This window comes from Oncorhynchus mykiss, chromosome 26, assembly GCF_057628025.1.
Source record: "Oncorhynchus mykiss isolate SJ-2025 chromosome 26, ASM5762802v1, whole genome shotgun sequence".
NCBI classification, from domain to species: domain Eukaryota; kingdom Metazoa; phylum Chordata; class Actinopteri; order Salmoniformes; family Salmonidae; genus Oncorhynchus; species Oncorhynchus mykiss.
The window spans coordinates 10,537,803-10,681,981 of record NC_143047.1 but is presented as its reverse complement, the minus strand read 5'-3'; the positions used below and the strand labels follow the sequence as shown (position 1 = coordinate 10,681,981).

Genomic DNA, 144,179 nt, shown 5'->3' with positions numbered 1-144,179 from the left:
TACGCTCTTTCAGTTTGTTTGCCAACTTATAGACATTGTAGAAGAAAATTGACTATTTCAAAATGAAAATGGCCTCAAACGGCGCTGCTCATGTGCTCACATACGCCATAATGGGACATATATAAAGATGATATCGCTATCATTCTCTATATTTACCACATACGACAGGGAAATATCTATTTGAATGGCCATCCAACTGTTACTAGTGGGAAACTCATAGATTATAAGCTGTGTCAACCATAAACTAAAAGTACAGCTATCAGACTTGTAAACAAATTATAGTGTTCAAAATCATATCTTTAGTTGCATTTAACTGCCGAAATTGCTATTATCGAGGTAATTTCCTTACTAGGTGACGTCAGACGTCACCATGTGGGAGAAGTTTCCAACTAGTTGGAGGGCCGTTCAAATAAAAATGTTCAACTCTTATGTCGAAAACATAGAGAATGATAGAGATCATCTTCATTCATGTCCAATTATGGCATCTGTGAGCGCACAGGCACCACCCTTGAGGTAATCTCAATTTTTAAGTCGTCAATTTTCTTCTACTTACTTCTATGAATTAGCAGATACATTGAAAGGGTGCATACTGCCATCTAGAGTGTGTTGTTTGAACTGGTGTAAAGCCAAGGATGGCAATTTAAAGCCTCCTACAGTTATGGAATGTTTGTTCACGTTTATAATTCATTCGCTGATCCCTCCTCATGACCCAGATGGAATCATGTGATCCTTCCTTCACCCACAGGAAGGACTACTACTTTAAAATGGTGGAAGCCCTCAATGGCAATGACCATGCCAGTACAGGTTTTATCCATCTAGACTCCTATATCTAACTCTATGGTGATAAATTCACAATTCGCAAATCACCACGTATGGTTCAAAATTGTAATAAAACAATAATACACTGCATTAATTTACTTATGCTTTTAGTAATATGTCAGAATTATAACCAATTTAAATTCAGTTATATTTGTGTTTGCCATTATGGACAAAAAAAAAAGGGTGTCATGTGCCGCGGATGTTATTGTCGGTGGAGCTTCCACTTACAGGACTCCCAGAGATCCCAGAAATCATTCACTCCACCTCCATCTATTCTCAAATCCATTTCCTATAGGGCCAGTCCCTCTGGGCCATTCTTCATCCCATGTAAATCAGCTTTACCGCTCAGGCTCCCCTGCCCGCAGTGTGCCAAACCCACATAGATCTAAACAGCAGCTATAACATGATTTACCCTCATCTGTCTTCCCCCTACATTATGTGTTCCATTTTTCATTGTAGGATACAGTCGTTTTTTTGTTGTAATAAATGTGTATTACATCACAATGGTATGGGAAACCAAATGGCCCTTCATGCGTCAAATGTTTGCTCAGCCAAAGAGACTTTGGGAAGACTCTTGAACATGTGATGTTATGCAGTGTAGCTGTATGGCTTATGGTGGCCCCACCAGCTGAGGCAGGCAGAGCAAAGCTGTGCATAGAAGCCCATCACAGAGGTTTTGGTATTTCCTTCTCTGTTGGTAACATCCCATTATGTATCTCACACACGTTGGAATTGAGAACAGGTCAACTACCTCAGGTAAACTGGGATCTCCCATGGCCTTAGGCTGATGGAATTGAAGACACAAGCTCCAACTGCAGTTTGGATAGTTACAAGTGATTTTTCATTTTTTACTCCTAAAAGTATTTACCTTGCCTGTTCACAGGGGACTTCCTTGTCATTTATTTTACATTTTTATATGGAGTAATTTCATTACTCAATATTCAAAAAGCCCTCTATTGACATATTACAGTAATAATAATATTAGCATACTGTTCAAATCCCTCAAAGCATAATCCCACTGCTTCATGTCTGACAGAATTCCTAGATATTGCAAACACAACGTAATGCGTGCCCTGAGCATGTAAATAATTACCATGAGCGAAATGATGTCACGTCTACAATTTGCTGTGCATAATATGAATTGTCTCCACTGCAAACTTCAGTGACGCCCAGAGAGAGGGGAGTGCTTAGTTCAGCTGACACATCCAAACAGAGTAGCTGCCCATTCTCACCAATCAGGGCGGAAAATCGGAGACAAGAGCCTTTCCCTGGACTTCCAGTGCTCGACCAGTGCACCACTGACAATGGCAAAATGCCTCCTCTCTGCCTTGGAAGCCTTTCAAAGTGCCCTCGCAGATCAGCAAAACAATCCCTATTGTTACAGATCATTGGGAAACAAATGTCACTTCTTTGAAATGTGTAATTACTCATGCTAGAGGGAGGGCGTGATGAGGTAATTACCATTTTTTATCGTGCCGACATGTAGGTCCTCAGGCAGGCCGGGGACAGTACTCCTAATGGAGAGAGCTCTGTGGGTTCACAGCCCCCAGCCCCACACGCTCAGAGTAGAGTAGGCAACTGAAAGAGGGAAAGAGAGAGAGAGGGAAGGAAGGAAGGAGAGAGAGAGTGTGTGTGTGCGTGCGTGCATGCGCGTGTGTGTGGAGAGTGACACAGACAGACAGACAGACAGACAGACAGACAGACAGACAGACAGACAGACAGACAGACAGACAGACAGACAGACAAAGGAGCAATGTGTGGGAATGAGTTTGCGTAATACACTGTCTCTTCAAGTCCAACTTAATAAGACGTAAAGGCTTTTCCTAGAATATAACGTTCCTGGCGGTTAACCATTTATCATGTTGTGACTCAGGGCGGATAATGTATGAATATTTATGGCATTCTGGGTGGAATTGTCACATTAGTGATTTTGATACTACAAATATCTGAATCATTTGTTTTTCTTAACCAGTTTTTTAATAATGGATAATAACAGAATATCAGAAACCAGTATTGTGTTTACTGCCTGAGGTTAAATCTACCTTCTATAGGATTTGTGGAACTAAATTTGACAGAGAAAATGTTCTACTGGGTCAGCATTTGATGGAGCAGTTGTGTTGTGTTCATACAGAATATTCATTTGATTCATGACACCAACACATGAAACGCACCAGTTGCTGTTTTCCTTGGTTGTGAATTGGCTGCTGTACATCTCAACGAAACAAGGGCTTGACACTCTAACATCAGGGTCAAATGTCTTTGGCACGAAGAAACTCATGAAAAAGTCTTCCCAAAACACATAAATCCATACTTTTCAACTGTTTTCTCAAAAAATAATTTAGAGTGCGCCTTCCAGAAAATGAATTCTTGATTAGTACTAATGTGGTTTTGTTCAACAACATCACTGAGATGATGGAGATCTAATTACCGTAGGCGAATGTCAACAAAACGAGATAGACGACTCAACTTTATGATGCTTTTGGTCATGCAGTGGGCCTGTTGTAACAGGGAACAAATTGTCTGTGGAATTTAATTGATGACTCGTCTGTTTACTTAAATATAGTTTTGCTGCTATTTTAGCCTAGAGTAATCTGATTTATAAGTGAAAATGTCTGTGGAGAAATGAGACGTGACTTGGTTGGACTTTTGAGGGGAGACTTTTCTTTTCCTTTTTCTTTGTATAAATGGACAGCCTACTCAGATGGTTGAGAAACCCATAGCATTACTAATGAAGGTGGTATGAATTATGAATATGAATATGGTATGACCTGGATATGGTTTGACCCTCTTATGAATATGGTTTGACCTGGTTATTGATAACCTCTTTCTACTAGGCCGGATCACTACCCTCTGTAATAATGCAATAGTAGGAGTGATTCATTGTTTGATACCTACACGTTTTTATAACAAGTCAAATTACGCCATCCCTCTGGCACAAAACTTAAACAAACTCTCTCATTCATGACACAAATAATTATACAACACAGGAGAAAGCCAAAGCTATCTCAATGGGTATCCCTTTCAATGTTCAATCTGTTTGATTCATTATCCCTTCAGCCCTGAAGCAATCACACCCAAAAGATGAAAAGGGTGCAGAATAAACTCAACCATTGTGTAGAAAGTATTATGAGTGTGCGCGTGCGCGTGCGCGTGGACGTGGGTGTATTAGGTGGACGTGTCCTGACAGAGAAGGCTAGATGCAACCAGGGGTGTCGTTATTGGCCCATGTGACCTCAGTGTCAGCAGTACTCTCATGGAGTTGAAAGGAACGTATCGGCTTTACAAGACAGTCGAGTGTGTCCCACTGTTGCCTGCCCTGAATACGCCTTTAGGAAGTCTGTAGCATGGATGACGTGCACAAGACTCTCCTTGTCACTGCCAGAGTTGAACTTAACAAGCTCACTGCCCTGAAATGCCTTGATTATACCCAGTGTTTGTTACTTCTGCAATTATCAGTCCATCAAACCCCCTGCAATTACAACTAATCCACCTATTCATTCTGTAATTATAGGATAACTACAAAATAGATGGATAAACCAGACCTATACTTTGGAAATTGAGTTTCTGCTCTTATTTCTAGGAACAATAAAGACAATAACGTATATTACCACTGCTATAGTTTTTTTTTTTTTAGTTTTTTTTTAAAAAGATTTTTTGTATCTAATGAGCAGTACAGACCTGGCCCTGGGTTGTCCAGTAAAGAACATAGAATGCATCTACAGTATGTTTTGCGCTAAGGGGGACATCATGCAGTCTTCTGGCATGCTCTTGGGGGTGGTTAATGAAGAGCCGCTGTTTCCAATCAGAAATAAATGACTTTTTATTGTTTAGAAAGTCCCAGTGCATGTGTGCAGGTGCCCAGTCTGGGTTGTTATATTATGAAACTGGATCTCAGCAGAAGGCCACACCTAAAACCCGCCAGGTCCTAACCAATCAACACACAGCGCAGCACTCTGCCTCCTGTGGGCTTTGGGGTCAAAGCACTTCATTCTGAAAACCTGTTGAACTTGGAAAGGATTCCTAGTCATTCCACAGTGGAGGAGCTGGAGCTGGCCGGCATGCAGACAGAACCCGTCTTATTTTCACAGACCTACATTTCAAGCTCGGGAGACGGGAGCCACAAATCCCCTTGAATTCAGTAACACACTTTTTATTGTCATTTTAATTTTACAAAGTACGAAGACACTATTTTTAGACAACGGGACATAATATCACTCTCAGCTCATGTAAAAACCTGTTGTTGTGAGTTAAATGGTTGTGCATTTAAATAAACTGCTTCATTCCAAGGTTACAGCCCATAAGTCCAAACGTGCAACAAAAAGCACAGAGTGAAATGGCTCCAGTTGAGCACTGCCATCTAACTCCCATCTAAACTAACCTCCCATCTAAACTATCACCCTACAAGGAGATAAACTTTCATCTTCCTCGCACTAGATCTTTCAGGGAATCCAAAGACACTTATAATTCCCCCCCCCCCCCCCCCCCCCCCCCCAGTGCTGATCAAATTTGAAATGCCATCCATGATCATACTCTGAAGGGCTGCGTGTTGCTGTAATTTTCTGTCTCGATTGTATAGATTGAGTGTGCGACAGGGCATTTTGCCACTCCTCAGGTCACTTCATCAATGAGGCCCTGTTCCTTTTCTCTGCCTCATTCCTTCATTTCTTGTCTTCAGGATAGTCACTGTGCTTCTTTTAAAGGGATGCTGCAAGATTCTGGCAATTAAGTCTATGCTAGGATACCTGAAGGGTTGGCTCACAAAACGACCTCTAACTTCCTTCATACTGCACGCAGAGACATAAAATGGTTCATCTGACTCTGGGTAAGTAGACAAAAAGTTTCACACGGCATGAAAGTTGTTTTCCAGGAAGTAGCCTTGTAGTTCTAGAACTTTTGTAGGCTTTTTGAATGGTATTCAATGGACAAAAACGTAATAAAAGTATACATTTATCCACAAACACAAATGTAATTGTATAAATATCTGAAATGAACGCGTTTTCATGAATTTGATGATCGTCAAACCCATTCAAAAGATTAGAGGAGAGGACCCAGAACTATGACGTAGCAAGACGTCACTTCCACATCGTATTTCCATAATCTCTCAGTATCCCTTTAAGAACACATTTTTGATGCAGGGACATACACACAGGGCCCTGGACATAAGCAACATAGGCGATCGTCTAGGGCCCCCGGCCGCTTTGGGCCCCTGACCCCCCAATTTACTGTTGAGGGTTATAATAGTAGAATATACCAGTTGCTAAAAAATTACTATTGGTAAATTAGTCAACCCAGCTATCTAATGGCCAAATTACCGACCAGGCACGTGCCCAGGCGTCCTGACCTCCAGTGGGCCCCCATCGATTTTGCTTGTCACTCTCACTGAGATATCATATTAACATAGCATAAGTCATGGCAAAATTTGTAGACTTTTGGCAAATTTGCTTTAAAACTGCACATTGGCAAAACGAGTAGAATTGCACGAAATTTGTTATAAAATGGCAATATTTTCTCCCCAAAATGAGAAAGCCAGAAAATCAACAATACAATAATCCAGTGTGTTGCCTTCTTTGAGATGGGGTCAGGAGTTTGTCTCCCTCCATTGTATGACCCTGGAGCCCAAAGACAAGGCCGACTTTCCAGGCACTGGCCTCAGACAATAGGCCCAATAGTGGCGAGCGCTGACAAACAGAACGAGGGCCCCCAATTTTGTATTGGCGATCAAGAGAAGTGAGGGAAGAGAGAGGGATGGGGCAGGAATGGAGATGAGGTCAATGAACTTCACACCTCATAGCTGGACTTTGATACAGACCATCAAAAGCTCTTCAGAAGCCACTAGAAAATGAAATTGCCTGACCATGTCCTCATGTACCTCTCCCTTGCCCAAATGTCTTGACTTAAATCTACTATCTTATAAAAGACTATATGTTTCAATGTTCAGTCTTCAATGTCTTCAGCAACACGCAATTTAACATAAAATGTTACATTCCTGTTACCAAATATCACTTGTGCTTTCTACCCCCTTCTATTTTGTGGTGAGTTTTACAAACAAGCAATACATATTTATATATACATCAAATGCAACCATTCTACCCTCCGTCAGGGAAAGCCACAAATTGGGAATTAACCGTCTCCAAAATCAGGGATGAGATGATCTCTTGGAAAGACTAAAAATACAATATGCCAACATGTCTTCCACTTTGCTGCTTGCTTGCTCTGAAAGGTTGTGTTTATCCTCTCCTGATTTATTTTTACAGGAGATGTTTACCCAGGAACTTTGAGTGAGCTGTAATTTGCGCTGTCCAGAGTAACTTTTGGGAGAGAGGGGAGGCTGTGGCCACTGACCACTAGGCTCCTGCAGTCCTGCTGATAGTACGTGCTGTGCGGTGGGTACCTCAGTGTCCAGGACTCCAGCACCAGAGGGGCCTGAGCTCAGTCACGTCCCCAGGGCCCTGGGCACTGCCCTAGGCAGCAAGTGTTGTGGGCTGTGCCTGTGGGCCCAACAGGCCATGCCATGTGGCACAGATGGCTCCCTCATGGGTGAGAGCTGCATGTTGGCACGTCGTTGCGGAGCATGGCCTAGCCTGGATCTCACAGCCCTCATTATTCAATTTGCTCTGAAGTGACTCACTCAGGGAAACTTCCTCTACCCATTCTCTCTCTCGCTCTGTCTGTCTGTCTGTCTGTCTGTCTGTCTGTCTGTGTCCCCTCTCTCTCACTCTGTCTCTCTCGCGGTCCCTTCTTTCTCTGTCCCTTCTTTCTCTGTCCCTTCTTTCTCTCTGTCTCTTTCTCTCTGTCTCTCTGTCTCTCTCTCGCTGTGTATGTGTGCAAGTGTGTGTTTTGAGTTATGTTTCTGTCTCCAGATTTTCTTCAAGGTTAAAACATGATCATGATCCAGACATGCATTAACCAACACTAACGTTCGATTTGGGTAAAATATACACTTTAACAATCTGGGAATGACATCACAATATATGCAACTTCTATTTAATTGAATCTAAGTACCACATGTTTAAACTGTCAATTAGGCTGGGATGAATGTAGTGTGAGCTGATGGTGGTCAAAAGTTTACTGATGTACTGACACGGTTTTCCAGCACACACTGCTTGATACCTGTTGTCTGTCTACTTTGGATACATATTTCATTTTATCTGCTAGCATAGTTTGGAAGGATTAAAAAATGTTGCCTTCCTTTTCTCAATCCTTCTGCTAGATGTAACTGCAAATGTATAACAACATGCAGTTTTAATTTGAAGTTGTATAATATATGGATATTTCTGTTATGCTATTCTGAAACCAGCCAAAACATGCCTGAATGTCTCAAAGTACAGAAGAGTGTGCAAAGCTGTCACGAAGGGAAAGCATGGCTACTTTGAAGAATCTCAAATATAAAATATTTTATTTGTTTAACACTTTTTTGGCTACTACACGATTCCATATATGTTATTTCATAGTTTTTGATGTCTTCACTATTATTCTACAATGTAGAAAATAATAAAAAATAAAGAAAAATCCTTGAATGAGTAGGCGTATCCAAACTTTTGAGTGGTACTGTATGTAGCAATCTTTCATTCATAGGCTAGGTTGTAGCAACCTCATTATGGATATAGGGAAAATTCAAGTATCGTGTAGTAGCCTAAACCTATCCATGTTAAATTGAACTGCATGAATGGAATGTGAATGACAGTCATCCAATATGCTGCAATAGAAATAAAGCCATGCTCATGATATCATCACATGAGATTAAAAACGATCATGCAATTCATATTTTATCCTGATATAGATAAATGATGGCAGGGAGTGAAGCGGATGAGAGTTTGAGTAAATAAGCATTTTCTTTGTTTCAGCCTTTTTGAAGATCTGAGTGACTGCTGGTCCCCAAAACAATGCTTCTCTTATCCTCCTACAAGGCATAAATCCAAACTCATTTTGGTAATCCCTGACAAATATTCTCTTTGGATTTGGATAATATTCATCAAACCTTCCCTGCTGATTTCAACTTCTGATTAATTCCCACGCCCATGTGGCTTTATGTGCAATGGTACATAAAAAATATATATATAAAGACTGACACGAAGGTGTTTAGAAAGTAAAGTATTTTTTTATAGTGCTTATTGTACTGACTCAGAGCTAGACTTAAAGACTTTCACAGGACAGGTCAAAAAGCCTTTTGTTTTGTGTGGATTACTGCACTGTAATGTTTTATGATCTGCATTTCCACAGTGTCCACTTAGGTTGATGGTCTCAGAAAGGGCTGTAAAATGTAGTGACCTAGTGCAGGGAGGAGCAGCATTATCCTCAGTAAAACACGGATTTGCTCTGGCGAATATTTCTCAAATGGCTGACTAGATGGGTTGAGAGGAGAGGAGTATACTACTAATCATCCTCCATGCCCTCCTCCCTTCACCCCCAAACCAACGTCTCCATTTACATGCCACAAAGGTCTCGCCACACTAATTGTCTTCACAGATCAACAGGGAGCAAGTAAAAAAAAGAACACAACAGAACAAAGTACACCAATTTAGATGGCTAAAGCATCATTTATGGTATTACAAATATAGCAGTGGATCGTGATCTGGCACTCGAGGGTGCTTGTGTGCAGTGCTCTTGACAGTGACGGATAGGAAGCTCTCCCTTTGCTTTTCTTCATCATTCCAACATGCAATCTCTTCTCATCTCTGAGTACATCTACGGAGGCCGAGGACCATACGTCTGGTGTGATGCAACCAAGGCATGAAGTGTTTAAGCAAAGTCTCGCTAAAGCTGTACTCGTGAAGGATAAATGAACAGCCATTTGTTGTTTCGTGCATTTGAACAGAACATGATCATTTTAACAGAGAACCATTCAGATGATTGAGTTTTAAAATGGACAGCAAGGACTACATTAGGTCATTGAACTGCCTGGAGAACAAGGAGCCATGCAGTGACAGGTTGAGTTATACTCGGAGAGAGCTACTTGTCCCAAATGCTTCTGTTGTGTAATTGAGGAAAGTACCTGACTGTTTAAAGGGCAGGTCAAAGTATTTAGTAAGAATGGAATAATGCTGACCATGGGTTTTTGTTTTTCCAGACCTTAGCATCCTTATGCCCTGCTGCCACCTGTCACCTGACGCCTCCACGTCTTTGTCTCATCTAACCTATTGAGCTGGTATCTCAGGCCGCCAGGGCGCCATGTGACAGCAACAAACACACTCTGTCATTCTGCGGGGCCCCCGGCACCCAATGAGGTAATGCTTCTCCATTCACAAATAAAAAAAGGTGCTCAACAAAAAAAACTGGGTCATAAACGTCCATTGTGGGATGGGTAATTGGAGCTGCTCGCATAACCATGTGCCTGCCAACTTCCTTTTCAAAAAAAAACACTGGTGGCCCTGGTAATGACAGTGCCTGGCTTAATGTCTTCTCTTATCTGTGGTGACCTCAATGGGACGAGTCCTCTCGTTTTCACATTGCATTGCGCATGAAGGAAAGTTAAACATTTACTTTTGATATCCCATCATGGACTACGGGGTATTTCTTTTGAAGGGGTTCTTATACACTCTTACAACAGTAGTGATAGGGTCTTCATCACATTGTTCAGTTATTATTGTTCATGTGTGGGTTTATGTCATTATTAAAACCCTATTCATACAGGTTGGTCTAATGGTGGAGACTAAGGTGTCCCTTCAAGACTGCTCTTGTCACCTCACCTCACCACGCTCTCCTCTGTAGTCCTTCCACTGCTATAGCTTTTAGCTCGGCAAAGATAGATGAAATCTCCTCACCCGTGCCCATTCTCTGTCAAAACAGTGTGATAGAGAGAGAGCACAGTGCAACAGCCAACTCATTTCCACTCAGACATAGAAATGATTTCCTCCTGCAACATAGTGGCCTATTCAGATTTGGTCTGAACAGGCCACACAATCTGAGGGCCAACTAGAGCTAATATGAGTGACATTTTCCTACCTTCTCTCCTGGAAGAAGAAAGCCATATTGTCAGTATTGTCCTAGTTGGTGCTCACACTGAGCTAGGATTCTGCCTCTTTTGAAGAACGAGGAGTGTGAAATAAGCAGAGTTCTGCCAAGCAGCTTTCAGTGTGTGTGTGTGTGTGTGTGTGTGTGTGTGTGTGTGTGTTAGAGGCCAGAGGAGAGGGAACAGAGAGGCAGGGGTGTATTCAGAGCAGTGAAAGGCCCACCAGCAGGAGGCCACAGCGGGCACCCCCACGGCCCGCTGGGACTCAGACCCAAGCCTGTCAATAGGGTGCTCAGCCTCATGACAATCCTCCCTCAGACTGGCTCCTCATCCCGCTATACCCCATTCAAACCCACACAGCCAACACTCTTCATTTCTCCCTCTACCCATTCTCTCTCTCTCCTCCATTCTCCTGACGCATCTCTTTGTCTACATGAAATCCTTTATGGTGAAACTGCCATGTCCGTTTGCAATATTACAACACCAAAGAAGTTACCGCAAACAACCAAAACACTTTTTTTCCTTCTGACATTATTGAACCAGTGATGGAACAGAAGAACACTGTATCTACTGCTTTTTTTTACCATGTTGCACAGCACGTCCTGACGCTCCTCAGCGCTGCTTTGTCACTGGGGTAGACAGTGGCCGTGTTTCCCCCTACTGTGGATTCCATCTTTAAACTCTCTCACCCTTGTTTCCTTGTGTGTCTTTTGCCATTCAACATTATGATACTAATTGAGTTGTGCACATGCTGGCTTACCCAAAGACCATTGAGGTTTAATTACTGTACAAAATCATTTTTGTCTTAGATAAGCAAAAAGAGAGACTGTTTGTCACACAAGAAAACTGGTACTCACATTTAATCGGCACAATTTTTCACGATTGCAATGTGTGAGGTGATAGGCACATTCATACATATAGTGCCTTCGGAAAGCATTCAGACCCCTTGACTTATTATTATTCTAAATTGGATAATATTTTTTTTTAAATCCTCAGCAATCTACACACAATTTCACATAATGACAAAGCGAAAACAGGTTTTTCTATTTTTTTTTAGCAAATGTATTAAAATAAAAAAAACAGAAATACCTTATTTACATAAGTATTCAGGCCCTTTGCTATGAGACTTGAAATTGAACTCAGGTGCACCCTATTTCCATTGATCATCCTTTTTTTCTACAACTTGATTGGAGTCCACCTGTGGTAAATTCAATTGATTGGACATGATTTTCAAAGGCACTCACGGTCCCATAGTTGACAGTGAATGTCAGAGCAAAAACCAAGCCATGTGGTCAAACGAATTGTCCATAGAGCTCCGATACAGGAGTTTGTCGAGGCACCAATATGGATAAGGGTACCAAAAAATGTCTGCAGCATTGAAGGTGCCAAAGAACACAGTGGTCTCCATCATTCTTAAATGGAATAAGACTCTTCCTAAAGTTGGCCGCCAACCTAACCTGAGCAATCGGGGGAGAAGGGCCCTGGTCAGGGAGGTGACCAAGAACCCGATGGTCACTCTGACAGAGCTCTAAAAGTTTCTCTGTGGAGATGGCAGAACCTTCCAGAAGGACAACCATTTCTGCAGCACTCCACCAATCAGGCCTTTATGGTAGAGTGGTCAGACAGAAGCCACTCCTCAGTAAAAGGCACATGACAGCCCACTTGGAGTTTGCCAAAAGGCACCTAAAGACGCTCAGACCATGAGAAACAAGATTCTCTGTTCTGATGAAACCAAGATTAAACAATTTGGCCTGAATGCCAAGCGTCAAGTCTGGAGGAAAATGGGGTACTGTGTGTATGGGGGTAAAAAACTATTTAATACTGTGGCGTACAGCAGGTCAGCCACCAGGGGGAGACTCGTTGAGGCCTGATGGCAGACGGAGTCTACATTACGAGGCGATGGCTCCCTCTGCTGGACGTGCCAGGTCTCGACGATTGGTGAGTTTGTGGTTGGTGAGTAATCAAGGGCTGATTGCTCACCAGCTGTACGAGTCCCATAAAGCTGCCAGAAGGGCAGCACACAAGGAGAGGGACTGGGGGAAGAAAGGTGACTTCTGTAGAGTTGGAGACGGTGCCTGAGCGAAAAGGAGGAAGTTCAGTTTTTGTGCCCGACAGGATACAGCAAGACCTGGAGTCCAGAAGTCGGTATCCCAGAGAGGGTCTCATGGAGGGAGATCTATCATTTTCTTTTGATTTATAATTAAAATATACACCCTTGAAACCGAGCTAATCCTACTCTGTCTGTGTCTGATCTCTGTAAACGTTTTGAACAAACCCCCTGGTTTCACAAGTGGTGGAGAATACAGGCATTCTGATAACATGGTCAGATCAGGGTTGATGTTTACGCAGCATCAGCATGGACGAGTTGATAGCCCAACAAGCACAACAGTCGGTTCAGCAATGAACGCTGGAGGAACAGCGACTACAACATGTCCGCCTCGTTAAGGAAATCAGGAAGCTACAAGGAGGAGAGTCTCCTGAACCACATCCCAACCAAGACGATGACATCGAAACATACCTCTGTACATTTGAATGGACAGCACTACGGGAAGGATGGCCAAAGCCGAAGTGGGCAAGTCTGCAGGCCCTGTTCCTCTCTGGGAATGCCCCAAAGGCGTATTGGGACCTGAATGACGAACAGACGGCTAACTACGACGGACTCAAACGGAAAATACTATGCTATGGGTACAGCCTGCTATGGGTACAGCCTGGCTCCTCGGGCTCAACTGTTCCACGACAGGAGGTTCGTAGCTGACGCATCCCCCCAAGCCCAGATGAGCGACCTACTGTGCGACATCAGGGCAAAGCACCTAAATGACGTATCCACCCTCTCCAACCTCGACAAAGTGGTCCTTGATTGCTTCTTACGGGCGCTACCCCATGACATGAAGAGGGTAGCGAGTCTATGTACGCCCCAGACCTTGGAGGGCTCCTGGGCACATTGCCTTGAATTTCCCGGCTCGAGAGGCGTCAATGCCATCAGCAAGCCACGGAGGCGAGGTGGGTAAAGCCGTGAACTATGTCACCTCCTGTTGGGCGCACCACAAATCAACTGCACCCATGGTCCCGCTGAAGGTTGACGGACATCACACGGAAGCTCTCTTAGACTCCGGAAGTATGGTTACACTCGTAACCACGAGCCTACTGAACCAGGAGACCGAACGTGGTAGGGAGATGTCCATTTCCTGTGTTCACGGTGACACAAAGCGGTATCCAACCGTATGGCCCAACATCATGATGCCACAAGGGAGCTGCCAGATGAGGGTGGGTGCAGTACCACAGTTGCCGGTACCTCTCCTAGTGGGATGGGATTGTCCGCTGTTCACTGCCCTATGGGGGCACGAGCTAAAGAAAAAGTAACGAGCCGGCCGAAGAAGAGAGCAAGGAAGACCCATCGCCTGTGCGGCCCGGAGGTAACCAGAGCACGAGGGGGCGCCGGAACCCTACCGGTACATCCTGGTGATAATAGATTATGCCACCCGGTATCCCGAGGCCATTCCCCTATGGGCGGCGGTTTCCAAAGGAATCGCCCGGGAACTGTTCCTCCTCTTTAGCCAGGTGGGCATCCCAAACGAGATCCTGACAGACCAAGGTACTGAGTTTATGTCCCGCCTAATAAAAGATTTGTGTGCTCTCCTGCAGATCAAGCAGATCCGGACCTCTGTCTTTCACCCGCAGATGGATGGGCTCGTCGAGTGGTTCAATAAAACGCTCAAACAAATGCTGCGGACTGGAAGAACTGGGACCAGATACTGGTCCTGCCTGAGCGAAAAGGAGTGAGTTCAGTTTTTGTGCCTGACAGGATACAGCAAGACCCGGAGCCCAGAAGACGGTATCCCGGAGAGGGTCTCATGGGGGAGACCTATCATTTTCTTTTGATTTATTATTAAAATATACACCCTTGAAACAGAGCTAATCCTACTCTGTCCATGTCTGATCTGTGTAAACGTGTAAACTGCCACAATACGTTTTAGAATAAGGCTGTAACCTAACAAAATATGGAAAAAGGCAAGGGGTCTGAATACTTTCGAAAGGTGCTGTTGGTTTAAATGATAAAATCCTTGCAAGGTTAAACATTTACTTGCAAGGTTAAACTTAATTTTAAAATATGTCTGCCATTGCCATTTCGGTAGCTCCTTTTTGGATATAGATTTATTTTTTAATTTTGCATATCTTTGCATTGAGATTTACTTTTGGATCTAGGACTCTTCTTGGATTTTGGACATCCTTATTTATGTTGGCCATTGGGACTTTAGTTAGGATTATACAGTACCGGTCAAAAGTTTGGACACACCTACTCATTCATGTTATTTTTTATTTTAACTATTTTCTACATTGTTGATTAATAGTGAATACATCAAAACTATGAAATAACACATATGGAATCATGTAGTAACCAAAAAGTGTTAAACAATTCAAAATATATTTTAGATTCTTCAAATTAGCCACACTTTGCCTTGATGACAGCTTTGCACACTTTTGGCATTCGCTCAACAAGCTTCACCTGGAATGCTTTTCCAACAGTCTTGAAGGAGTTCCCACATATGCTGAGCACTTGTTGGCTGCTGTTCCTTCACTCTGCGGTCTAACTCATCCCAGACCATCTCAATTGGGTTGAAGTTGGGTGATTGTGGAAGTCAGGTCATCTGATGCAGCACTCCACTCCATCACTCTCCTTCTTGGTCAAATAGCCCTTACACAGCCTGGAGGTGTCTTGGGTCATTGTCCTGTTGAAAAACAAACGAGAGTCTCACTAAGTGCAAAGCAGATGGGACGGCGTATCGCTGTAGAATGATGTGGTAGCCATGCTGTCACATTCGTTATAAGGATCGGACCAAGGCGCAGCGTGGTGTACGTACATTCTAATTTATTTAAAGAATGAACACTGAACAAATAAACAAAATTACAAAACGAAACGTGAAGCTATACAAACGAGTATAGCTTGCCAGAAGCGCTGGACTGTGGAGGCGCACTGGAGACCTGATGCGTGGTGCCGGCCTGAAGACACGCACCTCAGGGCGAGTGCGGGGAGCAGACACAGGACGTACTGGACTCTGGAGGCGCACTGGAGACCTGGTGTGTGGGACCAGTACAGGTGATACAGGGCTGAAAACACGCACCTCAGGGCGAGTGCGGGGAGGAGGCACAGGACTTACTGGACTGTGGAGGCGCACTGGAGTTCTGGTGCGTGGGACCGGTACAGGTGGCACTGGGCTGAAGACACGCACCTCAGGGTTAGTGCGGAGAGGAGACACAGGACGTACTGGATTGTGGAGGTGCACTGGAGATCTGGAGCGTAGAGCTGCCACATTGCCTCCTGGCTGGATGCTCACTTGAGCCCGGCAAGTGCGGGGCGCTGGCACAGGATGCACTGGGCTGTGCAGATGCACCGGAGACACAGTACGCAGAGCTGGCGGCAAATGCGAGGAGCTGGAATAGAGCACACCGGGCTATGAATGCGAACTAGAGACACCGTGAGGATCACTGCGTAACACGGTGTCTGACCAGTCACACGCTCCCCACGGTAAGCACGAGGAGTTGGCTCAGGTCTCCAACCTGACTCAGCCAATCTCCCCGTGTGCCTCCCCCCAAAAATGTATGGGGCTGCCTCTCGTGCTTGTCTCGTTGGTACAACTCCTCGTAATATCGCCATTCCGCTTTCGCTGCCTCTATCTCCTCTTAGGACGGCAATGCTCCACCCAGAATCTCCTCCCAGGTCCATTCCTCCTGAATACGCTGCTTGGTCCATTTTTGGTGGGATCTTCTGTCATGTTCGTTATAAGGATCGGACCAAGGCGTAGCGTGGTATGCGTCCATTCTTATTTATTTAAAGAATGAACACTGAACAAACTAACAAAATAACTAAACGAAGCGTGAAGCTATACAAACGAGTGCTGACAGGCAACTACACGTAGACAAGATCCCACAAACACCAAAGGGAAAATGGCTACAAAAACCCTAGACATACAAAAACCCTAGACAATACAACAAAAATAGAGTACCCACCCTAGTCACACTCTGACCTAACCAAAATATAAAGAAAATAGAGATATCTCATGTCAGGGCGCGAGACATGCTGATTAAGTGTGCCTTGAATTCTAAATAAATCACTGACAGTGTCACCAGCAAAACACCCCCACACCTCCTCTTCCATGCTTCACGGGGGGAACCACACATGCAGTGATCATCCATTCACCTACTCTGTGTCTCACAAAGACACAACGGTTTAAACCAAAAATCTCAAATTTGGACTCATCAGACCAAAGGACAGATTTCCACCGATCTAATGTCCATTGCTCGTGTTTCTTGGCCCAAGCAAGTCTCTTCTTCTCATTGATGTCCTTTAGCAGTGGTTTCTTTCAGCAATTTGACCATGAAGGCCTGATTCATGCAGTCCCCTCTGAACAGTTGATGTTGAGATGTGTCTATTACTTGAACTCTGTGAAGCATTTATTTGGGTTGCCATCTGAGGTGAAGTTAACTCTAACTTTTCCTCTGCAGCAGAGGTAACTCTGGGTCTTCCTTTCCTGTGGCGGTCCTCATGAGAGCCCAATTCATCATAGCACTTGATGGTTTTTGCGACTACACTTGAAGAAACTTTCAAAGTTCTTGCAATTGACTGACCTTCATGCCTTAAAGTAATGATAGACTGTTGTTTCTCTTTGCTTATTTGAGCTGTTCTTGCCATAATAATGACTTGGTATTTTACCAAATAGGGCTATCTTCTGTATACCAGCGCTACCTTGTCACAACACAACTGATTGGCTCAAACGCATTACATGCATTACAGGTGACTATCTCAATGAAGCTGGTTGAGAGAATGTTTTATTTGTTTAACACTTTTTGGGTTACTACACGATTCCATATGTGTTATTTCATAGTTTTCATGTCTTCACAATGTTTCTTCAACGTAGAAAATAGTACAAATAAAGAAAAACCCTGGAATGAGTAGGTGTGTCCAAACTTTCAACTGGTACTTGTAAATTAACTTTATTTTGGGACTATAATAAAAAGATTGAAATCTATTTTGTTACAACATATTCATCTTTGCTAATCAGTGCATGCATGTTTTTCACGGGGGGAACCACACATGCAGTGATCATCCATTCACCTACTCTGTGTGTCACAAAGACACAACGGTTTAAAACAAAAATCTCAAATTTGGACTCATCAGACCAAAGGACAGATTTCCTAATGAGTGCATGCATGTGTTGCGTCTTCATATTACTTTGTCTAATTTGTTTTGGTTGCTCTCATATTGACAAAGTATTTCTTTGAACTATACAACTTTGTAACTTAGTTGGTGATCCATGCTGATTGTTATTAAAGCAGCACTTGTTTATGCTTCAGTAAAACTTCCTGAGCTAAGTGTGTTGAGCTAAGTGTGTGCGTGCGTGTGCCTGCGCACTTGTGTGTGTGGCATTTGAATGAAGGGGATCTCAGCTGAACTGGGCCCAAGGGTATTGGAAGTAGTATTGTGTTTCAGAGCCATGTAAATGCCACCTTGGTATGTATATTCTGAGTGTGACAGGATTAACAATAAGACTCAGGACATACCTCCCATGCGGATGTCTTGGTCACCTCCATCTGAATGTCTGTCAAGCTGGGGAATCAACTGAGGACATTTATCCCCAAACCACCTCACCCTATCCTATGTATTCACTGAGACGTGTAAAGAGAAAATACACTAAACTTCTAATGCACCTCGTTCCATTTTGCCAGGTATGAAAAGTGGACTACTTTAAGAGTGACCTAAAACTGTTAGGCTTACACAGCCTTTGATAAATCGAAATGAAATTAAAGGATGTTAACCATTCCTCGCAATGCATAAAACAGAATTCATATGTACCACAGCGCCTTTGGCAGGATTGCTTGTCATATGAATTACGTTTATAGATCGACATTATTTCGCAATCTCCTCTTAATAAAACAAGAACAAATAATCCTATGAATTCATAGGGACTGAAGTTAGAGAAGTGGCGGTGGCGTAAAAGAAAGGCCTTGCTCAAACTCATCGTGCCAGTCCAGCCACACACACACTTAAACATGCATTAACAGTTTTTAGCCAAACTGGCTTCTATAAACTAATCGACATAGGTTCTATAATGCATCTCTCATCAGTCACTGAAGTGGTTCATTCAATCTTTTAGAATCCAACCTCAAATCCACAAAACACAGCCTTTCAAAGGCCAAAACCTATACTTTATCTTCATTTTTAGAAAAAAAAATAAACACCCACATTGGCTGCAATTTCTCACTCTAGCTGGAAAGATGGAACCCAAATCCCATTCCTGAAAGCACGTGGAGATTGACAAAATAAAGAAAAGGAGAAAAAAAAACAAAGTCCTCAAAGCTCAGTTTATCCAATTTTAACACAGAGTGTTGCCCTATTCAGAAAGCTAATTTGTCAGAAATCATCCGGGGAAGATTGTGAGAGGAGAGGTCTCTCTCCGTTGTCCATGTCGTTATTGATTATACTATTTAACTGTCACCATCACTATCTATCAATGAGGAAAAGATCCAGGTTTGTAAACCAGCAGGGTTTCACTGTAACGTCAATGTATCTGCATGGGTGGAGCCTGGATCGAACAGGTCGGGCTGATTAGATGTGAGTAATGTTTTCAGGACAAGACAGGACACTTCTGCAGGCAGCCCTGCCAGTTGGTCATTCGGTGGTGCTGTAGGTGGGAAGTGAGCCATACAAACAGTCAAAATCAGGGCACGACTCCACCACCAGACCGTGGCTAATGCAAATTAAACAATGTATTAACATTTTGTGCAGTCATGTTTCTGTCCCCCACAGCAGTTGGAAAAATGTTAAGCTGAGCTATGAGGACTTTAAGCCATAGTCCAGTGAGAGGGAGAGTGGTCAGTTCTCTAACAGTGTACGGAGAGATTCATTCTTACTATAGATATTGGGAGTCTGTAGAAGACCCACACCGGATGCACTTGTACTTTAAGTGGCATGCCTTCTTTATTAACCTATTTTACTACATCCCCCCAAAAGAATAACAGTATAGATACAGTATAGATCTCCTCAACACTCCTAAATCTGATCCCCTCCCATCCACTCTCCGCCAGCTTGTGATCAAAGATGGCCTTATCCAACCAGAGGGGAATAGATTACAGATCTAAAAGGTTTATAGGTACGTAGAAGGTCAAATGTACATCTGGACATAAATCCAGAGGAAGACCAGTCGATACATACACTGAAGTGGGACAATGTTGGGTCAGTCAGACTCCACCATATGCTGTGATATGATCTACTGTACAGCTTTACTGTTATGCTGTAGCCTGTAATCAGAGAGGGACCGTTCAATGATCTCTATGCTTGACTGTAGTGAGTAATTGAACAATATGGCATGACTTTTGCTTTATTACAGCCATTATTCATTCCAATTTTTTTAGTGGCTTTTTTTTTTTTAGTAATATGGGTTATTTGAGCGTCATGCATCATTATGGTTCCTATAAAGTTTCTCTATAAATGCATGCACAGGCATTTAGAAAAACACAGGGACTTGTCCTTCAGACAACTGTTGTGATTCATGTTGGATCAATACAGCTGGAGACAGTACATGACTCACTCACAATAAAAATCTTGAACAATCATTAAGTCATGCTGGTGCGTTTTACATTGAGATGGATAAACAAGAACACATGAAAGTAAATTTCTCATTGCTTTGATCATTGGTTTCTATGTGTGCTTGCTGTGTAGTGTATGTTTCTATATGTGTTTTCTGTGACAACGTGAAAAATTAGTGAATCAGTGTGTGCGTGCGTGTATGTGAATCTGTTTGCATTAAAGTGTGAGATGAGCGGCAATGCACTTGAGAGGGGTCTGTCTTTGAGCCAGGTGGAGGCCAGGTGGCTTAGCTGGTGTGGCCCACCCCCCTAGGCCTTAGGCCCACCTACAGCGCCAGGTACAGTCTGGGACCTGGTACTGTTCTACTCTTTGTCTGGGTTCTACTTCTAGTGCCTCTTACCAAAGATTCCCAGATGGTTTGGACCAGGGCCAAATGGTACGCTTTCTGATCACATCATTTATAGTACGTTTAAGAGCCCTCGAGGCCAAATGTGTTGGAAAAAAGTGGTTGGCACTTTTCTCACTAAATCATTCAGCTGGATATTATTTGTGACAGTAACTTGTTTTATTGTTTTCATTTGTGTTGATGTTTAAAGGGAAGATTGTAGAAGTCTGTTGCTGTTAAACATTCAAACTTGTTTCATCCTTCCAACTAAAAGTCCCATTTTATTTTGATCCGAATTTGACCGGTCATGTCGGAAAAACATTCGTAAAAGTGACATAAAGAGGAACACTACATGAGCTGGAGTGAAGCCACTGTCCATAGACAGTGGCGTGAAAAAGTATTTGCCCCCTTTAATGATTTTCTCTACTTTTGCATATTTTTGATACTGAATGTTATCAGATCTTCAACCAAAACCGAATATTAGATAAAGGGAACCTGAGTTTACAAATGACAAAAAATAAATATACTTTTTGTTTTATTTATTTAATTAACAAAGTTATGCATTACCCAATTCCCCTATGTGAAAAATGAATTTTTCCCTTACACTCAATAACTGGTTGTGCCACCTTTAGCTGAAATGACTGCAACCAAACGCTTCGTGTAGTTGTTGATCAGTCTCTAAAGTTGCAGTGGAGGAATTCTGTCCCACTCTTCCAAGCAGAACTGCTTTAACTCAGTGACATTTGTGGGTTTTAAAGGAGAATCCTGCCACAACATCTGAATTGGGATTAGGTCTGGACTTTGACTAGGCCATTCCAAAACTTCAAATTTGTTGCTTTTTAGCCATTTTCATGTAGACTTGATTGAGTATTTTGGATCATTGTCTTGCCGCATGACCAAGCTGCGCTTTAGCTTCAGCTCACAGATGGATGGCCTGACATTCTCCTGTAGAATTCTCTGATACAAAGCAGAATCCTGAGGCAGCAAAGCATCCCCAAACCATCACACTAACATTACCATGCTTGACCGTTGGCATGAGGTTCTTACTGTGGAATGCAGTGTTTGGTTTTCTCCAGACATAATGGGACATAATGGGTTCCCATGACCCAGTCTGCCTGAAGCGGTACGACTTTCTTCCCATCTTGACCAAATATGTATGCCAATAAACAATGCACTGCCGCCACCAGGCCGTTCCTCTCGATGTCAAAAATAGAAGTATGATTATATAATTATTTATGTTTGTATAAACTTCTGCATCAAGACCGTTTAGTTGGAATATCATCAACCTATTATGCACCCTGTCTTCTAACCCTCTTTCAGGAAGTAGGCATGTGAAAATGACATGTCTGTATTGTACCTATCTGTAGCGATGCTGGCTGTGGGACTTACTCCCTCATCTTGTAGCTTAAATGTTTCGGTTCAGTCAGCTATGACGTATTTTGCAATGTGACAAACTGCTCAGTGAAACATGTCAGACACACAAAACAGTTAGCACTTCAATTTGTTTGAGGACATAAAAGATGGAGAGAAGAAAAGTGCTGAATCAAAGGAAATGGGCAATTTCTTTCTCCTGACATCTGGCTTAAAAGTGATGAAATATTTTTAAACCTGTAATCGCCTCAAGATCAAAGTAAAACTGGGGAAATCCCACCACACACTCGGTATGTACAAATGTTCTCTCTACTGCTAAGCACAACTCCTTTAATTTGCAGTAATAAACCCTTGGAGACGTTACTATTTTATTTTACTAGGCAAGTCAGTTAAGAACAAATTCTTATTTTCAATGACGGCCTAGGAACTGTTCAGGGGCAGAACAACAGATTTGTACCTTGTCAGCTCGGGGGGTTTGAACTTGCAACCTTACTAGTCCAACGCTCTAACCACTAGGCTACCCTGCCGCCCCCATAACCCTGCTGCGTGTTTGGTTGTGATTTCCTGACACAATTTAGGTCAAATAGTTTATTCAGGAAACAACACCTGCCATGTATCACCTTAAAATCATCCTAGCCACACTCAACTCTCCAGATAATCACGTTGATCAGTGGTCTATGAGAGTCTGTGCTATTAAATGAATCATGTTACGCATAACATTAACCATTTTACAGAAAAGGTGAGTCTTGTCTCCCCTGAAACATTTGATCTTGAGTTTTGGATTGAGATAACAATCAGGCTGTGGTCTTCAGCAGCCATTTAGACTGGGATAACTGGGATGATCGTAAGGATAAAATGTTAAGCCTGGAGGTCAGTCTTGAAAGGCAATTACCCAGTCCTGTAGACTGTTTGGGCTCTCAATGACTGAGAAAAATAAACAGTGTGAGAGACCCCCCACCGTACCCCTCCTCCCAATGTGTGCTCATGTCACATCTTCTGATTGATGATCCCATAACCCAAGTGTGGTTGCTGGGAGTGTTAAGTACATAGGATCCAATTAGGATATATGCTGAGGTTAACCTATACAGTATATCATTTGACTTCGGCTAATGTCTGTTCTTCAGTGAATCTCCCAAAAAATGAAGACCATGACTGAATCCTAACTTAGAGAGACACTAAAAATGACATACGAACAGTGATTAATCTAAGTCGAACATCACTCCTCAAAAGTACATAAAAAGTAATTGAAAGTATTCCATGCATGCTCGATGGCAAAAAGCATATGGCATCGGTGGTATGTCGTGCAGACAAAACAGGGTTATTTCTGCTCAGTTACGGAAAATCACAAGGGCAAAGGACGAGCACTGACTGAGTGACAGGCAAACATATGGCTGCCACAGGGGCAACCACTAAAAGCACCCAAAATAAAATCTAGGAGAAATAGCAGAACTCCTCCCCCCCAAAACGCTTGCAGATATGAGCAGCAATGAAATTACAAGGGGATGGGGACTGTAAATGAGGAGCAGATACAGGGAGCAGCATACGGATGCTGGCACAAGAATCTGAACTCAAGCCACGGCTGGAAAAGGGACTACCACACAATAAGCAAACAAACAAATTAAAAACAAACAAAACTAATGGAGGAAAAGAGAATGGCAAAAACTGGTAAAAAAATCTCTAAGGTTACCCTTTGGTTATGACCTCACTGAGTATTTGTGTCATTGGGTAAATCATTTGATTCAAAACAGAATTCACTAATTATCTTTGCCAGCTCGCAGAGCAAATGCTGAGGAAACTGCTGTGGGTTGTTTATGATAGCATACGCTTTGCATATTGAAATGACAGCAAGTGAGAGTTCTCGGTTCACAGTATGTAAGCTAATCATGTCTTTTGTTATCAGATGTCATGTCCTGTTGCGGTTTCTGGGATTTTATATCCATCCCCACGAGAACCACACTGGTTACATGTATTCGTAATGTGATATCTTGTATTCCTCTCCTGAAACAAACAACTTAGCTGTCTGACAGGCTCCAATGAACAGAGAGGCTTGGGTGAACTTCTTAACATTTGGGACATTTTGGACAGTTGGTCAAGCGTACCGTATATAAACTCATCTGTGAACACAGTGGTGTGGTGTGGCCTTGTTCAGTTTGGGGCCATCTGTGGCCACTCTATCCTGCATTGTCAGGACTGAAAAGAGAGAAGAAAGAGAAACATTGGAAAACAAGAACCATCTGGTAAACAACCACATTGTAGTCAAAGCAAAATGTGCTTTCCTGTCCTCCTTGCAAGTTAACAGTTCCATAGGCTGGGCACATCAGGAGGGCTGTGGGTGACTGGCCTGACACCGCCGATGTCAACCGCATTATCTCAGAATGAGGACTTTTGAAATCCTGACAGCACAGACAACCACACTCTTAGAAAAAAGGTGCCATGTAGAGTCCTTTACACAAAGGGTTCTACATGGAACCCAAAATAGTTCTACCTTGAACCAAAAAGTGTTGTACCTGGAACCAAAAAGTGTTGTACCTGGAATCAAAACGGGTTTTCCTATGGGGACAGCCGAAGAACCCTTGTGGACCCTTCACAATCCCGTCAATTACTGATGAAACGTGGATAAGGTGAAGAAAATCATATGTAATTTAGACTTCAGCCCTAACTCCAATATCTGCAACAATATATATTTTTTTATTATATCATAAACGGGCATATTTTGTTTTGGCTAAGTATACAGTTTTGCTTAACATAAATCATAAAAGATAATAATGCCAATCATCGGTACACAACCTTATGGTAAATACGGTCTATGATACCAAATAACAGGCAGGGAGCTTATGACACTGAAAAGCTATTTAGAGAGAGCCGTAGAAGTAAGCTATACCTAAAGATGTCCTCTGTCAGCTCCCAGACATGGCAGGAGCTCAGGGGACTTCCATTGACACAGGTCACAGATGTGAAAGTTGGTGGAGGGAGAGGTAATGGGTAGCTACAGCTGAGGTGTCAGTGTGCTACAGGTGGCCTGAAAACATCCTACCCATATAGCCCACAGTAATATTATAACACTTGAATAGCCAAATGATTCTGAATCATTTCACATGGTCTAGTGAGTGAAGCTGGTTGGCCTAGGTGCAGCTGTCTTTTCCCTAATTGAATAGTGGCAAGGCCCACAAAAATGTTTGATACCCCTACCCGAGGTTTAACAAACCAGAACCATGTTTTTCCATATCTCTAAGGTCTTCCATATATGAACTGGATAGATGTGTCAAAATATTTTACTGCAAAAGGGGTTCAATTGATAGATTGTGACACACCCCTTTAACTCAGTGCAGAATAATGCCTGGCTAGAGAGAGGTGGGACACATGCGCTCATGTAACCCAATATTGCAAGCTTTGATAATGCTGAAATGTAGAATACACGTAGTCAATTGTCTGCCTTGCATACAGAAACAAACAACATTAGCATATCTTAAAACATTTTGGAAATATAGACCTGTAAACACACAGATACAATATGTGGAAAAACCAACTATGAATATTTATGATTGTTTTTGGTAGTTGTTCAATAGACAACTTTCCAGGACAAATGTGCTCTCAGTCAGTGCAGTATGGTCCTACCGTACAAAAATACATACAGTTACACTTTTGTTGATGTTGTGGCTATTGTAATCAGCTCTAAGGAAAACAAATGGGCTCAGACATCGAAATACAATTTTTTGGGGTTCAAGGTTCCTAAAAGGATTTTGTATCTTTATCCCCTAGTTTTGAAATTAGGCCAGGGGGCTATCACAGATTAGCTTTATACTTAGCCTCAAATTCAATATGGCTGCCATAATAAATTTGATGGAGGTAAAATCACATGTAAATATGACATTTGTAAATGAGAGGCATTTTTCAGAATTGTGTAAATTTGATTCTGAATCCAATATGGCCAACATGTTTACACTCAAACACCTTTGCCTGCATATAAGTAGCCCTTGTTCTTTTTGTATTGTGTTATTCTGTCTTTAAAATGGTTTCGTAAGGCTCTTGGTATATCTAGGACTATAAGTGGCACTGCCATACCTCTGTTCTGTTTGAATAGCCAAAGCCAACTAGTTTTTCAATGTGTGTTCATGCTTAATCTCAGCATATCAACAACGGGCAATTCCACAAAATACAAGCACACAGTAACGTAACCAAGTTACAGGGAAGAAAACATGGTTGTGAAGTAAAGTCTGTGAAAGGGCTGTCACAAACAGACTTGCCTTTAGATATTTCCAATGCCTAATATGCCTGCGGGTGGAGTTTTTTTAAATGTTGAATGAGGCAAAAAGACATAGCACAGCTCCACACACATATGCATTTGAAGATGATCCCGGGGCTTTGATGGACAGTAAAAGAGTTGCAGAGGATAAAGCATGGCGCACAAAGGCCACTATGTCACAGTCAATCCCCAGCCACGATAAATAATCACATACAGAAAGTTGTACCTCTTGTTTGCCATAAATGGCATACTGTACAGAACCAGTCAAAAGATTGGACGCACCTACTCATTCAAGGGTTTTTCTTTATTTTTTAATATTTTCTAAACCTAAGAAATAACTAACGGAACCATGTAGTAACCAGAAAAGGTTTAAACAAATCAAAATATATGTTACACTTGAGATTCTTCAAAGTAGCCACCCTTTGCCTTGATGACAGCTTGGCAGACTTGAATCTCCGCAATGCCGTCTCCTCCCAAGGAGCCACCATTAGAAGTTACGAGGAGTTGCTTTGTGGTCTTATGGAACGGTTCCAGACCTTGGCCGCCACACATTCCTGGAGTAATTCCGTGGGTTGTCTGTCAGGCAGCCTACGATGACGGTAACCTCCCAGTCCCTCAGTCACTGTTACCCGGCTGTTAGTAGCACAACCTCCCCGACTACCCCAGTTTCCCGGCAACCCTGCTTACCTCCCCGGGAACGCTTCACTGGAGAGTCAGGAACCTGTCAGGCATTTCTCACGCAGTGTTCTCTCATCATCGAGCTGCAGCCCTCCTCCTTCCCCTCGGATATAGCGTAACTCATCACACTGATGTCTGGAAGGGCTCTCGCCTGGGCTACGAAGTGTGGGAACAACAGTCGGCTGTATGCCTCAGTCTGGAGGAGTTCTTGGCAGAGGTGAAGAAGATTTTTGATTCTCCATTGTCCAGAAAGAGGCTGTCCGGAAGTTACTCCAGCTTCGGCAAGACTCCCGCAGTGTGGCAAACTATGCGGTGGATTTACGCACAATGGCAGGTGAGATTACCTAGAACCCGGAATCGCTGTTCAACACATTCCTAGCAAGGATTATCGGAGGAAGTTAAGGATGAACTGGCAGCCCGTGAACTACCGACGGATCTCGACTCGCTCGTTGCCTTGACCATCCGGATTGATGGGCGGTTACGGGAACGTAGGAAGGAGAGAATATCCAAATCCATTCGCACACCCAAGAATTCCACCTCTTGCCGAGCGGATGCAACTAGGCAGAGCTAGGCTGTCCCCAGCCAAATGTCTACACTGGCTTCACACAAAGAGTTGCCTGTATTGCGGAACTACTGGTCACTTTGTGTCCCCCTGTCCACTAAAAGACCCATGCTCACCGGTAGGGGCGAGTATTCTGGTGGGCCATACAGTTAACTTTTCCTCTCCACTTACTCGCACCCCTTTCCATGCCATCCTGTTGAAGGGGAACCAGTCAAAATATCTCCGGGTGCTCATCGACTCTGGGGCTGATGACAGTTTTATGGATGCTACCCTGGCATCCGAGCTGGGCATCCCCACTCAGTCCCTCTCCATTCCCATGGATGTTAAGAGTGCTGGACTGGCGCGCTATAGGCCGGGTCACCCACAATTCCACACCCATCATCATTGGCACCTGCCTATGTCCAGAGCGCAGCTGCAACATTTCCTGGGATTTGCCAACTTTTATCAACTCTTTATCCGGGGTAACAACACCCTGGCTTCCCCCTGTCTGCACTCACCTCTTCCAAGGTTTTGTTCATGTGATCCCCAGCTGCGGACCGGACGTTCCGGGACCTCAAGCAACGCTTCACCACAGCTCCCATATGGGTTCATCCTGACCCGTCCCGTAAGTTCGTGGTGGACTCCGATGCTTTGGATGTCGGAGTGAGGCATGTCCTATCCCAGCGTTCTGCCCTGGACCTCAAGTTACATTCCTGCGCCTTCTTCTCGCATCGCCTCAACACCATGGAGAGGAATTACGATGTGGGGAACCATGAGTTTCTCGTGGTGAAGATGGCATTGGAGGAGTGGAGACACTGGTTGGAGGGGGCGGATCATCCGTTTATTGTGTGGATTCGTTCATCCGTTCATTGTGACAGATCACAAGAACCTGGAATATCTCTGCAACGCCAAGCTCCTCAATTCCAGGTAAGCTAGGTGGAACCTGCTTTTCACCCAGTTTAACTTCTCCCTCTCCTAACAACCGGGATCAAGAATATCATGCCAGATGTGGTGTCAAGCTGCTATAGCCCCGCGTCTACAACCTTGTACACCGAGACCATCCTTCCCACCTCATGCCTGGCGATGGCACACAGATGGGAAATAAGGAAGCAGGTCTGTGAGGCACAGCGTTCCCAGCCGAACCTGGGGGGGGGGGGGCAGATAACCAGATGTTTGTTCCTGCTGCTGTCTGCCCCTTGGGAGTGGGCTCACTCCTCCAGGCTTGCCTGCCACCCAAGCTCCTGTCGGTCCCTGGTCTTTGTGTGGCAACGCTTTTGGTGGCCTACCATGGTCCTGGACGTCTGCGCATTCGTCGCCGCCTGCACGATCTGTGCGCAGAACAAGACTCCTCGGCAAGCTCCGGCTGTTCTCCTTCAACCACTGCCTTTCCCTCACCGTCCCTGGTCTCACATATCCCTGGACTTCGTCACGTGTCTCCTCCCGTCTGATGAAAACACCGCCATTCTGACAGTAGTGGACCGGTTTTCCAAAGCCGCCAACTTCATTCCTCTCCCCAAGCTACCCTCTGCCAAAGTCACGGCTCAGCTCATGGTCCGGATCCATGGACTCCCAGTGACATGGTCTCCAACTGGGGTCCTCAGTTCTCCTCCCGGTTCTGGAAGGCGTTCTGCACACTCATTGGGTCATCGGCCAGCCTGTCCTCTGCACACCTCAGTCTAACGGCCAGTCGGAGTGAGCCAAACAAGACCTGGAGACGACTCTTCGCTGCCTCTCCGCCAACCCCACCACCTGGAGCCAGCAACACGTGTGGGTTTGAATACACCTGCAATACCCTCCCCTGCTCCGCCACTGGGCTCTCGCCTGTCAAGTGTTCCCTGGGTTATCAGCCCCCACTCTTCCTGGAACAAGAGGAAGAGATCGGCATACCCTCGGCCCAGATATATGTCTAGGATTAAACCTATGTCTCACAGGCCTTTGTCTCCTGTTTTTAGGCCCACCCCTCTTCCCCGTCTTATCGACAGCCAAACGGCGTACACGGTGATGTGCCTCGTGAAGGTTTGACCGCGGGACAGGGGATTCCAGTACCTGGTTGACTGAGAGGGTTATGGCATGGAGGAGAGGTGCTGGGTCCCCGCTAGGGACATCCCGCTGAGTTTCAACGCCGGCACCAGGGTCAACCAGCTGTGCGCCCAGGTAGGATGCCAGGTGGCGACCCTAGAGGGGGGGGGGTACTGTCACACCCTGATTTGTTTAACCTGTCTTTGTGCTTGTCTCCACCCCCCTCCGGGTGTCACCCATCTTCCCCATTATCCCTAGTGTACTTATTCCTGTGTTCTGTTTGTCTGTTTCCAGTTAGTTTTGTTTCGTCAAGCCTACCAGCGTTTTCCCCATGCTCCTGTCTTTCTCTAGTTCCAATTTTTTAGCTGTCCCGGTTTTTGACCATTCTGCCCTGAGCCTTACTGCCGTTCTGTACGTTGTCACACCATCCTGGATTACTGACCTCTGTCTGCCCTGACGCTGAGCCTGCCCGCCATTCTGTACCTTTCAGACTCTGGATTACTGACCTCTGCCTGCCCTGACGCTGAGCCTGCCTGCCATTCTGTACCTTTCAGACTCTGCTCTGGACTACTGACCTCTGCCTGCCCTGTCACTGAGCCTGCCTGCCATTCTGTACCTTTCAGACTCTGCTCTGGACTACTGACTACCTCGCCCTTGACCTGTCGTTTGCCTGCCCCCCTGTTTCTGTAATGAACTGTTTTTTACTTGGCTACTGTCTGTATCTGGGTTTTCTCCTGAGGCTTGATAAAAAAAAAACAATGGAGAAAATGCCTCCCACAACATTTTAACATGGAAATAGCTGTCATATCATTCAGCCTACAGTAGCACCCAATGTGTAGTGTTCAATGAAGGCTTACATTCCATGAGGCTTTTGAATAAAACATGCTGGGCTTGACCTTTATCCACTTGTCCTTCAGACAAGGAGGTGACTGAAAATGTTGTTGTGATGTTTGATGCAAGAAACCACTTTACAAAATAAAACACATCATTATTCCCATACCATTATTACAGAGAATCAGACAAATTATGCTACCCTGCCTATTGGCTACTTAGCTTATTCAAGCCTGTCTCGCTTTACACCACTGCCCTTTTAAGACAAAAAAATGCTCTTTACCTGACTTGTTTTTCAAAGATGTACATGTTTTGTGCTCTTGTAGGAAGCAATCACTCTGCATGCAGATCTCGCTTTGATCTCAAAACAAGCACATCTACTCATGACCGCTCATGCTGTAAACAGTCCAGTTCAAAGTAAATTTCACAGATCCATAAATAGCAATGGTGTATTTAAGTGATAATGCCCAAGAATCCGGTGTTTGGAGGATATACTGGTATCCTCCAAACACCAGCTTCTCTGGGATTATCACTTTTACACAACGGGTTACCAACATATTCAAATAATGATTTACATATTTTCTTTAAAAAATCATTTTGATGAATTTATTCATACTATTTCATCCTTCCACAAGATATAGTCCCGAAACAAATGTAGGGTTGCTACCCAAGCCGGCTGGCCGTTAGTTCTATTGGTTCGGTTGCCAGAGACGTGACCCAGTCGTTCAGTATTTCTGTTCTGCATCTATGGACGCGACCCGGTCGTTTGTTCTAAATGTTCCATTGTCATACTGGCTGGCAGCGTTCTTATCCCTTGCTTGCTAGCTAGCCAACTACGGCTAACTTACAGTCACGTCAAACAGTGCAGATAGAATAACAAAAGTAACTGCATTCGTTTAAGCTGTTTTCTAGAGACATTTATTTGGCTGCATCCATAACAATGAGCTAATGAGGCACGATTTCATCTGGCATAGAATATTCATTAGGGCACTGTTGTTCAGAGGAGCTAGCCAACAACACAGCTAACACAATAACTTCAAACTGAAGCTGGAAAGACTGCAAACTAGCTGCACTTTGTTTTGTTTGACCTTTTTTTCAATTGAGATTTCTTTGTATATCCATTGAGAAACGCTGCCTGCCTCTCTCGTCCCGACTCCCGAACCCTACACGTTCATTACTATGTGACAGTTGGAGATCGAATGGCCAATATACCACAGCTAAAGGCTGTTCTTAAGCACGATGCATTGTGTAGTGCCTGGACACAGCCCTTGGCCGTGGTATAGTGATCATATACCACAAACCCCCAAGGTGCCATATTGCTATTATAAACTGGTTACCAACATAATTAGAGCAGTAGAAAATAAATGTTTTGTCATACCTGTGGTATACGGTCTGATATACCATGGCTGTCAGTCAATCCGCATTCAGGGCTTGAACCAATCAGTTTAAAATTGCATATAGGCCTACTTCAGCTCTGATTGATTATACCGCACCGGTCTGTGTAGATTACGGGCTGAGTCGTGGGTGTCAATGCAATAGAATCCTACAACAAAATATCCTGCATAGTTAGTTTTGCATACTTGCATAGTTAGTTTTGCAAGTCTTGCATAGTTTGTTTTGTTTCAGTATGATGCATTGAAAGTGGTTAATAATTGCATTGATTCGATCACAATTGCCACAGTAAACGGAAACGTTGGTAGAGTTAACTAAATTAAAATTAAATCTCGTGATTCTCTCCATTGTCATGTACTTCTAGAAGTAGTGGGTGGAGGAGTCAGGCGCAGAGAGCAGGGTAGTTGATATGTGGAATGTTTATTCCCAAAACAACAGTGTCGGTCAACACCACACACACGGGCGCAATAAGACCCTGTCCAAAACAACAGGACAAAACAGTTCAAGAACAAAATACTTCCACAGAACTCACACACATCATATAACAGAAAACAAGCCCTCACAAAAGCCGGCAGGCCTACCGGGTTTAAATAGCCCAAAACCAAAACCTAAACAAGAAACAGGTGCAACTAATCAGACAAAACAAAATGAAACAGAAAAGGGGATCGGTGGCAGCTAGTAGGCCGGCGACGACGACCGCCGAGCGCCACCCGAACAGGAAGAGGCACCATCTTAGGGGCGGCAGGGTAGCCTAGTGGTTAGAGCATTGGACTAGTAACTGGAAGGTACAAATCTGTCGTTCTGCCCCTGAACAGGCAGTTAACCCACTGTTCCTAGGCTGTCAATGACAATAAGAGTTTGTTCTTAACTGACTTGCCTAGTTAAATTAGTGACATCCATGGGTTGATACTCTATTTATTCTGCGCGGAAGTCCCGGGGGAGCTGCGCGGCAGTCTCGGGGCTACATGGAAGGCCAAGAGTTTCAAATCGTCTTAATACTTGTAATTACAGTGCCTTGCGAAAGTATTCGGCCCCCTTGAACTTTGCGACCTTTTGCCACATTTCAGGCTTCAAACATAAAGATATAAAACTGTATTTTTTTGTGAAGAATCAACAACAAGTGGGACACAATCATGAAGTGGAACGACATTTATTGGATATTTCAAACTTTTTTAACAAATCAAAAACTGAAAAATTGGGCGTGCAAAATTATTCAGCCCCCTTAAGTTAATGCTTTGTAGCGCCACCTTTTGCTGCGATTACAGCTGTAAGTCGCTTGGGGTATGTCTCTATCAGTTTTGCACATCGAGAGACTGACATTTTGTCCCATTCCTCCTTGCAAAACAGCTCGAGCTCAGTGAGGTTGGATGGAGAGCATTTGTGAACAGCAGTTTTCAGTTCTTTCCACAGATTCTCGATTGAATTCAGGTCTGGACTTTGACTTGGCCATTCTAACACCTGGATATGTTTATTTTTGAAGCATTCCATTGTAGATTTTGCTTTATGTTTTGGATCGTTGTCTTGTTGGAAGACAAATCTCCGTCCCAGTCTCAGGTCTTTGCAGACTCCATCAGGTTTTCTTCCAGAATGGTCCTGTATTTGGCTCCATCCATCTTCCCATCAATTTTAACCATATTCCCTGTCCCTGCTGAAGAAAAGCAGGCCCAAACCATGATGCTGCCACCACCATGTTTGACAGTGGGGATGGTGTGTTCAGGGTGATGAGCTGTGTTGCTTTTACGCCAAACATAACGTTGCCAAAAAGTTCAATTTTGGTTTCATCTGACCAGAGCACCTTCTTCCACATGTTTGGTGTGTCTCCCAGGTGGCTTGTGGCAAACTTTAAACTACACTTTTTATGGATATCTTTAAGAAATGGCTTTCTTCTTGCCACTCTTCCATAAAGGCCAGATTTGTGCAATATAGGATTGTTTTCCTATGGACAGAGTCTCCCACCTCAGCTGTAGATCTCTGCAGTTCATCCAGAGTGATCATGGGCCTCTTGGCTGCATCTCTGATCAGTCTTCTCCTTGTATGAGCTGAAAGTTTAGAGGGACGGCCAGGTCTTGGTAGATTTGCAGTGGTCTGATACTCCTTCCATTTCAATATTATCGCTTGCACAGTGCTCCTTGGGATGTTTAAAGCTTGGGAAATCTTTTTGTATCCAAATCCGGCTTTAAACTTCTTCACAACAGTATCTCGGACCTGCCTGGTGTGTTCCTTGTTCTTCATGATGCTCTCTGCGCTTTTAACGGACCTCTGAGACTATCACAGTGCAGGTGCATTTATACGGAGACTTGATTACACACAGGTGGATTGTATTTATCATCACTAGTCATTTAGGTCAACATTGGATCATTCAGAGATCCTCACTGAACTTCTGGAGAGAGTTTGCTGCACTGAAAGTAAAGGGGCTGAATAATTTCGCACGCCCAATTTTTCAGTTTTTGATTTGTTAAGAAAGTTTGAAATATCCAATAAATGTCGTTCCACGTCATGATTGTGTCCCACTTGTTGTTGATTCTTCACAAAAAAATACAGTTTTATATCTTTATGTTTGAAGCCTGAAATGTGGCAAAAGGTCGCAAAGTTCAAGGGGGCCGAATACTTTCGCAAGGCATTGTATCATTTTCACTTGCTTTTTTCAAGAGTCAAATGTTATTTTTTGTAAACATGATTTTTTCACCTGTCCAGTGGGTGTGTTTACAGGTGATTTGAACGCTTGTTCTGGTAATTGTTCTGGTAACATGCATTCATTACACCTGTTCAGTGTGCATTTACAGGTGATTCGAACGTTTGAATATTGTACTTTCAGACAGATTAAATTGTGCCACTGCACACGTTCTGAACGCCTGTGTAGTAACGGGTACATTTCATGCGTCTGAAAGTATCACATTGTAGCCCCTCTCACATACATTTCTGTGAGTTTGACTTTGTTTGACTTCCAGCCTGTTGCGATGAATCGCTTACTCAGGGAGAGAAGAGATGTTTCCAAATATGAATCAAATTGTTAAAATTAGTAAATTACATTTACAGAATGTAAACGCTACGCAAGGCGTTGGTGATAAAAATGGAGTAAGAATTTAAAACAACTATTTCCACATAGCATTACAACTACAAAGCTGACACTGGCTAGATAGCTTATTTCCATTGAAATAGCATGGCTAGTTAGCTAGCTAGCAATATATTTCTGTTTCGCCTGTAACTAATGGTTGTTACGTTGTGGATCAGAGCAATGGTTATTTGTACTTGTCATTTGGTTGAGACTATCTTTATATTGGAAAATAATTGTTTACTTTGTGTATATTTCTTGTGTAATTCGTTGGCATGGCTAGTTAGCAAGCTGAGATTTATTTGCTCAACTTGGCTAACCTAGCTGTAACTTACGACACTACGCGGAATGCCTGGATACTGCCCTTAGCCGTGGTGTATTGGCCATCTTTTATTTTATTTTATTTAAACTTAATTTAACTAGGCAAGTCAGTTAAGAACAAATTCTTATTTACAATGACGGCCTACCAAAAGGCCTCCTGTGGGGATGGGGGCCTGGGATTAAAATAAATAAATAAATAAATACAATATGAATATAGGACAAAAACACACTTCACAACAAGAGAAACAACACTACATAAAGAGAGACCTAAGACAACAACATAGCAAGGCAGCAACACATGATAACACAGCATTGTAGAAACACAACATAACAACAACATGGTAGCAACACAACATGGTAGGAGCACAAAACATGCTACAAACATTATTGGGCACAGTCAACAGCACAAAGGTCAAGAAGGTAGCGACAACAATACATCACACAAAGCAGCCACAACTGTCAGTAAGAGTGTCCGTGATTGAGTCTTTGAATGAAGTGATTGAGATAAAACTGTCCAGTTTGAGTGTTTGTTGCAGCTCGTTCCAGTCAATAGCTGCAGGGAACTGAAAAGAGGAGCTGCAGTAGATAGGGCTGCAGTAGATATCTCAGAGAGGGGGTAGTGAGGCCTAAGAGGGTTTTATAAATAAGCATCAACCAGTGGGTCTTGTGACGGGTATACAGAGATGACCAGTTTACAGAGGAGTATAGAGTGCAGTGATGTGTCCTATACTGAGCATTGGTGGCAAATGTGATGGCCGAATGGTAAAGAACATCTAGCTGCTCGACAGCACCCTTACCTGCCGATCTATAAATTATGTCTCCATAATCTAGCATGGGTAGGATGGTCATCTGGATCAGGGTTAGTTTGGCTGCTGGGGTGAAAGAGGGGCGATTACAATAGAGGAAACAAAGTCTAGATTTAACTTTAGCCTGCAGCTTTGATATGTGCTGAGAGAAGGACAGTGCACTGTCTAGCCATACTCCCAAGTACTTGTATGATGTGACTACCTAAAGCTCTAAACCCTCAGAGGTCGTTATAACACCTGTGGGAAGAGGGGCATTCTTCTTACCAAACCACATGATCTTTGTTTTGGAGGTGTTCAGAACAAGGTTAAGGGTAGAGAAAATTTGTTGGACACTAAGAAAGCTATGTTTTAGAACATTTAATACAAACTCTGGGGAGGGACCAGCTGAGTAAAATACTGTATCATCTGTATATAAATGGATGAGAGACCTTTCTACTGCCTGAGCTATGTTGTTGATGTAAATTGAGAAGAGCGTGGGACCTAGGATTGAGCCTTGGGGTACTCCCTTGGTGACAGACAGTGGCAGAGAAAGCAGATTTTCTGACTTTATACACTGCACTCTTTGAGAGAGGTAGACCAAAGACCCAGGCCAAACCAGGCCAAAGACCCCTAAGAGACACCAATACTCCTTATCCGGCCCACAAGAGTGGAATGGTCTACCGTATCAAAAGCTTTGGCCAAGTCAATAAAAATAGCAGCATAATATTGCTTAGAATCAAGGGCAATGGTGACATCATTGAGGACCTTTAAGGTTGCAGTGACACATCCATAACCTGAGCGGAAACCAGATTGCATACCCGAGAGACTACTATAGACATCAATAAAGCCAGTCAGTTGATTATAGACAAGTCTTTCCAACACTTTTGATAAACGGGGCAAAATACTGTATACCACAAATCCCCAAGGTGCCTTATTGCTATTAAAAACTGGTTACCAACAGTAAACAAGTAATATTGACTCATACCCGTGGTATACGGTCTGATATACCCTGCCTTGCTTACTTGCTATCTGTCTCATGTTGTACCGATCATCAACAAGAACAAGAGTGAATTCTGTTGAATTGTCTGGTCTAAATTCTTGTTAGGAAGATGTTGCTGTTCACAGGAATCTCCAAATGCTATGTTGAACGAGCACCACAGATGAAGGAGGGGGAGGAAAACGGACAGCTCCTTTCCACCACACCTTCACCAAGTCATACAATGTTTACTTCATGAACAACTGTTACATCAGAAATAAATACAGAATTATTTTAGTTTATTCTGTTTCTAATGTTTTTTATGCCTGATGTGAGTAATTTTGTATTGTTTTGAAACATTTATTAAATATATATTCAGTCAAAACTCACTTATTATTTTATGTTTGCTAAAATAATGTATGTTTTGTACGGTTACTTTTTGCATACTGAAAAAGTCTCATTATTTTTGAGCTAGACTATGGTCGGGGAAATGTATACTGTAAAGGTCTACTACCATTTTTAAAATGTTGTAGATGAATGAAATTGGCACATTTTTAAAAATAGTTTGTTGCAACTGTCTGGCGTGGAAGTGGGCAAAATGGAATACATTGGAGGAGGAATGGAGAATTCATGAGAAACTAGAACTTGCACCCTGGTCCTTTCCTCCGCTGGCCCCTTAACAGTTTATAAATTCCTTTTTAGAAAACATTTTAATCCAGCCTTTGTGGTTTGGAAGGTACAGTGACTATTATTGCTTTAATTTATTTATCAAACAAATGGGGTTTTGGAGAAGTAGGTACTTTTCTCAAAACAATCCCATCAAAAGTGTCATCATTTTTTTTTTTTTTTACATATGGACTTAGAGTTTGATACTTCAGACAAGGAAAAATGATGGATAGCTAATTAAAATTAAGAAAAAGAAATCTGTGCTTTTTTCAATACATAAATGCTTAAATTCTACCAAATAAGTTGTCTTCGGCAATTATCCAAAAACAACTACAAAAACGCCATTACTTACCCAATAGGCTGAACAGGTATAATAAACGTGTGTAAAAATAACAAGTGTTCTAGTCCCCTGTAAATGCACCCTGGACAGGTGTAAAGAACATGTGAACAAAAAATGCCATTTTATACTTGGAAAAAGCAAGTGCAAAATGATCAGAACAAGTGTTCAAATCACGTGTAAACACACACTGGACAAGTGAAAAAATCACGTTTGCAAAAATGACATTTGATAATTACATTTCATACAAAGGTCTGTCAGGTGTGCAATTTCTTATAAGACTTTTAAAGTGGAATGAAAATCTGACCTTGAATTATAGGCTACACAATTCGTATCCAATCAAATGCTTTCTGTATCTTCCTTGGTGTGGAAAGTTGCTTGGACCTGAAATATTCATTTAACATCTCTATATCATTTCCACTGGTCATAGACGTCAGTTCAACGTCTTGTTTTGATTTACATTTGGTTAGTTGTCAACTAAGGTCAAATTCAACGTGTAATCAACAACAAAAAATCATAATGCCATTGGATTTAGCTCTCAAAACTGGGTGAAAAAAAATATGAAATGCACTTATGTTGATGATTTTTTGCAAATCCAATTTGTTTTCCACGATGATTCAACATTATCACATATATTTGTTTGGGTTCAAATTACGTGGAAACAACGTTGATTTAACCAGTTTTTGCCCTGTGGGTTGTGTGGGGAGCACGAATTTGTTCAGCTCAACACTGAGCCAAAGAGAGTTAAGAGCTTTCCTACACAACAGTAGGCTACTTATCTCAGAGAAGATGATGCTCTTTGCTGATTGGCCCCGCTTCGTTTCCACCCGCGGGTGCTACTGCTGCTTTACAGTCTGCAGGAGCTGACTGTCACTGTTCACTATAGAGAGCACAGTCAGCACTCCGGCGATTTGTTACCTGTTTCAGAAAGACGCACGAGTGCGCTTTACCTCTCCAGGCACAGCCAAATGGACCTGGCGGACTTGACGTGATTATATGTAAAAGGCACCTAAAGAAATTAGCAATGTCTTACAGTTGCATTATGCGCTGCCGCAGGTTATTACTTCTGTGTTTGTTGAGGAGGTAACAGAGGAGGTATTGCATGCCAACATGGATTGTCTTTTTCTTTTGATATGGACTTTGCCTATCCCACTTGTCAGCTGCACATCAGTGAAGATTTTATCCACTCTGTGGTTCTGGAACACATTGAAGGCAGGTGACAACTGTATAATCAGATATACGTTTAAATTGCAGTAGGCTGCCTGTTACAGTAAACTGTTGCGCATGTTGTGCCATTAACTTGTTCCTACCTGTCGTTTTGCAGACGCTGCATATCTACTGCTCACATTCCATTTACTCTGTTTCGTCCACTTTTGCCAGTGACACCAGTGGACTGAATCACGGTTCGTATTTTTGCATGGGCCGGTTGTTTACTTCTCTCCATAACAGATAAGAAAATGTTTACTAACAGCATTGTAGTCTGCAACAGTCTGTTATTTTTTACAATCCTTTAGAATGAAACAATAACATAGCTACTGTTCAGAAATAATAAAACGCATTACTTGTATTTGGTGTGTCAGGTTTATCGATGAGTCGCCAGTTAAAGCGCTCATGGTGTCTTGCGCGCATACTGCCTCTCATCTTCTTGGCTGGTAAACTTTAGCCACGCGCGTTATGCCGGTGAAGGAATTCCCTGCAGAAGCGGCAGTTTCCTCATTGAGCAGCCGGATACGGGTCGGGTCAAGTTTAGATGATTTACATTCTTTGTTTTACCAGTGAGAATGGATGTAACTGTAAAAAACTATCTGGATTTGTTTCTGGGCGTTCCTATTAGGCCTACGTGGCGTCTGATACGGTTTCTAAATAATGGGTGTCTCCGTGTTCTTATTGAATAAATGTTTATTATATTGATATAGGCTATGATAATGGAATAACGTTTATGACTTTTGGATCTGAAACATGATTTGATGATGTCTAATACTCCCCTCATAAATCAGTTAAATATTATGACACTGTTTGACCAATTATACTGTGATCAGTATAATTAGACTAGAGGGAATTGAGATTTGTGCAAATGCTTTGTGCAAATAAGATGAACCCATTGGATGTGGGTTTGGTAAGTGACCTTCACTATGGTTCTCCTTCAGATTACGTGTTTGTGACGCCAATTGAGGTGGATGCTCAGGGTGGGTATGTGACCCACGATATGCTGCGGCGAGGCCGGAATAAGAGGTCCCTGCCATCCATGAGGGGCCCTGTACACTACAGACTATCTGCCTTCGGGTGGGACATGTACCTGGACTTACAGCCTTCCATGGTAGTGGCAGAGGGCTTCACAGTACAGGTACTGGGGACAGAGGGCATCACCACATTGGCACAGGAGCCAGCCCATCAGGACTGCTTGTATCAGGGATTTATACACAACTTCACAGCTTCCTCTGCAGCCATATCTACATGTTCTGGCTTGGTAAGTGTCCCCTTGAGTCCTTACACTTTATCCTGTGTCAGGAAACCACCTTTATAATATGCAATGTAAGAGACAGTTCTGTTTTTTTTTAAATTGCTGGCCTTAGTGCCTCTTTCACTATTTCCTCCCTCAGGTTGGACACGCAGATCACATGTCCCACCCTGGACACTAGGCCTCCATAAAACATACCTTTATTTTTGCCAATAGCATCTACCTCCTCTGCTGCCTGCTATTTTGTCCCTTGTTTGCCCTGCTTCCCCATCTCCCTTGTTCAGTGCAATTAAACCCAGGGTGAAGTTTCAGCCGCTTGGCTGGCAGTGCTACTCTTTGTATTGTCCCTTTCATTAGTAGTAGCTTCTCCACAATTAAACAGCAGTGACCCATTCTTTTAAAACTGTGCAAGGGACACAATGTAATTTGGGAGCAGTTGCATTTGAATAGACTGGAAGGACTCTTTGACCTGTTTTCTCCTCCCCATTTTCTTTTTTTCTCTCCCAAGGATGACCCGAGGGCCATCAGAAATTCACTTAGTCCACCGTTACTTAAAATGTGCTTCTACTTTTAGATTTCAGACGGAAAGGAGGGAGAGACACATTAAAATACCTACTTTTAGATTTCAGACGGAAAGGAGGGAGAGACACATTAAAATACATACTTTTACAGTAGTACATTAAAACTGGAAAAAAAAGGGGGAAGATCGAAAAAAAATAATGCGCCGGAAAGAAGGTCTGTCTGTTACACTGAAAGAGTGCATAGCCTGGAGGACTTTAACCCCACATGTCATCTCCCCTTCATGAGGAGCTTTGGATTAAGTACAAATGAGGACCCATTCATCCCCGTTGATCCTCAGCAGCTTCTTTTGCCCGGAAACGGAGGATAACTGGCAGCCTGTTTGGGTGAGAGCTTGATTTTGTTTTTGTGCAAGAAGAAGTGTTCATTCCGAGTTTGGAGTGGCGCTTCTAGGGAGGATGGTTGCTCTCTCTATGGGCCTATGGAGGCCCTCTCTATGGTAGTGTACAGTAGGTCCCCACTGCTGGCACACAGACAGACAGGCTCAGGGTCGGTCAGTCTGCCCACGCTGGTTCTCTTAACTACTGTTTGACAGCATCATGCCCCTAGCAGATGGAGGGGGATTCTGTTTTTAAATCAAGAACAGGCAGACTCTGTATTAAGACCGGGGATAGGGGATTTGCTTAGTAAATCCTGAATCATTTAACATGGTGTTTTTAATTACATTCCTCATGAGAAGGACATGTACTTCCTTTGTGTGTCGAAAGTATTTTCTCTTTTTCTCTTTTCTGCTGACCTCAAATGACTTAAAGACACCAGATAAAAAATAAAATAAAACTAGTACAGCTATTGCTGGTTGAAACACAGGAGTTTTCTGCCTGCATTCTCTGGTACCAGAGGTCACGGTGGTTGACCTCAGTCACTCTCTCTTTCAGGGTCGTGCTGGTCTCAGTTCCTCTGTAGTGCAAGTTCAAAGCTGCTGTCCCATTCCTCTGTGAATGCAGGGAGAGATAAATTAGAGCTCTGCTGTCCTCCTCAGGCCACCACTCCGTACACTGGGTGACAGAGCCAGCCCTTCCTCACAAGGACCAGTCCCCAAGAGCTGAACTGAACTCAACAAGAACTGTTCCAGCCCACGGCCAGGAGGCTTGGATGCACTCTCTGAGACCTTCCTTAATATGTCATTTATTATCTTATTGGACGGCAGGAGCATTGGTGTGTGGACCAGCTATATTGTTTGGCTGTTGAGCCGTTAGATTGCCCCTTCAGCGGATTCCGTCTCTCTGGCTAAGCGTGTCCGACCATGACAAACTCGACCGTGACCTTTCCCAAGCCCCCTCTTCCACGTTAGGATGCGTGTCTCTCTAATCTATACAGTTACAGCCACACCTTTTAAAGTTGAAGTGTTAGCTGAGAAAACGATGAAACACATTTCTGATAAGACTTCAAGTTCGTCTTGGGCGCATATTTTATGTGGTTGAAATAGTCTGCTTGCATAACAGCATCAAAGATAACACATTACACGCGCTGTCACTTTTTCTCAAGAGATACTGAAAGAAAGAAATCCGATTTCTCCACTCCTGTTGCCGAGACAAAATTAACATTTGTTGTATAATTTTACAGCAAGAAATGCATAATTCTGCAAGAGTTCATATTATATTACTCTACGAGTGAGAGGTTATAGGCCTACAGTTGGTGTCCATATTTCAGTTAATATTCCATTTAACCCAAATGATCTTAAATTAGGAATATTCTGTTTATTTACAGATACAGGGATACTCTTGAGCGGGTGCAGCTTATCCCGAGTAAGACTAAAACCGGGCTATGAGCTACCATCCGGAATACTGTGTGCATGTAAATGTGGTCACTGCGAGGCATCTCTCCTTTCAGTGTTTCCTATTGAAGCAGGTCACTTTCGCTTAGGTAACCACATATATTCCGAGAACACGTTTTTGTTGTTGTTCTTTGCTTTAGAAATTAGCCTGAGAGGTCTAGGTGTATTATTTTCCCACAACCCCTGTGGAGTTGTAGACCTGTTCTAATTAGGGGGGTAATTGAGTCTGTTTGGATGTGTACTAGGGGTCTTTTTAATGACCCCCAGGTACTATGGGATGAGTGTGAAAACTCCCCCTTTTCTCTTTCTTTCTCTCATTCCCCAGCGTTTTGCTCTCAGACACCTCAAAGCAAGTTGTTTATTTTGCTTAGTGCCTTATTGTTGTCGTTGACACCCTAGAGTGTGGAATACCACTCAGGGACAGTTGTGATATCCATTAACAATGAACTGAGGAAAGGAAACGTATCAGCAGACATGCACATTTGTCTGTCTCGACGAGGTGTAAGTCGCAGGACGTTCCGCTGTGTGAAAAAAAAAAGATGGTCATTCCCTTCCCGTGGTGTGGTATTAGTCATATAACTGGTTTATTGGGATTATTATTGGGATTAGTGTAGTCCTACATATATTACAAAACATGATTTATAGGTGATGTGGTGGCCATAAATTATTGTCCTGGAGTGAACTTTTCTTTGGAGAGTATCATATTTAAATGCTGTGCACAGGCCTGAAATAAACAAGATGGCTGCAGATCAGTTCTTTCTCAGCACCACCAATGACCTACTGTAAGCCACAACTCTCTCTGCTCAGTGTCCCATGGGCTCCATCTCCCCACAATGGGCTCCATATGGATGCAGGGCATACAGGGAGTAGGGCTGAGCCTGATACATGATGAGGGATTCTCAGGTAGGGCTTTGGGCATTTGTACTTGTCCATTTTCATAAGAGGACTGGACAAATTGGAACGTCTGTTGGGCCTCTGTAGTTACAATCTCTCCCTCGTCCCTCTCATAACTCATAGGCTGTTATGCCACATACGACGTGAGCCGGTCGTGTTGTGAGCGCTGCAGAGGGCGATTCCCTGGTGGTCTCCGTGGTGACAGTGATGTAGTGCCCACCGCTAGATGCCAGTAGGAGAGGGAGCCAGGCCCTCGCCATTCTGCTCTTGTCACAGGCATTGTGCTCGGGTTTTCTCACGCAAGACGAATGAGGAGCGCTGAAGTGGTCGTCACTTCACAAAGCAGAATCCATACATATTCCTCGACGCGTCTGTGTCAGCACAGTAGATGCAGTACAGCTTTTGTTAGACAATATGTTATTTTCCAACAGCGGTTCTGGCTTGTTGTGAGATGAGGATAGTGTTTTGACCGGTATGGCTGCTTTAGTGAACATTTGTCTCTGTGTATAAGACGTGCACAAACATGGTTGCAGAACAAATCAAATCAACGTTTATTGGTTGCGTACACCGATTTTGCAGATGTTATCACAGGTGCAGCTAAATGCTGGTGTTTCTAGCTCCAACAGTGCCGCAATACGATGCAATACAAGACACTACACACATAATCCAAAAAGTAAAAAATAAAGAAATTAAGAAATGTCATAACGAATCCTATTAACAACCCAAATAGCACTGTAACAGTAATCCAAATGTAATAGTAATCCAAATGTAACAGTAATCTAAATGTAACAGTAATCCAAATGTAACAGTAATCCAAATGTAACAGTAATCCAAATGTAACAGTAATCCAAATGCAATCTCTACGTATCTACACTGGATGAATTTACACAAGATATTCTAGGAATTATATGTACAGTTGTAGATATACCAGAGTGAGCTATGTCAAGAATCCAGTATATACAAAAAATATGCGGTGTGTATAAACAGTGTCAATAAAATGAAATGTACGGTATTAAAAATATTAGAATGAGAGAATAAATTATTGAAATACACAGTACAAAACCCAATAGCAAAATGGACAGAATTGCAGGAAATTAGCTTCCGGACCTGAGTCCAGAATCAAAATAATATATATGTATGTGAATGGGGTGTATTGACAGTATATGAATAGAAATGGTGTGTATAGGTGTGTTTAACCTTTATTTTATCAGGGAGTTATACTGAGACCACGGCCTCTTTTACAGAAATGACAGAAAACACACACATCAAATATAAATACAAAATGCAAGCAGAAAGAAAGAGCACATTCGTCCGTAATAAGGTCCCCAATCAGCTGTATAGGATGAGCCATGACTAGAATACAGTATATACATATAAAGTGGGTAAAACAGTATGTACACATGATTAAAGTGACCCGTGTTCAATGACTGTACAAGGGCAACGGTCTCAAAGGTGCAGGGTAGAGTACTGTATGTTAGCCGGCTAGTGACCATGTCTGTGGTTTAGGGCAGGGTACTGGAAATGGTAATAGTAAAGGTGTTAGCTAAATTGAACACAGAACCATATACAGTATATCCCATATTTACTTTAAGATTCTATCAATTTCTCTTTTCCCCCCAATGGGAGTGACTGAGTGCCAGAAATAGTGGACTTCCCAATTTGGCCACATGCAGAGTCATCATCCACTGTCAGAGGAAGTTGCTTGGTCCCAACTGGTCTGACAGGAAAATGAGTTGAACCTTGCCCATTCGATTCAGCTGATAAGGGGGCTGTATAACATCATTAGCCATGGTGTTTCCAGGCCCACCTCTGCTTTATTTGGAGAACAAGGGCTGCTCAGTGGGTGTCTATGCTCTTTAAAGGCAATTAGTGACGCCACACACTCTGTGGAATGCTCTAGGCTAACGCTGAGGCAAACTCAAATCATTATGGGCCAGGTCGAATGATAGACATGGAGACATAGACCGCTCACACAGACGTGGGCTGTATTTTGGACTGATAATGGCCTGTGTCCTTTTACCATAGCTGACAGAAGCTGAGTGATGTGGATGCTCTGGTCTGCATCCACCGACACTGTGGTCACATGTAACGCTGAGCTGGAGTGCAGATGTGTTTTAAGGCTTTATAATCACTGGCTTTGAGTTTCTCACACATCTCTCCCAGTCTTTAACGGCATGTAAGCGCTTACTAACTTAAAAATATAATGTCATGGCTGGGAGCCTTAAAAGCAGCTACAGTTTACACAAAGACAAGCTAATTACATTTTCCCCCGCGACAGACCCTAAGGAACGAGCTATAAATTGTGTCCCGTACTAACACTGAAAACATGCATGGCCGAAATGTGTAAGGTTACAGTTTGTAGTCACAGGCCTCGGAAAACCACATGAAAGCAAAAGCAAAGTCATGTCGTAATAGCTTCCATAGGGAAGTCCTCTGAGACCATCGGTGTGTTAGCTAACTCCCGACATGTAGACTGTTGGGTTCGGAAAACTGTCTACTCAGAGTAACCATGTGTGTGTGGGGGGGTCGTCTGATGTCTGCAGGTCTGAGGAGAAATAGACTGGCGTTGAACAGAGGACATCTCCCTCTAATCTGTGTAACTCTTACAAGTGTACATTTAAGGAGATCACTAGAGGTCTGCCACATCAATATGCCAGCTTTCCCTGAAGTCTGAGGACCTGGTGTCTCTCTACTCCCTGTGAAATTCAATACATCTCAAGTACTTTTCAGATGATATATGTTATCGTGAATAACATCCATTTCATAGCACTATACATAACAAAACATGTATTAAATGTTTTGCCCGAAAAAATACAGTACATTGAGGTATTAGTATCTGATATGACTGATATTTTATGGCTACAAGTATGTTTATGTTTTCTTTGCATGTTGTCCCTTTCTTTGCATGTTGATTTCATCTTACAGTTCTGCTAGTCTTCGCAGGACTCTCACATACATTTCAGGCAGAACAAGAAGAGAGACACACCACATCTCGACAGATGGAATCAATTTCCTCCCATTATCAAGCATACTGCTAACTGCTGGAAGATGTTATTAGATATTTTATAGAAAAGTGTGGTATGTTTCTGAGACAAATGGAATACATGTGTGATAATTGAGTGTGAGGTGGTGGGTGGGGTTGGCAGACAATGGGAAGCGCTAGCTAGCTAACAGTGGATTTGCTCCAGGGTGTTGGTTAACTTTGTTGTGGGTTAAAGGGGGGGGGGGGCACATTACAACAGGAAGTGGCTAGCGAGATTCCAGGCTAATATGCTAACAGACTGTACACAGATATAGGTTAGAACCTGGAAGAGGTTCTTTGTCACCTCCATCTTTGTCTCTTTTACAGTTTCAGTCTGTGTGAGTGATTCTGTCGCTGACAGATTTGTTAATGTCACAAGCTTAGTCCAGGGTAGCTGTACAAAACATATGCAAATGTTAAAAATGGAGTCCATGGTAGCTGTACAAAACATATGCAAATGTTAAAAATGGGCTCATCTGGGAGGAACTACTACTACTATCACCACTGCAAAAAATTGCAGAAAATATAATATCTTTATTGATGAAACGCATAGCAGAGATTTATACAAATAGCATCCATATATCCATGCATAGGCCTATATTGCTTGACAGTGTGCTGTGAGTTAGTTGGTGAGATCCCTAAACTCGTCAGTTCAAAGGGCTGGAGCAGGCACCAGACTGACCCGGCTGCCAGATCTTTACAGTGCAGTGGAAAAGTGTAATGAAATGACAGTGAGGGTTGCACTCAAGTCTTGTGGCTATTAAGCCAGTGGAATGTTTCTAAATCCAGTATAGCATTGTGTATCCTCACCATGTTTGTCAGTGTCTTCTTGCTCTCTGTCCTCACACTGTCTACTCCTAGATTATGGCCTGTGTCGGGGGCTAGCTAAGGTTGGTTCACAGTCCTGGCTGCCCAGCTGTGCTGAAGACATCCCGTATGGTTATTCTCTCTCTGTCTGGACACAGTTTTCTAAGGCCTGTGGGGCTCTGCCGAAGTCACGTTAGAGAACAAGGAGGAAAATGTGACACAGGAAGGCAAGGCACACAAGGTACCCCGGTGGCTAGGCCAAAATAGACGTCACTGCATTTAGTGTAAACCCCCTTTGATTGAAACCCATCAGTCGGAAAGAGAAATCACTCTGCCTCAACAAAGCACTGGAGCAACACAGAGAACGAGGCTGACAGACATCGACGGACGCCCGAAGCCATTACTGCCCATTACTATCATGGGAGAAACAGAACCAAGTTTGACAAGAGCCCCTGGGTCACACACAGGGCCTTTTGATCCTCATCGGGGGAGGAATGAGCGATACGAGGTGGTTTGGTGGTTCTGTCAGGTCCTGGGGGAAGAGAGATGGATGGGATTATGGTGGACTTGGCCTCCCCAGAGTGCCCCCGTTGTCCCCCTGTCCTGTCCCAGGAGGTGGGAGTCTGGGAGCGGATGCCTGTGCATGGTGGCAGTCTGCCATGGCCCGCCACTGTTTTCACAACAAGAGCTTCTGCATGGCTCCCCCTTTGTGCGCATATGTTTACTTTGCCACCTGCTAGTCTGGGGAAATGTGGATCAGGAGGGTGAAGGGGGAGGTGGGTGTCACACATAGAGAATGGACAGGGTCATGGGGTGTGAGGGGTTTGGGGGGTGTGGATGACAATGCACAGCTATTTGAGCTGGATTTGGGGAGTAGGGGGTGAGATTAAATGTTATTCCATGGCCAGACGGAATGTGTGAGGTTCAGCACTCTAGTCAACGATCTCGGACATGGTCAGAGAGTGGAATGAACTGCTTAACTTGGTCATCAAATTAGAGAAAGGACAGAGGTTTGGGGAAACCAAAGAAAAAGGAATTCATTTTTCTTCATTCACCTCTCTTCACTCAGTTCTTTCTCTGTCTCATGAAATCACATCATCACATAAACGAATGACTAGGCAATACATAATAATATAGTAGTGCTGACCAAAAGAAAATACATATTTTTTTCCCCTAGTCTGCCAATGCTTACAGAGTCCATTTCACCATTATTCCTCTGTTTGTAACTCACAGTGGATGAGGCCAGGTGGATACATCCTGCTTACCAGCGCTGTCTAACGCTCTCTTTCCCTGCTGACATGAACATCCACAGTAGTGAACTGATTGCCTGTCAGAGGCCAGGGTGTTTATCAGCCTGTCTGTCTGGTCGCTCTGCCAGGCGGAATAAACCAAACCCACAAGCCTCTTCATTCTACAGCAACACGACACATTTCATGGCTATCACAGCACAGCAAACTCTTCTAGAACGTCTTGGATGCAGTCGTGGCTGCCAGATTAATGTTAACTGTGTTCTTGTCTTATATTGCAAACCTTAAACTAAAGTGCTGTTGCAAATTGCACAACTTGAACTCATTCAAAACTACACTGGACAAAAATATAAACGCAACATGTGAAGTGTTGGTCCCATGTTTCATGAGCTGAAATTAAAGTTCCTAGAAATGTTCATATATGCACAAAAACTTATTTCTCTCAAATGTTGTGCGCAAGTTTGTTAAAACCTCTCTGGGATATGTGGGACGCCCACCTGGCCAAAAGCCAGTGACAATGCAGAGCGCCAAATTCAAATAAATTACTATAAAAATCCAACTTTCATGAAATCACACATGTAAGATACCAAATTAAAGCTACACTTGTTGTGAATCCAGCCAAAAAAAGCAAACGATGCTATTATCTGAGGAGAGCACCTCCGTAAACAAAGAGAGAAAGCATATTTCAACCCTGCAGGCGCGACACAAAACGCAGAAATAAAAATATAAATCATGTCTTACCTTTGACGAGCTAATTTTGTTGGCACTCCAATATGTCCCATAAACATCACAAATAGTCCTTTTGTTCGATTAATTCCGTCGATATATATCCAAAATGTCCATTTATTTGGCGAGTTGGATCCAGAAAAACACCGGTTCCAACTTGCGCAACGTGACTACAAAATATCTCAAAAGTTACCTGTAAACTTTGCCAAAACATTTCAAACTACTTTTGTAATACAACTTTAGGTATTTTTTGTTGTTGTTGAATTTTACCCCCTTTTCTCCACAATTTCGTGGTTGAAAGCTATGCGTCCTCTGAAACACAACCCACCAAGCCGCACTACTTCTTAACACAGCGCGCATCCAACCCGGAATCCAGCCTCACCAATGTGTCGGAGGAAACACCGTGCACCTGGCGACCTGGTTAGGGTGCACTGCGCCCGGCCCACCACAGGAGTCGCTGGTGCGTGATGAGACAAGGATATCCCTACCGGTCAAACCCTCCCTAACCCGGACAATGCTAGGCCAATTGAGTCTCTGGTGGCACAGCTAGCACTGCGATGCAGTGGTCTAGACCACCCGGGAGGCCCAACTTTAGTTATTTTTTTACGTAAATAATCAATAAAATTGTAGACGGGATGATCTGTGTTCAATACAGGAGAAAAACAAACAGTAGCTAGCTTTCTGGTCACTCGCCTCTATCTAACAGTACACTTGAAGTGCCCCTCGTTCTGAACAGGGCTACTTCTTCATTACACAAAGAAAAAACCTTAACCAATTTCTAAAGACTGTTGACATCCAGTGGAAGCGGTAGGAACTGCAAGTTCAGGTTGCAAGTTCAAATCCCCGACCTGACTAGGTACAAATCTGTCGTTCTGCCCCTGAACATGCAGTTAACCCATTGTTCCTAGGCCGTCATTGAAAATAAGAATTTGTTCTTAACTGACTTGCCTTGTCATGTATTGTCATGTTGTGTCTTGTTTCTGTCCTTTCCCTTCACCCTGTCTCCCTCTGCTGGTCGTTATTAGGTTACCTTTTCTCCCCCTCTTTCCCCCAGCTGTTCCTTGTCTCCTCCTAACTACCTCGTCACCCCTTTTCCCACCTGTTCCCTTTTTCCCTCTGATTAGTCCTCTATATCTCTCTCTGTTTTGTTTCTGTCTTTGTCGGATTCTTGTTAGTGTTATTCATGCCGGAACCAGACTATTGTCATGTTTGCTGCAACCTTGTCCTGTCCTGTCGGAATCTGCCGGTCCATCTGAGCCTACGTTTGTTTTGTTATTAAAGAAGCTCTGTTTACGTTAATTCGCTTTTGGGTCCTCATTCACGCACCTTAACAGAAGAATCCGACCAAGAATGGACCCAGCGACTTCGGATCCTCTCCACTCAGCCGTCGAGATCCAGGGAGCGATGCTAGGCAGACACGAGCAGGAATTGTCTGCTGCTCGACATGCCGTTGAGACCCTGGCCACCCAAGTCTCCAACCTCACAGAACAGGTTCACCATCTCCGCCTCGATCCACCGGCCACTTCCAGGGCTTTCGAATCTCCGGAGCCCAGAATCAATAACCCGCCGTGTTACTCTGGGGAGCCCACTGAATGCCGCTCGTTCCTCACCCAGTGTGATATTGTGTTTTCTCTCCAGCCCAACACTTACTCCAGGAGCACTGCTCGTGTCGCCTACGTCATATCTCTCCTTACTGGACGGGCTCGTGAGTGGGGCACGGCAATCTGGGAGGCAAGGGCTGAGTGTACTAACCAGTATCAGGACTTTAAGGAGGAGATGATACGGGTTTTTGATCAATCTGTTTTTGGGGAGGAGGCTTCCAGGGCCCTGTCTTCCCTATGTCAAGGTAATCGATCCATAACAGACTACTCTATTGAGTTTCGCACTCTTGCTGCCTCCAGTGGCTGGAACGAGCCGGCTTTGCTCGCTCGTTTTCTGGAGGGTCTCCGCGCAGAGGTAAAGGATGAGATTCTCTCCCGGGAGGTTCCTTCCAGCGTGGATTCCTTGATTGAACTCGCTATTCGCATTGAGCGACGGGTTGATCTTCGTCACCGAGCTCGTGGAAAGGAGCTCGCGTTCTCCGTTGCCCCCCTCTCCGCATCACTACCATCTTCCTCTGCCGGCTCGGGTGCTGAGCCTATGCAGCTGGGAGGTATCCGCATCTCGACTAAGGAGAGGGAACGGAGAATCACCAACCGCCTCTGTCTCTATTGCGGTTCTGCTGGTCATTTTGTCACTTCATGTCCAGTAAAAGCCAGAGCTCATCAGTAAGCGGAGGGCTACTGGTGAGCGCTACTACTCCTGTCTCTCCTTCAAGATCCTGCACTACCTTGTCGGTCCATCTACGCTGGACCGGTTCGTCAGCTTCCTGCAGTGCCTTAATAGACTCTGGGGCGGAGGGCTGTTTTATGGACGAGACCTGGGCTCGGGAACATGACATTCCTCTCAGACAGTTAAGGGAGTCCACGGCCTTGTTCGCCTTGGATGGTAGTCCTCTCCCCAGGATTCAGCGTGAGACGCTACCTTTAACCCTCACTGTTTCTGGTAATCATAGCGAAACCATTTCTTTTTTAATTTTTCGTTCACCTTTTACACCTGTTGTTTTGGGCCATCCCTGGCTAGTTTGTCATAATCCTTCTATTAATTGGTCTAGTAATTCTATCCTCTCCTGGAACGTCTCTTGTCATGTGAAATGTTTAATGTCTGCTATCCCTCCTGTTTCCTCTGTCTCTTCTTCACAGGAGGAGCCTGGTGATTTGACAGGGGTGCCGGAGGAATATCACGATCTGCGCACGGTGTTCAGTCGGTCCAGGGCCACCTCTCTTCCTCCACACCGGTCGTATGATTGTAGTATTGATCTCCTTCCGGGAACCACTCCCCCCCCGGGGTAGACTATACTCTCTGTCGGCTCCCGAACGTAAGGCTCTCGAAGATTATTTGTCTGTAGCTCTTGCCGCCGGTACCATAGTCCCCTCCTCCTCTCCCGCCGGAGCGGGGTTTTTTTTTGTTAAGAAGAAGGACGGGTCCCTGCGCCCCTGCATAGATTATCGAGGGCTGAATGACATAACAGTGAAGAATCGTTATCCGCTTCCTCTTATGTCTTCAGCCTTCGAGATCCTGCAGGGAGCCAGGTTTTTCACTAAGTTGGACCTTCGTAACGCTTACCATCTCGTGCGCATCAGGGAGGGGGACGAGTGGAAGACGGCGTTTAACACTCCGTTAGGGCACTTTGAATACCGGGTTCTTCCTTTCGGCCTCGCTAACGCTCCAGCTGTCTTTCAGGCATTAGTCAATGATGTCCTGAGAGACATGCTGAACATCTTTGTTTTCGTTTACCTTGACGATATCCTGATTTTTTCACCGTCACTCCAGATTCATGTTCAGCACGTTCGACGTGTCCTCCAGCGCCTTTTAGAGAATTGTCTTTTTGTGAAGGCTGAGAAGTGCTCTTTTCATGCCTCCTCCGTCACATTTCTCGGTTCTGTTATTTCCGCTGAAGGCATTAAGATGGATCCCGCTAAGGTCCAAGCTGTCATTGATTGGCCCGTCCCTAAGTCACGCGTCGAGCTGCAGCGCTTTCTCGGCTTCGCGAACTTCTATCGTCGTTTCATCCGTAATTTCGGTCAGGTGGCAGCTCCTCTCACAGCCCTTACTTCTGTCAAGACGTGCTTTAAGTGGTCCGTTTCCGCCCAGGGAGCTTTTGATCTCCTCAAGAATCGTTTTACATCCGCACCTATCCTTGTTACACCTGACGTCTCTAGACAGTTCATTGTCGAGGTTGACGCGTCAGAGGTGGGCGTGGGAGCCATTCTTTCTCAGCGCTCCTTCTCTGACGACAAGGTCCACCCTTGCGCGTATTTTTCTCATCGCCTGTCGCCGTCGGAACGTAACTATGATGTGGGAAACTGCGAACTGCTCGCCATCCGCTTAGCCCTAGGCGAATGGCGACAGTGGTTGGAGGGGGCGACCGTTCCTTTTGTCGTTTGGACTGACCATAGGAACCTTGAGTACATCCGTTCTGCCAAACGACTTAATGCGCGTCAGGCGCGCTGGGCGCTGTTTTTCGCTCGTTTCGAGTTCGTGATTTCTTATCGTCCGGGCTCTAAGAACACCAAGCCTGATGCTTTATCTCGTCTCTTCAGTTCTTCAGTAGCCTCCACTGACCCCGAGGGGATTCTCCCTGAGGGGCGTGTTGTCGGGTTGACTGTCTGGGGAATTGAGAGGCAGGTAAAGCAAGCACTCACTCAAACTCCGTCGCCGCGCGCTTGCCCCAGGAACCTTCTTTTCGTTCCCGTTCCTACTCGTCTGGCCGTTCTTCATTGGGCTCACTCTGCCAAGTTAGCCGGCCACCCTGGCGTTCGGGGTACGCTTGCTTCCATTCGCCAGCGCTTTTGGTGGCCCACCCGGGAGCATGACACGCGTCGCTTCGTGGCTGCTTGTTCGGTCTGCGCGCAGACTAAGTCCGGTAACTCCCCTCCTGCCGGCCGTCTCAGGCCGCTTCCCATTCCCTCTCGACCGTGGTCTCACATCGCCTTAGATTTTGTCACCGGACTGCCTTCGTCAGCGGGGAAGACTGTTATTCTTACGGTTGTCGACAGGTTCTCTAAGGCGGCTCATTTTATTCCCCTTGCTAAACTTCCTTCTGCTAAAGAGACGGCACAAATCATCATCGAGAATGTTTTCAGAATTCATGGCCTTCCGTCAGACGAGTTTTGCCGTTTGATTGGGGCTTCCGTCAGTCTCTCTTCCGGCTTTCACCCCCAGTCTAACGGTCAAGCAGAACGGGCCAATCAGACTATTGGTCGCATCTTACGCAGTCTTTCTTTTCGCAACCCTGCGTCTTGGTCAGAACAGCTCCCCTGGGCAGAATACGCCCACAACTCGCTTCCTTCGTCTGCGACCGGGCTATCTCCTTTTCAGAGTAGCCTCGGGTACCAGCCTCCGCTGTTCTCATCTCAGTTCGCCGAGTCCAGCGTCCCCTCCGCTCAGGCTTTTGTCCAACGTTGCGAGCGCACCTGGAAGAGGGTCAGGTCTGCACTTTGCCGTTATAGGGCGCAGACTGTGAGGGCTGCTAATAAGCGTAGAACTAAGAGTCCTAGATATTGTCGCGGTCAGAGAGTTTGGCTCTCCACTCAGAACCTTCCCCTTAAGACCGCTTCTCGCAAGTTGACCCCGCGGTTCATTGGTCCGTTCCGTATTTCTCGGATCATTAATCCTGTCGCAGTTCGACTTCTTCTTCCGCGATATCTTCGTCGCGTCCACCCGGTCTTCCATGTCTCCTGTGTCAAGCCCGTTCTTCGCGCCCCCGCTCGTCTTCCCCCCCCCCCCATCCTTGTCGAGGGCGCACCCATCTACAGGGTCCGTAGGATTTTGGACATGCGTCCTCGGGGCCGTGGTCATCAGTACCTAGTAGATTGGGAGGGGTACGGTCCTGAGGAGAGGAGTTTTTGTTCCCTCTCGGGACGTGCTGGACCGTGCGCTGATCGATGATTTCCTCCGTTGCCGCCAGGTTTCCTCCTCGAGTGCGCCAGGAGGCGCTCGGTGAGTGGGGGGGTACTGTCATGTATTGTCATGTTGTGTCTTGTTTCTGTCCTTTCCCTTCACCCTGTCTCCCTCTGCTGGTCGTTATTAGGTTACCTTTTCTCCCCCTCTTTCCCCCAGCTGTTCCTTGTCTCCTCCTAACTACCTCGTCACCCCTTTTCCCACCTGTTCCCTTTTTCCCTCTGATTAGTCCTCTATATCTCTCTCTGTTTTGTTTCTGTCTTTGTCGGATTCTTGTTAGTGTTATTCATGCCGGAACCAGACTATTGTCATGTTTGCTGCAACCTTGTCCTGTCCTGTCGGAATCTGCCGGTCCATCTGAGCCTACGTTTGTTTTGTTATTAAAGAAGCTCTGTTTACGTTAATTCGCTTTTGGGTCCTCATTCACGCACCTTAACATGCCTAGTTAAATAAAGGTAAAATAAAATAAAATAAAATAAATTTAAAAAATCTGGATTCCCAATGAAAACCCATTGAAAAGAGAGTGACCTCAATTTTGTTTTATCTGAATGGTTTGTCCTCGGGGTTTCGCCTGCTAAATAAGTTATGTTATACTCAAAGACATGATTCAAACAGTTTTAGAAACTTCAGAGAGTTTTCTATCCAAATCTAGTATATATATATATATATATATATAAAATATATAAAATATAATATATACTATATACCAATAATATGCATATATTATCTTCTGAGGATGAGTAGCAGGCAGTTGAATTTGGGCATGCATTTCATCCGGATGTGAAAATACTGCCCCCTGACACCAATAAGTTTTAACATCCCTGTCAGTGAGCATTTCTCCTTTGCCAAGATAAGGCTCGGGGTCAGGGCAGGCAGAACGGTCAGAACCGGGGAAACTAGGAAACAGAACTTGAGAAAGCAGGAAGATGGGAAAACACGGGTAAGACCTGACAAGACAACACGAACTGGCAATAGACAAACAAAGAACACAGGAATAAATACACTGGGGATAATGAAGAAGATAGGCAACACCTGGAGGGGGGGTTGAGACAAGCACAAAGACAGGTGAAACAGATCAGGGTGTGACTGTAACCCCCCCCCCCCCTCCAGGGGCGCCATCTGGTTTCCTACCTGGGCACATAACTGGTTGACCAGGGTGCCGGCGTTGGAACTGAGGCCTGCGTCCAGGATGTCCAATATGGGGACCCAGCACCTCCCCTCCGGGCCATAACCCTCCCAGTCAACCAGCTACTGGAATCCCCTTCCCCGCGGTCGAACCTTCAGGAGGTGCCTCACCGTGTACGCCAGTTGGCCCACGATGAGATAGGGGAGAGGGGTGGGCCTGGGAACAGGACACAAAGGGCTGTGAGACATAGGTTTAATCCTAGACACATGAAAAGTGGGATGAATACGGAGGGTACGGGGAAAAAGAAGATGAACAGCCGAGGGGCTAATGATCTAAAGTTATTTTAATTAAAAAATCTACAGTGGGGAGAACAAGTATTTGATACACTGATACAGAGATCATACGTTTCCTGTAGTTCTTGACCAGGTTTGCACACACTGCAGCAGGGATTTTGGCCCACTCCTCCATACAGACCTTCTCCAGATCCTTCAGGTTTCAGGGCTGTCGCTGGGCAATACGGACTTTCAGCTCCCTCCAAAGATTTTCTATTGGGTTCAGGTCTGGAGACTGGCTAGGCCACTCCAGGACCTTGAGTTGCTTCTTACGGAGCCACTCCTTAGTTGCCCTGGCTGTGTGTTTCGGGTCGTTGTCATGCTGGAAGACCCAGCCACGACCCATCTTCAATGCTCTTACTGAGGGAAGGTTGTTGGCCAAGATCTCACGATACATGGCCCCATCCATCCTCCCCTCAATACGGTGCAGTCGTCCTGTCTCTTTTGCAGAAAAGCATCCCCAAAGAATGATGTTTCCACCTCCATGCTTCACGGTTGGGATGGTGTTCTTGGGGTTGTACTCATCCTTCTTCTTCCTCCAAACACGGCGAGTGGAGTTTAGACCAAAAAGCTCTATTTTTGTCTCATCAGACCACATGACCTTCTCCCATTCCTCCTCTGGATTATCCAGATGGTCATTGGCAAACTTCAGATGGGCCTGGACATGCGCTGGCTTGAGCAGGGGGACCTTGCGTGCGCTGCAGGATTTTAATCCATGACGGTGTAGTGTGTTACTAATGGTTTTCTTTGAGACTGTGGTCCCAGCTCTCTTCAGATCATTGACCAGGTCCTGCCGTGTAGTTCTGGGCTGATCCCTCAATTTCCTCATGATCATTGATGCCCTACGAGGTGAGATCTTGCATGGAGCCCCAGACCGAGGGTGATTGACCATCATCTTGAACTTTTTCCATTCTCTAATAATTGCGCCAACTGTTGTTGCCTTCTCACCAAGCTGCTTGCCCATTGTCCTGTAGCCCATCCCAGCCTTGTACAGGTCCACAATTTTATCCCTGATGTCCTTAAACAGCTCTCTGGTCTTGGCCATTGTGGAGAGGTTGGAGTCTGTTTGATTGAGTGTGTGGACAGGTGTCTTTTATACAGGTAACGAGTTCAAACAGGTGCAGTTAATACAGGTAATGAGTGCAAGAGCAGTACTGTGCGTGGAGGGTGTATTCAACCCACACAAGTTGCTGGCTCCAGGTAGTTGGGTTTGGTGGAGACAAGGCAGTGAAGAGTCATCTCCAGTTCTTGATTGGCTCGCTCCAGCTGGCTGTTGGACTGCGGGTGGAAACCGGAGGACAGGCTGGCCCAACGACCCAGTGAGCGTGCAGAACGCCTTCCAGAACCGGGATGAGAACTGAGGGCCCCCACCGGAGACCATACCACCGGGAGTCCATGGGTACAGAAGAAGTGCTGAACCATGAGCTGGGCAATCTCTTTGGCAGAGGGTAGCTTGGGGAGAGTAATGAAGTTGGCGGCTTTGGAAAACCGGTCCACTGTCATGATGGTGGTGTTGCCTTTAGACGGGGGAAGACCCTTGACGAAGTCCAGGGATATGTGAGACCAGAGACGGTGAGGGACAGAAAGTGGTTGAAGAAAACCACCCGGAACTTGCCAAGGTGTCTTGTTCTGCGTACATACCGTGCAGGTGGCAACGAACACAGAGACGTTCGGGACCATGGAAGGCCACCAAAAGTGTTGCCACACAAAGGCCAGGGTCTGACGGGATCACGGGTGGCAGGCAAGCCTGGTGGAGTGGGCTCACCACAGGACCGAGGAGTCGACAGTGTCAGGCTGGGAACACTGTGCCTCACGGACCTGCTTCCCCATTTCCCAGCTGAATAAAGTCGCCAGACACGAGGTGGAAGGATGGTCTCGGGGTCCGAGGGTGTAGCCATGGGGCTATATCGGCCTGACAGCGTATCCAGCTTGATGTTCTTGGATCCTGGTCAGTAGGAGAGGGAGAGGTTTAACCGAGTGAAAAGCAGGGCCCACCCAGCTTGCCTGTAATTGAGATGCATGGCGTTGCGGAGATATTCCAGGTTCTTGTGGTCCGTCCACACAATGAACAGATGTTCTCCCCGCTCCAACCAACGTTTTCACCCCTCCAACGCCATCTTCACGATTCCCCACATCGTAGTTCCTCTCCGTGGCATTGATGCAATGGGAGAAGAAGGCGCAGGGATGTAACTTGAGGTCCAGGGCAGAATGCTGGGACAGGACAGCCCCACTCCTACATCTGAAGCAAAAACAAACCGGTTCAGCATGTTGCGGAGAACGTCATTAACCAGGGCCTGGAACACAGCAGGTAGTAAGTCCAAATGGCATGACCAGATATTCGTAGTGGCCACTGGTCATGTTGAAGGCAGTTGGCCGAGGCGATGAGTGGTAGCGGGTAGCGGTCCTTCACCGTGATGTCATTGTGGCCCTGGTAGTCGATGCATGGGCGCAGGGTTTGCCCTTCTCCACAAAAAAGAGCTGTAGGGTCAGTGCCAGAGCAAGTGAAGTGGCCTGGGCCTTACTGAAAACCTCCCAGAGGTCCTGGTACTTGGGATACGCGAGAATGGCGGAGAGGTCTGGGGCAACTACCGAGCCCACAGAAAGACGTCCCTGGGCAGGCTGCGCTGACGTCAGACAATGGCCGTGGCGCCCATAATGGCACCAGCAGTTCAGTCTATGATGGGATTATGTCTTTGGAGCCAAGAGAATCCCAATACCACAGGAACCTGAGTAGACTTAATCAGCATAAATTGGAATGCCTCGCTGTGGTTCCCTGGTTGATGGGAGTGGTATTGTGAGTGACCCGGCCTAAAGAGCGCAGGTCCAGCATTCTAACATCCATGGAATGGAGAGGGGCTGTGTGGGGAAGCCCAGCTCGGATGCCAGGTTAGCGTCCAAAAGACTCTCATCGGCCCCAGAGTCGATGAGTACCCGAAGAGATTTCGACTGATTCCCCCACAGCAGGATGGCATGGAAAGGGGAGAGGAAAGTTATCCATATGGTCCACCAGAGTACTTGCCCCTTCTTGATGAGCCTGGGTTTTTAATGTGCAGGTAGCTACGAAATGTCCCGTAGCTCCACAATATAGACAACTCTGGGTGTGGAGTCGCCATAAGTGCTCAGCAAGAGTCAATCTAGCCCTGCCCAGGTGCCTGGACTCCGAAGGAGTCCTCGGCAGCCCTCTGTGATTCCAGAGAGAACTCAGGTGACGTCAGGTTCACTCGTACATGTAGACTTCGGGGTCTCCGGGATTCTTCGGAGGCAAGGTGGGAATCAAGGTCGAACAAGGGCGACAGGGCACAGATTCCCTCTCCCTCCTACTTCCTCGAAGCCTCCCATCGATCCAGGTATAAATACACTGGGGAGAATTAGGAAGATGGGCGACACCTGGAGGGTGGTGGAGACAAGCACAAAGACAGGTGAAACAGATCAGGGTGTGACAATATGAACGGGAACAGTAAAATCGTTTAAATTGTTGTATGTTGCGTTTATATTTATTTTCAGTATAAATAAAACTGTCAGCCTGTGGTGATGTTTGAAATAATATTTTACACCTCCATATAGTGTGATGGTATGAATAAGGAACCTACAGTTGATGTATTATAAATGTTTTATTCATTGGAAAGGTGTTCTGTATCTATATGTCAAACTTTCAAAGATTGATCATATTGCTATGGATTTCCAAATGTAGGACTTGGTGCTGAAGCAGTTGCACATGGCCCATAGACAGAAACCTGACTAGTGAGTAAGTCAAATGCATTTTCAGAGGTGTTACAGTAGCTTGGTGCCTTATGTTCTGTTCTTGATTGACCTTTGCCTAATTTATGAAAGGATATTGTCACTTTTGAGTTGAACCTAAACCCCTTTCTCCCCTACCTATTGCTCCATGCAATCATCAAACTACACACACACACACACACACACACACACACACACACACACACACACACACACACACACACACACACACACACACACACACGCGCGCACACGCACACACACACGCACCACAGGGAAGAGTGTTGAAGAAAAGCCTAACTATCTGCCTCGAAGGATGACAAAGAGACAATATTGGATCTTTTCAATCAGTTGTTGGCTTGCTGACAGGGTTCTATAGAGAGGCTATCTCATACATCGTGGCCCTCCTCTAACATGTAAAGGGAAAGTGAATGCCGCTGTGTTCTGCTCTTTTCGCTAATCAAATTGATTCAGTCCCAACCAGTGCTAGCTCCGTCAACAGGACCATGCTGATGCTTGAAGAGTAATGGTCTCCCACCTTAATGAGTTTTTACAGGCAGTCTCCGAAAGGTTGTCTCAACACTTTATTGCTTTCTTTGCTTTGCTTTCTTTTCTTTAAATGAAGAGCTGATTAATTAAAGAACAGTTTCTGGCAGAGGTCTGTTCAAAAGGAACTTTTTCACTTTGGGTTGTTGTTTCTGTTGACCTGCAAACATTTTAGACACTACTAGTCAGGAACTTCTCTAACAACCTTTTACCAGTTACACTCTGACTGCTCTCACTATCACTCTCACTATCATCTATAAAGCTGTCTTGCATCATGCTACTTTATATGTTTTACACTGTATCTGACAGCTGTATCCATGGCAACTAGCAGTACTTAGGTTGTGCACAGGAGTTTTTCTATGGCCGTGTTTGAGAGGTAAACTACGCTGTAACTGAAAACTGTAATTTATACAGTATTGTGGGTTATTAACAGCTGTAAAATATTCAAACATTTTACCTACTTCAAATTATGGTGCATCAAATTATGGTGGGAAAGTGTTGTGGACGAGGAAAGAATTGCTGTATTTAGAATGGTACTGTTCCTAGAATACTTGTCATGCCCTGACCTTAGAGAGCTGTTTTATTTTTCTATTTGGTTAGGTCAGGGTGGGATTAGGGTGGGCATTCTATGTTTCCTATTTCTTTGTTTTTGGCCGAGTGTGGTTCCCAATCAGAGGCAGCTGTCTATTGTTGTCTCTGATTGGGAATCATACTTAGGTAGCCTTTTTCCCCACCTGTGTTTTGTGGGCAGTTATTTTCTGTTTAGTCTCTGTTTCCTGACAGAACTGTTTGCTTTCGTTTTGTTACTTTCTTCGAGTGTTTTTTGATAATGAACACTTTTCACGCTTTGGTCCACTCCTTCCGACGACAGGCGTTACAATACAAGGGCCGGGACAATACAAGTATCGCAATACTAGTTAGTATCGTGGCAAGGAAACAAAACATGAAGTGGATTTAACTTCTTTAGGAAAACAGCCCAAATGTTGGAAACAAACATTATGTTGTCATTGTATTTATTTTCCAAGCTATAGCACACAATATTTTACTTACAGCAGGTTTTTAAAGGACCAAAAAGTTGGATCTGCTTCATGTTTTCACTTTTGGGTACCGTATCTTTTGGAACGCCAAAAACCTTTTGGGGTGTATAGAATTGTTGTTAATGGCTCATTAACATATTTTGAGGCATGCCTTGTAAGAGGCTATATTTGTTGCACCCATGAGTGAGAATGCTGTACAAATTTAACTCCAATGTGGTTATAGTACCCCATCAATTTAAAATGTATAGGGGACAGATTGCAGTGGCAGCAAGTCTTGAACCTTAAATGGTTGAGTGTTTTGCCATGTCCGTTTGGTCTGTTTTGCCCTGTAGTTGCCAGTTTGAAAGCTGTTATTGAGGCCTCTAAGAAAGGCAAGTGATATAAAACACCAAATATGCATAAATACATATTTTTACAGTGAAATACAAACCCCTCCCCTCATTCATTCTGATTACGGTAGCATTGACTTTTGTACAGTATAATACAGTCAATTCTGCAGCATTGTACTGTGTGTCGTTACACATTACTTGCTTTGATACCATATTTATATTACAGTTGGTGTACTGCAATATGAAATACATAATTTTACTTGCCACTGAACTGCCTGTAAGTTACTGTCAAATTCACGGCAACCCCTTTACTGTGTAAAAGTTGGTGCTAGATGGTCTCTGAACCCACTACCCTTCTGGGTTAGGAATCCTGTGTTGAGGAGCAGCTGCCCCAGAATACCTCTGATACCCTGTTCTATCATCCTGACAGACAGTAAGTCACATCCCTGTGGGAGCCTGACCTAAGGAAACGCCTAAGGAGACAGCCTCTTGTCCCATGGTTTCTTGTGTCTGTGTCTGGTTTGAGATGACTCCTCTCTATCTCCTCTCTATTTTTATGTCCCTTCAGTCCCTTCAGCCCATCCAAGAACTGCTGACAGACCTCTTACTTACGCCATTCCTTAACACATGCCAATCTACATGACTTGTTACTGACCCGACTCTCACCTTCATCCCCCCATAATGAATGTTTAATGTTGATGAATACATCTAATGCCCAGGGGTATCTGTGCTCTCCAGTCAGGTCTGATCCGGATGTCTGATGAGGAGTACTTCATCGCCCCCTTGCCCCAGCACCTAGCTGCAGAGCACAACTACAGCTCCCCGAGTGGACACCACCCACACGTGGTCTACAAACGCTCGGCTGAACACAAAGTCCATGGTGGCCAGGGATCTATCCACAGCTCGCAACCTGACAACCCATATCTGCAGCACCATCATCAGCATCACCATGACGACCAGCACGGGAAGCTGCAGAGACAACACTTCTGTGGACGCCGCAAGCAATGTATGTAAGGGAACTTCCTTATTATTATGACTGCCTTTGATTGGCTCACATGAGAAACACACATTACAGTCACGTGGGACTGTTTGCACAGGACAGTGATAGTAGAGTTGGTAGAGAGACATGCATTGTGGTTTTATCACAGAAACAGAACGATAACAGTGCAATAACAAATATAAAATAAAGGTCAAAATGTCCCACTACTGATTGTTTATGATGTAATGTGTATAATGTACTTAGAAAGAAAAAGCGCTCAGATAGTGTAGGGTATAAAGTAGCTGGTCTTTATTGAAATGAATACACGCAAGCTGCTTGAGGAGTGAAAGACTTTGAATATTTCCTGCTCTTTCAACGCTCTGCCGGCCCCGTGGTCTTATCAGGGAAAGGTCCAGGAAAAAGGAGGAGCTGTCATTTGAGATCATTTTCAAAGCATTTTTCCCCCTGTCTCCTCTTTCTCTCTCTTCAAATCTCTATCCCTCCCTACCTGCCCTCTATCCCTCTACCATATCTCTGTAGACACTCCCAAGCCCCCTGCTGAGGATCGTCTCGTCATGCCTGATGAGTTTGAGCTCCCAGGCAGGGCGAAGCGATCACCCATCACATCTAACAAGGTGGGGGGCCTGAATGTGGAAACACTGGTTGTGGCAGACAGGAAGATGCTGGAGAAACACGGCAGAGAGAATGTCACCACCTACGTCCTCACTGTTATGAACATGGTGAGCAGGGGAGGGACAACAGTCAGTCAGTCAGTCATCAGTCATGTAACATATCCCGAAGTAGGTTTTATCCTAAAGAAAAACCCTGGCCTAATCCTTGACCAACAATGAATGTCATGATTTATGTATTTATTTCACACAAAATGTTAAGCAACGATTAATTTGAACCAAAATGTTATGTTTTAGGTTTCCAGCCTTTTCAAAGACGGCACCATCGGAACTGATATCAACATTGTGGTGGTCAGCCTGCTTCTTCTAGAGCAAGATCCAGTGAGTCACATCGATCTGAGTGCCTGACAATAAAATCGTCAGCCTCCACAATGTCATGAATTCTCCAGTCTCCCTTTATGATCTATTTCCTCTCTGTCTCCTCCCCAGCTCGGCCTGTCCATCAACCACCACGCTGACCAGTCTCTCAACAGTTTCTGCCAGTGGCAGTCGGGCCTGATTGGGAAGCGCCACGACCATGCTGTGCTCCTCACCGGCCTGGACATCTGCTCTTGGAAGAATGAGCCATGTGACACCCTGGGTAAGGTCTCACCCCAGGGGGGATGGTGGGGGTGGGGGGTGAAGCAGGTCAGCCAGGGACCCTGTTGGAGATTAGAGCCCTTAGTCATGGTGCTGCTGGGGGATTAGACAGCACCAGAGGTCATGGGGTCACTTCCAGGGTGGGCGGGATCCTACATGCTCTGCCTGGACTCCCTCCGGCAAGGGATTTCACCTGCACTAAATACACCCTTGTCAAAACTCACAAACACACACTTACAGTATAGCCATGCATACATGAGCGCACGCACTAACACACACACATACATGCACACACCCACACACATCTTACACCCATCCCGTTCTGTCCTTCTCTTCAATAGTGTGAACGATTGGCAGCATTGTCAGATCAGTTAAAACTGAAGCATCAGCCAACTGTAATTAATTAGTCTCAATGGCCCTAAACCACAAGTATGCACTTTGGGACGTACAGTATGAGGAGCAAGCAAGGCCTTGATTTAAATATTCTCTTTGTAACACAACCCACAGCCTTCATGCTACTATACAAAGTGTTCATGCTGTCCGTGGACCAATTAAACCGTAAAGGCTGCATTTATTGCCATGTAACAGCAGTCTTGGCTCACTCTAAAAGCAGGATTTGAATTTTTGAGGTTGGCGATAGTAAAAAAAAAGAAAGAAAGTTTGTCTTGTAACACTGCCTACGGCCTTCCTTCTCCCAGAACAGTTATGTTGTCTGGCGGTTTTTGTAGATAGATATAGTAGCTTTGTATGAATACATATTTGAGCCTGATATCTCCCCGACAACACTAACTTTACACCTCTCCTCCTCTCCTTCTCCCTCTTCCTCTGCTTATCTCTGCAGGTTTTGCTCCTATAAGTGGAATGTGTAGTAAATACCGGAGCTGTACGATTAATGAAGACACAGGACTGGGCTTAGCTTTCACCATCGCTCATGAATCAGGCCACAAGTAAGTCCATCAATGCCCTCGCTATTAGCGCTAGCCATTAGCTTTACCTTCACATAGAGCAGAATAGACCCGCATATATTTTAGGCGAACAGGAGAACACCTGGTACAGGCAATGAACTTGTTACTATATAGTTGCGACGTGATGGCTTTAATTTACAGTGCCACATCAAAGAAGGAGGAGTCCATTTAAAGCAAAAAAATATGCAGACCGAAACAATAGCATTGTGCTAGCAAAGCACTTAATTTGCTCCATGACAACATGTGAAACCATATGAAGTGCCACAGGCGATGGGTATGCTCGGTTTGTGTTTACACGTTTCCATCGAGATAAGAGGCTGTTTATATTTGACATTTGAGATTTGAATTATTACGGTAAAGCCCTTTGTCTGCTTGGCACTCTCTCAACACAAACGGGAAAGAAGCTGTTCCTTCAATACGCCGAGCTGGTAACATGTCAGAATTCCTGTAATTTTCAATGGCTTAATCACGTTGGTCAAATTAATAGAAATCATTCCCAGAATTTGCACATTGTTGAGATGAAAACCACTTCCAGGCCAAATACCATTAATCACTGACAAATTGAGGAGATGTCATTTCTAAATAGATGACGTCGTCTTTCACAGACTAGTGAACCTCAGCAATGTACTGTACTGTAGGAGGGTCGACCGAAGCGTTTTTAATGCTGTATCAACACATGCCTGTTTATAACACATATGTTTCTCAACCAAAACGTGAGGCTATGTTAGAAACGTGTGACCCATCACACTCCATGGAGCGAGTTTTATAAAACTAAAATGTTTTAAGGTTACTAGGGTAAGAGTTCTGACCTGACCAGTTGAGTTCTGACCTGAGGTTGGACATTAACAGTCTCTCTTTCTCTTTTTCTCTCTCTCTCTCTCTCTCTCTCTCTCTCTCTCTCTGTCTCTCTCTCTCGCTCCGTCTCTCTCTCTCTCTCTCTCGCTCTCTCTCTCGCTCTCTCTCTCTCCTTCTTAATGATCTGTCTCTATGGCAGTTTTGGGATGATCCATGATGGAGAGGGGAATCCTTGTCGGAAAGCAGAAGGAAACATCATGTCTCCAACCCTGGCAGGAAACAACGGGGTCTTCTCCTGGTCTGCCTGCAGTCGCCAATACCTCAGCCGCTTCCTTGGGTAAGCCTTATAAATTATCCTCTGGTATGGCTGCCATGCATGTAATGATGTAGTGTGGTTCTCATGCACCTGTTTGTGTTTATTAGTCTTTAATGATAGGTCCCTGTCCTGTTCAGTGTTTCTTGGTTTTACTCCACAGAACAGCTCAAGCGTCGTGTCTGGTGGATGAGCCCAGGCAGATTGGGCAGTATAAATACCCAGAGAAGCTCCCAGGCCAGCTTTATGATGCTGACACACAGTGCAAGTGGCAGTTTGGCTCCAAGGCTAAACTGTGCAACCTGGACTTTGTCAAGGTACCTGACACTGAAAGGCACATTCGTTAGTGGGTCGCACGAAGCTGTTTGACAAGTGTGCTACTGGGATACATAGGTAGGGTTTAACCCAGTATTATCTCATTTGCATGATCTTTGTGGCACAAACCATTATATGTTCAAAACAGCCGTATTTAACCTCCAATTACAGTATTCAAAACGGGTCCAACAGACTTGAACACAACCCTAAGGGAATGGGCCTCTTTAACCTTCCACTATACTACATTCAACAAGACATGCATTGACATGCAAATCCAGCATGAATAAGGAACGGGTCAAGAAAGGGAGGTTGTGTGTGGGAAATCAACATCCACACCAGTCCATCTGTAGGATTAGTGCTCATGGTATAGGCTGAGCCATTGCATAGCCCCCATACAACCTTTTGTGTTCTCCTGAACCCCAGCCCTAAGTTTGAACCCGTCTCCTGAACCTCGACGTAGGTGACTCCACATCCTAATTAACAAGGATTTGGGATGTTTGCCTCCCTGTGTTTCTTCCCCCTGTTGGGATTCTGCAGTCGTTTCGCACGGTGCAGAGGAGAGCTAATTAGCCGCGTGCTCTGCCCTTACGGCTGGCCGTGGCACACTAGCCCAGTCAGTCTGCCGCAGAGCTAGATTAGCACGGGGGGACCAGCTCTCTCATAACCCCGGTCTCGCTAGCTGTTTGCCAGATGCAATCGGGCAGCACGCCAGCGTGGCACAGGTCCACTGCCTGGCTCCCAATGCCTCATCTCTCCATACTTACCGCTGCATTGTGGGAAGGAATAAAAGATACATGAATAGCGTGTTTCAGGGAATACAATGATTGGTTTTGACAGTTTTTTTGGAAATGGGGGGGGGGTTATTGTTTGTAACCATGGCAGTGGGGTTTTGGTGTTGTAGTGTTCTGATGAGGGGAGGCAGATGCTGGACTCACTGTTTGGTATGTCTGGTCACTCGGCAGGACATCTGTAAGTCACTGTGGTGCCACAGGACAGGTCACCGGTGTGAGACCAAGTTCATGCCCGCCGCCGAGGGCACCAGCTGTGGGACTGACCTGGTAAGTGTACCATCTGTTTCCATGGCAATGTTGCCCATCGTGAACGGGATGGAAGGAGACAGGGATTTCCATCTATCAGTATCACTCAATGTAACACGCGTTTTAACACACATAGACGTAAAAACACACACAGGGACGCGTACACAAATGCCCAAGGTACAAGCACCAGCACAAAAGACAGGTTCCCTCACAAATCCACATATGCACACACCTGCAGGAGCGTTTTGTGCATTGTTAAATGTCCCCTAAGAACACAAGGCTCCTATTCTTTTTCCGCAGTGAAAGATGATAGTGGGAGAGAGAGAAAGGTGGTGATGTGTGTGAGTGTGTGGTTTGGCTCAGATAGGCCTAGGTCTCCAGGTGTGGTGCTGGGCATTCACCCAAACCAGGAACCTCAGCGTTGGGGCAAGCCAAAGATCCTACCACCGATACTAACTCAACATTTTCATTTTTTTTCTCCCCATCCCGCCCTCATCCTCCCCCTCATCTCTCTCTCGCTCTCTCTCTCTCTCTCTCTCTCTCTCTCCCTCTCTTTCTTTATATGTATCTTTATCCCTCTCTCATTCTCTCTCTATCTCTCTCTCTCTCACTCTCTCTCTCTCTCGCAATCTCTCTCTCCTCTTTCAACAGTGGTGTCGGCGAGGCCAGTGTGTGAAGTATGGTGACCACGGTCCGAGAGCTGTCAACGGTCAGTGGTCAGGATGGTTTGAGTGGTCGGACTGTTCCAGGACCTGTGGGGGAGGGGTTATGTACCGGGAGCGATCCTGCACCAGCCCCAGGTACAGTACTGTTAGCCATACTAGGGGGTCAGGAGAGGTCATAAGAGTTCACTGCTAATTTAGAATCTCACTCTGGGCTATTTGAATGCATAGCCTACTAAGGGAGAGTGGTATCCCTCTGTCACGTGAAATATAGTATTATTTTTAACAAATATATCTACATATATTTCAGGATGTTGTGTAGCCCTGAAAATAATTAGAATTCAGGTAAAAATGACAGTTTTTGAAAACCTAGCTTGTCCCAAAAAAGTGTTATCTTAGCAGAACTACAGGGTAAGTTAAGCCGTCTACAAATTAACATAGGCTAGGCCCTGTTGTTACCTCATATCCCAGTGATAATGCCTTGCATTACTACGCCTGTGACGGAAATAGAAACATTTGCTCAACTTTCCCTTGGCTCGACTATTGGCTCAACAACTTACCCCATTTTGACAATATTAGCCCACACAGCTACAAGGATGCACTTTCATGCTAGGTTTAGGACCTCATATTCACACTTATAGAGACCCCAACTGGTGTACAAAACAGTCTTAAAAATATCTACTTGAAACGTCTAACACACTAAATTAATTTGACTTGGGGAAAATCACGTTTTTTTTTGGACCTAGCTTGCTTACCACTTTTTCCGTGACTCCATGAAATTATGTTTGGTCGAAATATTTATCGATTAATATATTTTGTGTACAAGGATGGCTCAATTTACCCCTTTAGCTCAACTTACCCCACTCTCTCCTACCATAACAAGCCTAGATTTGCACTGGGTGAACTCAACAACTCCAGGTCATACCCCAGAGAGGATTCTTACTGTGATAGTTACTTCTCCCTCTTTTGAGGAACTTTACCTTGTCTGGCAGAGGTAATGCATCCATACAAGACGGCTGGTGGATAGATGAGCTTGAGGCATGATTAGCCACATTTTACCTCAGCCGTAGCTTGTCTTCGCTAAGTCTCTACCAGCACTACCATAGAACACATGAAGAGCTCCACATACAGTGTGTCTGCTCTGTGCAAACAGAACAGGGTTGGATTTGGACAGGTGAACGTGGCCTTCCTCCCAGTCAGCTCCCCCTGACTTACTAACTGAGCACCTGAGAGCGTGGCCTGCCTGGCTGCCTGCCAGTTGGCTGTCAGCCCATTAAACGCTATTATCTGTCAGCCTACAAAAAGACAGCAGGCCAGATTAAAGGGTTCTCTCTCGTGCCAGTTTAACCTGCTCAGCTCACAGCGCTACACAATGCTCTGCCTCAAGCTACTCGCCCAATCTTATGACTTCCCTGGGCAACACAAACCTATTCTTCTTCAAGCATTCACAGCCGAGGCAGACACTGAACACACACACAGATGTAAATATAGAGATGTAGCACACAAATGCCCCAACACTAGATTCAATTCTCAGACTCATTTTAGCTTATGAGTTAGATCTTCTGTGCGCTATATGTCTCTTTGCTAGATTGTTCTCATAATATGTCTGGTTGATGTCAGACTTTGTGTGCTTGTTGCATGGTACTCCCACTAGTAGTCACATTGATGTGAAACCTCAAGTAGAGCCAGATTGCATCTGACCTTTGGCTTCTGGATTAATTTGAGATTTACAAGTCCCCCTGAGGGCAGGTTTGGCTTCGGAGGGCTTGGCTGCTTCAGAAAAGGACAAGGAGCTGAAAGAAGGAGGGCCTTTATTGATGGACAGGTGGCTTAGATATCTTAGCATCTGGCTTGTTCTCAGGTTTGTGTCTTGCAGGATGGGATGTAATCATGCCTATTGGATAACATCCAGGCACTCAACCACTTTGATTGCATCAAGGATAGACTTTTAACTCAAACCTTTCGAGTGTGTTGAGAACACTGATTTCTCTGTTCTGTAATTCTGATGAATAAGACGATCTGTTAGCCACACCAATTAGACTATGATCGAGAAATGTAATTTAACAAGACTATGATTTAGAAATGTAATGGCAGATAGGATTTCCAGGACAGTTTAGTGTGTATGTGTGTGTGTGTTTGTGTGTGAGTCTGATGGTGTAAGCCCAGGTGTTTCCTCCCAGCAGTTGCAGCAGGTTGATGGAGGATATCTCCTCTCAGCACAGGCAGGATAGGGTAACCTTCCCAGGCACAGGTGTCCCTATGCTGTCCCTGTGTGGAAACTATCTGGCTTGGGAAGTCCACCTTACCTTCCTCACTTACATACGTACGTGTCTCTTTTCTTTAATAGCGTAACGTCTCAATGGGTTTTACTGTTACCTCAAATAAATACATGCAGACAAAGCAACAAAAAAATGTATCTAAAAATCCCACATGCTATCAGGAGGGAAACCCTCAATTGGATTGGATGTAGTGCCTCAGCAGAGAATTAGAAACTACTTCTCCCTCTCCCCCAACATTCTGTCCAGTCAACAGGCTGTGTAGGAGGACTGCTGTTGGTGAGGTGCTGTCCTCTCTGCTGTACCTGATTGTTCACTTAAACCAGCCTGGACCAGCCTGGGAGAGAGAGAGAGCCAGAGGCAGACAGACCCTCATATGATGCACATTATACAGTCAGTGAATAGCATACATGGAGCTATAGAAGTATAATCCACTTTAAGAGTCATGTTGATTTTTTTTTGGGGGGGGGGGCAATAAAGAGGTATTTTTAGTAAGAAGCAGACGCTAAATCTTGGTTGATGTTGCGAATTGGGAATCATGGCGAATCATGACCTATAAATTGTCACGGGTCAGTTTACCTACAGATCCTACAGGATCCTAATTTGATTACGCTGTTTCAGGAAATGTAAAACTTGTATTGTATTTGATGTTTATATTGTAATTTGTAATTTCCATTTAAACTACAGACTGGATTTTTCCTCACGAAAAATGCATCAACCCCTACACAAATGTCAATGAATTATAATCCACATAGTAGTTTACATTTCCTCTTGCGGCAGGATTATTTTCCTGCTATAGCAAACGGGCTCAAATTAAGGTCCTACATCTGTACAGTATGGAGCAATGATATTTATGGTACTTTACTTCTTTGCTGACTACTTTGTGTTTCTGACAGTTTGTGGTCCATTACAATATTAGAATCATATATAACTCCCTTCTGAGCACAGTGTCTTCCATTTCACCACTGGACCGTTGGATCTGTTTGTCCCCTTAAATCACATTTTAGCTCTGATCCGTGAGAACAGGAGAGTGTATTTTAAGCAATCCGTCAGATTATTTTGGCAGCCCCCTCTTGGTATAATCTGTGGTTCTGAAGATGGATTACCCTCAATCTGCCCACTTGTTTTGGCTCTCAGACTGTAACATCCCCGTGTAGTTTACAGATTAGGGTCGAATATGTTCTCTCCTCAAAAACAACAGAACATGCAATGTATTATGCAATTATATTCAGCAAACATTATTTGTTTGAAGACAGTTTCAAACGTTTCATAGCTACCTAACATACATACTTTGCAGGGGTTGTAAAATAAAAAGACAATTGTAGCGAGGGAATCCCCTCTGAACACAGCAATCACCTGGCAGATCAAATACATTTACAGTCCTGATAAATATGGCAACATGGTGTTTGATGGTAAGATCCTTCATAAATTGGTGTTTGATGGTAAGATCCTTTATAAGTTGGTGTTTGATGGTAAGATCCTTTATAAGTTGGTGTTTGATGGTAAGATCCTTTATAAATTGGTGTTTGATGGTAAGATCCTTTATAAATTGGGGTTTGATGGCAAGACCCTTTATAAGCTTGCATGGGATTGGAGATGATCAGATTGCCTGTTTCACGACAGCATCTGACAGGCTCTGAAAGATGCTTTGCAAAGGTTAAAACACAGCAGTTATTGACAGCGTGTGCAGCCTGTGATGCTATCAGATTGCAGAGCCCTGGGTTAACCGCAGCCTGGTATAGGGGAGGCCCAGTAGGCCCTGAGGGGAGAGGTCAGTAGGGCTCATTGGGGGCTCCGCACCGCACAGAGGGGAGTGTGATCCAGCAGGGAGGCCCAGGTCCCAGCGGACTGGAACTGGGGAGGAAGCAGGGCAGCAAAGTAGGAGGTCGAGGGGTGGTCGCTGTGTGAGGGACAGGGAGGAGGATGAGAGAAGGGAGGACAAGGAGGGGGAAGGGAGAGAGCAGGTGATAACTAGCCAGACAGGATGACCTCTAGTCCACTGAAGTTTGGACTCGTTGCTGTCGCCGGGAGATTTATCGTCCCTCTGCGATGCTGGAGGTATAGGATCTGGTGAGAGAGAGAGAGAGAGAGTGAGAAAAAAAAAAAAAAAAGGTATAACAAGAAGTTAAACTTGGCTGGCACCCCCCCAGCTATCCCAAAAGTTTTTTTCAATCTACCGACTGGGGGTCAGATACTGTACTGCAGGGTCCCCCAACTGCCTGCCCGTGGAATGAATTTGGCCTGTGTGTGATTTTATTTGGCCACCCCAAGTTTTCTGGAAATGTCATATAGATATTTATTTTTTAAAATTGCAATTGTTTAACCTAATAGACTATAAAAACACCAGCAAGTGCTCCAAGTGATTTCATTTAAAAAAAAATCAGTTCAAAAGTATTCCCACGCATAAAATAGAGATATACAGTGCCTTGTGAAAGTATTCGGCCCCCTTGAACTTTGCGACCTTTTGCCACATTTCAGGCTTCAAACATAAATATATAAAACTGTATTTTTTTGTGAAGAATCAACAACAAGTGGGACACAATCATGAAGTGGAATTACATTTATTGGATATTTCAAACTTTTTTAACAAATCAAAAACTGAAAAATTGGGCGTGCAAAATTATTCAGCCCCTTTACTTTCAGTGCAGCAAACTCTCTCCAGAAGTTCAGTGAGGATCTCTGAATGATCGAATGTTGACCTAAATGACTAATGATGATAAATACAATCCACCTGTGTGTAATCAAGTCTCTGTATGAATGCACCTGCACTGTGATAGTCTCAGAGGTCCGTTAAAAGCGTACAGAGCATCATGAAGAACAAGGAACACACCAGGCAGGTCCGAGATACTGTCGTGAAGAAGTTTAAAGCCGGATTTGGATACAAAAACATTTCCCAAGCTTTAAACATCCCAAGGAGCACTGTGCAAGCGATAATATTGAAATGGAAGGAGTATCAGACCACTGCAAATCTACCAAGACCTGGCCGTCCCTCTAAACTTTCAGCTCATACAAGGAGAAGACTGATCAGAGATGCAGCCAAGAGGCCCATGATCACTCTGGATGAACTGCAGAGATCTACAGCTGAGATGGGAGACTCTGTCCATAGGACAACAATCAGTCGTATATTGCACAAATCTGGCCTTTATGGAAGAGTGGCAAGAAGAAAGCCATTTCTTAAAGATATCCATAAAAAGTGTCGTTTAAAGTTTGCCACAAGCCACCTGGGAGACACACCAAACATGTGGAAGAAGGTGCTCTGGTCAGATGAAACCAAAATTGAACTTTTTGGCAACAATGCAAAACGTTATGTTTGGCGTAAAAGCAACACAGCTCATCACCCTGAACACACCATACCCACTGTCAAACATGGTGGTGGCAGCATCATGGTTTGGGCCTGCTTTTCTTCAGCAGGGACAGGGAAGATGGTTAAAATTGATGGGAAGATGGATGGAGCCAAATACAGGACCATTCTGGAAGAAAACCTGATGGAGTCTGCAAAAGACCTGAGACTGGGACGGAGATTTGTCTTCCAACAAGACAATGATCCAAAACATAAAGCAAAATCTACAATGCAATGGTTCAAAAATAAACATATCCAGGTGATAGAATGACCAAGTCAAAGTCCAGACCTGAATCCAATCGAGAACTGAAAACTGCTGTTCACAAATGCTCTCCATCCAACCTCACTGAGCTTGAGCTGTTTTGCAAGGAGGAATGGGAAAAAAATTCAGTCTCTCTATGTGCAAAACTGATAGAGACATACCCCAAGCGACTTACAGCTGTAATCGCAGCAAAAGGTGGCGCTACAAAGTATTAACTTAAGGGGGCTGAAAAATTTCTGCACGCCCAATTTTTCAGTTTTTGATTTGTTAAAAAAGGTTGAAATATCCAATAAATGTCGTTCCACTTCATGATTGTGTCCCACTTGTTGTTGATTCTTCACAAAAAAATACAGTTTTATATCTTTATGTTTGAAGCCTGAAATGTGGCAAAAGGTCGCAAAGTTCAAGGGGGCCGAATACTTTCACAAGGCACTGTATGTGATCTCATAAGAATGTATGCAAGGTTTGAAATTATCATGTTTTAGTCAAATATTATATTTGTTTGGGCTTCTTGCGGTCCGTTTGCAGGCTACAAATGATTTGTAATTAAGTTCCTGTCCCCTGACTATCCACTCAAGAAAAAAGGAGCCTGCGGCTGAATGTAGTTAATGATCCTTTACTGCATCTCATCTCCCTGAATTAAACAAGTAGCACCCGAACCCCTGTTAGAACCCCGACAACGTCTGGTTGTCTGCGTCCCTCATAAGCAGTCTAACATATGGGCCTATGTGTCTCCATTCCTAAGCCTTAATAGGATCAGACTGGGAGCTCGGGCCCAGATCTCTGCACACAAAATGAGAGGTGCTCTGAAAAACAGGAGGTTGACACTGACACCTGTAATAGAGCCTGTCATTCTGGGCCTTCCTGGCAGCTCCGGGATGCACCAGAAAGAGGTTTGCCTTCCAGGTTTTCTATGTAACAATCCACTGTTATTAGCACATGATTTTCTCTGTGTAAGCTCTGCTCAGATAAGTGTTGACAGTAAAATATATTACGGAATGTGTGCCCGCTTTGATGCTGAACATCATGCACGTAACGTTTTCGCTGAGTGTGGTTTGATAGGAGTTAGTGGTATGAGATGTTTTTATAAGTCCTGTGTTGCTTTGCTGTTTAGTGTCTGGGCTGATGTTGTTTTGTTCGATTACATATTTGATCTTGGCAATGAAATCCAATAATATTTCCCAGAGTTGGTTGGCATCAGCCAGAGTTGGTTGGCATTTTAATACAGACGGTCTACTAATGCACATACAGTTGAAGTCAGAAGTGTCACGCTCTGACCTTAGAGAGCTTTTTATGTCTCTATTTTGGTTTGGTCAGGGTGTGATTTGGGGTGGGCATTCTATGTTCCTTTTTCTATGTTTTGTATTTCTTTGTTTTGGCCGGGTATGGTTCTCAATCAGGGACAGCTGACTATCGTTGTCTCTGATTGGGAACCATACTTAGGTAGCTTTTCCCCACCTATGTGTTGTGGGTAGTTATTTTCTGTTTAATGTTTTCTGCACATGACAGGACTGTTTCGTTTATTCTTTTTGTTATAGTGTTCAGTTTAAATAAAAAGCATGAACACTTACCACGCTGTGTCTTTGTACCCATGTGCAGTTGCAAACTGTAGTCTGGCTTTTTTTATGGCAGTTTTGGAGCAGTGGCTTCTTCATTGCTGAGCGGCCTTTCAGGTTATGTCGATATAGGACTTGTTTTTACTGTGGATATATCTTCACAAGGTCCTTTGCTGTTGTTCTGGGATTGATTTGCACTTTTCGCACCAAAGTACGTTCATCAAGAGAGACAGAACACGTCTCCTTACTGAGCGGTAGGACGGCTGCGTGGTCCCATGTATTGTTTATACAGATGAACGTGGTACCTTCAGGCATTTGGAAATTGCTCCCAAGATTGAACCAGACCTGTGGAGGTCTACACTTTTTTTTAACGAGGTCTTGGCTGATTTCTTTAGATTTTCCCATGATGTCAAACGAGTTTGAAGGTAGGCCTTGAAATACAGGTACACCTCCAATTGACTCAAATTATGTCAATTAGGCTATCAGGAGCTTCTAAAGCAATGACATTTTCGGAAATTTTCAAAGCTGTTTAAAGCCAGTCAACTTAGTGTATGTAAACTTCTGACCCACTGGAATTGTGATACAGCGAATTTTTAGTGAAATAATCTGTCTGTAAACAATTGTTGGAAAAATTACTTGTGTCATGCTCAAATTAGATGTCCTAACCGACTTGCCAAAACTATAGTTTGTTTATAACAAGACATTTGTGGAGTGGTTGAAAAACGAGTTTTAATGACTCAAAAAAACTTCCCGACTTCAACTGTTTGTCTACCCAGGGCTTTTGAAATTAAGACATATTAATCACTTGATTGAATCATGGAAGACTTTCCTTCTCATTTAACAACACACTGTTCCCCATGTGTAAAAACACAAGCACACATACAAACACCAACGCCCACACATTCACTTAGCTGGAAATGAATGCTGGCTCTGCTCCAGCAGGAAGAGCCTAACGGAGATTCATTTGCTTTGAGGTTAGGCAGTGGAATCCTGCCCAAGAAGTGCACTGCTCCACTTTAAAACAGCCTATCAGGCTCACAACAGGGAAACCGGAGGAGGTTGGTGACACCTTAATTGGGGAGGACGGGCTCGTGGTAATGGCTGGAGGGGAATGAGTGGAATGGTATCAAATCCATGATGCCATTCCATTTGCTCCGTTCCAGCCATTATTATGAGCCAACCTCCCCCTCAGCAGCCTCCGCTGTTAGGTTGTTTCTAAGAACAGAGGTCTTTTCTATTAATGTGGCTGAGTGGAGATACTTGTGGCTGCTGTCTTCACAGGGGTGGTTGGGAACCTGGATGAAAACCCAATAACCTGATTTGTAGTGTTGTTTTGAGGCTGCCATTGTATACTTGGTCTTGACTTGATCTTGCTGAGTCTTAAATGTGATTTATTTCATTCTGCTTTGAAACTGTCAATACAGGGCCCTAGAAATGTTGGCTTGAGTCCCTTCTCCCCATGCCTGCCCTAACCTATGTCACATCTGTGTCGGGTCTACATGTGTTAATTTTGTGTTGCTTTAGGCCACAACACAACGGGAAGTTTTGCCAGGGCTCCGCTCGTCTCAACCAGCTCTGTAACACAAAGCCGTGCCAGCCAAGCGGAGTGGACTTCCGTGCCCAGCAGTGTGCTGAGTACAACAGCAAACCCTTCAGGGGATGGTACTACAAATGGAAGCCCTACACCAAGGTGGAAGGTATGGCAGCTATTTGTTCAATTCCCCCTGTAATTAGGAACAGGGTAAATGTTGAATGAGCCAATAGAGTACATCTAGAATGCACCTTTCAGTCAGCTTTTATAGATTCGCCGTACCCCCGAGAGGGACATTTTATAGATTCGCCGTACCCCCGAGAGGGACATTTTATAGATTCGCCGTACCCCCGAGAGGGACATTTTACAGATTCGCCGTACCCCCGAGAGGGACATTTTACAGATTCGCCGTACCCCCGAGAGGGACATTTTACAGGAAGTCCAAGAGTACGAAAGCGACTTTATAAACCGAGAGAAGAAAACGCAGTCGAGTTAAATACAGTGTTTGTTAAAAGTGCATTTAATTAACATTGCAGGTGGATCAGATCTTTATGTCCTGTTTATTCTTGTAAAACTCTCAAATGTTGCTATATGTTGGATGACTTTGCAAATCTTTTTGAAATCTTTTGTGATTAACCTTGTTTACTAATTTGAATGCTGAAGCCACAAATGTGCCTCGTGTGCACCATGTCAATGCGTCAGTCTACTCATGCACGAGAGTGCTGTAACTTGTGAGTCTAAACTACATGGGAAACATGTAGCCACCCGCTCTCTCTCAGGGAGAAAGAATATATTATAAAGGAAGCCCTTAAGGCAGGTTTTACCTGTGTCTACCACATACATACTGTATGAGTGAGAGAGACGGAGGGAGAGAGTGAGAGAGATAAAGAGAGAGAGAGAGTTTGCCTGTCACCCCATTACCTTTGCGATACCTCTGATTTATGAAGATGCAAGCAGCAGATCCTGAAAAGCCTCTTGGGTGAACGGTCGCCTCCGTTAATTAAAGGCTGATTGTAAGTGTGCTTCCACACCGCTCTCCCTGCTCTCTCTCTCTCCCTGTGGAGGGACTCTCCCTAAGGCCATGCCTGACCTGTCTGACCTGGGCATCTTTTCAGCGGACAAGCCGAGGTACCAGGAGGTAAAGACAGTCTTACCCTGGTCTAACTGGGCTCTAAGCACCAGATCCAATACGCTTTATGAAATCCAAGTGCCTTGGCCTACAGATGTGAATTACTAACATGGAATGTCAAATAGAAATCCATAAGATGCTTCTGGAATGCATTCAGGGGTTCACATCCTCAGCAATGTAAGAGATTGGCATTAAGAAAAGATGGAAGGAATCTGAATAGCCAGAGACAGTCTAAAAACTGACGCTGGTCAGATAACGATGCCCCTGTGTCCCCAGGCTGTCATGCTGTTGGTAACACCCCTGTCATTAGACTGTTACTGTGTGTTGTACAGTAGAACCCGGAACCCATGTCTGGGAGCTGTGTGTGAGGTTTGTGGAGAAGCTGCCCTCTCTGCATTCCCTGTTTCATGGGCCCATTTTGTAACAGCCTTTCAGGTAACCTGTGAGTATGTGAATTGTGCCAGAGGTCTGCTACTCCTTCAGTCCCCAGAGGTTCCGTACATTGCGCTGCAGTGGACATGCACCATTAACACAATAGAACTCTGTATACGTTCTTCACCAGTACTCCATCGATTGGCTCTTATCTTGCCTCATCAATTGGCGAGTGCGGCTCCTTCATTACCACAGCCCTGTCCTAATCCCCACATTGAAATATGGCGTGTACCAGTGACAAAGAGAGAGGCGATGAGGAGGTTTGTGCTCTCTATACAGTCCTAGAGACTCACACCTGGGAAGGAGGAATTGGTTAATGCACAGGTGCAGGATTACGTCCATGATTTTGTTTATAACACATGTTAAATCTTCTCTATGTCCTCTGTAGCTGAGGATATCTGCAAGCTGTACTGCATCGCTGAGGACTTTGCCTTCTTCTTTGCCATGGCCAGCAAAGTCAAGGACGGGACATCCTGCTCAGACCACAGAGGTGACGTGTGCATCGAAGGAGCCTGTGAGGTAAACGGCAGATTTGCGGAACGTGATGTACTGTACTGCAACACATCAACTACTGTTCCGAGACCGTCATTGAAAAATAAGAATTTGTTCTTTAACAGACTTGCCTAGTTAAATAAAGGTCAAATAAAAAACAAAACTACATCTAAGTCAACTGGATGTGATATAGGACACAGGGTGCCGTCTGTGTTCTCTGAGTTCCTTCTGTTTACTTCCATCCTGCAGCCGGTGGGTTGTGACCAGGTCCTGGGCTCTAAGGCAACTCTGGATGCCTGTGGAGTTTGTAGAGGGGATAACTCCACCTGCAAGTTCTTCAAAGGCCAGTACGTCCTCCAGCACAGAGCTAACGGTACGTCAAGCGAGAAAACTGACGGGTCAATTTGAATCGGTGGGTGAGAGGGGGAGCTCTGTTGTAGAACAGTTCTGGCACAGTGTTATCGGGGCAGAGTTATCTGAACATGACAGGGTGAATTCTCTAGCAGATGCCACTGTTGGGGAGACATTATCTTCCTCCAGACCTCATACTATACTCTCACAACTGGCTAAAAGCAACCTTTCCAGATCACTGTGTGTGGCCCTTTAAGGGTCCAATAGACAAAGCTTTGTGACTGAACCGAAAAGTGACCGCTTGACAGACCTAGATGTTGGGTCATGGAGCACAGGCTGGGGTTGCTACTAATATAGTGGAAAGTTATTTATGTGGCAGCTTGCATGCGTCGTTACACCAGGGCAGCTGTGTACTGCAGAGAGTTATAATGGTTTATGCTGTCTCAGTGAATTAAGCTTACCGTCTCACCTCTTTACTGAAAACATGGCACCATATGATCATGTTAAAAAAACACTTTGTAATTCAATGCACAACGGTAAGATTAAAACCAGGGAAAGTTTTTCGTTTGAAGGTTTTTTTTGCACTGGTAATCTACTTTTTTTGTGTTTGGTCTTGATGAGAATTCATCCCAATAAAATACTTGAATATACCCATGACAGTCTGTTGCTTGTATAGGATTATTATACAAATTGTGCTCTGTGTTTCCACTGTAATGTGTATTGCCATGTTGAAAAAAATATGAATCTCTAATAAATCAATTTCCTGACTCTCAGATGGTAAATGAGCTCTTTTTCTCCCTGTTCAGAATACTACGCCATGGTGACCATCCCACCTGGAGCACGGAGCATCCATGTTCAGGAGATGGAGATCTCCACCAGCTACCTGGCTGTACGCACCCTGAAGAGGAAGTACTATCTGACAGGGGACTGGACGGTGGACTGGCCTGGAAAGTTCCAGTTCGGTGGGACGGTGTTTGACTATCAGCGCTCTTTCAACCGCCCAGAGAGCCTGTACGCGGCCGGACCCACTAATGAGACCCTGGTCTTTGAAGTAAGCTGCCCCTCCGTCCCCGTCTGCCTTGACGTCCGTTAGCGAATTAGCGGTGACAGGGCCTTGGCACAGCGCTCGGACGCTCACTCAGATGAAAACAAGGCCGGGCTGTAGTGCAGGGTGGGCGGGAAAAAAATAGAAAACTCCCAATAACAACGAGTGGTACATCGGAGTAACGCTACTGTTCAGGATTAATTGTGTCCTGATTCTGATGTCGTCGGGGCTTTCATCTCCAAAATCAAGAGGTCTGGGGTTCAAACAGCTCGCCATGCGCTTTGAACTTCCAGAATCGTGCACTTCATGCAAAAGAAGAAACCAAATCGGCACATTCCGCAAGATTTATCTGAAACTAGGCCGGCGGCTTTAACTTCAATAGAGTAGCGGGTAGAGGTGTCAGGCATCTCAAAGCGCTGGCCAACAGACAGACAGAGAGAGAGAGAGAGAGAGAGAGAGAGAGAGAGAGAGAAAAAAGGGGGTCCATTAGGCTAAACGGGCTATCATGCTTCCATATTCCATCCAGGTCAAAGCGGACCCCTCACCTTATGTGTCACAGGCCCTAGTATGTGATCCTATGCTGTAGTATTTTCCTTTTAAAACATGCTGTTAATAAAGATGTAGAATTAGCAGCTGGTTGGACACAGACACTGCACAGTTTGCACACGCTCGGCAAATTCTTATGTATTATCTTTGTCTGTCAGAGCAGAGGCCTAAGCTCTGAGGTAAAAGCGAGCCATTACTTGTCGTCGCACATTGCTGCAACTGATGGTCGAAAAGAATAGAAATTTAGATCCTGACAGCTGAATGTCATTGATTGTCCTTGGTGAATAAGTGACTCTCAAGGTTGGTCATGCTTTAGTTTGTATATTTAAGGGTTAGGGTGTTGAGAGGTAGAGGATATATTCCCCAGATAGCTATGTAAACAGTGGCAAGCTTTTTTCACATGCCCTTTGAACTTAGAAACAGAGGGGGAAAACCAGGTGAGTTTAGAAAGTTTGGTTTGTTATCTATCCACCAAAGGCAAGGTGAAAGTCATGTAAAAGCTAGTTTGGACAAAGCCCTCGGCCATCGGGCTACCTGTGAACTGAGAGCTGAAGTTTAAACGGTGCCTATAAATATACGAGAAATGCCATAGTGAAATCTCTGGAATGCCTTTTAGTAATTTTTGTCATTTTGCAGAAAGCGGGGATTTGACCATGTAGTTCCAATGTAGACATGTGTTTTTGTTAGCTTTACATCACCACACACAGTTGAACTGACCTGATTTGATCGACTTTAAAGTGCTTAGTGCTCCATTCTCAGCGTGGTAACAGCATGCTGCTCTCTGCACTGACTTGGTTTTCTCCCATGAAGCCTGAGAGTCATGTGTCCACTAGCAGGGTTAGCAGTAGCAGGTCGCTGATCTGCAAATGAGAGGACATTAATCTCTCTAAGTATGTTCCGTAATTACAAAAAGAAGAGAGAGGGACACAGATTAAAAGATTAAAATAATTCTGCAATTGAACTGTATAGATCTGGAAAGCTTGGGTCAGGGCACTGAGAGAGAGACTTAAATACGTTCCAAATTAGAAACGCAACAGAAGGGGAAGGAGACTGATTTCCACTGAGCCTGGCAGATATTTTATGCTGTCGTGGAAAACTAGAACATTATTGAATGTTCTGAGACCCTGACTCAGCTAGAAACAATTTATGAAAACAAATGTTGAAGAGTGGTGAGGGTAAACTCTGACAGTGTTCATGTATATAGCCTAATCAGACAGGAGAATGGAAGGAGAAAGGCGGAGAGAAACGAGACATAACATATGGTGAGCTCTAGGGATGTTATTTGAAATAGAATAGGGCTTATTCTCTGTATTCACATTCTTGTGGCAAAGTGTTCGGTGGGGTCACGCCAGTCGAGAGCAGAGGATTGTGGACCTGGGCAGCAGGCAGGCAGCAGGTGATGCTGGGGAGTTGTAGCCATGTCTGCCACACTGTAATTCATCATCATTTTCCCCTTAGCCTAATGAGAGCTACAGTGAAATGAATAATATACCCTGGGACAAAGTATTAATGATTATTTTCATAGGCATTAATCTACTCTAATTATGTGAGAATGGAAAATTGAGATGTTGTTAGATTGTTGGTTTTTGTCTGTTTGAAACCACTGTGGCATATCAGAGAGCAGTCAAGCACCGCATTTTTCTACGGCTGGCCATGCTTTCCACCTGGCTACCCCTGCCAACAGTTCTGCACCCCCTACAGCAACTTGCCCAAGCCTCCCCACTTCTCCTTCACCCAGATCCAGATAGCTGATGTTCTGAAGGAGCTGCAAAATCTGGACCCCTAAAATTCAGCTGGGCTAGACAATCTGGACCCTCTCTTTCTAAAATTATCCGCCGCAATCGTTGCAACCCCTATTACTAGCCTGTTCAACCTCTCTTTCGTGTCTTTTGAGATCCCTAAAGATAGGAAAGCTGCCTCTTCGAAGGGGGAGACACTCTAGACCCAAACTGTTACAGACCTACATCTATCATACCCTGCCTTTCTAAAGTCTTTGAATGCCAAGTTAATTAATTTTGTAACTAGGGGGCAGTATTTACATCTTTGGATAAAAAAACGTTCCCGTTTTAAACGGGATATTTTGTCACGACAAGATGCTCGACTATGCATATAATTGACAGCTTTGGATAGAAAACACTCTAACGTTTCCAAAACTGCAAAGATATTGTCTGTGAGTGCAACAGAACTGATGTTACAGGCGAAACCCAGACAAAAATCCAATCAGGAAGTGCCCCATATTTTGAAAGCGCTGCATGCCAATGACTCCTTATATGGCTGTGAATGGGCTACGAATGAGCTTACGTTTTCTACGTATTCCCCAAGGTGTCTACAGCATTGTGAGGTCTTTTTACTCATTTATGTTCAAGAATAGCCGTAAGGGACCACATTGAGCAAGTGGTCACATGATGGCTCCCACAGAAAATCTTGCGTAAAGTACTGAGGTAGCCATTATTCCAATCGCTTCTAATAAGAAACCAATTGTCCCGACGGATATATTATCGAATAGATAAGTGAAAAACACCCTGAGGATTGATTCTAAACAACGTTTGCCATGTTTCTGTCGATATTATGGAGCTAATTTGGAAAAAAGTTTGGCGTTGTAGTGACCGCATTTTCTGGTCGATTTCTCAGCCAAACGTGAAGAACAAACGGGAGCTATTTCGCCTACAAAAATAATATTTTTGGAAAAAAGGAACACTTGCTATCTAACTGGGAGTCTCCTGAGTGAAAACATCCGAAGTTCTTCAAAGGTAAATGATTTAATTTGATTACTTTTCTTATTTTCGTGAAAATGTTGCCTGCTGCCGGCAGGGCATAATGCTATGCTAAGCTATAATAAACTTACACAAATGCTTGTCTAGCGTTGGCTGTAAAGCATATTTTGAAAATCTGAGATGACAGTGTGATTAATAAAATGCTAAGCTGTGTCTCAATATATTTCATTTGTGATTTTCATGAATAGGAACATTTTCTAGGGATATTTATGTCCGCTGCTTAATGCTAATTATTTTGAGGCGATGATTACGCTCCCACATGCGGGATGGGTAGTATCAAGAAGATTAACAAACAGATCACCGACCATTTAGAATCCCACCATACCTTCTCCACTATCCCACCGTACCTCTGGTTTCCGAGCTGGTCATGGGTGCACCTCAGCCACGTTCAAGGTGTGAAATGATATCATAACCGCCATCGATAAAAGATAGTACTGTGCAGCCGTCTTCATCGACCTGGCTAAGGCTTTCGACTCTGTCAATCACTGCACTCTTAACGGCAGACTCAACAGCTTTGGTTTCTCAAATGACTTCCACGCCTGGTTCAGCAACTACTTATCAGATAGAGTTCAGTGTGTCAAATCGGAGGGCCTGTTGTTCGGACCTCTGGCAGTCTCTATGGGGGTGCCACAGGGTTAGATTCTCGGGCCGACTCTTTTCTCTGTATATATCAATGATGTCGCTCTTGCTGCTGATGATTCTCTGATCCACCTCTATGCAGATGACTCCATTCTGTATACTTCTGGCCCTTCTATGCACACTGTTAACAAACCTCCAGACGAGCTTCAATGCCATACAACACAACTTCCGTGGCCTCCAACTGCTATTAAATGCAAGTAAAACTTAATGCATGCTCTTCAACCGATCGCTGTCCGCACCCACCAACCCATCTAGCATCACTACTCTGGATGGTTATGACATAGAATATGTGGACAACTACAAATACCTAGGTGTCTGGTTAGACTGTAAACTGTGAACTCTCCTTCCAGACTCACCCGTCGCACATCTCCAATCCAAAATTAAATCTAGAATCGGCTTCCTATTCCACAACAAAGCCTCCTTCGCTCATGCTGCTAAACATACCCTCGTAAAACTGACTATCCTACCGATCCTTGACTTCGGCGATGTCATTTACAAAATAGCCTCCAACACTCTACTCAGCAAATTAGATGTAGTCTATCACAGTGCGATCCATTTTGTCACCAAAGCCCCATATACTATCCACCACTGCGACCTATATCCTCTTGTTGGCTGGCCCACGCTTCATATTCATCGCCAAACTCACTGGCTCCAGGTCATCTATAAGTCTTTGCTAGGTAAAACCCCGCCTTATCTCAACTCACTGGTCACCATAGCAACACCCACCCGTAGCACACGCTCCAGCAGGTATATTTCACTGGTCATCCCCAGAGCCAACTCCTCTTTTGGCCGCCTCTCCTTCCAGTTCTCTGCTGCCAATGACTGGAACGAATTCCAAAAATCACTGAAGCTGGAGACTTATATCTCCCTCACTAACTTTAAGCATCAGCTGTCAGAGCAGCTTACCTAGCATTGCACCTGTACACAGCCCATCTGTAAATAGCCCACCCAACTACCTCATCCCCATATTGTTACTTATTTTTTTGCTCCTTTGCACCCCAGTATCTCTACTTACATCATCTTCTGCACATCTATCACTCCAGTGTTAATGCAAAATTATTTCACCACTATGGCCAATTATTGCCTTACCTCCCTAATCCTACTTCATTTGCACACACTGTATATAGATTTTTCTATTGTGTCATTGGCTGTACGTTTGTTTATCCCATGTGCAACTCTGTGTTGTTTGTGTCGCACTGCTTTGCTTTATCTTGGCCAGATCGCAGTTGTAAATGAGAACTTGTTCTCAACTGGCCTACCTGGCTAAATTAAAGTGAAATAAAAAATATCAATAAAAAAACTGTGAATTTGGTTGAGGCTTGGATGTAGGTGGAGGTGGGGAGAGGGCAGTTAGGGCTGTGGACTTTCACAGGCAGGCAGGATCAGGGAGGGCTGTCTCATATTGTGTCTGATGTCAGGTGGCTTTCTGTGCTCCAGATGGACAGGGGAGCCACCGGGGCCACGTTCTGGAACTTGTGTTTGCCGTGCCTGATGTAAATTTGGACCGGCCGTGGACATGCTAGCGTGAAGGGTCCAATGGCATAGCTCCAGGGCAACATAGTTAGCCTGGAAGCTCTGGGGGTCAGCTTAACTGTAACGATGTGCGCTGAGAGTCGGGAAGTAAGTTCAGGGAGTGAGTGCTTTAATAAATAAACACAATTTAAAACAAAAACAAGAAACACGAACAACGCACAGAAACAGAACTCGACATTCTATTACTGGGTCACATACAAAACAACATTTGAGACAAATGTTAGCATTTTGATATGAGAAACACTTACTTGTCACAGGTAAATAATTTGCTATTTGCTTGCATATGCCTAAATATATTAAGTCAGTGTCACTGCTGGTCATTGTCAACAAATCCCTCAGTTTGGTTTGAATATTGTCCCCAAAAAGTTTTGGCCAAGTCTATGGAGAACAAAGCAGCCCTTCATTTTGAGAGCTTTCCACTCCATTAGAAGCAACCCCAGCCTGTGCTCCATGACCCAACATCTAGGTCTGCCAAGTGGTCACTTTTCGGTTCAGTCACAGAGCTTTGTCTATCGGACCCTCACAAGGGCCACACACAGACACACACATACAAAGACACACACACACACACACACACACACACACACACACACACACACACACACACACACAGTTCCACAACGCCATTGTCACCAAGTCACCAGTTTCCTGCCACTTCACTTGTCTTAGTGTTTCATTGTCATTCTCTATGGTCCATTGCTTGGAACCACTTCAGGGTATGCTTAGACTTGTCTGTTTTGGCAGGGGAGGGGAATGACTGCTAACCACACTTGTCAAGGTGCTAAGACGGATCCATTACCTCACTGTCATATCCCCCCTCTCTCCCTCTCCCTCAGATCCTGCTGCAGGGTAAGAACCCAGGTGTGGTGTGGGAGTACACCTTGCCTCGCAGTGAGAGGAAACCCAACTACACATGGGGAGTGGTTCGCTCCGACTGCTCTGCCCCGTGTGCTGGAGGTGAGCCTTGGATGAGAGAAGTGTGTGTGTGTGTGTGTGTGTGTGTGTGTGTGTGTGTGTGTGTGTGTGTGTGTGTGTGTGTGTGCGTGTGGTACATTGGGGTGGCAGGAAGTGCGTTCTGGCTTATCAAAAGCATCTTTGTAAGCGGCAGTGAAAAGGTTGCACGGTCTCCCTTGGTCCTTTTACAGACCTCCCTGAGTACTCTGTCCTATTCACTCATCAATGTATGTCAGCAAATGTGTGTGTGTTGTTATATGTGAGCCTGGATCAGTGGCTCGCTTACTCCATTCACTTTATCCCAGTAGGGAGGGTGACAGCAGACAGAGAGCTCTAGACAAGCTTAGAGCAGAGATCGCTATCTGCACCCTGTCACTATTTCGTTCATACTTTACTTTAGTTGTCAAGCCCTCCCGTGTTGCCCAGACGGGAGAAGAGAGTGGGCTTTGTGTGACCTTTTCAGTGGTTGTAAAACACAAGGAAAACTGATAAGAATGATGTCTTTCTGCCTCGCTCTCTTTCTCTCTCTCTTTTTCTCCCTTTCAGGTCAGATCTCAACAAAGGCCATCTGTTTTCAAGATCAGCGGACCCAAGTCAACTCGACACAGTGCAACCCTCAGACCAGACCAGTGCTCAGCTCTCACCTGTGCAACACGCAGCCCTGCCCAGCCTAGTAATTAACTCTCTCTTTCTCTCTCTTTCTGTCTGTCTGTCTTGTCTGTCTTGTCTGTCTTGTCTGTCTTGTCTGTCTTGTCTGTCCTGTCTCTGTCTGCCTGTCTGCCTGTCTCTATTTCTCTGTCTCTCTCTCCCTCTTTCTGACAGACTCATACCACAACCTCAGCCTACTTTCTGTGCAGTAGTTCCACTGGCGAGCTGCTGTGGCTTGGGTCTGGGATGCTGGTGTGGTCTCTTTACTGTGGGCAGGGACTACTCAGCCTTCTTTCCCTGTCGCGTCCTGCTGGAGAGCCCCGTACGTTCCCTACCCAAGGCTCCGGCTCCCAAACCAAACAGGATTAACATACCCTCCAGACAGGGGCAGGCCCGGCCTGCTATTCCCAGCGCTGGCCCCTGCTCAAAGCCACAGCTTCTAGGCCGCGGAGAGCTGCCCCATCCCCCCACTCATGCTCAGTTTCACTCTGCCTGGCCATCTGAGGACCGCTCGCACCGATAAGGTTCAGCTCAGAGACAGCTCTGAAAGAAGATCACCGCAGCCTCTCGCTTCTCCTCAATGGCCGGTCTTCGCCACCGGAGAGAAAGAAGGAAGATGCTAGAAAAAGCCAGACAGAGATCACAGACGAATTTAGTAGCCCATTATTAACGACTGTCTGCTAAATTGGGATAGTCAACAATTTTCTACAACCACGACAGACCAGTAAAAGTAATTTCCAGACACTTACTGGGCACCAGCAATCCTTTCAGACATTTTGGTTGGTCTCATCCTTCGGGGAATTTATTTCACACACCAGCCATTTTCTTCAGTCACTGGATACTATTCTCAACTTTGCAAATTGGCATATTGAATGGACTTCACTTTGAGCTCTGCTCCAGTGACAATCCATTCAGCTCCTATGGGACTGGCTCAGTCCATTCAGCTCCTATGGGACTGGCTCAGTCCATTCAGCTCCTATGGGACTGGCTCAGTCCATTCAGCTCCTATGGGACTGGCTCAGTCCATTCAGCTCCTATGGGACTGGCTCAGTCCATTCAGCTCCTATGGGACTGGCTCAGTCCATTCAGCTCCTATGGGACTGGCTCAGTCCATTCAGCTCCTATGGGACTGGCTCGATTTACGATGCTCCTGCATCAAAAGGAACAGCCATGAACCCGTCAGTAGAGAGACTCTTTGAGCCCGACACACTGACAAAGAGATGAGAAACGCCTTCTCTCTCTCCACCCGCCTGTCATCCTCTCCTCGTTGTTGTCTGCCTGTGTTGTCTGAAGTCCCACCCCCACATTCACGTTACAGTACAGCGTATATGAGTGATGGTGGGTGAGGTGGAAATCAGGACCATATGACATCCTTAAAGAAACAATAGTAACCCGTGCAGCTTTCCCTGTCCAAACCCGTGCAGCTTTCCCTGTCCTTGACAAATCGTTCAATAACAGTGGGTGATTGTAAAACAACTCTAAGCCTGCTGGGAGTCAGTGAGCGCCTTTGCTGTGTGTGTTGTTGTGTGAGTACGGTACTGTTGCATCTTGCGGATTGCGTTGGTACATCATTCTATTCTACGTCATTATCGCTCAGACATGTTGTAGGCCTAGGGCTAGACCACTTACACCACTCACGTTCTTCTGTGCTCAGGGGACTAACGTCGCCAAAATTGGACAGCAGCACATACCACAGAGATCACCTTCCCTTCTTCTGTGGTATGTGCCGCGGTCCAATTTTTTTGCCACTTCACATTTCCACAGGCGGCTCCGTCACTGTATAGAAGGCTAAGACCCGAGGCTGTGCTGCCCCGCCTGTGAGGGTTAATAACCAGCCAGCTATCAGTTACAACTTAAAACACGCTGCCACTGTTTTTCTGCGAGGCTCCCACCATTTGAGAGGGGGTTTCTTCCCTGTAATCTGGGTCAGACTATATCTGCTATCAGGGGAAAAGTTTAAATGGACCAGACCACTAATGACCCCCCCCCCCCCCCCCCCCCGTGTGAGCTGGAGAGGAAGTGTGTGCCGTCCAGGTGAATGATATCATCAACATAAATCCAAGAGCAAGAGTCCTGTCCATCAGTACCAGACTCCTGAATCAGTGGACCATGTTTCCCGCTGATTAAGTGTCAGGATTTATGGGATACCTTTTATAAATACTTCCAAACTGTACGGGCATGCTATCAAAAACAGAAAAGGAGGCGCGTAAAAGAGGCCTCTTTCCAGCGACTATCTGCAGTTCTGACAGGTCTGTCCATGTTTTATTATAGAGAGAGAGTCTGGATCCCCACAGAGCCAGATCAGTCTAGCCAGCCAGGAATCCAGCAACCCCTGCACTGGTCTCGGGCCCCAGCCTCAACCAGACAATGCAGGCTTGCCTGCAAGGGCCACTGGCTTCTGTGCAGTATGGGGCATGGTGAGATCAAACACCACGGGGCCTTCTAGCAGCCAACTTTATCTGCCAGCCCAGGATGTCACCAGAGAGATGAATGTTAATGCCTTAAAGAGTTTTGCAGTTCCCCTGCTGCGTCCGTTTCTAATCTCTCTCTCTCTCTACTTTCTTCTGTCCGTCTCTCTCAATGTTCCTTCTGCTTCCCTTTCTATTTACTTGACTCGATTGTTTATTTAGTTTATAGTTTATTTAATGCTCTGAAGAAGATCCCCGTAGGCAGGCTGCAGCTGTAGAGTTACTTACCTGGCTCTTCCTGGGTAGTTGTGGCACGTGCACTAAACAATGGGAGAAACGGGGAGACATCAGCAGGCAGGCCCAGAGCAGGGAGGAGAAGGAGGAGGGGGAGGAGGAGAAGCTCAGAGAGACTGCTGTTTAGAATGGTGCTTGAAGTTCTAACCTGAGGTGCTTTTGGTTGCTGTGCGAGATCTTTCACTGCTTACGTTACACTTGAACAGATTGTTAGTGCAGTAATTTGTCGATCAGATTATGCATCCGATGAAAAGTCAACGTATGCCAGCGAAATGCAAACCCCATACCATGACAGTAAAATGTAACCGCTGCATGAATGCAAAGCCATCCAGTATTTCTCAATATTCCCAACATTTTAAGTTAAAATGTATGGCTGGACACATGCGAGTTATTGAAAGATTCCAGAAATACAAATTACAGCTAAGCCAACATTGAAGCACATATTTTTATTTATATTGCAGTGGAAAAAAAGAGAATATAAATCTGAACCGGTGCTTTGCTAGACGGGTCGTGTTTCTCTCCTCAAAATTGCAGTTTAGCCTTCTCTCTTATTTATCAGAGCTGGGTTTGAAGGGAAATGAAAGGTCTGACAGAAGGGCAGTAGGAGTGGCTGGTCGGCACCGGAGCTTCAGAACTCGACTGAGTCAGCTGTCCGTCCTCCTTGCCCCTGGTCATGTGGTTGTCAGAGCAGTCATTTGCGCTAAATCTCCCTTTGCCCCAAAATGCCAAGACACAGTCTATTTTCGAGGCAGGCTGCTTTCATCAGAGGCTGAGAATGATCCAGAGATACCAGAAGACCGCAACTAGTGGAGACACTGAGTGTAGCATCCTGTCCCAGGGGAGGCCAGGGGAGAGGAAAGTTGGGCTAAGGGGTTAACTGAAGGTGAGAGTCGGGTGTATACGGTTAGCCTCATACTGTATGGAGGAAACCCTGCAGTGTTTAAGTATGTTGTACACAAATCAAACCACAAAAGTATTAATCGCATACTTCGTAAACAACAGGTGTTGACTCACAGTGAAATGCTTACTTATGGGCGGGCCCTTCCCAACAATGCAGAGAGAGATGAAAAAATGTAGAAATAATAGAAAAGTAAAACACGCAATGATAAAAGTAACAATAGTTACACAATTAGTAACAATGACTTGGCTATATACACGGGGTACCAGTATTGAGTTGATGTGTAGGGGGACGGGGTCATTGAGGTAGATATGTACATACGACTAGGAATAAAGGGACAGATAATAAACAGTGGCAGCAGCGTATGTGATGAGTAAAAAAAGTATGTGCAGAAATTGTCAATGCAGGTCATTTGGCTAGCTATTTAGCAGTCTTATGTCTTGGGGGTTAGAAGCTGTTCAGGGTCCTGTTGGTTCCAGACTTGGTGCATCGGTACAGTTTGCCGTGCGGTAGCAGAGAGAACAGTCTATGACTTGGGTGGCAGGAGGTTTTGACCATTTTTAGGGCCTTCCTCTGACACCGCTTGGTATAGAGGTCCGGGGTGGCTGGGAGGTCTGCCCCAGGGATGTAATGTTTATGTTAAGATTCTCGTGTGTGTGCTGCGTGCATAGACTGATGCTGTTACCGCACATCTGCAGTATGTTTGTGTGAGTGTGGGTGCATGTGTATATACCTGTATGTGTGTGCGTGTGTCTCTGTCCTTCCTGTGGGCACAGAGTAGAGAGTGATGGCTGTGTTTAGACCCAAAATAAATGTAGGAAATCTGTGGTTCCTTGCTGTGATTAGGGATCTGCGTCATGTGGTTGACACGCTTATGACAGAGGTTAGGAGCGGAAAGTATACAGCCAAATCATCTGTTTGGATAGGTTCCCTGCTGACTGTGCTGAGTACAGCAGTTATTCTGCAGAGTGTGTGTGTATGTGACTGTGAGATCACGTGCAGGTTTATGAGTCACTCTAAGAGGTTTACCACCATTCTGTTTCGCATAATTCAGTCACTCTTTTTCGAGGAGCGTTTGTTGGTTTGCTACATGGGCTGACACGTCTCTCTCTCCATTTCTCTCCTCAGCTGGACGACAGGGAACTGGGGGCCCTGCAGTCAGTCCTGTGGGGGCGGCCAACAGACACGTCACATCCAGTGCTTGCGTAAGGTGACGTACCAGCGAGAGGAGGTGGTGGCTCACTCCCTGTGCCCCGTCATCTCCCCGGCCCAGGTGCTGCCTTGCCACAACCAGGCTTGCCCACCTGAGTGGAGCTCTGGGGTCTGGTCACAGGTAGGCCACACTGCACGACATGCCCACATACTGCCATTACATTTTGAAAAAATGATAATTTGATAATATAGGACTTTGAGATATGTCAGGTAACGCTGCAATTAATAAGCGAATGTCTGTGGTGGCCTATTGCATGGAGAAAACACTTCCCCGCCCTCTGCTGGACACAGGGTTAATTGCATACTCACTGGCCTGAGAACAGTACTATATAACAGAACTATTTCAATATTATCATCATTAATCACGCATCATTATTGTGAGTCCCTCAGTTTTAGAGTTGGCTAGGCAAAACTGACATGGCTGGATTTATAGAGGCTATGATACCTAGTCATGATCAGCGACTTTGTTCTCCGTCTGAGCCGGTGGTGACTGGGATCTCCACCTGCTGTTTCTGTAAACGCCTGTCTGTCAGTGATACCGCAGAGACCCTGAGGGACGTTTTCTCTTCACTGCATTGTCTGACGTATATGTTTTTTTTTTATCAAGCAGTGCACAGTATATGGTACAAATAAAATGACATTCCCTTATGCAATAATTTGAACATACCTGACCTACGCTGTTATGTTCCACTGTTTTTCAGAGTTCTCGGGCCATCTCAAGATGAGTGTGTGTCTCTTTTGTAGCGATTTAGACACAGGTCATTCGGACTGTAGACAGAGTGCACTTTACTGTGCACTGACTACCTCCCTTGTTGACTACATCCTTCATAGGGCTCAGACACAACTCATTCTGAGCTTGCCTCCCAGTCTGAGTTCAGGCTGAGTTTACCAGACCCTCTGTTCCTCTGCTCTCCTCTCAGTGTTCCAAGTCGTGTGGGCGTGGGATGAGGAAGCGCGGCGTGTTCTGCAGGAGCACTGACCCCGGAGCAAAGGCCGTGGTGGTGCCGGACAGTATGTGTAAGCCACACCTCAAACCCAAGGCCCAAGAGACCTGCGTTCTGCGCCGCTGCCCCAAGAATGACCGGCTGCAGTGGTTCACAACACCCTGGGGCGAGGTAGTGACTCACGGAGACAGACAGACAGACGCACATGCTGTACAAACACACCCACACATACTTTTGTATAACCTTGTACACGCCGACGCACAAAGAACCCAATACATGCATTGAAAATGTCTAGACAGAAATGCATTTGTGACACACATACACATCCAGAGTGCTGATGCTGTGTCCCCTCGTCAGAACAAAGCAAATAGCCTCAATGCCAAATGTAAACTTTACAGACATTCAGACATTCACTTTGTAAGTTAAGCACTGTTGCTATGGCGATGCGGGGTGACCTTGTCTTGTTCGCTCCACTGGGGGACCAGCTGTATTTCTCTCTGAGGGTTCTCACGTCGCCTTATTCTCTCCGCTCTCTTTTTGCTAATGGTGCCCCCTCTGGCCGTTCTCTCCGCAGTGCTCCACATCCTGTGGCCCAGGGGTCAGAAGGAGAGAGCTACGTTGTGGGGAGAGGGATTCACAGGGGGGCTACACAGACTTCCCTATGAGAAGGTGCAGGAACCTTCCCAAACCCTCTGGGGATCTCCAGCAGACCTGCAGCAGGGGGCCGTGCCCAGAGCCTCGACTTGTCGCCCCAGGAAGGACAGCCAGTGCTGTGGTCCTGGGCTGGTACTCTTCTCCTTGGCAGCAGGTACGCATATCCACTCTCCATCCACCCTGCCTGTTCTCCCAGACATGATGGGGATTCATGTTGAATGGATATGGATTTAGTGAAGCATCCTCTCGCTCTCTCTCGCTCTGCTGTTAGGCCCAAAGGGGGTGATATTCATGTATATGTATGTAGTATCTACCAAGGCAACCTCTTACAGTCTGACATGTGACTTCCCCTTGATCAGCGGGCCTGTGATGTCTGTATGCACGTAGGCTCTCTCTCTCTCCTCTCCCTAGACATAGCTTGGAGGTAAAGGACATGGTGTATGCATTCGTAATCTACTCTATGCGCAATCCTCAACACCTCTCTCTCTCTCGCTCTCTCGCTCTCTCTCTCTCTCAGTGTTCTGTATCCTGTGGGGGAGGGGTACAGTCCCGTTCTATCCAGTGTCTGAGACAGGGACGTCCTGCAGCTGGATGCCTGAACCACCAGAGACCCGTAACATCCCGGGCCTGCAACACACACTTCTGTCCTGCTCCTCCTGCCCACGTTCCTGCTCCTGCGCCAACGTTCAAAGGTGACCTAATTCAGCCACTCGTAGGAACAATTGTAAAGTTCTGTCTGACATTTCTGCTGGTCTCGCGTCTATTAACACTATCCTCCTGATCCTCTCTCCATCAGGCGAGCAGTCTTGTGTCGACTTCTTCAGCTGGTGTCATCTGGTTCCTCAGCACAGTGTGTGCAATCACAAGTTCTACGGACAGCAGTGCTGCAAGTCCTGCAATGGCAAAAAACCTATAAGATTGGAGGACTCCTTATTCCCATGAGCCTCTAGCTGCAAATTGGAGGGAAATGGCATAATATGCGCTACAACTCTAAAGGACACTGTGGTTCAAAAATACATTTTGGGCCATAATGCATAAGAGAACTGAGGCGCAGTCTTTGTTCCTGGAGTACTTGACTAACAGTGATTAGCGAAATAAAAGAGAATCACCTCCATGTTTGTGGACACGTTGTGCTAACGATGGCAATGCGGGCAAAGACATTCATGCTAAAGCAGCGTCTTCTCATAACTGGAAATACAGTGCAACAAATGATTGCAGGACACTCTCTGTGTAAATGCATGTGTTGTACGCCCAGACGTTGTCAACATCAAAAGAGCTCTAAGAACATCTGCATTTTTAGCTCACAAATGTTTTTGTTTTTTTTATATTTAAAGGCGTCTGGTTTCCGATGACATTTTAAGTTATTATGGCCCACACGTTACTTAGCAGTTGTCAAGTGCACCATGGGCTTTGTGTGCTGCATGTGCACCATGATTCCAGCTCTTTTACATGTAGAGGTATGCCTACCGCGAAAGCTCAGCAGATTCAATCGTTAGACTGTACATCGTATATGTAAAACGTTCAAACTTGATCACAACTCTCACATGCACTTGTCAGGCCTGGTCCCTCTTATCTGTCATGGTTCACAATTGGTGCTTTACTGTGTAACGAGATGCAGCACTTCCAGTACATGTGTACATTCCAGACATCTTCATGTCGTGAATACATGCCTATTTGTGTATGACAAAGTAACATTTGCTTACCCATATTGTAATGTATCCTCCAAGTGTCTTGTGAAAATATTGGTGCAAAGCTGACAGCTGCCGGGATACCGTAGGTTCTTTCCCCCATCCATCATAATGATAAGTAAACATCCTCTGTATATTGGGCCAGCAGCACTGAACCTAGGTCCCTTCACACCGGGTAGATATGATGCCAAATCATTAACTAGCGCTGGGTAGAGCCACAGAGGATCCCCCAGACTACCACCACTCATTAATGAAAATCAATGTCTGCAGGCTAGTAAAGGGAGCTGTGAATGGGGCCGGGTCAGAGAAGATGCTTTCTTTCCTCTGCCTGGCCAGGTGGGAGATGTGGAGAGAAGTGGTGGGCGAGAGTTGGCGGAATAGTTGGGTGGGAGGAGGGGGGTAGCCAGGGTTGAGGTTGTCGACTTTCTCTCGACATACTTTTTCAGAATGCTAATTAGTCACAGAGCCTGGCGTGGTGGGAGCAGACAGGCTTTAGGGGGGAGCAGAGCAGACCAACAAATGCCTCTGAAAAGGACTGCTGCATACCTCCCTCTGTTTACTCTGCCCCTGCTCTCACCATCCAGGCCAGCTCTGTTTGGTTTGTTTGAGAAAATGTCAGCATCCCTCCACTCCCCCTCTCCCTCTCTCGTGACCCCCACCTTCATTTTTAGCATCAGTTAGTGCTATGAAATACTGTAGATCGCAGCTACGTTATGGTAAATCCCATTTGCACTAGTGGCCCTGTGGAAGGCAATGGGATAGCCAATTGTACAGATGGCAAAGGCGACTTACTTCCAGCCAGCAGGGAGAGAAACAGGAAGAGCGTGGCTGGAGTATAGGATGTTGTTTGTTGTCGATCATAAAGATCCTATATCTCCACATGCTCCCCAGAGAGGGATGGCCCCATACAGAGGGAGAGAGGTCTGGTCTGGTCAGGTCAGGGGCACTCATGACCAGGGAGTTGTTTTTCCTCCTCAGCCTTCTCTCCATCAGTGGCTTGGGTTGTAGAGGGAAGGAAAGAGCAAGACTGATATGATTGTGAAGTACATTCCTGAGCGGTGGCAGTGCTGGCCAGGGCTCTCTCTGTCTCTGGTTCTGACCTGCTCACAGCTAACACTGTCATTATCACGGGAGGTTACCGTTCCTTCCAATACCACAGCTTCCTCCTCTGCCTTCACCAGGCCTCAACAGCATCCCAGGAACCTACACTCACAAAAGGGTCAAAGATGGCCTCTTGACTGTTCCCTCTGCTTTTCCTGCTATACTTCCACGGTCACGTTTATGAACTGGTTTCCACCGGGAATGGCACTCTGTATTATAAAACCACTCAATTAGCCTCCGTTCCCGGTGAATTGTGTGTGTGAATTATCCCTGGTTTAATGGTGTTGAACGAATGCTCTCAAAATAGACGTTCAAATGTCATGTTGGACTGTAGGAGGATATTTGATTTTACGTGCGTTTTTCATCAGCCTTGCATAATTCTACATGTGTTCTTCTTATTTTCCATGTCCTGTACAGTTGTTGTATGCTCTATTGTCTTTTCACCTGCAAAAACAGGAAAAGTGTAATTTATTACCGTTTCACTGGATCTGAGAAACTGAACACATTTTGGTTGAGAGGGGAGCTGCTTGTAATATAGAGCATGATCAGTGTAATATTTCTTACTTTTTCTCAATGTTTTATAATAAAACTATGACAAGATTTATTCCCCCTACCTCTCCGATGCTCCTGATACTTTTGTGTCACACTCAGCGGGAGGGATGATTGGGTATAATCAACACGTTTCTCTCAATCCAACCTGAATCATGATGGCAGGAATCCCCCCTCATTTCCACTGCACGCTTACAGTCCTACTGAGAGGCAGGCAGGACAGGGTGAATTATAAACACCTAGCGGATCAGTGCAACCATTTTGTAGATTTTCAGGGGTAGTGATGGAGTTGGAGGTTTTTCGGCTATATTCTTCACTCAGTTCATGGGAGGATGTATGCCTTGTCATGGCCCTGTGAATAACAGGCCCCTCTGTTTCATCCATGATCACCAGCCCGCTCTCTGTCAAATCCATCCTCCCCAAACACTCACAACACCACCCACATACAGTCCTGTCACAGCGTTACAGTGCACCCTTTGGTTACTTCTCCTCATTGTGTACTTCAGTTAATTTATTTAGAAATACACCGTAGAGATGATTCATTCCAAAGAACATGGTGCTGTATCTCTTTATATACTCTGTCAGCATCCAAACGGGTCTAAAAAGAACCTGAAAAACGACAGTCTTTTTCTTACTTTCATATTGAGCATTGAGTTAGTTGTCGTGGGTGTTTCTCAAGGCAGTGGAGCACAAGTTGCCATCTGACCAACTCCGGCTAAGTGGTAAGTTGGTGGTAACCCCCACACTCCACAATCCTTCAGCCTCATTCAGGCAGTCACCTCTGAGCTCCCTGTGAGGTGAAGCTTTGGAGAGCTGCGTACTTCTGACAGTCACTCTAATCACATTTCAACAGAGCTCTGTCCGTAAGCGTCTCCTTTTCTATGTGAGAGTGATCTCTCTGTGTCTCCCAGCGCCCAGGCTACGGGCAGACTTCAATTGAAGTGAGAACTGTCATATTTCAATGCCACCTCTTCCATCTACAATGTCTGACAGAGTTCACTGAGCACGTACTTGTGTGTGCACATGTACGCACGCACACACACACACACACACACACACACACACACACACACACACACACACGCACACACACACACACATACACACATTCTTCTCTTATACACACATTCTCAGACAGGGTGTGTGGATATTGTCTGATATTCCCAGTGGGGTTATTTCAGGGGGATTAGGGCATCAGATGGGTTTAGATCTGTGTGATTGTGCAGGGGCCCAGGCACACGCCTCATTTGTTGCTGTCAGGTGAAGTTGCCCATTTTTTTTCTGTAATTTCAAGATGGCAGGTTCCATCGCCCCATTTGTCACTGGCAAAGATTTCTCGGATTATCGTCTCAAAGGAACTGACAGCTTCTCACCCGCCTTTATGCCGCCATCACATCGACTGAATCAGAAGCCAGCACAGACCCCCCCCCCCCCAACACCCCTCTAGCCTTTCACCCCCACCCTCCCTAGTACCCTCCAAATCCAGACCTGAGCCCTGACTCCTGAACCTTCACAACTTTGTAGCGGTTGACTCGCAGCATTAACCCTCCTGTCTGAAACGCTACCCGGTTTTGTGGAGTGACACCTATGCTTCACTGCCCTCATAGGGGGATCCAGTGGTATTAGAGTGTCTCGCTGCATTGAGCACAGAAAGACAGGGCTATGAGAGAGCAGCGGAAACCATAGAGCCACCCCATGTAGTGGTAGTCAGTCAGGACTGGCAGATCGGAGTGGATCCAAGAGGCGATCGTCCACATGGAGTGTACACCTCTATAAAGCCGATACACTCTGTTTCTCATGGTTGTCATAGCGAGATGACATGAGATAATAAGGTTAATGTGACTTGGTTTGTGATTTATGGCGTGGTCTTGTATCAATTAAATTGGTTCTATGGCCATGGTTACAAAACCCAATAGGAGCATGTTACATGACACATTTGTTGCCTTGCCTGTATATGACTTTGGATTACGAGCATACTCTATAATATCACAATGAACATCTGAGCACAAGGTTGAAACAATAATTTCTTCAAATGGCAATTAACCAAGCCATTGCTTATAGTAGATTTACAAACTCAAGGCTGAATGTGCATTGATATCCTGAACAGCGACTATGCAATAGTGTCCTAACAGCATCAACAACTACTGTAACTTGAAAGAGACACTAAGTGGCTCTGGATAAGAGCTTCTGCTAAATGACACAAAAAAAATGATGTAAATCTAATGTTATTAACCTAGTTTAATTATCTGGATTCGTAGTGAATCCTTCTCTAGATCAGTTATATTTGATTTCTAACAGACATTTGATATCAACATGAAAGCCAGATGTGTCTATGCCTTCTTTCTGTTTGTGTCCACCCGCTGCACATTCCTCAGAGTACTGTCATTTTCTTTCCACTCCAATCCCATTCAAGCTCATCGATTAAAACGGTTATTTATTGTATTTTGTCCTTTGGGCTATGCATATTATTGATCTGTATGTTTGTGGCGGCCCTCTCTCATCTATCTTCCTTTGAGCGACTCGTTCTCATCATTTTCCCCTTGAAATGTTAGAATTGATTACAATCCACATCCCCGTAGACACCAGCTGCGGCCACCGAGCCGAGCAGAGCACTCTCTGACCTTGAGCAGAGGAAACGGCAGCAAAGTAGAAGCAAAGGATTTGGTCTCTCTCTCTCTCACTCTCTCTCTCTCTCTCTCTCTCTCTCTCTCTCTCTCTCTCTCTCTCTCTCTCTCTCTCTCTCCTTCACTCGTTTTCTCTCTCTCTGGCATTGCCTTCCCTCTCCTGCTCCAAGGCCACACTGCAGAATTTCATGACTCTTAAATTGTCGTAATGTACATTCGGAAGACCTTCCTTTTGACACCTTTGAATTAATCAATGTAATGCTGTGAGCGGATCCATTTCCGCTGTTGTATTTCAAAGTGCTGATGTGTACCCGACTTGTAAGACAGCCCCCCCCCCCCCCCCCCCATCCCTAGAGATGCATGGCTTTGGAGGGCATACATTTATTTTACATAGTAATACAAACGCTGGGGTCACCTACAGTACTGACAACAATGCGTCATTTTGTGGGCACATACGGGTCAGGGCAACCATTTATGATTAAGCACTGGATACATCATTAACGTTGAATCTGACTGTACAGTGAGCAACATTTCCTGTGTAAGGATAAAGAGAAAATGTGGGGACAATGGCACTGACTGCGTTCGGGTGGAGGCCCTCCATTATCAAATATGTCTATTACTTTTCCGTCCACCAGAGGACAATGCTCACCAAAAAACACATTCCCGACAGAGTCCACCACCCCCTCTTCTCAGTAGACCATTTCCTTCGCACAGGGTGACCTGTATTGTCTGAACAATTGATAAATAAGTCAACCAGAGATAAGCTATAAATATTTGAGAAACAAATCACAGATTCTGGTTTTTATTACAGCCATTAAATCAGCTGTCAAAATTTCAAAGATTTCACCAAAGGCATGTTATCTCTGATAGGTTTTACTGTGGATCAGAATTTTCATGGATAACATGCCACCTGTTTGGTATAATATCCATTTGATAATAATAACCTTTGCACACTACTGTACTTTATGCCCCATTAATGTCTGGCCTCTTCTGACAAGCATCTGTATGGAATGTGTTTGTGTGATTCCATTTGATATAAATTCCTAAAACACTGGTTTTAAGAGCACAAGAGCATTCTTGCGCCAAGTGTTACCCCCCGACGAATAAGGGTAAAACGGGCTTCATTTTGGTGTGCCAGTGATCTAATAGGTAAATGGAGCACTACCATGCCCACTAAGGGGAAACATTAGCACGCAAGACAAGAATCACACAAGGCTGACATTTTTTTTTGTGCAAACAAAGCAACAAAGTGTTGTTTTGCAGGGCCAAGGTGCTCTCCGGCGTCATAGCAAAACAAGGAGAGAATGTGTATGTAATTGGCCAAGGTTAGAAACCTCAATACATCATAAAGGGTCTAGCATAGCTTCAAACAAGCAAGCAAAATGACTTGGCTTACTAGTCAAACGCTGTTTCAAAGAGAACCAACCTTAAGCTGGCAAAATTGCATGCCCTACTGTATGTGGTGCATGAACCATGCACTGTTCAACTGTACATATCTTTTAGGTTGATGTATTGCACTATTGATTAAGCTTTGTCATTATTCTTGCACATTTGAACAAGCCTTTAGCTTTGCATCCTTTCTGAACCTCTGCACTCCTCCATTGGAAAACAATGACTTCTGACAAGCCATTCTTCTAAGTATAGAACAATGTGGAACCTGCTTGATGCGGCTTAGGCAGCATCTAAACTAAACCCTAAACCATTGACAGGAGATGCTTTACAACACTTGGAACAGAACAGGAGCTATTTTTATGAGCAGCCTGTGACTCTCTGCGTCTCTGAAGATCCCTCATGCAGACGTGTGATAGGCAGGTATAACTCAAGACAACTCCCTAAGACAGCAGCAGCAAACCATTACCTGAATCTCTGCGGCATCAGAGCTGTCAGATTTGTCACCGAAATGGGGAAAGCGGGAGACGGCGTCCGTGACGGCGTCCTGCGACAGGCGCTCCTCACAGTCAATTCTTTTCACATCACCTCTGGTAAAGTGAGCATGAAAGCAACGAGGTATTGCAGCGCCGCTATTTGCCGACGTTATTACACACAAAACAACTGTCACCAAAAACTAAGGAAACAATTCTGATGGGGCTGCATGCCTTAGCTTAGCCCCTTTTGCTCGGCAAAACGCAAAGCAAATAAAGCATACACACCTCTCATAACTCCTGAATAAATAAACCATATTTACAAATGGATCCGCTTATTAGACATAGCATCAGCGGGTGCCTCTAGCTCCCTATGGTCTACCATCTCACTGGAGCTGACGGAACAGCTGTCAACAACAGTAACAATTACAATAGATATCAGCATAAATTAAGCCAATCAATCAGCCCACCTGCTCCCCTACTTCTCAGAACAACAAAGAATAAACAATCATTAACTTTCTCGCAAGCCAATGTTGCACGGTTTGTTTTGGGGAGGCTCGGGTTTTCCTATATGAGCACCTTGGGGGGAGGTGGAGGGGGTTGGTGGTGAGTAGGCGTGTCTGACTCCGCTGTGGAGAACCAGTTACCCACTTTAATCTTCCTTCTCAGCAGTCCACCAACCCTCAAGGAGCCATTGATACCTTGTCTGTCCCCTGCGATGGCCTCAATTAGTGGAGAATTAAAGTCTCACTCCCTGGATGGGATTCACAGAGGATGGTGGAGCTTAATTACACAAGTTCCTTGCATGCTGTTGTGGAATGATTGCAAGGCAAGCACCCAAATACAGCTATTTAGAGCTTGAAATCAGCAGGAGATATAGATTAGTTATTCAACTAAATCAATGGTAAAGAACCAAAAGAGTTACTTTGTTGTGTCAATTCTTCCTGCTGCCTCCAACGGGACGAGAGAAAGACAAACTGCCGCAAAAGTGATGCGTGTTTGTACGAGGAGCCCACTGTGAGAACTCCACTGTCATTTGTGACATTTTCATAAGGGGATGAGAATAGCAACTCAATTCATAGATCAGTATAATCACAGATGATATCATGCTCCACAACGTATTTCTATGGCAAACCATTACCCACAGTATTAGGCAGGTACAAAATGACACCATTTTTAATCAGAGATCTCAATACAGGCATTATAAGTGGGTGGAATGTTAATGTATCTGTTCTCTCCATGGAACAAAAACCAAAGCACCATTGAGCTTTTTATAAAGTCCAAAGAGCCACTTGTGCTCTGGGAGATGGAAGTGCTTGCTATTCCGGCAGCATCCTTGATCATTGAATCCCCAAGAGCTTTGGTGGTCACTGCATCCTTCCCCATATGTTATTTATGCCTTCTCCTCGAGAAGGTCAGCCTGGAACACAAAGAGGCGCAAGTCACTGAGAGAGAGCAGATACTAGGGGAAGGTGAATGTTGATTTAGACTGTTCAGACCACAAGGGACGATTCTCATTCATCGCCAATCCCTCGGTTGCCGCAGGTTCCCGATTTATAGCTAAGCTTTAATTCATGCCAAGGACATCTAGTCGCAAGAGATGACTTCCAGACGGCGTGTTAACATAGACGGAGATGTGCACATATGAACTCATACATGCATACTGTACATATCCTCACCGTCGTGCACACGCTCCTCTGACAGCATCTGAAGAGAGAGGGAGAAAAAAAAATCCTGTGTGGTTATGCACACGTAAGCATGGCAGTACATCAAAGACGGACTAGACTAGTGCAGGTCGTAATGGCTGAATTGATGGGACCCGGAGTGGAATTGATGGCATTATCTCGCTGTATGCCGTTTCCATTAACTGTGTGCTCAATTGGGCTTCCCCAACACCTAAATCTGACAACAACAGCAGGACTGACAGACTACAGTGATTCAGACAGTGATGCTTTATAGTGCCTTACAAAAGTATTCATACCCCTTGGATTTCTTCCCATTTTATTGTGTTACAAAGTGAGATTCAAATGTATTTAATATTAAAAAAAAAATTCTACCATCTACACAAAATACTCTGTACCGTCAAAGTGGAAGAAAAAATGTGTAGTTGTTGCTTAAGTATTCAGCTCCCTGAGTCAATACATGTTAGAAACATCTCTAGCATCGATTACAGCTATGATTCTTCTTGTGTGAGTCTCTAAGAGCTTTCCACACCTGGATTGTGCAACATTAGCCCATTACTCTTTTCATAATTCTTCACCCTCTGTCAAGATGTTGGGGGATCATGGCCTGATTGCCATTTCAAGTCTTGCATAGATTTTCAAGCAGATTTAAGTCAAAACTTTAACTTGTCCACTCAGGAATATTCACTCTGTTCTTGGTAAGCAATTCCGGTGTAGATTTGGCTTTGTGTTGTAGGTTATTGTCCTGCTGAAAGGTGAATTCCTCTCCCAGTGTCTGTTGTAAAGTAGAATGATGCAGGTTTTCCTCTAGAATTTTTCCCATACTTAGCTCCATCCTGTTTTTTGTTATCCTGAAAAACTCCTGTCTTTGCCGATGTCAAGCAAACCCATACCATGATGCAGCCACCACCGTGCTTGAAAATAAGGAGGCAATTACTCAGTGATGTGTTGTGATGGATTTTCCCCAAACGTCTTTGCATTTAGGCCAAAAAGTGTATCCCTATGCTGTGTCCCCCCCCCCTTTCTTTTCACTCTGTCATATAGGTCATTACTGTGTAGTCACTACAATGTTGTTGATCCATCCTCAGTTTTCTCCCATCACAGCCATTGAACTCTGTAGCTGTTTTAAAATCACCAATGGCTTCATGGTAACATCCCTGTGAAGTTCCAGTCCTGTCCTGCAGCTCAGTTCAGAAGGATGACTGTATCTTTGATGTGTCTGGGTGGTTTAATACATCATCCACAGCATAATTATTAACTTGACCATGCTTAAAGAGATATTCAATGTATGATATGTTATTGTTACCCATCTACCAATCACTGGCTTTCTTTATGAGGCTTTCAAAAAGCTCCCTGGTCTTTGTAGTTAAATACATGCTTGAAATGCAACACTTGACTGAGGTGCCTTATAGATGTTGTATGTATGGGGGACAGGTGAAGGGCTAGCCATTCAAAAATCATGTCAACCCCTACTATTTAATAACAGAGTGAGTCAATGTAATTTATGTGATTTGTTAAGCCAAATTTAACTCCTGAAATGCTACTCCTGATCTAATTTAGCTTGCTTAAACAAAGGGAGTGAATACTTACGCAACAACTATATTTTAGTGGTTGAATTCCTATCAATCTTTAACAAATGTAAAAATAAAAAAATAAATGTTGTGTAGATTGTTAACAAAAAATGACAATCAAATCTATTTTAATCCCACTTCGTAACATAATAAAACGTGAAGAAATCCAAGGGATATGAATAGTTTTGCAAGGCACTGTATCTCTGTGCTAGGGTAAGACAGCAGTGGAGTTGGTACTTTCAGCTAAAGCTGGCAAACGATCTTCCTTCATTAATGCTCCAGAACAATTCTTGCAGGTAGTTTAAGAGTTGTGACACCTTTGAGTTGAAGCGTTGTGTTTTCTGTACACGTTTAACACCCTCTCCCCAGGCGGTGACGCAGCCTGCGTAAAAGCCGTCTGTTGAGGACTCATCAGCTGGTTGGCATTTGATCAATGCAGAGGTCCCTTTGTGCTGGTAACCCATAGATAAAAGACATTGTTATCTGCTGCTGAGGATCAGCTCCAGATAGCCGTGTCTGAGAGGGAGAGCTGGCGGGAGGCTTCAGCAAGTGGAGAGGGAGGCGGGGGGGGGGGGGGCGTTGGCGCCGTGGAGGTCAACACCTTGATACAAGCCTTTACAGCTGTCAGAGGGCCCCAGAGAGATAGTGGGAGGGAGAGATGAGGAGAGAAAGAAAGAAAATGGCATCTAAATGACAGGAAAACCACAGCAGGCTAAAGTCTATAGCAGCCGCGTCCACTTAACCAGGCTGAATGCTGGAAATAGGAAAATTATACATATCTCCATATGCGACTCACACCCTGTGTGGTTTGGCCAGTGGGAGGACATTATCGAAACACTAGTGAACCTTGACCGTGCAGGGTTTAAACCACATTGCATGCTGGGAAAGGGAAAATAATACAACACCCTGCATTGTACAGTGTTTAGGTGGCACAGGAGGATGTCAGGGGGGTCATGACGTTCTGTCCTCACCTCCCCAGTACACGCAGCCTGCCCAACCAACCAACCCCCCCCCCCTCCCCGGATACAGATGAGACCAGCCAAGCACTCTGTCCATTATTAATGTTTAATGATGGACAAAGACTCAACAATATTTCACCTCAGGCTGATAATACCGAGGCCTCCATTAATCTGGCCTGGATGAGACATTCTTGCCCTCATTCTGGCATCCAGTCAAGACAATGTCATCATTTATCATCCGTTCTAAATGAAGGTGGAAAATCCACCCTCCATCCGTACAAGTTACTTTTTCAGTAATGTTGTTGACAACTTTGTCAACATTTTCCTTTGTTTCATGTAGCCACCGATATTCAATTTAACATCGCAGAGGTCATTTCAGAGCAGTACTTTCAAACATTATAATTCATTAAAGGGCCCAATTCCATAGAGAATGGAGTACACAGGACCCGGCACGAGAAGAAAATAGCTCATTCCGATGGGTGCGTGACAAACAGAATAATGACACGATGAGCAGAGTGCTTCATTTGATGTGTATTACTCATTGTGTCAAAGAAAACAGAAGTACAACAAGAAGCTGACAGATAAGCTGTATTGTCCCAAATGAAAACACATGAAACACAGACTCATATGAACACTGCCTACAGCTTGAAAAGAACTGTGTTTTGTTTCTCACAACATTTGACGAGACAGGCGTCAATTTGCAGGAGAAAAACCACACAGAGTGGCGCCTTTATTTATTATGGAGAGAGAAAAATAGGGAAACTAATGTCGCCCTTGCTTTCAGCGGCATGGGTTGAATCTGCACAAAGGTGATTGGACGGAGGGGAGTGAGTCGGTGGATGTGGGTGTGCGTAGCGGCAGCGGCTGAGGAGAGGAGAGAGGGATGAAGGAGCTTTTGACGTGGCGAATGGACCAGGCCACCAGGTGTCGGTGATGTGGAGGAGCCTCTAATTGGAGAGGCTCTCTTTGCATCATGCAGTCCTCCCCAGATACCCCTCCGCATGTCAGTAAGCACTCTTAACGCCACATCCATATGCAGAGCTAGAAAGCAATCTCAGAAAGCTCTTCTCCTTAAATACCAACTATCAGTAGGGGAGATATAAGAAAACACTTTTTTCTCTCCTCTCCTCTACTCTCCTGTCCTCGCTCTATGTAAAGAGGGGGCCTTGAGTGGGAGCCAGTCAGTAGGAAGGCCGGGCTCAAGGCCCCGGTGGGACTGCAGGACTTTTTACCTCCCCTGACCTTTTCCAGACACCCTGGAGACCTCCTTTGTCTCATCCCTACCACCCCCATACCGCCCCCCACTGGCTACACAGCGCAATGTAAAAATAGACCATTAATAAAGGTGTAGAGAATGGAGCGCGTTGCCAGGAGGGATGTGGGATTATCTGGCTAACCAGCTGTGGGAGCTCATAATCAATGTGGCTTGGTGCACTTTGTGAAATGTTAATGGCCAGGCTGCCTGTGCGGAGCAGGAAACTGGAGGTGGCTGACGCTGGGAGATTGACAGGGTTTATAGCCTACCGTGGAGTGCCCATCAGCTACTTGTCCACCATGTCACATGGCCCGTCATGCTGCTGTTTGTCACAGCAGCAGCACCGCCCACAGAGGAGGTAGGAGGACATCCTCCTGTCACCTTGTTGTTTCCAGGAAGAGAAAGCACAGGGCAGAGGAGAAGGCAGCCTCTGGGTTGTGTTAGAAGGAGATGAGTTGTGTATGGATGTGTGGTTTAACTAGGAAAAGGGAGAAGAGTGTATGGATGTGTGGTTTAACTAGGTGAAAGGGAGAAGAGTGTATGGATGTGTGGTTTAACTAGGTGAAAGGGAGAAGAGTGTATGGATGTGTGGTTTAACTAGGATAAAGGGAGAAGAGTGTATGGATAGTAAACCAAAACCAAACACACATGCACACACACACACACACACACACACACACACACACACACACACACACGCACAGACACACACGTTCACAAACATACACATACACATACACACATTTGATATCATCTGGGACCACAACCATCTCCTCCCTCTATATGTATCTATTTTTATCCACATCTAATTTGTGTTTGCAGCTGCAAAACCATGTTCTATATTATATCTCCAGGCTTCCCTCAGTGATCACAGCTTTCTTCCCCACAGAGACCTGGGAGGAATCTAACATGGATCCCCAAGTCAAAATATTTGTGACTGCAAATATGATTTCTAATTCCAGAAAGCCCACCATAGTCTCCAGTGTTATGCTATGACATCACAGCTGTCAAACTAATCCCGAATGAACAAACATACAGTATGTGTCAACCACATCCACTGTTCTTATTTTTCCTTCCCAGACACCCTGACAATGCCACAGACCTTTAGAATCTGTCTGTTCTTCACTTCCTCAGTTAGACTGACCTTTCCCCCACACTTCCTCCACTGGTGGAGACAGCAGCAGCTGAGACCAGCTCTAAGACCAGCTCTGGATACTATGCATTACTGGAGGAGAGAGGATTGTGGATCAGGCTCAGTAGTAGCAAGTATAGTGTTATAGCACTATCTAAATGATAACTCAACATTAAAGTAATCAGACCTGCTAATAATGAATAATGATTACACTGGCAAATTCACAAGAGATGTATGTTAACCTCATTAGGTCTGAGTAAAGGAGTAGAGCATTGGCAATAATGATATTAATGGAAGAGCCTGTCAGGGATGACTAGGAGTGGAAGGTAGGAATCAGGTGCAGAGAGCAGAGGGTTCACGGGAAAATGCACTTTATTCCGGCACAAAAGGGTCATGCCCAAAACACAGGGCGGAAAACACTGACCAACCCAAAACACAGGGTAACACGGTCCGGAGCACAATAACACCTCCGATTCAAAACGTGAACACAAAATAATCCCGCAAAAACAAGGGCGGGCTTCACAAGCCTAAATAGGTGAGCAAATCAAGAAAAAACAAATAGGAACAGGTGCAACTCACATTCTAAACTAACAGAAAAGGGAAACGGGATCGGTGGCAGCTAGTAGGCCCGGTGACGACGACCGCCGAGCGCCGCCTGAACAGGCAGGGGAGCCAACTTCGGCGGGAGTCGTGACAGAGCCTTTGAATTCTGGGATTTCAGCAGCGCCAATTCTTAAATCAATATTCTTTTCATGACTTATCTTATGTTCACATCCACTAATAATAATAGCACATCATTACTGTGTGCACTATAAGTGTGCCTGTATTCAGGGCCCTGCAGTCTACTATCTTCATTGCAAATACCTTTGCCTGGTAAAAACCACATGATTTGTCAATGCAACGAAATTGCATTATGTAATGACCATTTTCCTAATTGTGTTGCATTTTACCTCTCCTCCCACACACAGCCTCTCTCCCTCGACCTCTGCTCGTCTGTGGTGGACCATAAGCATCAATTTGCGGGGCTGCCACACAAATGGTTATTAGTCAGCGCCTCTGACTCTTTCATATCATCCCTTAACAATTACAGATAACAAGATGAACATTGGAAATGAAAAGACATCAGGGTCCCTTTCGCCGAGTGTGAGTGTGCGTATCGCCACCCTCCATCTCCACATTAACCTTGGCTTTGTGCTCGCTCATCCTCTGGCTGCTTTATTGGGTATTACAATCAAGAGCGGTACGGGCAGCACCAATCACGGGTTGTGTGGTCACTTCAGCCATTTAAAAAAAAACTCCTTCCGCTACGCTTAGGAGATTTTCGTTTGCGATCCAGCCACCCTCCTTTGACTTTTAACCTAGCAACATACTGTACCGTAGGGCTGGATATTTGTGTGAGCCTGGTTGTAAATGCTACCTGTCTCTCTTAACGAGAGTGTCCATGTAGATGACCCCAGCACAGAAGCATTATGTGCAGCTGAATATAGTCATCCAGTGTAAAGTGTGTGCAGGCTGATAATAAGATTTTGATAGAGCGCATCAGTGCTATGGCTCTTAAAGTCTGATTTACTGCACACGCAGCAGACTGAGAGGGGATGAAAGAGAGAGAGAGAGCTTGAGTGAGAAACCGGATAGAGAGATGCTAAAAGCTGGCGTTGTGGATGGAATCTGATAACCAGGGGATCCTGTTCCGTCCCTTGTTTTAGACTTACAGGAAAACACAGCACGTTTTGTTGTTTATCATCACTCCCTTCCTTAGAAATCAGACAGATTAGCCTTGACATTTTCACAGATGAGAGGCTAACAAACGGAGCAGACAATTACCATACTAATGCACATCGAAATAGTTCCAAGTGGTCTTTTCATGTGAGCTTTAAGTCCCATTGCTATGACAGTAGTGGGGATAATGCACCTCCGACTTACCTGCAACACGCAGGGATAGGAACAGTGGAACACAGACACAGCCGAGGAGCTGTAGATGAGTCCATCAAGCATGAGGACAAAGAATGTGTACACACATAAAAGATCCCCTAACATTTGATGTTTCCCGAAAACTAGGAGCAGCTAATGGATAAGGGCTGCCAGGTTTTCCATTATAGTCTCAGACTCTGAGATCGAAGGTCTACTTATCATTCTCTCACAAGATGGCAGTGTATCACCTTGGTTCCTCTAAGAGTGAGGTGTGCTATTGTTGTTAGAGCATGCCTCTTTTATGGTCTTTGTGAACACTGTAGATAAAAGAGGTAGCTAGCGATTGATGAACTCTTCCAATCATGAATTATATGTCGTTTGATCATTTCGATTGGTCTTCATAACTAAATGGTAAATAATGGTTGCCCTTCAACAGATACCAGCCTCGTGCAAGTGGCTGTGCCTCTTTCTATGGTGGTGCCTGCATGTGCTTGTGTGCATATGTGCCCATTGTTTGTTATAGTTTTGCGGTGATCATCGCAGCTTGATCCTTTGTGCGGCATATGCATTCGTTTGCTTGTTGTGAAATGGGGACAACATGCAGCAAATCCCTAGCCGTATGCTCTAATGTAGCTAGCATTCTGAAAGAAAGAGGCAGAAAATATTCAAAGGCTCAACACATTTATATATATATATATATATAAAAAAAGACTAATCCCCAGCCCATTTCTCATTTTCCAGGATAAGTGGGCATTAAAACCCTTTAGTCAAATAAGTCTATTATTTACATCTCTTAAAGATATGCCTGGCCTTTGAATACGTTATTTGGCTTTCCTGTGTGCTCGTAATTCATATTGTTGCCGTCTGATTCTGATATAATGAGGTGCTGTGCATGCGGATATACATCAAGCATGGGAATAAGACATTCTCAGGGGAGAGATCAAATATAAGAGTCTTGGAGAGTCACCAGCTTCACAGAGTGGCTAAATGGGATCTAGCCGTGCTCTGTGAAAAGTATCACAAAACCCCTCATAATGAACTTTCTAGTTTCTTTGCCAGTGCTCAAACACCAAATAAACAGCCTTTCAGAATTAAAGCAAGAGGATCTCACTGACTGGTGCTAGGAGAGATAGTCAGACAGAGAAAAAAACACAGAGTAACTAAGATAGAGAGCGTACCAGCATCAGAGATGAGGTAGATAGAGATGACAGAGGGCCTGTTTTTCATCATGGGATGTGAGATGATCTATTCCCACATATCTGGCTCCAGATGTTTGGCTTCCATTCTGTTTTAATGAGCGTCTGAGCAGCAGCTCACTCTCAGCTCCCTCTAAACAGCACATCACCTCAGCTCTGGTCAGGTGCGATCAATCTGTAACCAGGCCACTCGCAGAAAAAAATATCGACCTTTCCCTGTCACATTTTCCAGATGGATGATGGGTCTTTTTTTTGCGTTAGCCCTTAAATATCTGAACAGAAAGGCCTGGGAATTTAGGACGTATTGTATTGATTAATCATTAAAGGGCCAGAGAGTACCTGGGCCCTCTACCCAATGCAGGGAAACACAGGGATTGAGCTCAAGTCCACAAGTTTCTTCTTTCTTTTCCTCAATGGTTTTGACCTTCAACATACCCCCCATTCCTTTTGGTGTGAAACCTTTTAACCTAAAAGGCTTGTCCTACCTCTCCAGTCCTCAGTGCATTAACTACCAGAGCGCCTCTCTCCTTCTCCTCTCTATATGATGGTTGAATACAAATACAGTTTGAAGCGTGTGTTTCTTGGAGTTTGCTTTAGGCCAGTAGAAGTCAATCGTTAAGCAAGTGTATTACTTTCCTGTTGCAACTTTGGTAGCCCAGCTGGTTAGAGCAGAACACTAAGCTACAAGTGCAAACGCTGTTAGATTTTGCCAAACATTCCATCAATTTGTGGGTGATAAGGATATCCTATCCTTTAGTTAACAGCACATCCTCAGACTGTACATTATGTAGTTAAAGTTCACTGCCTAAAAATGCAGTCCTGTAAGCTAATTAGCAAGCTACTTAGCAAGCTGCTACAATACTACCAGATACAATGTAGCTTAACTTCCTGATTCTATCTCTCATTCCCTCTTTCTTTCTCATGCTTATCCTCTGGTTTAGAGAGTGCTTGTTGCCTTTTTACAGTCCCCACAGTCCGTTGGGCTCGATTATACAATTATAACAGTAGGCTAGTCCAGCAGATTTATTTCAAATTCATGTAAGGGATAGTTGATTGGTCAAGATCTGTGTCTCGCCACTGACACAGACAATCAGTGAACAGAACCTAGCTGTTTTCAGGAATGTCTAATAAACCACCTAAGTGAGAAGACGCGGGATTAACAATAATGTGCAAATATTGACTCGTGATGCTGAAGAAAAGTGTTGTTTTTTAATCGCATGGTGAAAAATGCTTCACGTTATGGAAGCACAAGGCGATTTAAAAAAAAATAAATTAGACTATTGGAATTATCTTGTTCGAATGACTTAATTGTGCTTTTGTCTAATTAGGCCTCAGTTGTTATGCAGAGCGAGTTGTGCTCGTCAGACCATTGCTGCAGACATATATTCACTGATTCCATCCATTGATAAGATTATTCTTTGACGGTTATTTGATAACCTGCACCGGGGCTGCTTCTGAATGCCAGCTCATGTAAGTGGGGTAAACAAGATCTCACGGTTTTACCAATTTGACTTCAGATTCTGATGTTTATCCACGTTTCTTCAAACATCACATTTCAAAGTCATGTTTTTTGACATCCTGGGTTGCTCATCCTGCTCAGCATCGTCCTTCCAAGGGTTGCGTCTTCAATCCCAGCGGTAAACACTTGTTTCATTTTTATTTTGTTTTAACCGTGTCCCAAACCTTAAAGGCGCTACACATAGGATTGCTTTGAATATTTGCATTGTAATTTTGAATATCCATAGTATATCTTCAGTAACAGAGGAAGGATGTTGTTTCACAGTATTACTTAACCGCCAGTGTTGTGATTGGCTGTGATATTTGCCTGTTGATTTCTCCCGCCGGGCCGGCATCTGTTGTCAGTATAGAAAAGCTGTTTTGACTTTGTGGCTATGTTATCTAGTGGAAATGGGGTCAAATGGCCAACGTAGAAATCACTCTCTCATTTCCTGGTTGCTCAAATTCTACACTGTTTGCTCAATTTCAGTTTATGAGAGAAAATAAGCACGGAATAGTGGAGGAGGGAATCATTTTACCATCTACATTGCTGTGAAATATATTTTCAATAACAAAAAATATTGTTTTTAACAGCTGTTTGAAGCTGGTGGACCAAAACCGAAAGTAAATGGTTTAAGTGTGAGTCTCCGCCATGTTACTGGGAAATGGGATGCGGGGGAGGGGCAAGATTTGTTTTGAATGCATACTATTGCTGTTGCAATTCACCTAGCTTCCAAATAGGGGAGAAATTCTATGTGTAGCACATGCATACCTTACCTTAACCATTTGGAATGAATGCATAAACTTGACAGTGTAGTTGTTTTTGTTTTAACCCTATCCAAAAACCTTAACCCTAAACATAAGCATTCAAAATTACACCCCAGGGTGTCAAAAAATACTTAGACATTTGATGTTTGGAGAAACATGGATAAGCATCAGAATCTGAAGTCAAATTGGTAAAACCACGAGATCTTGTTGGCCCACTAAATGATCTGGGATCTTGTCCGGACGACTTAGTATCTTTCTAAAATGAATTAGTATCTCATTTGAATATAGATATATATATTTTTTTACTACGATACGACGTACTGTCTTGTTTGAACTACTTAGTATCTTGTTTTAATGTATATACATATGCATACAGCACCAGTCAAAAGTTCGGACACACCTACTCATTCCAGGGTTTATCTTTCTTTTTACTATTTGCTACATTGTAGAGTAATAGTGAAGACATCAAAACTATGAAATAACACATATGGAATCATGTAGTAACCAAAAAGCGTTTAAAAAAAAAGTATTTTATATTTGAGATTGTTTAAAGTAGCCACCCTTTGCCTTGATGACAGCTTTGCACATTCTTTGCAATCTCTCAATCAGTTTCATGAGGTAGTCATTTACATAAGTATTCAGATCCTTTACGCAGTACCTTGTTGAAGCACCTTTGGCAATGGTTACAGCCTCGAGTCTTCTTGGGTATGACGCTACGAGCTTGGTACACCTGTATTTGGGGAGTTTCTCCCATTCTTTTCTGCAGATCCTCTCAAGCTCTGTCAAGTTGGATGGGGAAGTCGCTGCACAGCTATTTTCAGGTCTCTCCAGAGATGTTTGATCGAGTTCAAGTCCGGGCTCTGACTGGGCCACTCAAGGACATTCAGAGACTTTCCCCGAAGTCACTCATGCGTTGTCTTGGCTGTGTGCTTAGGGTCATTGTCCTGTTGGAAGGTGAACCTTCACCCCAGTCTGAGGCCCTGAGCACTCTGGAACAGGTTTTCATCAAGGATCTCTCTGTACTTTGCTTAGGTCATCTTTTCTTCGATACTGACTAGTGTCCCAGTCCCTGCAGCTGAAAAACGTCCCCACAGCATGATGCTGCCACCACCATGCTTCACCGAAGGGATGGAGCCAGGTTTCCTCCAGACGTGACGTTTGGCATTTAGGCCAAAGAGTTCAATCTTGGTTTCATCAGACCAGAGAATCTTCTTTCTCATGGTTTGTGTCCTTTAGGAGCCATTTGGCAAAATCCAAGTGGGCTGTTATGTGCCTTTTACTGAGGATTGGCTTCCGCCTGTCCACTCTACCATAAAGGCCTGGCTGGTGGTGCTGCAGAGATGGTTGCCCTTCTGGAAGGTTCTCCCATCTCCGCAGAGGAAGTCTGGAGCTTTGGGTAAGGGTAAGGGTAGTGGTTCAAGTTAGGATTTGGCTTTAGGTTATGGACTTCCCAATGAGCCCGGAGAGCACTGACCAATATGGTGCGTTGGGAATTAATTTAAGGTTAGGGATAGACATAAGTTTAACAGTGTGATAAGGTTAGAGTTAAGGTTAGGTGGTGACTTTGTGGCTGTGCCAGCTAGTGACTACCCTGCAGCTGCCTCCAGTTCATGAGTCATCCCAATAAATGCCAACCTGCTATAAAATCTGCATTGAGGAGAATGCGGACGGAATCAAGGAATACAGACATTAAAATGAAATTCAACAATATTCAAAAACTTATTGAACTTAATAGGAAATACACTAAATGTATCGAACATGTTTGAAAATTAAATAATTTTCAAGTTAAATCATACTGTAAGACATCAACAAAATGCATTAGTGAGTCGTATTGTCCTGCAACTTTCTGAAACGGTATATGTCTACACTTTGTGTAGCTGTTAGCGATGATGCTAACGATAGCCATCGTCTTGTAAAAATGCAAAGGCTTTCCCAAAAACATCCTCAATTAAATTATATCTACGAAGTAGCCTATGCGAACCTGGCAGAATGATGTCATGATTATTTTCATTGCTATGCAATGTCTTCAATCACATGAGCACTACAGAAACATCTCTAACCAAACAATGGTCTCTGGCTTGTGTGCACTTGAAGGGAAGGTTTCTTCGATTTTTACCCGACCTCAAAAGTGGTCTGCTGATGTGGCATTGTTGTGGAGATAAAACATCAAATCGAGTGGTTTTTATATGAAGAAAGGGTTATTTTAAGACAGAAAATTGGGCAAAAAAATGTAACCTGGAGAAAACGTAATTTGGGAAAAATCTAAACAGAAAAGGTATCAGGGAAAAAATGTAACTGCTTGTATAGGGCCCTAGTATTTCTGGTTGATGATTGCAACAGAAAACACAAAGCTTGAACATCATTGTCAGTCACAGCCTATGGGCGCTCATTGGGTCATTTGTTGTCCTAAATCGTCCCACCAGGATTCTAGGAGCTATCATACTCTATTTCTCTGTCATTCCTATCAACCACTTCCCACCATCATGGCAGACATGCAAATGATACTGTCAATATTTCCTACAAACGAATTGTGCACATTTGCCCCGTAGCCAGAGAAATGGGGCTATGACCTCTGCTGTCTGTCAAACTACTCATTGGGTTTTCTTCTGACATTTTGGTAATGTAGCCGGTCCGATTAGTCTCATCGTGCTAAAAACAGATAGGCGAAATTCAATTCAGAGTTCATGTTTCACTTGCAATGGGTTCCAGAATCATTTCATAAACATAATTATCTTTTTTTTAAAACCACTAATATCTTACACACAAAAAATACGCATACACCCTTTATTATGATTATTTTATTTTGCTCCACTTTTTTTGCTGGAGACTGGTGACACTTGACTTTTGTGCGGTAAACAAGAGAAAGCACTGCAGTCTACATGAATCAACCTCCAAACCGTTACAGCACAATAGTATCACATACTGTAAAATTTCACCTCAGCACAAGCGAGGGCTCTGTCGCATGGAATCGTGCGTTGCGCTGTTTGTGCTTTGAACGTGTTAAACAGTGACGACCCTAGGGAAACGCAAATCGTGTATACAGGGCACTCCGCCGTCTGAACAGGCACCGCTGTAACACAATAACAGGCGACATGACAGCCATACTGTCCCTCTGCCCTGCTCTAATTGTGTGCAACATATCTGTGGAGCGGAGGGCCACCAACCCCCACCTCACCCAATCTAAAAAAGCAAGAAAACACAATTTCGCTCTTTATGAGGTGTAAAGAAGCAAGAAACTATAAACATTTTTAATGAATACCCATTAAGCAGAATGGTCTTTGGCCACAAGGTAGTTACAGAAACAGAGATGAATAACATGATCTTATGGTCGTCCAATGATGGCTAATTGAATCAGTGTTTGTGTTAATTTGCCACGGTAGGCTACGCATGTGCACACAAGGAGAAAAAAAAAATCTGAATTAAGTATTAGACTTACAGCAGTGTGATCAAAGTGAGTGACCCATTTTCTCTTGCCTGATTCAATCCCCCCCCAAACCGCCCTCAGGGGAAAACAGCTCCGGAAAGAAATGTCCTTCCTGAGAGAAACTATGACAAGTAAAAGCCATAAACAGTTATCAATATAGTTTGACAAAAAAAAAAACGAGACTGGCACAGGTATAGACATCTCTGCTTCCCTATTGTGGCATTCATCAAACATTAACACTGTAGACTGTTGCCAAAGTGTAGCCCCAAGCCTGCGTTTAGTGAAAACTCATGACGAAAAACCCTGAAATGCATTTGACAACAAGTAAATATTGTATTGAAAGATAAATAAGGTGCATGCACTAAATTATTAATAACAATGTATCTTGTTTAAGATACTGTTTCACCCCAGTATTGTTGTACAACTGAGTAGTTGACCTAGCCCCAGAAGAACCCCACACAATGACACACTGTGAGATCTGAAACCAATGGGAGAGATGGAACAAATGGAAATATCTCGACATTGCTAATACATTTTCACTTTTAATTTCTGTCAAATGTGAGTCACACACCACTCACCAGAGACACTTCTACTATCCCTGGTTGGTCTAAAAGGTACAGTCCATTGCTATTCATGTGGTGCTACACAATACCATTTGCTGCTCTGCATCAAGTGACTCCATTATCCCTCCAGATCCATGCTTGTAATGCAAGTCTTGTGCACTTTCATTATACCCCGCATTTTAATATCTCTGTATCACAGGACATGGGTAGGGGGTAGTGGGTGGATGGTGGGTAGGGGGGTGGCAGTGGGGGATTAGGTCTGCCAATCCAGCTTTTGTGATCTAGTTCCAACTCGCCGCCAACCCCGGGGCACCTAAACCCCCCTCTTCCACTTGGCATCCATTCCCAAATATGCAATAATCTCCATCATTAGACCTGCTACCTTCTGTGAGTACACCAGGAGTACTGAGGCCCAAACCTCACACCACCTACTCCTCATTGCCCACCAGTAGCACAGTCAAATGACCATTGATTTGCCCCACTAGAAGCCCTGTGCTGAGGAAGAGGGCCCAATGCCAATGAACCCACCCAGGCTAGGGCAGGAAGGAGTGAGAAGGGAATGTGAAGGCCATGCTGTGGAGGAGACAGGGTAGCAATCCTCTGTCACATCTGCTGCTCTCTCCATAGGCTGCCAAAAGCCTTCACATCCCAATCCAGATCTCAGACACCCTGGCGCTGGGCTAAGCTTCCAACCGTCCCCATGTTTCCATACTGACACCACATTAAAGGGGATGATAGGTTTTGCTTTTCTCACTCCCTGTGCATCTTCTGCCCCTAAACCCTCATCTAAAAATGATTCTAGATTTCCATCATATCCAACCGCTTCCATGGTATTCAATTTGTGGAATGACTACCCCTATAAGTAGGACTCTAATGCGACATTGGGATAACGGCAATGCTTTGTTTTCTTTTCCTGGAGGCTATATGCATTCATCTGAATGTCTCTGCTTGGGTAAGCCAAGTGAAAACATACCAAACATACCATTGCACCCTCTCAGGCCAACTAATTATGGACTTTGATTGTTCCCATTTTGTTTTAGTCTGTGCACCACCATCGCCAACAGCCGGGCTCCCATAAAGGCCAGTGCCATTGATGGTCTCAGTTTCAGGCCTAATTGAGCCAAATGGGAATGGCTACTGCCAGAGTTCCGTCTCCTCCAGTGTTTACACGCTGAACCACAAGAAATACTCTCATTATTGCCTCCCAGAACCACACTTCCAGTGAAACACGCCACAGACTGGACCCAAAACAGTAAATAGATAGACATATTAAAAAATGGTAACGTTTCAGTAGTCTGTAGACAACAGCTGTGAGTGCAGATTCTTATATTGCTTGGTGCACTAGTCAGCGTCACACTCTGTTGTTTTTCCTCAACACGGCTTTAAAGCCCATCTGTAGAAGCATGTGACTTTAAGCTATTAGAGGAATAGTTGTTACTTGCTTACGTAACAACCCTGTAAATACATAGGCAGTATAATTAGACGGAGTAACAATGGCGCTATCAGGGACAGTTGAAACATTTGAGTGATAGAGTCTGTATAATGCGTTGTGTTTTTCATGCTGTTCAAACGTCCCCAGTGTAGCTTCATTCACGCTTGTAAAATGGCAAGTTACGGAGCTATTACCAAGGAGTCATACCGCAGAGACCCAGGCAATACAATGGCTCCATAGGCAAAGGCAGAAATAAACCCAGCGTGATAAATCCACGGCATCAACAGCATGATATGACAGAGTCTGGCAGTAATTCATTTCTGATATGCAGCTCATTCATTGAGGTGGGATTATCAGGCACAATAAGTGATGCGGATGGAATATAAAACCTTAGTGCTTTTACACTCGTCTGATATGATTACGGTTCTTTAAGCTCTGTGATGAAACTGACACATGATCCTCAGGCCGATCATGTTTACGATAGCGTTTCTATCTCGTAGCTCTGACTCTGGATGAACTAGATGTTTGTTATTAACATAGATATTTAGTGTCTCTACTAATGTCTCCATAAAAAAATGTTCCCATGGAACTGAAGAAGTATCACAGAAGTCCCCATAGCGGAGGAGAAAAAGCACTCAATGTACATATCTCTGTAACTTGATCTGCTTGATAGGCAATGAGTTTGTAACTCTGAAAACGATGTACCTGTAGGGTCAACATTGTTTATGGCAGCATTAAACGTGTAAATAATTATTGCACTTAGTTAAATGATTGTGGAATGAATTAAGTATTAGATGCCGGCTGGCAGGCTAATAAATGATCTCAGTGGAGGGAAGTGATATCTGGCCATGTTTTTTTCTCAGTCTCTCATTATGAACCTTAGACCATGCCAGTAGCAAGCAGCTAACTCTCTCATGCCTCTTTGCTTGCAATCCAGATATTTATTTCGCCATAGGGATACTTTTGTCCACAAGATTAATAATGTTTGACAAGGATCTATTGGAATCAATTCAAATGATCATTCACTGCAGTAAAAAAAAATAAAAAATAATACTGTGGATCCCCAAAGACATAGATACACTCCTTTTGTCTGCTTTTCAAGAATAGTGTTGATCCAGAACTTTCTGAAGAACAGTACTGAAGGTTTATTATGAAAAACTCTTTATTTAGTTTTGTTCCAGCATATCTTACTCTCTTCACTTAGATTCTGCAGTCAGTCGAGGCAACATTTAGACATCACAAAGTGGAGCCGACAGAGGCAAGACGGCAAAGTCAATGGGAGCTGTCCAATGCTCTTTCATTCTCTGTGAAGGACACATTTAATCATTTCATGTAAATAGGAGGAGCCACTACTGGTGTATTTCACATCTACAGGCTTGTCTTCTCTGATGGATCAGGTCCGACCGTGTGTTTATCATGGCAATATCATTTCAGCCCATCCCTCCATATTCATTTTATCCAGCTCCACCTGGCAAATCACTCTTTCACGAATGAGAAAGCACGGTAATTAATTCTTAAACAACTCTCTAGACAAATACATGTCATATTAATGATGAGACATCTGACTACAGTTCTGTACAGCCTAACATCCAGGTAGTATAAGATCGGGTTTCCAATATTGTTTTAATAAACAAAGCATCTCAGACCAGATGTAAAGGAACTCTTTAATAGGCATTTTGGAAATTGCAGCTCTAATTACTCAAAGTCCATCAGTTAGCTCTGCAGAAGGCAGCCTCCTACAGATTTTGTTTCTGAGTATTGCCTCTTCCTGCCCCAGGGAGCAATCGCAGCACCAGCTCTATTAGTTCCGACAACACTTAAACTCTTACCAATATGAAACACTCAATAACAAGAGAATCACAGTCTGTTGTTAGCGCTAACTTCTACACTCTATTACTCAGGGTCACTTTTCCAATATCCCTGTTCCAACCCAAGGACACCCTTGTGTAACATTATATTTAACGATACAGAGTAGCATATTTCATTTTATTTTTAAAAGCTTCCGAAAACATGCAAATACGGTTAGGGAAATCAGTTGGAAAATATTGATAAATGGAGGGAGAATATTACTGTGGGCCTCTGTACTTGGAAAAGAGCCACCCATGTTGTACCTTGTTACTTGAACAACGGTCTCTATTTAACAGACACGTACACAGGCAGGCACGAACACGTATGTGTTTTTCCTCTGGTGTGACAATGGAATGACTCTGAGCATACAGATGCCATCAGAATGTGCTTGGCACAGTGGGTCAGATTTCTCTGGGCTCAGGTGCTAATTTATGCTGCCACACCATTTTTCCCCCTGACTTCACTGCCAGACACTGCTCAGCTCTCCAAGGGCCAATCCCGTTTACTGGTAGGACAAAGTATTCGCTCTACAATAAGTTTCCCTTGCCTCCTCCTCCTTGTTGTTTTTCAGACCATGGCAGACAACCACAGGTATTATATAAGTACTTATTGGAGAAAAATGAATTGGAAATTGTTATTAACCATTGAATAAACAGTGTGTTGTGAAATCTGTGAATGTATCGTAATGTTTTTAAAATTGTGTAAACTGCCTTCATTTTGCTGAAGCCCAGGAAGAGTAGCTGCTGCTTTGGCAGGAACTAATGGGGATCCGTAATAAATACAAATAGAAATACAAAGGGGAGTATTTTCGACAGTCAAACCTTAGCCATGTGTCCTCTAGGGAAGGAGAATGTGTCTGCTCTGAAGTCAGAGTAAGATAATTCCAGATGATGGTTAGTTACAGCGATGTAATTGTGGTTGAGGGAGTTACTAGGGCAAAGCCTCTCGAGTTGTTGACTGGACAGTCAATGAAACTGGGAACTGGGACTTACATCTATCATTAATGCTCTGGATGTCATTGAAGTCCATCCACATTGTTGTGGAATTACCTTGGAGACACACACACACACACACACACACACACACACACACACACACACACACACACACACACACACACACAATGGCTCTACCTGCCTTTTAAGCTATCCCCTTAATGCGTGCTCCCGTTTGTTGCAGCAAGGAAGAGGGCACTTTAAGGACGCCTTTAAGATGTACATAGCGACTACTGGCGAGTGTGCAGGTAGATCTGTGTTCAAAAGCAATCTCAGGACCCTATGGAGTCTCAGCTCCACTCTCAAAGACCTGTGACTCTTGGTCCCAGTGACAGACTGCAGCTCACGAGCCATTCTTGGAACCATGAAAGACATAAGCACTTCAAGGAAAATAACAGAAAAAAAGGAATTGGAGATAAGAAATGGCAATTTATTGTATTATACAATGGGGCAGAAAAGTATTTAGTCAGCCACCAATTGTGCAAGTTCTCCCACTTAAAAAGACGAGAGAGGCCTGTAATTTTCATCATAGGTACACTTCAACTGACAGACAAAATTAGAAAAAATAAATCCTGAAAATCACATTGTAGGAGATTTTTAATGAATTTATTTGCAAATTATGGTGGAAAATAAGTATTTGTTCACCTACAAACAAGCAAGATTTCTGGCTCTCACAGACCTGTAACTTTAAGAGGCTCCTCTGTCCTCCACTCGTTACCTGTATTAATGGCACCTGTTTGAACTTGTTATCAGTATAAAAGACACCTGTCCACAACCTCAAACAGTCACACTCCAAACTCCACTATGGCCAAGACCAAAGAGCTGTCAAAAGACACCAGAAACAAAATTGTAGACCTGCACCAGGCTGGGAAGACTGAATCTGCAATAGGTAAGCAGCTTGGTTTGAAGAAATCAACTGTGAGAGCAATTATTAGGAAATGGAAGACATACAAGACCACTGATAATCTCCCTCGATCTGCGGCTCCAAGCAAGATCTCACTCCGTGGGGTCAAAATGATCACAAGAACGGTGAGCAAAGATCCCAGAACCACACGGGGGGACCTAGTAAATGACCTGCAGAGAGCTGGGACCAAAGTAACAAAGCCTACCATCAGTAACACACTACGCCGCCAGGGACTCAAATCCTGCAGTGCCAGACGTGTCCCCCTGCTTAAGCCAGTACATGTCCAGGCCCATCTGAAGTTTGCTAGAGAGCATTTGGATGATCCAGAAGAATATTGGGAGAATGTCATATGGTCAGATGAAACCAAAATATAACTTTTTGGTAAACACTCAACTCGTCGTGTTTGGAGGACAAAGAATGCTAAGTTGCATCCAAAGAACACCATACCTACTGTGAAGCATGGGGGTGGAAACATCATGCTTTGGGGCTGTTTTTCTGCAAAGCGACCAGGACTACTGATCCGTGTAAAGGAAAGAATGAATGGGGCCATGTATTGTGAGATTTTGAGTGAAAACCTCCTTCCACCAGCAAGGGCATTGAAGATGAAATGTGGCTGGGTCTTTCAGCATGACAATGATCCCAAACACACCGCCCGGGCAACGAAGGAAAGTCTGTGTTGCCCAGCAACAGCCCCAAAACATCACTGCTCTAGAGGAGATCTGCATGGAGGAATGGCCCAAAATACCAGCAACGGTGTGTGAAAACCTTGTGAAGACTTACAGAAAACGTTTGACCTCTGTCATTGCCAACAAAGGGTATATTAGAAAGTATTGAGATAAACTTTTGTTATTGACCAAATACTTATTTTCCACCATAATTTGCAAATTCATTAAAAATCCTACAATGTGATTTTCTGGATTTTTTTTTCTCATTTTGTCTGTCATAGTTGAAGTGTACCTATGATGAAAATTACAGGCCTCTCTCATCTTTGAAATTGAGAGTACTTGCACAATTGGTGTCTGACTAAATACTTTTTTGCCCCACTGTATATCGAGAGGGAATGAGCTGATGTGGGTCTGAGGGATATCTCTGTTGTTGTCTATCTGAGTTGTGGTTTAATGGCTAGTCAGCTTACTGGTGTGTCTTTGTCAGTACTTTGTAATGCCTTGGCTTGAACCTGTTACTGAACTAACACAACGCTAGGGAATGTAATTCTGGCAATTTTGTTTTATAAAAATCATAAACATGTTAGCATATGATCAATTTCAGAGAAGATTCAACTTTGTGTGCCAGAGATGACATGTGGGTCCAGAATACAAATATGTACAGTAATTGAATGTTTTCGCAATATATTCCATACATTTTTATTTAGAAGACAATGCCCAGTAGGGCATGCCCAGCCTAGTAGGTTAGCAAAGCATTAGTATAAGACCCCAATAGCCTGCTGTCTGGTAACATCAATAACACTTGCAAGGGGGGGGATCAGCACATGAAAGTCAGTCTCAGAAAAGTAATTCCTACATTGAATTATTTTTATTTATACAGGTAAACCCACTGTATCTTTGCAGCCCATTTACTGAGATATCCAGGTGTCAAGGCAAAGCCGAATCGATAAAACACAATTACATCAGGACATAAACTTGAGGAAATCTGAGTGATTCAGAGATGGTCGGCTTAGTCTGGGTTCGAATGCAGATAATGAGCATGAGACAGAAATGTGCCTTGAATGTTATCACACGTCCATGAAGTGCTCACTGAAAGTCTTAGTATCTTTGATGTCCAATACCAGTGAATGATTTACCATTATCCCTTCATTTTATTTTCAATGTAGCTTTTCAATGACCTTGATCCTAGACAATTGATTCTGGGATGATGTAACGGAGCTGTCCAGGAAAAGTTTGTTATGCCAACAATGCTATAAGCAACTGCAAAGCAATTAACATGCAGACGTAACATGCCTTGTGACCTTTAACATTACATAGACAAAGCTGTCTAAGACATTGTAGTGGCAAAAACAGACGTGGGCACTTAAACTATGTGAACTATGTGAACTGCAAAAGCAAAACCCTGAGCCTGGCTGAACTAAAGGGAGGGAATAGGAGCAGACACATCTGACGAGACAAGGGCTGTGACCCATGCATTGCCAAGACCACAGGGCACATACATAGTTGAAATCTAATTGTTTCCAAGAGACATCTACACTGTGCATTACAGATGTGTTGCTCTGCTACAGGGTTTTCTGTATCATATAAATACAGATTATTTGTCATGCAAGTGATCAACCATTGCATACCACAACCTTGAGGGAATGTCACTTTGACTGTGTGTGAGGCTGGGAGGGGGGGGGGGGGTTGTGGGTTGTGGGTGGTCACAGGGAACCTTCAGAATCCACATCACCCTCTAAAAAGATTGAGCACCACTGAGCTGAACTGTTGCCAAAACAGAGCACCCTTTGAATAAGGAAAGAGCTAGGGCAGGAAGGAGGGAACATTGCACCAGCCCGAAAAGGTATACAGTATGCGGTCAAGGGGAGCCCAAACAAAGAGCCCTCGTCAGGTAAATCAACTGTGACTTTTATTTCTTTAGGTGACAAAGCTGTGTGGCCTTCTCAGACCGGGCAGCAGTAAGATGTCCTGACAGAGGCTCTGAGAAGGGCACTCAGGGGGCGGGGGAACAGCATTCTGTCAGCTCCCTTGTGTGTGTTTGTGTGTGTGAGTGGGTGGGTGGGTGGGTGTGTGCGAGAGAGAAAAAGAGGGCGAGAGGAATAGTAGGAATCGATTATGTATAAAGACGATAGTACGCTACAAATTACATTACAAAATGGGTTAATTTTTCAAAATTTCGATCAAAACTAATTGACCAAGAAAAAATGCGGGTTTGTAACCCAGACGACCAAAACTGGGTTCTAGCCTGAACTGCCAATATTCACCAATCACACTCCTTCTTAAAAGAGACACAAATTAACAGGGCTTCGTTTTCTGCATCTTCATTTCCTGCAGGCATTAGCATCTACAAAATCTTCTATCATCGTTAAATGTTTCCCAAACAACCACGCAAAGAGAGCGTTTGCCATAGTGTTTTGGGAAACACTTAAAGATTCGTCACACTAGGAAGGCTCTGGGAAACAAGGCCCACTAGTACTAACGTCTGCTCTCTAGACCAGGTGACTAATTCAGCACTTTTCCTCACAATGGGGTGTAATGTGGACGTCATCAAACACTACATGTGCATCAAGCCCTTATGCACCAGAAAGCGCTGACACAAACCTCATTCATACTTCTGTAGACTCATACTGCCTCTGAAGTTTAGTTTGTAGTGTGGGTAAAAGAGTGGAATAACCAGTCTGACTAGGATTGGACATATACTGTAGAGCCAAGGTATCCTAAAGATGATATACTGTATCCTCATATTCTACATATATTACTCTCATTACACTTTTCCAGTGTGATTTCAGTACAGCAGCCCTGTGCCCTCCAGTGGAAGTAATTTGCTGTAAATCATGTTTAAACATACTCTTCCTGCCCCCAGGTGGACCATGGTTAGCTTAAGAAATTGGCAATTTGTAGGACGAAAATGTACTTACAGTATAATGATGGCTGAATTAGGTCACTTCTGGACACACTAGTAATGCAGTCATTGGAATCCTTATCTATTTTAGTGTGTTCAGTAGTATGAATTTACTTATTTTTTTGGATGCAATGAGAGCTTTTGTGGTCTCTTGCTCTCCAGACCTCCATGTCGGGATATGACAAGATCACTGCTGGCAGGGGTGTCAGGAATCGATTTGCCACCATCAGGGCGTCAAGGGACAAAACCTTTGGAACCCTGTCAGCTAGTATTCAACATTCGTATTTCAACACTCAAAGAAAAGTAGTTCACTATCTATTCTGATGGGAATTGTTTCACATCTATGGAGGTAAATAATACGTTAGAGAACTACAGAGGGCAAGTTTATTTTATTTTTTTCGGGGTAGAAAAAGCAGTACTCAATTGTGCAATGCTGCTTCTCTGAACGTCCACAGGTGTGGAGATGGATAACGCTGTCAATCGTAGAACTCTAAATCTCTCTCAAAGTATGTTTACTTATTTCTGTTCCAAATCCGGATGGGGAAAAAAAATCCATCTCCCTATACTGAACCTGTAGATTACTAAAGTCAATAGGAGTGGTATTGGCCACATCTCATCACCAGATGCTGATTTGTTGGAGCATAGCTATAACATTAAAGCAGTCACAATCATTGCAGTCTCATTCTAGGCTGTTGTCACTGAGGTATTGCTATCCACAAGTAGAACACCCGAAGAGCTTAAAGTGATATAAATGTCTCCGAATGACAGCATAAATCTGTATGATGACAAATAACCCCTTTGAAGCCAATGCCGTGTCAAATAGGATACACGTTTTGTATTTTAAAAAGCTAGAGACCCCAGTAATAACACAATGTCAAAGTGACAGTCTTAACTGTGTAGGTACCGCAGGGAAGGCTCCGTTGCGTTTATCTGAATAAGAATGTCATGCCAACTTAAATTTACATTTTGTAGTAAGTAGGCCCCCTGACAAGGAGGGAAAAAAGCAAACAATAAAGTTGCACAAATTAATATTTTTTCCTGTCCAATGTGTGGCACAATTCATCACAATTCAGCGCCCGGGACCAGAGTCATATATAAACTTAGCACGCTGTCTTGTAGCAAAAAATGGAAATGGACTTCTAAGAAATGAGCAATTTCCCTGTGGAAGAATAGAAAATTCAGAGGGCTGTCTCTGGCTGACCTGTCATCAATCACAGCTCGAGTCTTGGGGGCTGGGTAGAGGCAGGGAGACTGGGCGTCCATTGACAGGTGATACCCGCTGCTAATGGCACACAGCAAACACAGTCAAGTGCTGGGAAAAGGCAATAGAACTGTTAATTGCTCTTGCTCGATTCTGGAATGCAGAAAGCAGCTGCCTGGAGGCAGGGCTGCTACAGCCTCTCAGTCTCATTCCCTTAGCCTCAGCAAACACGGATTGCTCACAGATTACTCACTCAAACCAATTTGGTTTAGGCCTCCAATAGTAATTGAGGAAGAGGGCTGTGACATTTGACAGTGTAAGATACTAGAGGTTGAATGGGAATGACTCACTGCACGAGCAATACAATTTCCCCTGCCAATTCTTGTTTGACGGCCATTTAAATGACATAATTGCTTAATTAGAAAGTCATGTTTTATATAAATGAGGAAATTAACACTTTAAATTACCACATTTACCTACCTTTTTATGAAAATGACATATCCCCCCTCCCATGTAAACTCCATGTGAAACTATGTGCTGTCCATAACATTGATCTCATGGATGCTGAATATCAGTTGCTGTGCCCTTGTTTATGCTATATAACGCTTTTCCTTTCAGTTTCCTGAACTGTGCATGGTGTTCTAGCTCAAAGATAAATCACAGGGACACGTAAAGGTTATAAAAAATGCATTAAACAAAGCAAACCCTCGTGTTTATTGCCATCAAGTACCTGGTTCTCTCTCAACGTTGCTCATTTTAGGTCCTCAAATAAGTGGTCTTGAAAATGTCAGCTTGCCACAACTTCCAAAGTGAACGAGGTTGCATTTGTGTGTGAATGTGTGCTGCTCTTCTCTTTTGGAGTATGACAGAGGTAGAAAGATGCTCATTGAGTTATTATGGGTCTGTCTTTGTTAGCCGGGAGTAGTAGAGAGGGTAAGTGTGTGTCGGGGATTGTGGGTCTGGGCTGGGAGGCTTTCCCCATTGTGTGGAAACCTCTCCACCATCTGCTGCCCTGTTCCAAACCCCCTGTTGATCCACCCTGATGAGGGCCAGATGTTCTCCCTGGCTGCTGTGCTCCGTTGTTGCCTAATCCTATCTCACTTTGGCTCACACAACACACTTGGCAAAACAGTGCGTGAATTACAGTAGTGTGTGTATTTGAGAGTGGCTGTGCTTACGGTTGTGCAGGTGCATGCAGCTGTGTGAGTGAGAGAGCATGTAAGAAGGTGAAAGAGGGAGAGAGAACCTGACTCATTTATTTGTTGCCTGAGTCTAGGGATATGCTTGTTCAATATATCCATCTGATATATATTCTGTACATTCTGGCATTTCTGAGTATTCTGCATACTCATATTTGATTTTCAACTCTCTTGGTAGAATCTGTTTCTTCTCTGACAGTTCATTTAAGTTACGGGCATATTGGGATCTTACATACACACAGCCGAATATGAGGCTAGTGAATTTGAGATCTTCAGTTGATTTGATCATTGTTGCTAATGCTATCTTCTTGGCTGACAAGGACATCTGCCCCAGAAATGTCCCCCTAACCTCATGTCAGCAGAAAGTGTCATTACAGTGTCAGTGCTGAACTCTTTAGTCATGTACATACAGTAGGTAGTGCCAACTCTCAGGTGGTTGGTGCATGCCAAGAGTTTGAGTCTTTCTGCATGTTTGTATATTTAATCAGGGCTCCTAGAGAACTGTATTAATAACGCCTGCAATAGATGCCTCACTGTTTTGTACAGAATTGCATCTGTAATAACAAACTATGTGTTCATCAAGGTCAGCTCAGCATCGAGCTGGCCTCACCATGACATCATTAAGGCCCAAATGTACCTGACTGCGAGAGTCCTTATGTCTTCACTAAGTGAACAGGGGGAGAAAAATAGATAAAGTACAAAGATTGCATTCTTTTCACTCATATTCACCATCCGCCAACCCCACTCATGCTGCTAACAGTTCAGGAAAGAGACTGTGATTAACATTTGAGGTGGGAACTCTTCCTTTTGATTCCCTGCAAAGCAGTTTCTCGGCGAGGAGGAATAGGTCAACAACAGCTGCAGGGAATCTTCATTATAAAAAAAAACGTGCTGTTTTAACAAGGTAAAAACACTTTAAGCCTAGCTTGAGGTGAACACTGATGTAATTGTTTTAATAATAATAAGGCCCATAAGATATGGTTCATGAGACAAGGTACATCCACGCAGACATAAGAAACTTGGAAGATTCCACGAGAAAGAAAATGATTTCTGTAACCAGTTCTGATTCCCCTTAAGGCGTCAGGATATGTTCAACCACATTTGGGTATTGTATTATATTGATAATGTGAACTGAAAGAGACATGGATAATGATGGACAGCAGCCTGGCAACTAACAATGATTTGCCTTAAGAGATGTTCATAAAATTCCTTTTGTTATGTCACAAAAACAAACGTTGAATACATATATTAGAGTCAGTCTTACTATGTGTCTATCTAGCTGATATACTAATGTGTGACTGAGTCAGTGAGCTCATTTGAAGAGAGTGTCTGTAGGCCTACCACAAGACAGGATATTAAATAATGTCCTGATCCCTGAAGGGTGGTAGTCATCATTATGTAGAAAAGATGCTACCATCTCAAGTGGGAAAATTATTCTCCAATATGTACCAAATATATCCAATTTTGATGTCTAACATAATGTTGTTTATGACGTTTCATTGTCGAATACAATAGAGAAATGCACAGATTCAGCATGTATTTACGGAAACAAATGTGACAGTAATGCTTTCCTTCAAAACACTTAAGAACAGGATTAAGCATATTTTGAAGCATCTTTTTAAAAATTTCGACAGCGATATATGTATGGTTATTCATCTTGTCCCATGACTCATTAAGTCACATGCATGCTGAAACGCTAAATTGTCACAGGATTAAGTGCAATTCCTGTTCTTTTCTCTCAATCTTCAAACCCTAAAACCCACAACTGACACATTACAAGCTATAATGAGGCAAGAAATGTTTGATGTATCCACCTTGTTAATTCAGAAAATTGTAAGGTTCCAGTTTCGTAATGATAATGTAGACCCTCCAATTGTAAAGTGTCTAAATATAAGATTATAGATGAGGTGAGGGTTTTGCCGTGTGAGCAGAGCCTTTTGGGGGCCTTAAGCTACATTTTGTTGCGGGGCCCCACCACCTCACAGGCAAACCATTTTAGTGGCCCAGTCGACCAAGATAACTACAAGTTTAGATAAATGGTTAAACTATTTTTTATTTATTTATTAGTACTTTTTTATACCCCTTCTCCCCAATTGATAGTTACAGTCTTGTCCCATCGCTGCAACTCACGTACGGACTCGGAGAGTTGAAGGTCGAGAGCCATACGTCCTCCGAAACACAACCTTGCCAAGCTGCACTGCTTCTTGATACACTGCTCGCTTAACCCGGATGCCAGCTGCACCAATGTGTTGGAGTAAACACCTGGCGACCGAAGTCAGCGCTAGAGCATGATGGAACAAGTATATCCCGGCCGCCCAAACCCTCCTCTAACCTGGACACGCTGGGCCAGTTGTGCGCCACCTCACTGGTCTCCCAGTCGCAGCCGGCTGGGACATAGCCTGGGATCAAACCCGGGTCTATGGTAATGCCTCTAGCACTGCACCACTCAGGAGGCCCGGCTAGACTAATTTACCAATCAAAAAAATTGTTAGCTGACATGGGCTAACTGAGTAACTGTCAGTATCTGACCAAACAAGAAAAACACTGCTGATTTGCAAACACATTTTGAAAATGAACCTGGTGTATTCTACTGTTCTAACTCTCAACAGATTGAGTTCCAAAAAGTATATATATATATATATATATATATATATATATATATATATATAACTGGGGCCCTAGGAGACCACTTATGTCGCTTATGCTTGGGGCCTGCCCTGGCTGTTAGTACATGCCCAAGGAAATCCGTTGACATCCTCGGCACCCCATGAACGAAAGATGAAACTGCATAAAGATCTACAAATCAATTTTAAAGGGCTTCGCAAAGAATAAGCAAAATCTATATAAAACCATGTAATACTTTGTATGGCGATACAGTACATGGGTCAGATTAATGTATTTAAAAAGCATGCCTTAGAATAAAATGTAATAAATCAAATGTTATTTGTCACGTGCTTCGTAAACAACTGTTGTGGACTAACGGTGAAATGCCTACTTTACTTGAATGAGCACAGACTCGAGAGGACATCTGTCTTAGCAACAGAGCAGGAAGCAGTTTGAGCATCCTCTGTTCCTGTGGGGTCTTAATTTATACGTTTAGTCTTGTTTGCCCCCAACATGCATTCATACCATCTAGTCACCCAGAGAGAGCTTCAATAGAAATGGCTCAAAAAACAAGTTGCCATTTGCCTGGATGGTCTTTGACTTTGCACCTTGAATCCCTGATTTGGAATCTATTGACCACATGAGCCATTCCCATCACAGTGCCAGACGAGGTGTCCAAAGGGAATTTGCCAACCTCCCAGTGCAGTGAAAGGTCACCCAGCAGAGGTATGGCTTTTTAATGCAATGCCCTTTGTGGCAACAACTCAACTGTATTCCCCTCACATGCTTCAGGAGAAAATGCTTTCAAAGCCTGAATAGGGAGAATTCCAATGACACCAATTCCCAGTGCCGTAACGCAGATAAAGAAGCCCAATGGCCCTTTATTGAGATAGTCGCGGCACTGTTGATATTAAATAAACAAAACAATAGGCTTTCACCTCACCACGGGCATGAGGTCTCTTTCTGAAGAGCCATCAGACAGTTTTCAAAGCTGACAACCCGGTTCTAAGGTGATGTTCCCGTCAGATATCCTCAAAGAGGAGAGGAATGAGCCTGTCAAACAGATGGCACCAAGTTCATAATTACTGGTCTGGAATAGGAAAATGTGCAGCCTAGGTTTGTATGACAGTGTAATCTGTCGGTGTGTTTATGTGAGCGTGTGTGCCGTTGTGTAAATGTTTTTTTCCTATTTCCTCAAAGAAGCACGTAATGAGATTCAATTTTAATTGCCAACACTGGTCTTTCTTACCCAGGATTGAATTCTGGCAAAAAGAACTAACGCCAAGGTCGAACATTGTTTTCAGATGTTCCATCCAGTACATGTTGAAACAAACAAACAAATGGATGATAATCAGACTAATCTAGTTACTGTAGATTATATTGTTTTGTGTGTTACATCCAGACAGCTCTGTTTCAATAATTGATTTCAAAGGATGAGGTTATAGCTAACAACCAGTACTAATAGATACATATGTATGATATCATTTTTTAGATTTTTTTTTAAATCTGAAATTGCAAGAACCTCAATGAAAATAAATGTGTCTTCACAGTAAAGTTTCATACAGGTTGAATAAAATCCTAAATTATTTGATGAATTCTGACATTGCTGTAGCTGCATATGACCAATTTGTATGTTCAAATATTCCTTTAATGTCTGATGCAACCTGTTGCAAGACTACACAATGAGAGAGCTGGTAGATAGGGGAGAGAAAAAAAACACATAATTTATCCCCCTTAGCAATTAAAGCATAATCTTTGTAATTACCATTATTATCATAGCTAAAAAGGAAAGCATTTCTAAAAAGCAGTGTTCACGACACTGCACATTAAGCTGATATTATGTCCAATTTCTTATTAAAATCAGAAAGAGCAATTATGGCAGCTGGCGATGAGTCATTAAGTCTCATATGAAAGAGTCCCCAACATCAAATGTAAAATTCTCCCTTTCTTCGCCAAACTACACGAGCTCGGCACAGCACTGTCACGCTCCACAACTGTTCAACAAAGCAAGCATCAGTCACAGTAAGCCAAGTAAACAAGTCGAATAATAAAATGAGATGCTTTTTACTGAGACAATGGGTTTCCCGCAAGAGAAAATATGTTGGATGAACACAATGTGACACGACTCCTATAGAAAAACTCATAAGAAAAATGTCAGGCCTCCACCATACTGAAGCGATAAATATGCCGTCTTGATTGCTATGAAAGCTATGTGTATGCTTCTTTGAATCTTTGAAATGGAATGCCACAATTGTATGAATCCCCATAGTTTCCAAGCAGTTGAAGTAAAAAAATATATATATATATGTATCTTAACGGGAAACTACACGTATATTCATTTGCGAGGAAAGGTTGTTTTAACAGCATTGTTTGGGAATTATAGTCTGTGTGATGAAACATTCCTATTGAGAGGCGTCTGAAATACCTCTCTTTAATACTTGTATGTTTTCTGCAACAGGAATTGATGCAATACCACCCTGCCCAATTGAACACCAGCTTCCTCTCCCCATTCAACTAATTATTTTTTTCTCTCCTTGTTTATGTGAGCCTCAGCTCCATGCAGAGCAACAATCTATTTGCCATCTCAGATGGTCATATTCCCTCTCACCTACCAGACTTGCCGCAATTATTGTCTAGCAGCCACTTCTAGAGGAGAAATGGTCCCCTGAGTGCCAATGGCTTTTTTTTTTTTTGCAACCAGCCGCTCCAATGCCTTCCACATACCTACAGGAGATTAGAACTGGCTCCTGGTGGGCCGGCTTAGAAAGAAGAGGTGCAGAGGGACACATGGGTTGGTGGTTGCCTCTCTGTCCCCCAGAAGTAGCAATCAAAAGACAACTGCTGCCCATAGGTGGAGAGAAGTTAAGAACAAGGGTTATTGCTGCTTCTTGTGCTAGTCCTGAGCACTGCACCCGTGTGCTGCTGCGTGGCTTCACTGTCTTTATTACACATCATTTTAATGTAGACTAGAGAGGGAGCTGACATTTTTATTGAATTATTTACAAAAGAAAATAATGACAGCAGGGTCTCACTGCTAAACAAATAAATAAATCACAGCTTTAATCGAATTCGGGGATGATGTATTGGACAGGGACGTTGTTAGGTTAGATGCTAGATGTTAACCCTTGCATTGCCTACATAATCACAGCACGGTCCCGTTCTGACCTTAGTTCTGTTGTTATATCTTTGTTTTAGTATGGTCAGGGCGTGAGTTGGGTGGGCAGTCTATGTTTGTTTTTCTATGTTGGCTTTTGAGTTCGGCCTAGTATGGTTCTCAATCAGAGGCAGCTGTCAATTGTTGTCCCTGATTGAGAATAGGTTAGGTTTCCTGGGTTTCACTTTTGGGTTGTGGGTGTTTGTTTTCCGTGTGAGTGTTTGGTCCACACGGTACTGTTTTCGGTTTTGTATATTCACGTCATCGTTTGTTGTTTTGTTCGAGTGTTCTATTGTCTTTATTAAAAAACATTATGGACACTTATCACGCTGCGCATTGGTCCTCCGATCCTTCTCGCTACTCCTCCTCAGATGAGGAGGACGAGAACCCTGACAAGCACATTATTCTATGCAGACTAGAGCTTAATTTGAGTTTAGTTTGCCTTTACGGTTTACCAACATAACACGGATTCTCTCTGTGGATCCGTGCTGAAATGGAGAACTGGGATGTTGAGTATAATTACATATAGTGATAGTGTTTCAAAGTCAGCCAGAACAGAGCTAGTGTTGCGAGCTAGTGGTTTGCTAGTCCTAGCGATCAATTAAATGGAAGTATTTCTGTCAGTTATTCTGAAGCAACTTTTCAGATTTCAAAAGGTAAAACTGTACAACCTTTTTTTTTTTTTTATCCTACGGCGATTGCACATGATTCGTCTGAGTCTTTTGATCATGATCAGCCCTAACCACAAAAGAATAAAAGGGCAACACTTGCAGCTAATAAATAGTGTGCTTAAAAACCTACCTGAACTGACATCGAAGAGTGTGTGGTTATCATATCCCTATACACTTTCTTCCTCTCTCCCATCTGCACCGGGCAACTCTCCACAGACGTCCAGAGCCTTTCATTCCTTCAGTCTCCTTATTTAAATTTTAAGACCGTGCCTGTAAATTGTATTACCCACCATTATTAAAGCCACATGAAAAAAAAGAAGAAGAAAAAGTGGGACATTAATTCATTGTCTGAGAGGGCGCGCAATGTGATTAAAAGACAGAGAGACAAAAATAAAATCCACAGCCTCATTGTGCCTGGGCTCCACTATAATTGCCAATCAAAATCCAGCCCTTTGTCACTCTCCCTTTCTCTGCCCCCATCCAGATATGTTGAGCTCATGGTCTGGTTTGCTTACCCTCCACTTGACACTTGCTTCCCCTCCTTTCTGTGCCCCCTGGGGAATTAAAAACCATAGACAGGATGGCCCTCAGGCCCACAGCTCTGAGGTCACACAGATAATACATGTGCTAATCCTCTGTCGAGAAAAGGAGGAGTTTATAGAGTGGGGATGAGAAGAAAATGACGATAACCTTTAGTAAGTACAATGGCCCTCAGATGCATTTTGCTGCAAACTGCTGTCTCACTGTACCAGCCGGTGCTGCTGGCTGAGAATAGGCCACGATTCACGAATGAATAATATTATTCCAGCACAGATCATGTCAGCATACTGGTACGGGCGAGGTTGGAATGTGGGACAAGGGCCACAGACACAAAAAAGGAACCATTACTAAGTGAAGCACAAAATTACCCAGGTTTTAACAGTGATAACTTTTTTTTCATTCTCACAATGAGGAATTATCAGCAAAAAGGGAAGGTGGAGAGAGATGGGGGGAGGGTCTATGTAATAGTGGGAGGATCACCATTGATAAAACCATCGAAACTCAAGGGCTTTGAACTGACAGGCAGCCCGAGAGGAGCTTCTGTAAAGAAGCTGGGGAGAGATAAAGGGACAGTATTCCCCAAACTCGAATAATCCCTCGACAGCAGAACCCCAGAATCCCCTTGGGTGATGTTCTTAGCCTGATCTAAAATTATTAACTTGCTCACAACTGGTGGGCTGAGGGAGCGATCAGCCGTCTGCAGGATTGGGTCCTTTGCCAATAAAACGATACGCCCTGGACAGTACTACAAGGGGAACTGCTTGCTAAAAGGAGAAGAATATGGAATATATATTCCTGGTTATAGAACGATAAAAACAACCTCCATCACCCTCAGCGCATGACATAATCATCCACTGTGGTGTGGGTTCTGAAGATATCAGATACAGACATTCTTACTCAGTGGCGGTTCCGGTTTGTATGGCTCCCTGGACGGACCCCCCCAGAAAGCACCATTCTGCATTAACTGTCATTTTTTATTCAGACATTTGGAACAACACAAATAAATAATCCTACAATTTTAAAACGATATAAATATAAAAATATATATAAAAATAAGACTCATCAATATCAAAAAGAAGCAACAAAGACAAATAGAAACAAATTTCTATTGATTTGGCACTCGAGCATCAATACATTACCCATCCCGCAATACTGTCAACTAAGAGTCAAGACTAAACCAATTCACCTTGGTGGTGTGCAGACTGGTTTTATATTATTCTTAACGATTTCCCACAAACCAGAAAAAAAATTCAACAATTTGTCTGTGAAACTACATATTCACAGTATTATGAATGAATTGTGGTTTATTTGGTAGCATTTCGTAGTGTGACTGATTTTACTCATTGCATTAGTACTGTACAAAGTTAGAGGTGCGCTATTTGATAGATTCCACCGCTCCCCCCACCTCGGGCTTCCAGTGGGGAGACCTGAGGTCAACCTACCCCCGCCCCCTCCCCATCTTGTACTTCTGAGTGGGAGACATTCCCAGGCAGTAGCCTGCCTAGCTCACAAACTAGAATCAGGGCTCCCACTCAGACAAGGTTAACTGACCCACAGTCCCACTAGCTCACAAACTAGAATCAAGGCTCCCACTCAGACAAGGTTAACTGACCCACAGTCCCACACGGTGACATGATATCAATGACGTGACGTACAAATGAGGGACAGAAAACCGATGGGGCAAATGTCACCATTCCTATGTTTTTTGTGTGGGCGCCGAACAAGTGGCTATGCTGTTTATAATGTCATACAAGGACGTCATGTAGTGCATATTGAAATCCACCCTGAAACATACCATACTAACAAACCATACATGTGCCGCCCCCAGCAAGATACCGCCCTGGGTGGCGGCCCAGGTCGCCTATACCTAAATCTGCCACTGTTCCTACTTACTGCCTATGTGGTTATAATTTTAGTCAATGACTACATTTACAGAGCACATGTACTCAGAGGACTATTCACTAGCTAAAAAAACACACCAAATCATCTGTTCTCATTTTATATTCTCATCATGGTTTAGATATGAAACCGAGGTTAAGGTTTCTTAGACCTTGGGTATCAGTCTCCCGGTTTCTCTACCACACACTCTAAAGGAATACTCTACCTGTAGTTTCAGAGTCCTGTGGCCAGAGATCAGAATCAGGTTCAGCCAGGCAGAAAATGGATGCCAGGGTCATACAGGCAGCAGCGAATGAGGAGCAGATGATCATTTTCAAGGGAGCTCCTAAAAATGTACTGCGCTGTGACGTTCACTCGGTCACTTAACTGCTGTGTGTTTACATTTTAGATGGACTCCAAACGGCACTTCAAATGACATTTGAGAGTTAAAATGGCCAATTAAATCCAGGACCATACGTGACATGTCTTCAATTACTGTAGGCCTACTGTGGAGGGCTCAAATATAGCACAACTCCCATTGCTCTTCGATCGTCTAAATTACTTTTGAGGTGTGTGTGTGCGTGCGTGCGTGCACACGTGTTTTGCCTGTGGACCCGCCTGGGCTCACCTCTGCGTTGTAAGCCCCTCCGTTGTGCATATGCATTTGTCAAAAAAGCTCCAGGATTTTCTCATGGGGTCTCCTGGTGAGCCACATCTCCCAGTGACTCCCGATGAACACATTCATTCTTTTATGAAAGTAGAACCAAGCTGAGAGAGTAATCAAAAAGAGAGACAGTAAAAAAAAAAAAAACACCAGCTCACCCTCTCTGCAGAGAGAGAGAGAGAGAGAGAGAGGGGAAAGCGGACACTCACAGGAAAAACAAACACTGTTGGTTAATTTTCAGATCTGGTACTCTTCCAAGCTCATTAAACAAAAGACTGATTTATTAAAAGCTTTTGTATAGTTTGAGCAGCTCTTGTGATACGGTACAATGAATAAGTGATACGTTCTTTGGTAATTTGCAGAACGATACAACTGTATTATTTACACTGCAAACCCAGAAGACCAACACCATGTGGTAACATGAGTAAATGTGACAGGGTTCTGTAGGCAGAATCCACTTAGATTAGAACTATCAAGCTACAACCTTGGAACTGACATTGTGATAACGCGTGTGACAACTGACATATTACAGAGCATACTATTGCAATGGGGCAGGCAGCAGGGCTCACGCTGACCGGCACCACAGAAATGACCAGGCTGGGATCAATTTCCCCAACAGCATGATTGCTGGTCGATTTGGCATTCATCAGTACGGGTAGTACCTTTCACCTAATGTATTTGGTTTTCTATTTCATCAGACTTCTTCAGAGCCATGCTAAAATTGTGACTCCTCTTTCAGTAGGCAGGAGGAAGTCAGAAAAAAAATATGAGAAGGAAGATTGACTAGTAGCGAGCAGAGTAGGGGGGTTGGAGAGAGCAGGAAATAGACGAGGGCACAGTGATCCCTAAGAGGGTAGAGCTCACTGACCTAGCTCAATACCTCTCAAATGTGCTCCTTTCAGACTGGGCCAGGCTGACCTAAAATTACCAGAGTATTGGAATCCTTCTTTGAAGTGGTACTCTGACATGCAATATCACATACAAACAGTATAACCGTATGTGAACATTTGTGATGATGTAAAAAAAAAAAATACAAAGACAAAAAATAACTTGTTTTTATTTATTTACAAAATGCCTATACAAAACACAGACATATTACTAGAGCACCCACTATTTTCCTCCCAGAAACTGTACTTTTGGATACATGCACATAGTGTATTTCTTTTGTTCATTTCCGTCTTCACCATACCTCCTCCAAACACTTGGTGGCGCTATAAAGTTATCCCCTCAGATCAGTGAAATTAAACAAGAACAAAAGAGATTGTGAGATACCGCATTAATGAACAACGTGGGTTTCTGTGATAGGTGTGTGTGAGAATGGGAGCTTGTATTCATTGCATGCTGTATCTTTGATGCAATTCAGACTTACTTTCACCTTTGAACTTTTGTCTTTAAGCCTACCATATTGCGCTCACTTTGCACTTTCTCTCAGAACAATTGTCTGCCCATTTCCCATCCCACATTCTTTCCACCAATTTTGTCCCCTACCCCCATGTCTGTCACTGAGATCTCTGTTTAAAGCAATGTTTGTCATGGAGATTGACCTGTCAAACCTGAAACATGGCTGCAGTTACATCAAGATACAGGCAGAAATGCCCTTTGTGGTTTATGAATCATACACTTTATCGAGAGAAAACAGGTTGTTCCCTTAAAACACTCCGTTGAACCCTACGCTTGAGCAGGCAAACTGTTATCTCCTCTCCCCGACATGCACCTCCATCTCCTCCTACTCCTCCTCATCTCTCTCAAGCCGACACAAGCTATATCAAAGGAAGCTAATGAGATCATTTGCGTTGAAATTACACAACAGACTGTTTTGTCAGATAAGTCAAATATAACAAGCAATGAGCTTGCCGTTAGTCAAAGCAGATGAAAAGGAGATCAACCTTTCAATGAAATAAATAACAGAAACTAGAAAGAGCTACAATCTAAATGAAACTCACCAGATAAAATAATGAGAATTATAAAATACAAAATGGGGCTAGATGAATGTTAGTATTGGGCAGGGGGATCTAGTGTGGAGGTGAAATGAAGACAGTGGACTGTCTAACAATGTGGAACGCATTTATAATGTTTCTTTAGAACAGTCTGTTTGCTAAAACAACAACGGTATTAGCCTGTAAGCAATTAGAAAAGGAAAAGCTGTGTTTAAATGTCTCACCATTTCACAGGCATGCTGTTCACCTTTCCTCTTCTGATTCACAGAGCACAGTGGGGTATAGGTGATAGGGAACAGAACCGAGAGCCGAAATGGACTTAAGCTGTGAGGCCTTTCCAGGTTATCATTTTCATATATTATTAGGTGATTATGGTGTACAATTGCAACATGCTGCGAAAGACCGTGTGTGTTGTATGTCAAGATACTCTGGCAATTGACATTGACATTTATTCATTACAACAAGTTTCATTCGTCTTCAGGCCAGATTCAACATCTTTCTTGAAAGGCCCTTAGCATCTGCTGAATTATGGTATGATCTAGCCTTGAAAAATGAAATAGAATTCTGATGTAGCTCCACTTTGACTCACAGTACCCCCATCAAACAGTATTGCTGAAGTCAACATCCTATCTAATCCTCAAGAAATTGAAATGGCTCACATTTCTTTGGTGAAATCAAATGGCTATAATTGAATACGGCTACAAGTGGCTATGCTGTTTATAATGTCCTACAAGGACGTCATGTAGTGCCTATTGAAATCCACCCTGAAACATACCATATTAAAAAATGCAAAAAAAAACTTCACATAATGATGTTCCTTATAGCATCTGCCTCGCCCTTTTATATTTGTTCAACTTCTTAAACATTAACTCATAGGTATCTCACTTCAAATGTTGGGTAACAGGACAAAACCAAGGACTACAAGATGTGTGGTGTAATGACTCACTAATGCAATACATTATATTTAAACACCTGTGCACTGTGCACAGGTTCCGATATGAAAATATGCTCTGGTTTATTTGAACATCTAATCAAATGGCTACCCAGACTATTTGCATTGCCCCCCACCTACATGTACATATTACCTCAATTACCTTGACTAACCCCCCCCCCCCCCCCCCCCCCCCCCCACACGCACATTGACTCTGTACCAGTACATCCCTGTATATAGTCTCGCTATTGTTATTTTACAGCTGATCTTTAATTACTTGTTACTTTTATTTCTTATTCTAATTTTATTTTTTACATAGATTTTTTTTTTAAACTGCATTGTTGGTTAGGGGCTCGTAAGTAAGTATTTCACTGTAAGGTGCAAGGATAGAGGTGTCCTTAATTTCCAAATGCATAAGGAATCCTGTAGAGGCCAGGTACAATCTCATGAACAAAGGTATTGTGGTCTTTAGAACTTTCACTGTTAGAGGTACATTTTATGTCTCAGTGTGTTGGCACACGTGTGCGTGCGTGTGTGCCAGTGTGAGCAAGCTCTGTTTGAATGCTAGTTTTCACGAGGAGAAGGTAGGCACTGCAACACATCACTCGAGGAGGCACTGACATTTTCTTTTATTTCCTTTTGTGGTAACCAGGTGAAGAGTCAGAACTCAGCACTGACTGTGAAAGTTGCTCAAAGTCTTTTTGAAACCAGGGTGAACCCAGTGCTGACACTGATACATAAACGTGGGTGATAGCATGAAAGACTCTGCGGCAAGAGGTTCAGGAATACAAGACTCTCATCTCAGTGTCATAAGCACCCTGCCCCTTTTGAAGAAGAAAGATAATGAAAGGTCTGAAAGGGAGATGCTCGTCTTGCCTCAATGCTGCTCATACTAATTTCCTGCTTTTCGGAAAACAGCAGGCAAATAGTATCATTATTAGGCAAATGTCATAACAAGTAATAAAGGTTTGTTTGAAAAGCTACTCCCAAGTGTTGATGATTATCATCACAGTGGAAACATGTTTAAACGTTCAATGAATGTTTGGATATTAGAACAGTGAGATTATCAGACAATACAGGAATAATGCACAAGAGGCCATGGTATATCATGAACAGTCTGAAACTTAAATACCCTGACTTTGTGAGATATACATGGCAGAGGCTTAACCAAGCTAGTCGTCTTGATTACTTTCTTGTGACATTCTCTCTGGCATCAAAAGTTTAAAATGTGTTGATGGGGACAGAATGCGGTCGGATCATCACATAGTTATATATTACGCAGAATTTCCATGTGGGCGAGGATATTGGAAATGTAATTAAAGCCTACTGGATAAAAACTTGTTTTTAACTAGGACCGAAGAATTTATAACTGACTTTTTCTGACATAACATACGTACAGCAGATCCCCTTATTGTATGGGACACTTTTAAATGTGCCCTAGGAGGCCACGCAGTTCAGTTCTCATCTATAAAACAACAGCAATTTAGGTCAAAAGAGTCCATATTAACAAAGGAAATTGAAGGACTAACAGTACAGATAGAAAGCAATAAAAACAATCTACCATAGAGGCTCAGAGTAAGTTAGGAAAAACAAAAATAAATGTAGGAACTTATTCAAGAAAGATTCAGTGTAATAGATTATAAAAATAAAGAGAACTGGAAGGAATATGGGGAAAAATGCACCAAATTATTTTTTCAATCTTCAACATAGAAATGCTACCATTTTTTTTAAACTAAAACATGATACAAATGATGGAGTTACTCATGATTCACAGAATGATATTTTGAAAGAGGAAGTAAAGTACTTTAAGCATATGTTTTTGTTTCAGTCTCCACCATCTCCACTAACCGAAGCTAATTGTATGGATTTCTTTCCTATAAGTAAGGTAAAATTAACAGCTTTAAAGAAAGACTCATGTGAAGGCCAAATTACAAAAGAGGAATTTCTTGATGCAATTAAATACCAGTGGAGGTATACCAGTGGAGGTATACCATTTTTTTTTTTTTTTACCCAGAGGACCATTATTGCATGTTTTAAATCGTAGATTATCGGACACTCAACAAGAATGTCTGATTTCATTATTACTGAAACAGGATTCAGGTGGTATATATATATAATGATCCACTCCATTTTAAAAATTGGAGGCCTCTTACACTTCAGTGTATTGATGCAAAAATTCTAGCAAATGCTTAGCGCATAGAACTAAAAAGGTATTGTCAGATATTATTCATCCTAATCAAACAAGTTTTTTACATGGACAATACATTTGAGATAATATAAGACAATTACTGGAAACAACAAAACTATGAAATATTGGGGAAACCAGGCCTTGTTTTCATAGCTGACTTGAGTTTACATATAAATGCCTGGATTATTTCAATTTGGGAGAATCTCTTATAAAATGGGTTAAGATTATGTATAGTAAACCTAGGAGTAAAATAGTAATTAATGGCTACATCTCAGAAAGTTTTAAACTGTCAAAAGGTGTAAAACAAGGTTGTCCGCTTTCGGCATATCTATTTATTTTTTGCCATTGAAATGTTAGCTGTTAAAAT

The 144,179-nt window shown here is 44.0% G+C and overlaps 1 protein-coding gene across 1 annotated transcript; it reads left to right on the top strand.

Moving 5' to 3' along the window:
- Positions 1 to 29,639: 29,639 nt before the first annotated feature.
- On the top strand, positions 29,640 to 97,719 carry adamts18 (ADAM metallopeptidase with thrombospondin type 1 motif, 18). The gene is made up of 23 exons (XM_036964090.2): positions 29,640 to 29,723; positions 39,273 to 39,351; positions 40,096 to 40,415; positions 62,804 to 63,071; positions 63,585 to 63,784; positions 63,971 to 64,054; positions 64,163 to 64,313; positions 65,154 to 65,259; positions 66,272 to 66,409; positions 66,549 to 66,702; positions 67,663 to 67,758; positions 68,389 to 68,537; positions 77,358 to 77,530; positions 79,314 to 79,444; positions 79,667 to 79,790; positions 80,575 to 80,819; positions 87,142 to 87,262; positions 87,806 to 87,932; positions 92,636 to 92,840; positions 93,640 to 93,834; positions 94,238 to 94,471; positions 94,835 to 95,009; positions 95,114 to 97,719. Exons 1-23 carry the CDS (start codon positions 29,640 to 29,642, stop codon positions 95,257 to 95,259), a joined length of 3,705 nt encoding a protein of 1,234 aa, XP_036819985.2. The 3' UTR covers positions 95,260 to 97,719.
- The last annotated feature ends 46,460 nt before the right edge of the window (positions 97,720 to 144,179 follow it).

Excerpts from the sequence above, each read along its gene's own strand:
- adamts18 (XM_036964090.2), top strand. The coding sequence starts at position 29,640 with ATGGAGGAGAGGTGCTGGGTCCCCGCTAGGGACATCCCGCTGAGTTTC. Across the intron at positions 39,352-40,095 it reads CACCAGTGGACTGAATCACG|ATTACGTGTTTGTGACGCCA; the intron begins GTTCGTATTTTT and ends GTTCTCCTTCAG. Across the intron at positions 79,445-79,666 it reads GCATCGAAGGAGCCTGTGAG|CCGGTGGGTTGTGACCAGGT; the intron begins GTAAACGGCAGA and ends TCCATCCTGCAG.